At 43.4% G+C, this 120,766-nt stretch overlaps 1 protein-coding gene and 1 long non-coding RNA gene across 6 annotated transcripts; one reads left to right on the forward strand and one right to left on the reverse strand.

Moving 5' to 3' along the window:
• Positions 1-7,443: 7,443 nt before the first annotated feature.
• On the reverse strand, positions 7,444-96,084 carry JPH1 (junctophilin 1). Of its 5 annotated transcripts, none has more exons than XM_052651446.1 (6): positions 95,453-96,084; positions 89,128-89,887; positions 28,837-28,955; positions 17,031-17,668; positions 10,118-10,213; positions 7,444-9,942 (listed from the first exon to the last, which is right to left on the reverse strand). In XM_052651446.1, the coding sequence occupies exons 1-5, from the start codon at positions 95,829-95,831 to the stop codon at positions 10,133-10,135; spliced, it is 1,977 nt and encodes a 658-aa protein (XP_052507406.1). In that variant the 5' UTR covers positions 95,832-96,084; the 3' UTR covers positions 7,444-9,942; positions 10,118-10,132. The 5 variants fall into 5 exon arrangements, with proteins under 5 accessions (XP_052507406.1, XP_052507405.1, XP_052507408.1 ...); XM_052651445.1 differs by having other exon boundaries at positions 7,444-9,980; XM_052651448.1 differs by having other exon boundaries at positions 7,445-8,342.
• Positions 96,085-96,287: 203 nt separating this feature from the next.
• Positions 96,288-117,116, forward strand: LOC128059158 (uncharacterized). Its single transcript, XR_008200587.1, has 3 exons — positions 96,288-96,425; positions 96,884-97,099; positions 116,212-117,116. It is a non-coding gene; the product is annotated as an uncharacterized LOC128059158 (long non-coding RNA).
• The last annotated feature ends 3,650 nt before the right edge of the window (positions 117,117-120,766 follow it).

Raw genomic sequence — 120,766 nt, forward strand, 5'->3', positions numbered from 1 at the left:
GATAGTTTCCTTTCTAGAGAACTGCAAAATGAGACAGAAGGGAGGAATCTTTTGTCAGATAAAGAATAAAGAACAAGGAACAGAAAAGTAGAAAATATCTAATTGGCTGGGGCCACAGTCACCCTTGTTTGGGGTGAGAAGACCCAGGTTGGCTTGATGGTTGGTGGACTGAGTGTGTATATTTATTTTTAATGTATTACCTTTTGCTGTGTGGGGTCTTCACTGCTGTGCAGGCTTTTCTCTAGTTGTAGGGAGTGGAGGCTACTCCCTAGATGCGATGCACAGGTTCTCATTGCAGAGTGGGCTTCAGTCGTTGGGGCACGAGGGCTCAGTAGTGTGGCCCCTGGACTCTAGGGCACAGGCTCAATAGTTGTGGTACCTGGGCTTAGCTGCTCTGCGGCATGTGGAATCTTCCCAAACTATGGCTCAAACCTGTGTCCCCTGCATTGGCAGGCAGATTCTTATCCACTGAGCCACCAAGGAAGTCCTGGGATGAGTATATATTGCATTTCTAGTCAAATGGAGCATTTGCAGGGACCAGAAAGTATCTGGTTTTGGTTTCCTGACTTGCTATTCCTGGCAGGAGGGGCTCCATCTTGGGCCAAGAAGTTTATTGATGGAATAAGTGCAAATGTTGGAGAAGACTCTTGAGAGTCCCTTGGACTGCAAGGAGATCCAACCAGTCCATTCTGAAGATCAGCCCTGGGATTTCTTTGGAAGGAATGATGCTAAAGCTGAAACTCCAGTACTTTGACCATCTCATGCGAAGAGTTGACTCATTGGAAGACTCTGATGGTGGGAAGGATTGGGGGCAGGAGAAGGGGATGACAGAGGATGAGATGGCTGGATGGCATCACCGACTCGATGGATATGAGTTTGAGTGAACTCTGGGAGTTGGTGATGGACAGGGAGGCCTGGCGTTCTGCGATTCATGGGGTCGCAAAGAGTTGGACACGACTGAGTGACTGAACTAAGTGCAAATTGCTAACAAAGGTGAGACTATTAAGTTAATATTACCTACCATATACTGAGTCTAGTAGGTGCTAGGGAGCTGACTGAAATCACCTACTTTGATTTGTAGAAAAGCACTATGAGGCAGATTTTATTGTTCCCATTTTACAGACACCAAAACTATCCTTGAGGGTCCCAAATGGACATATGATGTTTAGTGCTGTCATAGCCAAAGAACATAGGGATGACTCAAAAGGAAGTGTGTGGCTGGTTTCATAAAACTGCATCTGAGAAAGTGGCGGGCCTGATGGAAAGCCTTCGTAAGTTTCTTCTGACTTCAAATCCTCAGTTAAGCTGAGCTGTTTGTCACACCACACTGGTGCACTGTGTGTGTCTAAGCTTGGCCTTCGTATGGGGAGACGGATAGGAAACCCTGCTGCCATGAGGTGAAAAGGAGAGCTGGGGTTTCCCAGGGCACAAGGCACTGGGCAGTATACTGAACGCACAGGCAACAGGAAAACTCCTGAGAGCTTGGAGTAGAAGAGCAAATATTAATAGTTTTGAGTGCTTCCTTTATAATTTACTGAGGTAGTCTTTCGAAGTTAACACAAATATGTATAGATTAATAGTTTGAGGGAAGCAATGAAGACTTAAAAATACTGTCTGCTAGGATCTTCTCTGGTTAGTACTACCCCTTTTGTGAAGGAAAAATTGGACATAATTATTAGGGAAAAAAATGGAAAGATCTTAGAAATATTCAAAGCCATCGTGGCTCATATGGTAAAGAATCTGCCTGCAATGCAGGAGACCTGGGTTCGATCCCTGGGTCAGGAAGATTCCCTGGAGAAGGGAATGGCTACCTACTCCAGTAGTATTCTTGCCTGGAGAATCCCATGGACAGAAGAGCTTGGTGGAATGTGGTCCATGGGGTCACAGAGTTGGACATGACTGAATGATTAACACTTTCACTTTCAATGGAAGAAAGTCAAATTGTAAAAGTAAGGAAATATTAGGAAATGTTCATAGTGCATACTGAGAAATAAAAAAAACTTATGAATTCCTCATATTACTTGTATCCTGACAAAACCAATTTGGTGTAGTTCACAACTGGGTCAGGAAGATTCCCCTGGAGAAGGGAATGACAACCTACTCCAGTATTCTTGTCTGGAGGATCCTATGGACAGAGGAACCTGTGAACTATAGTCCACGGTGCCACAAAGAGTTGGACACAACTGAGCAACTATAAAACAAAACACCACCAAACCTTTTATCTGAAGCACAATTCTTTGGTGCTTTCCTGTGTTGAGATTATTTCCCAAATTCTTGTTTGGTGTCAGTAGGTCTATGAGTGATGACAGATGGAAGCGATACATGTTTTTCCTTTTGAACAATGTGTGGCTTTGTAGGTGTCTAACCTCTCCTAACTTTTAAAAAAATTATTTGATTTTGGCTGTGTTGGGTCTTAGCTGTGGCACGCGGCATCTTCATTGTGGTAGGCTCCTCTGTAGTTGTGGTGTGTGGGTTCCAGAGCACGTGGGCTCTCTAGTTGTGGGTTAGTTGCCCTGAGGCCTGTAGGATTCCAGTTCCCTGGCCAGGGATCAAACCTGCATTCCTGCAGTGGAAGGTGGATTCTCAACCACTGGACCACCAGGGAAGTCCCAAATTATTTTAAGGCCTCACTGGGCAGTATGTGGGATCTTAGTTAACCTATCCTAACTTATATTTGGCCCAATTATCTGATGTAAAACTGCTTTTCAAGTGTCACTTCTAGTTCTCAGGTAATGGGGCTGACCATCTGTTAGCTCCACAAGGATGCTATGTTTGAACATCTTCTTGGCTTTTATCACCTCATAAGCAGCTACCTGATCTCGAGTAGCGAGTGTTAAGATGTGCCTAGAACGTGAGACAGAGGATGAGATGGTTGGATGGCATCACCGCATCTGTGGATGAATTTGAGCAAGCTCTGGTAGACGGAGAAAGACAGGGAAGCGTGGGGGTGCTGGAGTCCACGGGGTGGCAAGGAGTCAGACACGGCTGAACAACAGAACACGAGAACACTAGACTTCGGCTTCTTCTCACCTTTGCTTCTACTCTTCCACTTTTCCAGCACTAGGGTCATGATACTTACTTACCAGATTCTTTCCTTTTAAATATGTGTCCTAAGTGGCAGGACTGAACTGAAGCCCTTCTTTGCTTTTCTGTAACCAAATAACAGCATGAATTCCATTGAATCTTCAGTATTGTTCTTGATATTTCATGAATGAATTTGCTTGGGGTAAGACAAGACTTGTATTGGGTTGGCCAAAAAGTTTACTTGTCTTTTTTCCTGTAAGCTATGTAATGGAAAAACCTGAATGATCTTTTTGGCCAACCCAATACATCACCACTGTAGTCATCTTCCACTGAATTATTCTCTGCCTTCTCTCAAAATCTCCTTAAAGGTGGCTAATACTCTTCACCACAGTAAGTGAACAGCTTTATCAATTACTGGCTGATCAAATCTCAGGCCCTCACTTTTTGTGTTAATTCTACTAATAATTGACCTAAATCAGACTTGGGATTCAAGAGAACAGCAAGGCAATTTCATGGGATACTGAGATCAAGTGTCAAAAGAACGTGATGATTTATATCTAAACCTTTTGGGCTTCTATTTGCAATTTCTGGGTTAATCCTAGAGATCAGGTTCAAACAAACACCCACACCAACTTCATTTATAATGTGCCTCTTACTCCAAAATACCAAGCAACTTTGCATTTAAGAGCTAAACATTTATTATTTAGTATTTTTTAAGATTCAAAAATAAATATGTAAATACCTCACTAAAAGTTACGAAACTTTTATATACATTTAACATTTAGGATTTTAAGTACATTTTCCAGAACTTTAAAAAATAATTGGGAGTATAGTTGCTTTACAATGTTGTATTAGTTTCTGCTGTACAGTGAAGTGAATCAGCTCTATAGATACATGAACCCCTCCCTCTTAAGACCTCTCTCCCAAGCCCCAACCTCAGCCCTCCGGATCATCACGTAGCACTGAGCTGAGCTCCCTGCGCTAGCTATGTTTTACACATGGTAGTCAATCCCAATCTCCCAGTTTGTCCCATCCTCCCCTTACCCCATCTGTGTCCACAGTCCATTCTCTCTATCTGCGTCTCTGTTCCTGTCCTGGAAATAGGTGCACCATTTTCTAGATTCCACATACACGCATTAATTATGTTTCTCTTGCTGACTTACTTTTGTATGACAGACTCTAGGTCTATCCACATCTCTATAAATGAGCTTATCTCCTTCCTTTTTTATGGCTGAGTAATATTCCATCTCTCTCTCTCTCACACACACCCCCACATCTTCCTTATCAGTTCATCTGTGGTTGAACATTTAGGTTGTTCCCATATCCTGGCTGTGTTAAGTAGTGCTACAGATGAACATCGAGGTATGTGTGTCCTTTTGAATTATGGTTTTCTCAGGGTGTATATGGGATTGCTGGGTTATGTCATAGTTCTATTTTTAGTTTTTTTAAGGAACCCCCATACTGTTTTCCAGTGACTGTATCAATTTACATTCCCACCAACAGTGTATGAGGGTTCCCTTTTCTCCACACCCTCTCCAGCATGTTTGTAGATTTTCTGACGATCGCCATTCTGATTGGTAAGGGGTGACACCTCATAGTTTTGATTTGCATTTTTCTAATAATTAGGGATGTTGAGCATCTTTTCATGTGCCTCTTGGCCATCTGTATGTCTTCTTTGGAGAGATACCTATTTAGGTCTCCTACCTATTATTTCTTGAGTGGGTAGTTTTTTTGATATTGACCTGCATGAGCTGTTTATGTATTTTGGAGATTAATTCTTTTTCCATTGCTTTATTTGCAAATATTTTCTCCTGTTCTGAAGGTTGTCTTTTCATCTTGTTTATGGTTTCCTTTGCTGTGGAAAAGTCTTTTAATTAGATCCCATTAATGTTTTTATTCTCATCACCCTAGGAGGTGAGTTGAAAAAGATCTTGCTGTGGTTTATGTCAGAGTGTTTTTCCTATGTTTTCCTCTAAGAGTTTTATAGTGTCCAGTCTTACATTTAGGTCTTTAATCCATTTTATCTTGTGTATGGTGTTAGGTAGTGTTCTAATTTCATCCTTTTACATGTAGCCCTCCAGTTTCCCCAGCACCACTTGTTGAAGAGGCTGTCTTTTCTCCATTGTATATTCTTGCCTCCTCTGTCATAGGTGTGTGGGTTTATCTCTGGGTTTCCCATCCTGTACCACTGATTTATATTTCTGTTTTTGTTTCAGTTACACTATCTTGATTACTGTAGCTTTGTAGTATAGTTTGAAGTCGGGGTGCCCGATTTCCTCCAGTTCAGTTTTTCTTTCTCAAGATCCTTTTGGCTATTTGGGGTTTTTTGTGTTTCCATACAAATGGTTAAATTTTTTGTTCTAATTCTTATGAAGGATGCCACTGGTAACTTGATAGGAATTGCATTCGATCTGTATATTGCTTTGGGTAGTGGAGTCTTTTCACAATATTGATTCTCCCAATTCAAGAATATGGTATAAATAAATAATTAGTATTTTTAAGCTTCAGTAATAAATATATGTAACTTTTAAATACATTTAACATTTAGGATTTTAAGTACATTATTCAGAACTTCTGATAGGCTTCTGTAGTTACATAAACTGAGTAGGACTCAGGAACTTTTGGAAATGGGCTCATGGAACCCACACTGTTACCTTGAATTTCATCATATTGTCTGCCTTTTCATGGCTGATAGTATGACAGTGTGGAATAATGCTAGTCAGTATACTGAAATGAAAAAGCATAGTATGCAATCATACCTGGGACTCTGTTACAAATATTTACAACTTTTTGACTACATAACCTCAGGCAAGTCTCCCTGCAGGAAATCTTTCATAGGGACCTTAAAGCAAATGTCACGTTCTCTACAAAAAATCACATTTCAGTGTAGAGGAGGTCTGTAAGTATGGTCTTTGATTTTCAGAGAGAGGGAGACTGAGTGATCACCACTGAAGAACATCCTATGACCTATGGCATGATTAACCTTTATAAAGAGGCCTTTAGTGGGATCTTACTGTATTTTTAAAATTTGAGACACACGAATTAAATTCTTTCCCAGTTCCTCCAATTAGTAAAAGCTAACATGGCCAAAGCAGTTTCTCTGCACCAGGTACTATCCTAAGCACTTAATGTAAATAAGTTCACTTCCTCCTCAGATCCACCCTGTGAGGTCAGTGCTATGGTTCTGCCCATTTTACAGGGAGCACGGATTAGTGAAGAATCCACAATCAATCACAGCCAAAATTTCATTCATACTATTGTGTTAATCAGTATTCACTGCATTCTATAATTTTGATATTTTCTCTTACTCCCATATATCACACCCCTATTGAGAGAATGTTAGTCACTACTCCCATATATCAGACTCCTATGAGAGACTCCTAAGTACTTCTCCAGTATGTGGGAAAAGAAGGAAATGCTGGACACAGATAATTCGTAAACCTGGGATAATCGAACATAGCCTGATGAATTGTTGCACTCTCCTGGCGGATATGCCACGTCCACAGTGCTTGTGATATTGAAGACACGAGTCTACACGTTTTTCCAAAGTCTGGGGTGGGTGGGTGGGGGCTGTGTGTGTAAGCAGAAGCCCAGGGAGCTGCTCACGACTCTTGAAATAGTTATTGCATGAAAAGGGCACACCGAATATTTTCCAGATTTCCCAACCACACAGTCTTCACCCTAGCTTTTGGCTTCAGCCACTGAAATCTGTGGTTTGGACATGAATCTGGAGTCGGTAATTGTTCTAGCACCCTGTGCTTCTCCTGACTGCTTCAAAGTAGTTTGTTCTCTGTTCTGTTCCTAGAGGATTTGCTAGGAGAGGAATCATCTGAGTTGATAAATCTGTTATGTTTGTGAGGGTCTTTGATACCTTAGCTCGCAATAGGAGTGACCAATTTGGGATTTAAAGGTGCTGTGGCAGCTTGGGAAGCTGTTCTAGAGAAGCCCTTTTTATTATTCCTCATAGGCTGCAAGTTCTATTTGCAGCAAGTTTTTTCAAGTTTAAGTTTATTCAAGCTGCTTGTACCTAAGCAGCAGGGCCTAGAGTAACATATCAATTTCTCTGGCCCACAATGGTCAAAAAACTAACTGCAAAGTGCCCGTGCAGGAGATTTACTTCAACTTGACGTTTTCCTTGAAAACAGGAATGGACGTAAAACTTGGGATAAGGCACTAATACAGTTAATGACTCTGGCTGGTAGCTCAGTTGATAGAATCCACCTGCCAGTGCAGGAGATGCAGGAGACATGGGTTCGATCTCTGAGTTGGGAAGATCCCCTGGAGAAGGAAATGGCAACCCATTCCAGTATTCCTGCCTGGGAAATCCCAGGGACAGAGGAGCCAGGGGGGCTACAGTCCATAGGGCTGCAAAGAGTTGGACATGACTGAGCACATACACAATGGAGGCAAAGAGCAGAGCCAAGAATTTTATTTTGCAAAATTACTTGAAAGGCCCAAGGTGAAAGAAACATAGAAAAAAATAACGGTGCAGCACTGTGACCTCGTGCTAGGTGGATTCTTTGAGCACTGTGCTGCGCGCCCCCCATTTCTATTATTAATTTTTCAGCAGATTTTTCTTTCAACACCATCAAAAAATTCCACATAACTCAAGACAGTAATTTACTCTTAAAGGAAACACACCTGCAACTTTATTAATAACCAACTTTTTATTAGAGCAGATACAGTTGTGAAAACTGTACATTATACATTTTGGTTTCAAGGATTATAAATAACGGAACTCGCAGGTAGGGAGTTCTTTTTCACAGCAAGAAACTTTAAATAAACAAAGTCATGTTTTATTAAGTACATTGGCAGACTTCATGTGCTGTCCAAAATGTAGAGTACAGTATAACAACCCATTAGAAAGAGCCTTTCATGTAAAATACAGCTGTGCACATTTTAGAAAAATACCAACAATTTGAGCTTTGTTTTAAAAAAGCTTATAAATCATACATATATTTATAAATGGAACCAACATGCTCACTTTATAAACATATCCTTTATTATCTGTTACCCATTACTTCCAAAGCATTACACATTTGAAATAAACACTTAAGATTAAATATTTTATTTCACTTTTTTTAAAAAAAATCAGCTTTCCCAGCATCAAGAGCTATGGGGTTAGGAAGGAGCAGTGAGAGTATGGAGATCGACACAGGAACTGAAACGTTTCTTGGGTAAAAATGTACTTCCTAGATTTGAAAGTCAAAGGAAAATGTAAAAAATAAATATACAAGATGTAATTTTCATTTGCTCTCTTTCTGCTTTCTTCTTTATTCCATACTGGTCACACCCAGGAGTTTCAACATATTGTACTTCTGCAAAAAACACCACTGGGTTACTACCCTGCAGGTGACATTCACTCCACATCTGTGCTAACATATGACTTCTCTCTTATGTATCGAAATGGTAGCAAATAAGGTAAGAAGAATCTGATTAAACCATGCAGATCATGAAAATACTTAGGAATAGCTCCCTCTCCTCAATGTTTTACCAAGATTAAATGGACAACTTTCCTCTCCTGATTTTCTCTTTAAATAATTATATAAAGCCCACATAGTTTCTCTAAATAAGCATGCTTCTGAGTAATAAAGAATAAATTATAAAACAGCAAAAAAATCAGTTTATGTCAGAATAACAAAGGACTGCAAAAGACAGATACTTAAAAATTGTCTACGCCTTTAAAGTGTGAAATAAAATTACAAAAGGACTATGAAAAACACGAAAGGCATAAAATTGAGAAGCACTGATTGAACGAAGCTTTATGCTCTACCTGAATGTATTCAACGAAAATTTGTAAGTTGGGGGAAAAAAAAAAAGAGCAGTTATTAATAGCATCTTGCTTAACTTTCATGGGAATTAACATAGCCACTGACAAGATTTTATTTGGTTGGTAAAGTACGTCAGCAATGAAACTGAATCCTTTAAACACTGATTACTGCAACCCATGCAACATTTTGACTACACTTCTTAGACTTCTGTTGTCTTTCAGCTTTTAAAATTTAGCACCTCCGAAGTGCATAAATAAATTCATCTCAGTAGCTTTAAAAATGTTTAAGTGATTTCTTAGGTATAATGCCTTCAAATTGCTAAATTTTAAATAGCCTTTTACAGGTTTAGGAAGACTAAAAATGACATGAAGAATGATGTATTGCTATCAAAATAAACACATCTTCTCTAGAATTCTGTTGTTTTCTTTTCCTCGAGATGTGACACGTGTGCTTCCTCCAGCCAGGCCCGCACGCTGCAGGTGACCACACATCAGATTTAAGTAAACAGCAGAAATGAACAGAACCGTGCACAAGCCGACAAAACCTTCTCTCCCGGGCCGTTCCAGGAGATGAGAAAGCAGCAGGTCGTGGCATAAGACTGGTGAGTGATGCTGCTGCCTGCTTCCTCTGCGGAGACAGGAGTGGATGGTGGAACCATGGCCGCGGCAACACAATCCTCCGACCGCATTCCTAGGGCGGTCGTTTGCTTCCCCAGCTCCCTACTAGCAACGTCAGATGGTAAAATAGTAAGGCAGCTGTTGACTTCCATCAAAAAAAGAAAAAAAAAAGCAGCTCCATACATCTCCAGTTTAGTCACACTCTGCTAGGACAGATGGAGTAGCCAATGCCAAGAACTTCGCCGGATGGGGCTGCTTCAGCAGATGTTAAGAAAGAATGATTATTAAGTTTTGCTCTCCAACATGGTTGCCTGCTTCAGCTCCCAGAGGACCCCACAGCCACAACGCCTTCCCAGGGGGACTGGACAGGTCCTCCAGTTGAATTTTCCATCTTTCTCTCTCTCTCTCTCGTGAGCCCATCCTAATTCCAAGCCTCCTTCCCTGTGTCTGAGTCTGCCTGGAGTGTGCCATTTAAAGGGCTGATGACACCACTGCAGAGGACCGTGGGCTCACACCACTAGTTGTCATGACTTCACCGAAGGGTCAAAACAGTGATATCATTAAGTAACTATGTTGAATCATATTCAGGCGCAGCCAAAATTAAATTGAAGGACAATGCACGGTTGTTAAAAAAAAGGTAAATCTGAATAGGGGAAAAGAATGTGATAGATTGTGATTTTATATAGAAATTAAGGCTATTCTTACCTTTCCTAATTCCAATCAAGTTAGAAAGTGAACAAAAAGAATGGCCAACCCGATATTCAACAGCATGACGAGGATGATCATGATTGAATTAGGGCCCTGGAAATGAAACAGAACGAAACAGAAAACTCTAAGTGTCACCTTTCCATAATAGTTAAATTAGCTCACAAAACCAATTACCAAAAATACTTAAAAAGACACAACACAGTTGCAAGTCTGTATAGTCAAAGTTACCTGTAGTCATGTACAGGTGTGAGTTGGACCATAAAGAAGGCTGAGTGCCTAAGAATTGATGCTTTCAAACTGTGGTGCTGGAGAAGACTCTTGAGAGTCCCTCGGACAGCAAAGAGATCAAACCAGTCAATCCTAAAGGAAATCATCGCTGAATATTCATTTGGAAGGACTGATGTTGAAATTTCAATACTTTGGCACCTGATGTGAAGAGTTGACTCATTAGAAAAGGCCCTCATGTTGGGAAAGATTGAGGGCAGGAGGAAAAGAGGCTGGGAGAGGATGAGATGGTTAGATAGCATCACTAACTCAATGGACATGAGTCTAAGCAAACTCCAGCGGACAGTGAAGGACAAGGAAGCCTGGCATGCTGCCATCCAAAGGGGCTGCAAAGAACTGGACGTAACTTAGTGTGTGAATAACAACAACAACACAGTTGCAGTAAATAAAGCATGAATAACGACAACAGTTCTAAAAGGTATAAACTAAAAATAGCTATGCTGTGTTTAGATGGAGTCATCTCTGAGCTTTCATACAAAAATGAACCTAGTATTGATTAAACCTAAAAAATGACTTAAAAAATAACTGACTTCACCTTAAAACACTGGGCAACAGTCTGGGTGAGACACAGCTCACCATAATGGGTTTAAAACTGATGGGAATTAGAGATGTATTTTTGTTAGGTAGGGTGTAATTTAGACTCGGAGAAGGCAATGGCAACCCACTCCAGTACTCTTGCCTGGAAAACCCCATGGGCAGAGGAGCCTGGTAGGCTGCAGTCCATGGGGTCGTGAAGAGTCAGACATGACTGAGTGACTTCACTTTCACTTTTCACCTTCATGCATTGGAGAAGGAAATGGCAACCCACTCCAGTGTTCTTGCCTGGAGAATCCCAGGGACAGAGGAGCCTGGTGGGCTGCCGTCTATGGGGTCGCAGAGTTGGACATGACTGAAGCGACTTAGCAGCAATTTGGACTAGGAAGAAATCATTTCCTCATCAAGGCAGCTGGAAACGGGAGAGTGAAATCTGAAGGATGGTGAGGCTGCTCCGGCAAAGTTCAGGAAAAACTCAGGAGGAGGTTCTTTGACTCTTGTTTTTCCTGGTTTTCTTTTTGGATACCATCCTTTTCTTAATGTAAAAACTATAAGTGGGAAGTTGAACCTTTTGTAAATTACTGTGCAAGATCTAATTTTTAATTTCTCTGCTCACACCCACAGCATTTCAGAAATCAAGTTATATTTTAACAAATCACAGAATCCTATTTTGGTAAGTACCACTATAATAAATACCACACAGTCTAAAGTGCCCCAAATTTACTTTTTTAAAATACAAAACAAAACTGCTGTATGACCCATCTGTTTAGATCTGGTTATGTCTGGCTATCTTTATCATAAAGAGGCATTCTTGGTATTAACTATTAAAATAGTGTCTAATTCTTAAGTAGCATTAAAAGTGCTCTAAAACTTGCCTTATAAGGGAGGTGGGGTAGGTAGTTTTATTCTCATTTTATGGACGAGGAAAGAGTTGTACACTATGGTGAAACTGTGTCAGTCTTCAGATGCTATAATGATGTGGTTTGTGGGGGTTGGGGGGTGGTGAGTGAGTAAGGGAGGCTGGAACTGCCATTGGCTAGTGCTCATCTCACGGGGTCCAGGGCTTGAGTCCTGTGTCCTTCAAGGAGGCCTCCTTTCTGGATGAGGCCACATCCTCCCTGGTAGAGGTCAGAGTGCCTCCTCTTTCTGTGTCCTAACACTTCACACCTTACTGTCCTTTCTTGTTAACTGTCATCTTTTCCCATAGACTGAGTCCCACAGGGGTCCTCCTTGTTCACCATTGTGTACCCACACTTAAGGGCTGTCCAGTTCATCCAGACAACCAGTATTTAATGAGAACCCACCTTCCACTTTTCCAAGTACTATAGATGTGGTGGCTGAACAGATATATTCACTGTATTAAATGAAGAACAAGGAGATTCATAAAATCAGGGTGACAGAGAGGAGGAATAAAAATGGGTGTTATAGAGGGATTCTTAGAAGAAAAAGCCTAGTTCCTAAACTCCAAGTAAGGGAGGAAAATAATTCCTCACAGTGATTATTAGTTCCCTTTTACAAACCTCCAAAAAGATAAGTGTCTTGCCCAAGGTTACTCAGCCAGTTTGAGTGAATTAGAACTGAGATTAAACACCTTTGGTCTGTTCACTTCAGAACAACATGTCCTTCATCTCCATTAAAGTCACAGGCCATAGTTTACAAATAACTTACCATCAACTTCTTTAACGTGGCATTTTCATCGATATCCCATAGTATCAGAAAAACATCAGTTCTTGATAATGATCAATGGGTCTTTTAAAATAGTTGTGTTCTAAATTAATAGGAGAGTACTAACCTGTGTAACTCCTCATTTATGGTTAACTTAGAACACATAACTAATGTGTTAGAACTCAGAAAATAACTGATGATCTTTCAACATTATTAGTTAGGCCGGAGATTACAGAAATGCTATTAATATACATACTGAATAGACTTTGCTCACTGAATGTGTTTAGATTTTCTTAGGAATGTGTTAAGAATTCTGGGATCCTTTCAACTCTTTTCGATTAGTGGATTTCATTTCATAATTTCTCAAGACTGTGAGTGATAATGAAAGAAGACAGGGAAAGTAACGTCAAACCAATATGATGCAAAGTCCAGTGACTTACAGGGGACCCTGAGAAAGCAGAATGATAGAGAAAGTACTTTCAGTAAAGGGGTGCCTGGACCTTTCACTCCCACTCTGAGTCCTTAAAAGGTTCCATGAATTTATCTAACTTTTTGAATTGGTTAGTATTTTGGGTTTGTGTATATTTATACAGACATAATTTCTATTGAATAAGTATTTCTCCCATATATATTCTAATATACACATATATTTATCCTACCAGTATAGCTCCACTTACAAAGGTATTTTTAAAGATGACTCAGTTTAGATAAGAGTAAACTGGCAATAAAAGGCTCAAACAAACAGCCAGGTAAAAAAAATAAATTCTGGGACACTATGTTTAACAGGTGGATATCAAGACATGACCTCTGTGCTCGTCAGACACCTGGGCTGGGTACAGAGTGTAAAGCTTTAAGGTGAAGTCTCATAAATATGACTGCGGTGGCCAGTTGTAGCTTAAAATAGTAAAAAGAAAAAAAGTCAGTCTTGCTTTTGAAGACTGACTGAGACAGGTGTAATACAAGAAGCTGCTGGGGCAGGGCACAGTACAAGTCTTGATTAGAAGACACTTTCAGGCAGTTAGAAACTAAAGTGCAGGAAGTCAAACTATGGAAAGAAATTCTAACTCAAGAAGTTTTTTCTTCAAGAGACTATCACTCATTTAAAATTATGAAGAATTTTCTGAAGAGTTAGTACAATTTGCTAAACTTCAAGCTTTTCCAAAAACATGAAAAGGGCAAAAGTTAATTATATGTGTTTACTGTGTGTGTGATTCAGACCTGATCTGACATGGCTGCCTTAGGTTTTATAACAATTCAGAAGAAAGGTTGGGTAAATCTCAAACTTGGAAGCTGATCAGTGTAACTGCTAAGAGAAAAGTGTGGGTTGTTCTCAGGAGTTGAGTCTCCTAACTAGAAGACCACTCACTAGTCTCTTTGATCATAAGGTTCTCAAGTTGCCATATTGCAAAAATCCTACAAAAATCTTGGCATCACACAGAATGTACTTTCCTGGGACGTGAGTCCACATGCAGCCACTGCCCATAGGAGTCACAGACTGGAGGAAGGTTGTAAAGTAATCCTTGTTATGGCTCCCCTTCTCCCAGTGTTAGCCTGTGTCCCCGAAGATTCTCTCTATTTCTAGGAATCAACACCCAGGGTGATCCTGAGGATGGATCAAAATCTACTGGAAAATATTTATGAACTGTTTATGCTCCAACTAGTGTTGAGGTGAACTTAATAATAGTCAATGCTTTCTGAATACCTACCCTATGCAAGGAACTAAGACCTTTACAAGTTATCAACTCACAACCACTGATATTAATCTTCACAAAGCTTGATATAGGTACAGATGAAGAAACTAAGTCAGAGCAGGTTAAGAAACTTGCCTAAAAGTCAAAGAGCTGGTAAGTAACACAGCTGGGATCTGAACCTATGGTGTCTGGCGTAAGTGGCCACACCCATAGCTAGTAGCCTACACTCTCAGTAAGTTGGCTGACTACAATTCTGCAAATTGTTTGGTGATTCTGATTCAAAGCAGACCTCTCACACTGTCTCACAAAGAGGAACTCAGTCTGGTTTCCCCCCTAATGTCTGCTTTAGTGTGAATGTTTCTACGAGTTTCCAAGTTGTTATTTGTAAACTTGCAACTTATACACTGTCTTAATTTCAAAATTGTATGTAGCGCTCTTTTGTTTTAAAGGTCATTCACTGACTACCTTCAGGATGATTCTGTCACTTTCCTAACTCCTTGTGAAGAGGACTTCCCTGATGGCTCAGATGGTAAAGCGTCTGTCTACAATGCGGGAGACCTGGGTTTGATCCCTGGGTTGGGAAGATCCGCTGGAGAAGGAAATGGCAATCCACTCCAGTACTACTGCCTGGAAAATCCCATGGAAAGAGGAGCCTGGTAGGCTACAGTCCACGGGGTCGCAAAGAGTTGGACACGACTGAGCGACGTTCCTTGTGAAGAAAACAGTTATCAGGGGTGTGAAAGGCAGCTTTCTGTTATCAAGCAAGGGAAGATTAATTGTTAAACTCTTCACACACAGGCACCAATTCAGCCCTGATTTCCAGAGCTGCTGGCCGCCTCCTATCCTGGGGTGTCCAAGGGAACCCTAGAGACCAGCCTGCAGAGCTGCACGATGCTTGGCTGACTCCCAGAATCCAAATGTTCTGCACATCCACGAAACAGATGCTGTTTCTAAACAAGAAGGCGCTAATTCACCAAACATACCAATCAGTAACAGTTTATTGCAGGTAAGAACTAGGTAACTCACCTAATGTGAGGGACACTGGGGCATATACTTTCTCTTAGGAAGTTCTGAAAATCAACTGAACCCACTAATGGGTACCCAAAAGGTATAAACGATATAGCCTTGTATTGTCTGAATTTTCCTCTTGTAAATCAAGCATACTAATACCAATTTATATGGGAAACCTGACTAACCCTATGGATAAATGCTGAAAGCCAAAAGAGAGGTTATCACATTTAACAAATTCAGTAGTGATAACATTCAGATGTATTTAGTATCAGGATACTGATATATCAATGTTAAAAAAAAGGCTTACTAAACAGTGAGTCTCAAAGTTACTGTTTTGAAAACCACATATCTATATAAGCACTTGACTCTTGGAAAGTTAATCATGTTAATTTGATTAATTTATATTTAGATAATTAAAAAGGTGAGAATTTAAAGAAGGTGGGAACCCATGTTAATAGATATTAGCAAAATAAACCTAAGAAATTTCAAACATAAAAGTTAGTTGAAAAATGAATTTCAGTGTTAAACCTATGAGCAGACTGAACAGGCAAAAGTGAACCAATGGTTGTATTCTTGTTGGCCAAAATATTAATCTACACCTTTATGCAAATATGTCTCAGAAATTACTAGTCAATACTGGGTCAACTGTGGCTTCTTCCCTAAATTACAATCTTTTCCAAAGCCATATGACCAGGTGAACAATTTAATAGAATTTTAAATCTTACTGAATAAGGATATCAGAGAGCTTTCTGGTTGAATAATAAAAACAGTAAATGGTGAAGACTCATAATAAAACTAGCATCTATAAGAAAACTGAAATTTTAGCAAGATTGACACTCTGAGGAATTAGAAAACCAAAGCAACTTTCTTAACCAACTGAAAATTTTCACTTCTTATACAGGAAAGTAGTAGTTCTGAAAAGCCTGGCTATTAAATAAAATCCAAACTAAACATTTATGAGAATAATTCACAATAACCAGAAAAGATGTTTTGTCGAAAGATGCTGACTGTTGTGGGGTGGAGTCTAAAGGCAAGTTAAGAACTTAGCAAATGGCAGTGGACCTCTCCTTCTGGTTAGAGCACGACAGCCGGCCTCTGGGCCAAGGCCCATGATTCCTTCCCAGCCCCAGCAGTCAGCTGTTGTTACAGGCTGCCCGTTTGTGTCCCCTGCCCCCAAATTCACACAATAAAGCCCTAAGCCGTGGAGGATGGACCTTTGGGAGGTGATCAGGTCATGAGGTTGGAGCCCTTTGACGGTATTAGGAGAGGACTCAGGGAGAAGGTGGCCCGTGGTCCATGGACCAGGCAGTGGGTTTTCACCAGACCTCAGATCTGCTGGTGCCTTGATCTTGGGACCACTGAGCCTCCAGAATTGTGAGAAATAAGCATTTGCTTTTTAAACCACTCAGTTCAAGGTACAGTTTTTCGTTACCACAGCTGGAGCTGATAAGACAGCTCCCATGAAGCTTACCGCCACGTGCTGGTAAAGGCTTGTGAAAGTGGAGCTGGGACAAGGCAGTCACGTGAGCCCACCTGTAGGAAGCCTGAGGGAGGTCGCAAATGCTGCCCAGAGAGCCCCTGGTGGCTAGGCTACTGGTGCTAGTAAACGCTACCCTTCACAGCCCTGGGCTCCTCATCGTCATCAAGGCGTTGATCGCCCCTGATGCCACCCAGAAGAACCCAGAGGAGCAGAGGGACAGGGAACCACGTCTTGTACAACTTACTGAATTGGCTTCTTTTTCCAAAGCAGGGCGCACATCGCTGCTTGCTGGGTTCTTTGGTATAGCAAGTTCAGACTTCTTAGCTTTTGGCTCAGCTTTGCTTTCTTTGGCAACTGGTTTTGTCACAGATTTAGGGGGACTCCACTTGTTGGGTGACGGCTTGTGCACCAGTGCCGAGGAAGACTGGCTCGACCCCTCCTCCTCCGTGTCCTCCGGAGGGTGCTGGGGGGCGTTCAGTTTCACGTAGTAGCCGTGGTACTGAGAGTGCAGCTCCCCGTTACTGGGGTTGGGGATGTGGTGGCGGCCAGAGTACTTGGAGGAGGGCACGACCGCCCCCACCTCCTTTGGGGGGGCCTTGGAGGTCAAGGGCTTGTTGACGGCAGCTGTCACCTTCTCCTCAGCCGCGCTGCGTTTGTCCTGGTTGAGTCTCGCCCCTGAACTGGGGTTCTGCTTCCTTGCGGGCTTTGGGGAGGGAGAGCGGCCTTGTCTGGGACTTGGCTCAGGAGACTCTGGGGGTGTGGTGCCTTTGCGGTAGAAGTGAGGCGATTCCTTTGGTGTGGGGGGCTTTTCCGGGACCTTGTCTTCGGGATTTTCTTTAGCATCTACACCTTCCTGAAATCTCTGTTTGATGTAATCTGGGCCTGGGGAGAAAGTGGACAACAGAAGGGGAGGTGATAAAATGAAAATAAGGCATAAAGGCTTATTCCTCTCATGGCTACAGATATATAAATATTTGCGAAATCAACTTAGCCTTTCCTCTTTTTCTCTAAAATGTATTTATAAGGCTTTGACTAAGCACAAGGATGTTTCATGCCCTGGGAGAAAGATTAAGGTGATTATGTACTTGCCTGAAGACTCCCATGGACAGAGGAGCCTGGCAGGCTACGGTCCACAGGGTCGCACAGATTTGGACACTACTTAGCACGCACACGCACATATGTACCATTAATTTACACCATTTTGACAGCCATAAAGGTGAGACAGTCCTGATTTCCCCAGTAATTGTACTGTTTCCTCTCACTGGCAGAACAGGGAGGCAGAATTCATATAGATGGAGCACCGCTGACAGCACCATAATTAATCTGCACGTTCAAATTACATGGTATCACTAAAATGCAAAGTATGTGCTCATATACAAAAATAAACTGACTCGTATGCTTAATATTTAATATATTAGAACACTTAAATATATTAAAAGAATGTTTAAAAAATCATCTACACTGGAGGAGGAGAACATGCATATAACCTATTTTTTAATGACCCTTCATTAAAACCGCCCAGTTAGAAACAAACACCGAAGTGCAGGTTACACTTCACAGGATAACTTACTCAGAGGCCCTTCAGAGTCTGGCTTTGCATCGGCCGCATTTCTGCAGGCATCAGAGTTAAGACAAGCCAGCTGTCTTTGGCTCTGCAGTCTCAAGACTTTTTTTCTGAGTACTTTAGAATTGTTTAACAATCACATATTTTTATAAAAAAGAATTGTTTTTAAAAAGGGACCCTGGTGCATTGTTATTTTATGGGCAGGTTTAGGGGAGAGTAAGGAGAACTTGTACCACAAGCTTGTCCCACCAGCTGTGAGCGCTTCAGGAGGCCAGCATCCGGAGAAGGGAGTCTCTGCAGACCTCAGATGTGCTCCCAGGCACTCTGCCCTTCCCCAGTAGCCTCCCCTGTACAGCCTTTGGCCACCACATCACCCGGCCACCATTTCTCATCAAAGGAAATCAAATCAAGGTCACCCAGTCCAAGTGGCCCTCTTCTCTGCAAATGGGAGGTAGCTGACTGTATCATCTCTGGAGTATCCAAGGGAGAACTCACCCACCAACTTGCTTATAGGAACTGACCAGCTCTTGTCAATTCCAGAGCATTGCCTCTATTAACTTTCCTTCCTCCCTCCATGCCGAGCCCTCACCCCAGGCGGGGCTGAAACACAATTATCCCTGATTGTTAAAAATGCATACTACTTCCCTCACAGATGAATGGATAGAGAGGTTTAGACACACAAAACTGACAGACAAAGACTGAAGCGACTTAGGAGCAGCAGCAGCAGCATGGCCCCATGGATGGACTTGGAGGGCATGATGCTAAGTGAAATGAGTCAGAGAAAGACAAATGCCATATGGTATCCCTTATATGTGGAATAAATTTGACATCTAAGGGATAGCATTTGTCTTTCTCTGACTTATTTCACTTAGCATCATGAATATGTGAAACTAGCAGGCTCACAGGTATAGAGAACAATCTTGTGGTTACCAGTGCAGAGGGAGGGACAGGCAGTGTATGGGTCGGGGAGTGGGAGATACAAACTACAGGTGGTAAGACACGCTCAGGATGTACTGTACAACATGGAGAACATAGCTAATATCTTGGAATAACTGTAAATGGAAAATAACCTTTAAAATTGTATGAAAATAAATTACCGATTAGTCACGTTCTTCCTGGGACGATCTGAATAATTATTTATTGTGAGATGGCCATTTATTATACAAGGTGTTTTCCAAAGTGTTAAGCCTCACGAAAATCCTAGCAAGTGGGCATTATCCTGATTTTACTGATATGGAAACAGCTGCAGTAGCTGAAAAACCCAAAGTCACACAGCTCCTGTGGATCCTTAAGATAAAATATCACGCAACATGTAATATATTAAGCCCAGAAATGAGAATTCCCAAGGGCCCACATTTATAGATTGCACTAAGGGACAAAAGCATAAGAGTTCTATCTCACAGTCCACCCTGCAGATGATAAAGCCACCACTCGGCATTCAAACTTCCCAAACAGGTCAAGATCGCATGTCAACAATCGAGATTTCCTTTCTAAACTTAAGGTTAAGCGCTCTCTTTACAAAAACTGGCAATTTTCTTTTAAATCCACTAAACATGACTATGAATTCTTGGCACAGAGAAAGTTATCTCGCTTGGCTATCCTATCCCCTCTTCAGGCGAATGTTCCCAACCCAGGAATTGAACCAGGGTCTCCTGCACTGCAGACGGATTCTCTACCAGCTGAGCTATTAGGAAAGCCTGAAGAAAAAGAGGCAACTGCAATTATTCAAAAGGTGCTGTTTTTCTTTCCAGCTCCTTCCTGGGGGATCTGACTAGACCATTACCACCAGGAGAAAGCAGCATTAGCAGCAACCCTGGAAGGGGAGGTTTCTCATCAACAGGCTCGCCCTGACTTTCAAAAACCCACGAGAAGAATTTATCCTGGTTTTTCACGGAGAAGAAGTCCCTCATCTACTGCAGACTTATTTTCACCCAACACCCCCTCTGCAGGATGCTGATGGCATATTTTCTCCCACCCTTCAACGCCACGTTTCATCAGACTTTGGTTTCACTTGTGCTTCACTTTCATCCAATTTTAGAGCATGACTGAAATACCCATCTAGGCATGGTAGTAAATGTTCTGTGCAAAGGTAATTAATAGGCAAGACTCTTAAAGCCAATGGATTTCCCCCTTAAAGTCAGCTAACTCTGAAACACAAATTACAAAGTACTTTCAATGTCTTCAATCCAAGGGGTAAGTGCAAAAGTTATTTTTGCAGACCTTTCTATCTTAAGATTAAGGCATACGAAAAGCTAATGTCTGACTTAAATACACACACCAAAAAGAACAGGAATAAAATAGACTCTGGCAGGCGTGGCTAGTTATACATTCTTAAAGTTGGAAGAAGAGAGTCACTGAACCACAGGAAATAAAGCTGTCACAAAGCCCGCGTGCTTCAATTTGAAAATGTGAGACTGGAACCACGATGCTTAAGAGTTTAGGGTTTATCTGGGTAACCACTGGTCTTACCTGTGTCTACTGCTGAAAGCAGATGAGAAGCTGAAATGGGAACTGCTTTCACAGGTCCCAGCAACGTGACAGCTGCCAGCAAAGGATGAGACTGTTGAAATCCTAACAGCGGCAAGAGGTTGTTTATTTGGGAGGAAACTCAGTCAAATGAGTGATAGTGGGTCCCAGAAAAAGAATTTTTTAAAAATTAAATTTATATTAAAGTGATATGCTTTAGTTATTTGGAAAAACAACAAAGACCTATAATACCTGAATACAAAGCCTAGTTGCAAATACTTTTTGTAAAGAGTAAATAGATCTCCCCCTACCTCTTAATTTATGCCATTGTGAATAGGCCAAGCTGAGACTGATCTGGCCCCTGGAGGATTCTGTATTAATGGCCTCACAAAACTATATTCTGGGTTCCACTGAACATATTTACTGTTTATTAACTCTTAAATACCAGTCTAGCCAACTCCTTTAGATCTGTAGACCTCTCATGCATTGCTTCTTATCTTAAATGTCTTCCGAAAGGCATTTTCACTTGTGCCCATCTTCTCAGACATGGTTTTCAGGCGTATTCATTAAGTTTTATCTACAGGGCTTCTGATGATACTCAGAATCTGTTGAGCTCAGAGAATTTATTAGCACCACCTTTCAGATTAAAAAAAAAAAACCAAAACAACACAATCTCCCAGCTTTATTACCCATTAAAAATTGGCTGGATGAGAGAATAAACATACTTCAAAGCAGTGTTCCCCATGAGCTGCCTAGCAGAGGCGTGTGGGGTGTGATTCCCAGAGAATTTAGTAAGTATTAACTGAAGCCTAGAAATCTTGAGGTTTAATAAATGTTCCAGGTAACTCTAATGTACCCAGTGCTTGCATTTAAAAGCATGGCAAGTTTGGGATGGACATGTACACACTGCTATATTTAAAATAGATAACCAACAAGGAACTCCTGTAGAGCACAGGGAACTCTGCTCAATATTCTGTAATAACCTACATGGGAAAAGAACCTGAAAAAGAAGAGACATATGTATATGTCTGACTGAATCACTTAGGTGTGCACTTGAAACTGACACATTGTTAATCAACTATACTCCAATATAAAATAAAAGGGAAAAAAAGACACCAGAGTGAGAGACCTTGAAATAAAGACTTCTGATTCCACACACAAAAAAATAAATTTGAACAGTATGGCAAGAAGTATGCTGACTAGAGCCAACCTAACTCCAGCCTTCCTCACCTGCATCCAGCTGGAAATGGTTCCAACGTGGCATAGTCAACTGGGGACTGGCCAGCTAAGTGAGGATGCAGACTTAGATTTTCCAGAGTCAGATTAGGTGCTTTTAAAGCAAAATGTCTAACATAGTGTGGAGGGCAGGAGTTTTTCCTGGACAGGTTTCTTGGAGGGCGCGTGCTGTGCCTGCGCTCGTTCTGTGTGGTAACGTGTGTCCACGCCGCGATGCCAGCACCACAGAGCTGATGAGATGCTGCGGTTCGCTAAAAAGACGGGTCAGAATATCGCCAGGGAGGAATGATGACAAGTGCTGAGAGCTGTTGCAGTCAGCATTTTGGTCTGTTTTTACAGACAGTATTTCTGAGTCCTTAAGGGATGCTTCTCGGAGAAGGCAATGGCACCCCACCCCAGTACTCTTGCCTGGAAAATCCCATGGATGGAGGAGCCTGGTGGGCTGCAGTCCCTGGGGTCGCGAAGAGTCGGACACAACTGAGCGACTTCCCTTTCGCTTTTCACTTTCATGCATTGGAGAAGGAGGTGGCAACCCACTCCAGTGTTCTTGCCTGGAGAATCCCAGGGATGAGGGAGCCTGGTGGGCTGCCATCTATGGGGTCGCACAGAGTCAGACACAACTGAAGTGACTTAGCAGCAGCAAGGGATGTTTCTGGGAAGAAGTCAGAGACAGGTCACCTGCTAACTGATGTGCCACACAACACAAAACAACGACACTGAGCACATGTCAGGCCCCCACACGGAGAGGTTATGAGTTGCAGTTGGCATGAAGGCTCTGAGCAGATACAGCAGATGGAAAACAGTGGGGCGTTCAGCTAGTTCTTCATAGGTGAGCCTCTGTGAAATGGTGGGGGGCACTATGAAGATCCCCCCAGGGCAGTGCACATGCTTGTAGCAACATCAGAAGTCATTACATGGAAATTAGGTATTTTTGATGGGGACTGTCAATCACTAAAAGAAGACCAGATTGAAAGGTTTTTTGAAAATTATACAACTGATGGCAGATCACTATTCTATATGGAAAGAATGCCACTTTCCCAAAGGACTTTAGAGTCCCATCCATTATTGTACTGCAACTTCTGAGAACACAACCGCAGCACTCCAGTCTGCAAGTCATAGGACACTTAGCCAGGGTTGTGCACACGGCAGGCTTTCAGTACACATGTGTGTCGAATGGGATACAGTGGGATACACAGGTGGTAATAACCAGAAGTCCCACGAATTACTAATTTCTCATCAACTAGTAGATTATTCCATTTCCCTTTCTCTATGAAAAAAAGTTATTCCAAATTTGGGGTCTGTAACGTGAGTTTAGAAGTTATCTATTCCAGGAAACATTTTTTTTCTTAACAAAAAGTACATATTAATAATGTGTGTTAGTGTGTCTGACTCTTTGTGACCTCATGGATTGTAGCCTGCCAGGCTCCTCTGTCCGTGGGATTCCACAGGCAGAAGAATATGGAATGGCTTGCCATTTCCTACTCCAAGGCATAGACAATTCTTAGGACTTCTAATTCATACTAGAAGTGTGAGCTTAGTTGACACTGTCTCAAAGTAACCTATACCAAAAGACTTCACTTGAAGTAATCAACATATTCTGTGCATGTGTATGTAACATACATGCTCTTATACCTTGAACACTTGTGTCTCCTTGCCCTCACAAATTCAGATGTTGAGGCCCTAACCCCCAGTGTGATGTTACTTGGTGGTGGGGCCTTGGGGAGATAGTTTAGCTCATGCGGGGAGACTCTCATGAGTCTCATGGGCTTAATGGTCTTATAAAAACTGGAAGAGACACCAGAGTTCTCGTCCTCCAGGTTCATGGACTGGGGAAATGCCGTCTGCCAGCCGGGAAGAATCACCTGAACCCAATTTTGTCAGCATCCAGATCTTGCAATTACAGCTTCCAGAACTAAGAAAAATATCTGTTGCATAAGCCCCCATGTCCATGGTACTTTGTTGTAGCAGCCCAAGTCAATTAATACACATGCTTAAACCCAGGAAGACGAAGCTTGTGAGGCTGTTGCTTGGGTCACCTCCCAAGAGGGCTCTACATAATATAGTCACCTCTACTATGTATACATAATATAGCCACCTCTACTATGTATACATAATATAGCCACCTATATCTATGTATACATAATATAGCCACCTATACTATGTATACATAATATAGCCACCTATATCTATGTATACATAATATAGCCACCTATATCTATGTATACATAATATAGTCACCTCTACTATGTATACATAATATAGCCACCTCTACTATGTATACATAATATAGCCACCTCTACTATGTATACATAATATAGCCACCTCTACTATGTATACATAATATAGCCACCTATATCTATGTATACATAATATAGCCACCTATATCTATGTATACATAATATAGCCACCTATACTATGTATACATAATATAGCCACCTATACTATGTATACATAATATAGCCACCTATATCTATGTATACATAATATAGCCACCTCTACTATGTATACATAATATAGCCACCTATATCTATGTATACATAATATAGCCACCTATACTATGTATACATAATATAGTCACCTCTACTATGTATACATAATATAGCCACCTCTACTATGTATACATAATATAGCCACCTCTACTATGTATACATAATATAGCCACCTCTACTATGTATACATAATATAGCCACCTCTACTATGTATACATAATATAGTCACCTCTACTATGTATACATAATATAGCCACCTATATCTATGTATACATAATATAGCCACCTCTACTATGTATACATAATATAGCCACCTCTACTATGTATACATAATATAGCCACCTCTACTATGTATACATAATATAGCCACCTCTACTATGTATACATAATATAGCCACCTCTACTATGTATACATAATATAGCCACCTATATCTATGTATACATAATATAGCCACCTATACTATGTATACATAATATAGCCACCTATACTATGTATACATAATATAGTCTATATAGTCTACATAATGTAGTCACATTTGCTTTTTCCACCCATGACCAGTCACCCCCACAACTGATAAATATCACTTGAAATAAAAAATAAGGCATCTTGATGGAAAGGAAACTGAAACAGTAGGGGGTAAAAGAGCCATACACAGAGTTTCCCAATTACCCTTCGCCATGTCCAGCTCCCCACCACCTCTTCCGTGACCATCCCAAGTCCTGTCTCAGCTTTCCTGGCTCAGAAAGTCCGTTTCATCAGCTCTCTGAAGCCGTGCCATCCCTCAGGGCCGACTCCCGTTGCCGAAGCTCACAAGACTGACGTGTGACACCAGAAGACCGATTCATCAGTTCACAATGAGCGAGGTGAATGTCACAAAGGCCGGGACCAGCACTGATGCCACCAGGGCACGCTCTCCCCACTGGCAGACCTCCACGAGAAGCTTGACCAAAATTAGAAGGTTACTGGTGGTGGCGGAATCGAGACAGAGGCATGAGATGAATCAAGTATCCAATGGCATCAGGCTGAGCGCGCCTGTTGCATCCATTTCCTCACTCGGTTGATCCTGCCAATAAAGCCATACACGGCTGGCTACCTCTCCCCGCATCCTTCCCCATAACACAACGTCCCTGCCAGTGCAACTACAATACTCCAAGGTCCTGGCCACAGCATCGCTCTCCTCTGGATAGCGTTCGAATGGACACTGCCTATTTTTGCCTCTGTGACTCTTTTTTTCAATACTACTTTGGGTGACCAAGCCTTGGTAGGTTCTAATACACTAAATCAGGTCACAAGGAAATCTTGCTGAACTACAGACATACTACCTATCACGTATGATCACTGTATACGTTCCTGTGGTGTCTCACGGGCTTATTTTAACACTCAGTTGTTGCTGTTCAGTTGCTAAGTCGTGTCCGACTCTTTGCTACCCCATGGACACAGCAGCACGCCAGGCCTCCCTGTCCCTCAACCACCTCCCGGAGTTCGCCCAAGTTCATGTCCATTTAACTCTCAGAGGGCAATCTTATTTCTACGTTCTGGGGGTATGACTCACTGTGTCACTCTTACTCATGGCAACTGAGGTTTCTGTGTGTGAATGCAACTGTCTACATACATGAATTCAACTACACACACAAATGCAATTACCTACATACACGGTCACATACATCTATTTGAATGCCTTTTATTGTTATAACCACGCCCTTTGAATGATTAAGCTATCCCACATGGCCACAGTTTTTAATGTGCCTTTATTTGCCTGTGCATGGTCTTAGTTGCGGGATGTGGGATCTAGTTCCTTGGCCAGGATTGAACCCAGGCCCCCTGCACTGGGAGCACAGAGTCTTAACCACTGGACCACCAGGGAAGCCCCTTTCCTGTAGTTTCTAATTGAACTGTAGAATAATACAGATTTGAGCTAAAAAGTGTAAGACTGAATTAAGATGGGAAACTTCTGAAAATACTGCCGGCTCCTGAAAAGAGGTAACTTACCATGAAAGTTCAAAATATTAGCTATGACAGACATCCTTTTTTCCAAGGGTTAACGACTTCTATGCACGACACATTCATTCCCAACAAAGGAAACATTTGTATCTGGGATATGTAAATGAATCGCGCAGTCTGACTCAGAAAAAAGTACTTGAAAGCCCTTTCAGAAATGTCTATCCAATTTGATCACCCTGGGAAGAATGCACAGTGGAAAGCATGTTTTGCTCCCTTGAGAAGATCAATAATACTCAGTACAGAAAAGGCTTTCTATACAGTTGCTGAAGGTAGTGCTGGCTGTGGGTCAAAGGGGATCACTGCCACCCCCCCCCTTAGCTCCTGTCTCAAATAGACCCCTTGTCATCTTGTGCTACTGTGATGTATTTATTACTGAGGGACAACTGGCTCGTGTGACGATGTTTTAGCTACGAAAGGGTGGAATGGCATTTTCCCACAAAATTTTCCCCCCTCCTCCAATGCTTTCACGTGACAAAAGGCTTTAAAAAACCTTTTAGTCTGAAAAATTGAGATGACCTCCCCTATCATTTACCTCCTGTTAACACCGACTGGCAATCTCAGGGACCCCATCCCCAGCGGAGTGAACAACAGAACCGAGCAATTACCATCTGCAGACAATAGCGAGTTTGTTTGCTTCCACAGCAGCTCAAGGCCAGGGCTGCTTCATGAAGCTGCTTTGTCCCCAACTGCCCAGCTGCTCCGTCTCCCAACTGCCCAGCTGCTCCCAAGAGCATCACTACTGCAAAGGGACAAGAGGGTCCCTCCAGGGTGGCTGAATCCCCTCTTCAGCTCTCACACCCTAGAACAAGTAGTTCCCAAGGTGCTTAGGTCTAGGGATGTGGGAATTTCCAGAGAGGCGTTTATTCCTACCCCCCAAAATGGAAAATTTCCCTTTCCTAATCAAACAAGTATGCATTAGGTGATTTCAGTCGACCCAGAGATGGGACACAAATGAAAATAGAACACAACACAAAGGATGCACATGGAAGAAAACATCCGTTGCCACTGGTTTTCTCCCTTGAACTAGTACAGAACTAGTCACTCTATAGTAACTCAATCACTCTGCAACCGAACCCAGCCCTGTCCCAAAGTGCTCTCATAAGAAGAGTCTTGTTAACATGGGCTTTTACTGTCTTCACCATTTACAGAAAAAAAAAAAACCAAAAAAACTCCTGTCCTTCCTTTCTCATTCTCCCGTGCTATATTACAGTCGATGTTCTAGCTTCTACAGGAAGCCTGCTCTTCTGCACACCGTGACGTACCTTGTTCACGCAGCCACACGGATGCCCTGTGGCTTCCAGTACCTTATCACCCTCACTGGAGCCAAACGGGTAATGGACACACCTGTTGTGCAGGGTGCTAGTTATCCAGCTTGATTAACAGAAACCAATGTGGAAAAACTCTTAACCAAGAAAACAAATTTCAATACTTAGAAATTAAGAACATTTCTTTTAGTCTCTTTGCCTGGAAACCTGTTGATCCCTTGAATCAACAGGAAGTTGTTTCTAAAACTATGGAGAATCAATAAAATGGCAATTGCCACCTTTTCCTATAACACATATTAAACATAATCCTGTAACATCCTGTAATAAAGAAAGGGATGGAAACAGTCTACTAGGAAAGCTCTAAGGAGTGTTAAATATTTAACCCTACTGTAACTATCTGCTTACTGCTATGGTGTAATGTTTGAGAGGCAGATGATCTGGGTTGATTTTGTATGTGCATGGCTGTCCCTTTCATTTCTTCCATCATGACATACATTCTCCTCTTAGTCTGTGCAGAGGCAACTGTCTTTAAGTGGTGCATTTCTTTACATCCCAGCATTCCTTTGAGGTGTATTAAAAACATTAGTCCAATACTTACTAGTTGTTTTCTTTGCTAATGTGATTGTTACAGGTGCCTGATTTTGAGGTATTTGTTTTAGCACCTGTGACGGACCCCAACACATTAATACAACTGCTTAGATGCTTCTTTTAGATTCTCATCTTGTTTATGCTATCAGTTGGAAGTTTGCTGCTCTGGGTGGGAGAGCAGAAGGCGAGGGAGACGCACTGGGGAAGAACAAGCCAGAACTCCAGCACTAACACTCAAGACTTCAGACATGTGTTACGCTAAGCTCCCAATTTTTCTGTAGTCAGGGGGCACAGATCTTCAGATTATAAAGAAAAGCAGGCGAAAGGAAACCAGAGGCCACGTTCCTAGCTCCCTACCCTCTCCTATCTGAGCAGGTCCTACCTGCTCCCACCCCCCACCCGTCCTGCATCCCCCCCACCAACAGCATCGCAGGTCCCACCTGGCTGGTAGAAGTCAGGCGACAGCTCTCGGGCCACAGCTCTCGCGATGTCACACTCCTGGCGGGCGGCCAGCGCGGCCTGGTCTGCTGCGTCGGCTTTGGCTCTCGCGTGGGCGGTCCTACGGCAGCACAGAGGGTGGGTCAGCAAAAGCGGCGCCCTGGTAATTACACAGGACCTGCAAAATGGTCTGCGGGGCAGGCGGGGCAGGGAAGAAATGCTCAAAATGACCCTGGCCCCACACCTGCCACAGGAAGTTCTGCACTCATTTCGCTGTGAGACGTCAATGATAAGGCGGATGAACACCTGTGAGTTGCCTCGCTCCTTCTTGCAAGGTTGACGAATGTACATGGAAGTTATGCACAGCTTAAATCAAAGCTTACTGTTCAAAACGTACAGGATCAAATCCCCTATTGACTTGGGCTGGGGGTGGGGTTCTCCTTTTCTGTCCCCCCAACCATGGAGAACAGGACTGGATCATGCAAATTAGTATAGAGCCCATGGATTTCATTTCTCTGGTAGAGTCAATGTAAGGATTTGAGTAAGAAAGGTCTGCCCAGTGGTGTGCTAGTAAAGAAGCTCTCTGGGGAACAAAAAAATAGTAAAACTCTGATCTGTAGCATTGACTGACTGCTTTTTTAAAAAATAACTTTTTTTGTTTTTGTTTTTTGGCCATGCTGCGCACCATGTGGGATCTTAGCTCCTTGACCTGAGATTAAACCGGAGCCCCCTGCACTGGAAGTGAGGAGTCTTAGTCACCGGACCATCAGGGAAGTGCCAGCACTGGCTGATTTCTGTGGTGTATTGAAGACGTGCTCCCAGCACGGCCAGGTCATGCTACCAGTGTGATTTGCTGAATGTGTAGTTGGGAGCAGACCTACACCATGGGCTCCCCTCTGGGTCTGCTGGGAGAATGTGCCCAGGATGGTTCCAAGAAGTCCATTTAGTTGCTCTTTAAGCACATTTCTTGTGTGAAACAAAAAAGGAGGAGAGAAGTGGAGCTGCAGAGGAGGAAAGGGGTCTCTTTCAGTCTACCACCTTCTCCCTGGCCCAATTCCTTACCCACTGAAACCTCTGCTCTTTCTAGAGGACTAGGGCTGGGAGAAAGGAAGCAGGGCTAAGAGTGGGCCTCCCTAAGGCAAGACTCATAGAGACTGACATCTGCCTGCCCAAGAAGAGGGGCTTGGAGGCTGAGACTGGGTCATCCACTTCCAAAGGAGAAGATCTTGTCCAACTGGTATTTAGATGACGACCCTGGGCACCTACTTCCTATAATTTTATAAACTTCCTATTTTCTTTCATTAGTGCTAGGCAGGCCTATAATAACTAGTAGTAAAAGCTTAGAAAGAGTCTAAAAGAGGTGATAGCACTCATTTCAGAGAGAGCAGGAGAGGAAATGTTGGGAAATGGCATTGTGTCCTAGCCTGGGAGGACAGAGTCTGACCTGAGGATTTGGGGCTAAATGCCAGAGGCCCCATTCTCCAATTACCTTTGCTAACTCCCTGCTCACATCCTGTGCTCTCCGGCAGGGGCCCATTTCACTCCTACTTAGGACCTAGCTGAGCTTGGAGGCTTGCTGCACTATAATATGAAGTGTCATGGAGATTTTTATTTTAGGGATTTTTTTTTTTTCTTAGTTTTGGTCCTCTACTATATTCCCACCCCTTCATGGATCACATCCTCGTCATGGGGGAGGGGCTTGCATAACTCAATGAAGCTATGAGCCATGCTGTGCAGAGCCACCCAAGATGGATGGGTCATAGTGAAGAGTTCTGACAGCATGTGGTCTACTGGAGGAGGGAATGACAACCTACTCTAATATTCTTGCCTGGAGAACGCCATGGACAGGAGGAAAATGCAAGAAGATAAGACACCAGATGATGAGCCTCCAGGTTGGAAAGTGTCCAATATGTTACAGGGGAAGAGTGGAGGGCAATTACTAATAGCTTCAGTAAGAATGAATCGGCTGGGCCAAATGGAAATGACACTCAGCTGTGGATGTGTCTGGTGGTGAAAGTAAAGTCCGATGCTGTGAAGAGCAATACCGCATAGGAACCTGGAATGGTAGGTCCATCAATCAAGGTAAATTGGACATGGTCAAGCAAGAGATGGCAAAGACTGAACATTGACATTTTAGGAATCAGTGAACTAAAACGGACAGGAATGGGTGAATTTAATTCAGATGACCATTGTATCTACTTCTGTGATCAAGAATTCCTTAGAAGAAATGGCTTCAAGCTAGGCTTCAGCAGGGTTTGAACAGAGAACTTCCAAATGTACAACCTGGTTTTCAAAGAGGCAGAGGAACCACAAAATCAAACTGCAAAGGAGTTTCAGAAAAAAATCTATTTCTGCTTCATTGACTACACTAGTGGCTTTGACTGTGTGGATCACAACAAACTGCAGAAAATTCTTCAAGAGATGTGAGTACACGGTCACATGTAAGCAGGTCAAAAAGCAACAGTAAGAACCAGACATGGAACAATGGACTAGTTCAAAATTGGGAAAGGAGTATGACAAGGCTGTATACTGTCATGTCACCCTGCTTATTTAACTTATATGCAGAGTATATCATGCAAAACGCCAAGCTGGATGAATCACAAGCTGGAATCCAGACTGCCAGGAGAAATATCAACAACCTCAGATATGCAGATGATACCACTCTAATGGCAGAAAGTGAAAAGGAAGTAAAGAACCTCTTGATGAGGGTGAAAAGGGAGAGTGAAAAAGCTGGCCTGAAGATCAAGATCCTGACATCAGGTCCCATCACTTCATGGCAAACAGAAGGAGAAAAAGTGGAAGCAGTGACAGATTTTCTTTTATTGGGCTCCAAAACCACTGTGGACTGTGACTGCAGCCACAGAATTAAGAGATGGTTGCTCCTTGGAAGGAAAGCTATGACAAACCTAGACAGTGTATTATAAGGCAGAGATATCACTTTGCAGACAGAGGTCTGTATAGTCAAAGCTATGGTTTTTCAGTAGTCGTGTACAGATGTGAGAGTTGGACCATAAAGAAAGTTGAGTGTCAAATTGATGCTTTAAACTGTGATGCTGGAGGAGGCTCTTAAGAGTCCTGTGGACTGTAAGGAGATCAAACCAGTCAACCCTGAATATTCACTGGAAAGACTGTTGCTGAAGCTGAAGCGCCAATATTTTGGCCAACTGATGGGAAGAGCCGACTCATTGGAAAAGACCCTGATGCTGGGAAAGATTGAGGGCAAGAGGAGAAGGGGGCAGCAGAGGATGAAGTTGGCTGGATAGCATCACTGACTCAATGGACATGAGTGAACAAACTCCAAGAGACAGTGGAGGACAGAGGAGCCTGTTGTACTATACAGTCCATGGGTTGCAAAGAGTCGGGCACGACTTAAGGACTAAATAACAGCAATACTATATTCCCAAGGCACAGAACACTGCTTGGCACATAGTATTTATTGAGGGATCATTTCATAAATAAAAGAATGAAGGATGTTTTCTTAGGAACAGCTGGCTAGTCACTTAAAAATGGATTGACAAAACTACAGAGACAGTAAATAGATCAGCAGTTTCCAAGGGTTCAAGGTGAAAGCAGGTGAGGGATGAACAAGAGGATCACAGGGAATATTTAGGGGGCTGAAACTATTCTGGATAATCCTCTAATGGGGGGGACACACGACATCATGCTCTTGTCATAACCCACTGAACTGTACAAAGAGTGAACCCTAGCATATAGTACGGACTTCTAGTTAATACTAACATATCCACGTGGATTCCTCAATTGTATCAAATGTACCCACTACTGCAAGATGTTAATACCAAGGGGAATTGGGTGTGGATGTGGGCAGAGGAGGTGTGCAGAAACTCTGTATTTCCTGCTCAATTTTTTCTGTATACTTAAAACTGTTCTAAAAAATAAAGTGTATGAATTAAAATTGAATCAATCAAATTCATCAGAATTATTATTTATGAATTACAGAGGGTATTTTAGATGATCCCTGTTGATAGGGTATGGAGATAAGATCAAGAGGGTTAGAACATATTCCTAAAAACCCCCATGAGGAAGCCAACACTGATGAGGCTTTAGTTCCATGTGTTGGGCCTGAGACTCAGTGGATGCCCTCTCTTATGCTCTTTCAGTTTCTCAGAATCTCAATTCTTTTTTGTCCTCAGAATTATTTTCCATTTTATCTGCTATACTTAGCTCGAGCCTAATTATGTCTAGGTACCATAATTAATGAAGCCACAAGAGTACAGTTATCTTGCCCTATAATAAAATCTGCTAGCCTTTCAATGATAAACTTACAAAAATCAAGTACTATTTATTCTGACTCAATCACAACCCACCACCGTGGAGTGAAATAAATGGTGGAAGTATTTCCACCACTTCAGATAGCAAGCTAAACTGGAAAACGGACAAACACAGCTTAACCTTTCTGCAAATGTATTTTGGAAGCACTGCATCAGCGAAGCCTTAACCCTTTACTACCTGTTCTTTCCTGTGAGACCAGACAAAGGCGGTGGGGGGACCTTTTCCACTGAGTGCCCCTCCCTGTCTCAGCGCTTCTGCGTGACTGCCATGATGGTCAAAACCAGAGTCAAGCCTGAAACCAGGTATGTGCCCAGGAGCTTCTGGTAATCCTGGACCTGATAACAAGAAATAGAAGAGGGACTTCCCTGGTGGTCCAGTGGTTGAGCCACCTGCCAATGCAGGGGACGTGGGTTCAGTCCCTGGTCTGGGAAGATCCTACATGCTGTGAGCAACTAAGCCCATGCATCACAACTACCGTGTGCCTGGAGCCCGTGCTCTGCAACAAGAGAAGCCACCGCACATTGTATTGCAATGAAGAACAGCCCCCACCCCCACTGCAACTAGAGAAAGCCCACGCACAGCAACAAAGACCCAGTTTAGCCAAAAATAAATAAATAATTTTTTAAAAGTATAAGAGAACAGGAACAGTTTGCTGTCATCAAAAGCGCTGTGGGGTTGGGCCATTGATACATCTTGATTTTGTCCAGGGGAAAAATCTGGCCTTGACCCCGGTTCACATGATTCATGTGTTCCAATCCCAGGCTCAGTTCTCGAGCAACGCACAATCCCTTAGTCAGTAAGACACACCAAAATGACATTGTTCGAGGGTCAGTGGTGGGGGGTTGGTGGTGGGAGAGAAGACAGGTGGAAACTACTCAAAGTGGATGCCCGGCTGCTTCCAGATGGCTGTTCACGCGAAACACATCCACACAAAGGAGCGCTCACACATGCCCAAGATTTTGTTTACTCCAAAGACTGCTGACACCCATCAATCTTCACACCCTCAGGGACCTCCTAATTCCATCATCATCATCCATACTTTCTCATATCAAATGCAGCAAAAAGTAAGGAGAAAACACCATCTCTCAGACATCAGTGGCTGACTTTCTTTTAGGTCCTACTTTTACCAATAAACCAGTTTTAACATGTAGAGTTACTATTTTGGGGTGAAGAGCTATGGAGAGTTCTGGGTCACTGGCTAAGCTGGTACAGCAGGTAAGTGACCCTCACCCAGACATAAGCCCTTGCAAAGGTCACTTGCGAACAGCCCAAACAGCGACAATGGAAGTTCTGAATGTCAGGCATCATTGTACTCAAACCTTAATTACAACTTGTTGCTTTCCAATCAGTTAGTAGTGTAGTCACTCAGTCATGTCCGACTCTTAGTGACCCCATGGATTATAGTCAACCAGGCTCATGGGATTCTCCAGGCAATATGGAGTGGGTTGCCATTTCCTTTTCCAGGGTATCTTCAGGGATTGAACCTGAGTCTCCTGTACTTGCAGGTGGATTTTTTGCTGTCTCAGCCACCAAGGAATTTGATGAGAATTTTTTTTTCTTTAGAGACTAAAATATGTGTTGCATGAACTTTCAAGTCACCTTACTCAGAACAAAACAATCTGGCTTTCTCAGTTTTTCTTAAACATTATAATGTTTTTAGAAGAAAAGGAAAAGCACATAAATAAAACATGGAACATGCTCAGCACATGCTACTAATGAGGCACATGCAGGCCCCTTAGACAACTGTTCCAGCTTCTTTCCATATTTTATGCACCTATTCACTGACGCAGCAGATAAAGATTTTCATCTAGAATGAACCAGAATTTGGCTAAAGGTAAAACTGTATATCATATTTATAATTTTCTATTTCTATTGTTTACATTTTCTTCCCAACAAAAAACTGCTTTGAAAAAAAATGTTGATTTTGATGTGTCTTAAAATTTGTTATGTTCAAAGTGAAGCTGCCTGATCTGACTCTGAAAATTTGATGGCAGAGGCTGTCATTGATTGGTTCAGGAGCTATACATGTAATCTGCTTTGATTTCCATATACTTACAGGAAATTATTAGCAACATTTAAAAACCACAGTAATTGAGGGACTTCTCTGGTGGCCCAGTGGTTAGGAGACACTGCTAGTGCAGGAGACAGGGGTTCAATTCCTGGTCTGAGAACTAAGGTCCACATGCCATGGGGCAACTAAGCCCGTGCGTCGCAACTGCTGAGCCCACACACCCTGGAGTCCAAGCTCTGTGACAAGAGGAGCCGCTGCAATGAGAAGCCCGCATGCCGCTACTAGAGAACTGCCACTGCTCTCCACAACTAGAGAAAACCTGCAACAATGAAGACTCTGCACCTCAACAAAGACCCCAGTACAGCCAAAAATTTTTTTAATGTTAAAAAAAAAAAAGCAATGGTGCATAAGACTCCAGATCTTAGATAATGGCAACTCTATTTTTCCAGCTGCTCAAGCCTGGACCCTGTAAGTCATCCCCGTTGCCTCCTTTTCTCTCACGGGCCACATCCACGGTCAGCAAAGGAGGCTGGCAGGACCTTCAACACACGCCTGACACCACCACATCTCCTTCTTGTCACTGCTCCTGACCGGGTCGCATCTCACTGGTTCCTGCAAAGGCAGAATTGATCTTCCTGCGTCTGTCCATGCAGCCCACCATTCCACTTCCCTTCTGGTTCCCTTGAAACTGCCTGACAATAACCACCAGTCTTTCCTGGGTTATGGCATCACGTTCAAGAAAATGCCAACAATTGACCTGTTAGCCTTCCTTTTGGGCTGTGACATTATTCACTTATGAGAGCTAGCCTTGCAAAATCCAGTTATCCTGCGTATACAGTGTAGTTCTAACGAAGAAATTAGTGTGTTAAGCAAGGAATAGTCTTAATATGAACAAGAAACTGATGTTTCCACAGCTCTCAGCTAAAAAGCAAAGGTGTGATGTGTAACTGCTTTCTCAGTATTGATGTGCTTCTCCACTCAGACCAACTCGATGGGATGCAGCATGTACAGCTGCTAAGGCACAGGTGGGGCCCTGAGCTGCCCCTCCTGACTTCTAACTTCTAGTCTCACACACAGACCTATTCACTGGCATAGCTCCTGCTGATTTTAATCTGCAACAGGCAGAGTCAGCAAAAGCGCCTCAGTAAATTTGGTTTGGAAAAACCACTGATGAGTCCCATCTTTACACTCATTAGTTCTTGAATGTTAATGTTTTCTTCCAATGTTGCTTTTTTCTTTTGTAAAAGGCAGCACCAGGAATAGTCACTTCAAAACTGTGTTCTTAGGTCCTGGTTTAGAACAAGTGACAGCATCAGCAAACAGCTGTCTCTTTTGCCAGGGCGGTTCATTGCTTCCTTTTCTAAAGGCATTATCAAGTTATATAGATATAAAATGTAGCTTAAGGGGTATGCTACCCCCATTGAAATGTGGCTTTGGTATTTTAAGGGCCCCAAGTCTTGCAGAGGTATGATGACATGGGCTTTGAAACTGTGGGCAGCCAGAGACCAGGCTGAGGCCAGTCTAGTCACAGATGGTTCCTGTCTATGAGGTCAGAAGTCTTATACCACATTACATTAATGGCCCTGGAGATGCCTCCACAGAAGCATAATTCATATCAAGCCTTGGCCTTTTACCCAGCGGAGATAGGAGGATGAACCGAGATAGTCTATGAACGAAGATTCATACAAAGAATGTGAAATGCTGTCCATTATGTGGATTACTGTCATGCTCATAAAGATCTAGGCGATATATTTCCTCTTAAATTTGGTGCCAGGAAAAATCTGGTCTGAAGACATGCTGGTGTGCTTCCTTGCATCACAGAATGAGAACCACAATATTGTTTCTCTTTTTGTTACAGCTACTGGGAAACCTGGAATAAAATTATTGTCAATCTATGTGTATGGTTATCTCCTCTAATGACATGGCTTAACATTCCCTAGCATCAGGAATGCTCTTATGTATGTGACTTATAATGCCCTGCAAATCCTTTTTGGAGACTGGCCGGATATTGAAGAAAGATTACTGGATCAATAAGCTCTTATTATACTAAGTTTTCTTAGTCCTGAGAGTGTGTGAATGCTTAGGGACATATGTGATTTACTTGGGGACAGAATAGCCAACCACGCAGTCTCCTTTACAGATATTTTTTCTACATCCAGAACACTTTCAAGCTTGGAAAATGAGTCCTCATTCTTAAGTACATTACAGGCTCTATTCCCTAACATTTTATCAAACTTAATAAGCTTAAAGGTTATATTCTCTGGACAGGCCAGGCCAAAAGCACATTTCTAATCCTCAGCTAGAATAAGCTAAATAATTGGCTATCTTCTACTTTACTCTGGGTTTCATAAAATTTATCTAAAATTTACCTTGCTGTGTAATTTACACATTAAGACAAATTTGGTGTAGAAACAATTTTAAGGGATGTTTTATTCTTGAAATAATGTTTAGAGAAAAGTCCTTTTAATGAGTGTTATTCTACAGTTAAAACACATTACACTAAATAAGACTAAAACTCCATTTTATGGGAGAAAATATTTGCTGATCATTTGTCTGATACTTGGATAGTATCCAGAATATATAAAGAACTCTTACCACTTATGTAATAAGAACAATTAAAAAATGGGCAAAGGACCAGAAGAGACGTTTCTGCAAAGATACAGAAATGGCTGGGAAGCACATGAAAAGGTGTTCAACAACACTAATCGTAAGGGAGATATAAATCAAAACCACAATGAGATACTACCTCATACCCACTATGATGGCTACTACTGAAAAAAAACCACTCAAGCTAACAAGTATTGGCAAGGAAGTAGAGAACTTATAAACCTGGCACACTGCTGTCGGAAACAGTATGGTGGGCCCCCCACAATGAAAAATGCAACTGCTGTGTGAGCCACCAATCCAACTTCTTGGTATATACACCCCAGACTGAAAGCGGGGTCTGAGAGAGATATCTGTACACCCACATTCACAGGGGCGTTATTCACAACAGCCGAAAGGTAGAAACCACCCAAGGGTGCCTCTATGAAAGAAGGGAGGAATGAAACACAGCCCAATCACACATGGAACAATCGTAATGTGTGTGGGCTCAGTCATGTCCAGCTCTCTGTGACCCCCTGGACTGTAGCCTGCCAGGATCCTCTGTCTATGGAATTTTCCAGCCAAGATTATTGGAGTGGGTTGCCACTTCCTACTCCAGGGGATCTTCCTGACCCAGGGATCTAACCCGAGTCTCCTGCACTGGTAGGTGGATTCTTTACCACCGAGCCACCTGGAAAGTCCACATGGAATGTTGCTTGTGTGTGTGTTTGTGTGTGTGTGTGTGTGTTGCCTATGTGTGTTAGTCACTCAGTTGTGTCTGACTCTTTGCAGCCTCATGGACTGTAGCCTGCCAGGCTCCTCTGTCCATGGGATACTCCTGTCAAGAATACTGGAGTGGGTTGTCAGAATGTCAGCCTTAAAAAGGAAGGAATTTCTGATGTGTGCTATATCATGGATGAATCTTCCATGGAACTTAATGCTAAAGAAATAAGCTAGTCACAAGAGGACAAACTTTGTATGATTCCATTCCCAGGAGGAACCTAGAAGAGTCAACCTCCTAGAGTCACAAAGTAGAAGCGTGGTTGCCAGAGGCTGGAGGAGGGAGAACAGGGAGTGGTTATTTAATGGGTAGAGTTTAGTTCTGGAAAATGAAAGTCTGGAGATTGGCTGCAGAGCAATGTGAATGCACTTACAGCTGAGCTGTACATGCAAAAATGGTTAAGATGATAAATTTTATGTTATGTGTATTTTACAGTGAAAAAAAAAATCTAAAAAAAAAAATCACCCATGAATAAATATTTCCAGAATATTCTATGTATCCAGAGGAAGTGAGAAAAAAAAGACCAAAGGTTGGGTCATCAGATGAGACATTGCTTCATTAATCCTGGCTGGGGCAAGCTGGGGAAGCTATGTCAAGCGAGGCGAATGGTGCTAAGAAAAGGAAGAGCCAAAGGATCTTTAAGGGAAGAAGTGTCAGAACTTTGAAACGTGCAGGCGGCCTCCATATTTGCTTTGCTAGCTCTTACCATAACGCCTGGCACAGCAGTAATCCGCAAATATTGGTGGAATAAATAAATAGGTAAAGGGGCTTCCCTGGTGGTCTAGTAGTTAAGAATCTGCCTTGCAATGCAGGTTGCAGGGGACTCAGGTTTGATCCCTGGGCTTGATCAGATGGTAAAGAATGTGCCTGCAATGCGGGAGACCTAGGTTTGATCTCTGGATTGGGAAGATCCCCTGGAGAAGAAAATGGCAACCCACTCTAGTATTCTTGCCTGGAGAATCCTATGGACATTCATGTCAATGTATGGCAAAACCACTACAATACTGTAAAGTAATTAGTCTCCAATTAAAAAAAAAAAAAGAATCCTATGGACAGAGAAGCCTGGCGGGCTACAGTCCGTAGGGTCATGAGGAGTCGGACACACTTCTGACTAACACTTTCACTTTCACAGGGAACTAAGGTCCAACATGCCACAGAGCAACTAAGCCCACACACCAGAACTAGAGAGTCTGTGGGCTGCAATGACAGATCCCACCTGAGACAGCTAAAGAAATATATAAATACTTTAAAAATAAATAAAATAGGTAAGAGAGAGAGAAACCTAAAAGATAACCCCAAGGTTTCCAACTTGGTATGCAGATAGACAGCTTTACTACACAGAGATGCTGTATAGATGGGAAGGATGGACAGTTTGAAAGGGGATATATTCAAGCAGGATTTTATACAACCTAAGCATTTCAAGTTGGAAATGAAGGCTGCAATGCAAAGTTAAGGGTCAAGGTGAGCAACAGCAATGTGGGTCATGTGATCACAGATGGTGGAGGAGTCCATCAGATGAGTATGTCAAAAAAGCGAAGGATGGAGACAAAATGTCCCAGGGACCTGATGGAGGAAATGAAGTGAGAGGCAGTGGCGTAAAGGTAGAAGGTGAACTTCCAACGGAAACTTTCAAATTTCCTGTTCTTGGGTAAGACCTGTGCTCCTCTTAGGAAGGAAGTGGGCCACATCTGAATTTGTCTGAGGCAGCTGCACTGGCTGGTGGATTTGGAGGCAGCTGAAATGAGCCAGCATGGTTTAGAGTCTGAGAAAGGGGTCGTCTGTCAACCTTGCTCTGTGCTGGAGAAAGATGATGGTAGGTTTGTTGAGAACCTCCAAGACAGCAGTTCTAACAGGAAGGTCAGGGGACATCCTGGGTGCCCCAGCAGTTAACACTCTGAGCTTCCACTCCAAGTGGTGTAGGTTTGATCCCTGGTCGGGGAACCAAGATCCCACCACGTGGTCAAAAAAAAAGTTTTAACAAGAAGACCACTGCAGAAACCAGTCCAAAGAGGGTCGGTGAGGAAGGAAGAGAGGAAGCAGAGGAAGCAGGTGTGAGCCACATGCTGGTGACTTCTGACCCAGAAAGGAAGAGGAAATTTGGACAGTGACCAGGGGGATTAGCTGGGCTAAGGAAAAGGACACTTTACTTGTATCCATGACAGCAGATCCTATTGGAAGGCAGGAAGAAAGATGCTCCAAGAACAGGAGAAAATGAAGAGGCTTTGAGAAGGTGACAACTGTTGGAGTCGGGTCTTGGACAAAGAAAAATAAAAGAAACAGGAAAACAAATGCTGGGTTGATTCAGTGTTTTAAAATTATTTAAAGGATCCTAAGCTTGCAATCTGATCCAGTATTTCTGCCTAGAAGACTCCATGGACAGAGGAGCCTGGCAGGGGAGTGTATGGGGTGGCAAAGACTCAGACATGGCTGAGTGCAGGACACAGCACAGCAAGCCTGAAAGAGACAGAGAGTGTGGACTCTGGAAACCAGACAGACCTGGGCTTAAACCCACTGATCACATCCTAGCTGTGCCACTTTTGCCTCACTTTCCTTACCTGTATAATGGCAATGATATTACCTTGTACAGTTGCTAAGGTCAGAACTGAGTTCTATGAAGTACTGAGGACTAATGCAGAGAGGGTATTTAGTTGATAAACAGCCACTATTAGTCTCTGGCTGAAATGTAGAGCCGGTAGGGAAAATCTGGGTGCTTAAAGAGGTGAAGATTTGCAATCAGGATTGTACAAAAGTTCTAAGAAAGGAAAACGAACTGCGACATAGCACTGGGAGGACCTGATTTTAGGCTGACATAACTTTGCATCTCTCTCTGGCAGGGGTCTCTTTTCTAGAAGCAGAGAAGGAAGAAGGGGCAGAAACCTGAGCAAGGAGGATGGAGATGAACCCACCTCAGAGCTCTGGGAAGGGGGGACCGGTGCACTGCCAGGGGGAGACTCTGAAATACAGAGGGTTAAGTTAGGAACCACTGACCAATGTGAAGGCAATCAGGAAACTGTAAAGTCATATAAATGCAGACTATTATTACAGTTTTAGGTGCTTTTTAGTTGCTTAAAATAAGGCTTCTTTCCCATGGCCAATTTCATAGAAATGGCCTTATTTTGACTAAATCTCACTCAAGTTATCAGGCCTTTAGTCACAAAAGGTGGGTCAAACTATTTCAAAATGGATGCATATTCGGTAAAATGAAATCAGATATAATCATGACCACATTTCTTTTTAGTGTTGTAATAGGAACATCTGGGTGTGCCCAAAAAGAACTTCTAAACCTTCGGGATCTAAGCAGACCCTGTGGGTAGTGATGAGAACTGTCAGGTCAAGGCTGTTTGTATTTCCACGTCAGTGTTGTTATGCTTTTTGTCCTTTACCAACAGTCACTGTGGTGACAGATTAAATGTATGACTAAGAATTAGAGCAATGTAAGACTATCTAGTGGTCGAAACACATGCCGGCAGCTAGCAGTGTTCAGCCGAGTGACTAATGGACCCCAGTGAAGGGTCACGGGCAGACCTAATTTCCTCTTCGTGGGGCAGACGCACACTGGGTGTGCACTTGCTGGTGCTAACATGATCCCATTTCATAAATACTTAATCACCAAAAAAAAAAAAAAAGCAAACATTATTCATGCCTTTAAAATGACACAAACTAGAACTCTTTCCCCCCCCCCTTTTTTTTTTAATTTTACTTTATTTTATAATACTGTATTGGTTTTGCCATACATCAACATGAATCTGCCACGGGTGTACATGAGTTCCCAATCCTGAACCCCCCTCCCACCTCCCGCCCCATACCATCTCTCTGGGTCATCCCAGTGCACCAGCCCCAAACATCCTGTATCCTGCATCTTAGTTGAAACACAGTCTCTTAAGTAGTAAGATATCCATTTTGTAAATTACCTAAAATGGCTCTCGACCTGTCAAGATAGTGACCAGTAAGGCACTGGCTCCTCTGCTGGGCATGGGACGCTAAATATGAACCTGCTCGGGACTGGCTCCGCAAGCCATTCTGCATCAGAAGGTCTATCGTATTTAAAATACGGGTTTGGGAGTTGTTGGGTTTGGGACAGCACTGCTTTTCGAGGAATGACAAAGTAATACGAGTACAGTTATTCTCTCAGCAAACCATTTAACTCACTTAACCTTTCCTAGTAGCAATGTTTCCTTGTAGGAACGTTTGTAGGAACTGTAATTCAGTGACTGCACTGATTTCACACCTAATCTGTGACAAGAACACATTCCATAGTTTCACTTTTAAAAAGATACAAATGAACTTGTCTACAAAACAGAAAGAGTTACAGATGCAGAGGACAAGCGGAGGCTTTCCCTGGTAAGGCGGGGGGAGGGATGAACTGGAAGACCAGGATGGACGTACACGACGGTGTACAGCACAGCAACCGGTAGGAACTTGCTGTGTGTAACAAATGTGTTCTCAGTCACCAGTGTGTCCCCACGCGCTGTCGCTGGCCAGACTCCTCTGCCTGTTGGAGAGGGTTTCCATTTTCTCCTCTAGGGATCTTCCCAACCCAGGGACCAAACCCCTGTTTCCTGCCTTGGCAGGTGGATTCTTTACCACTGAGCCACCTGGGGACTCTATATGATACCCTGTAATGGCCAATATGGGAAAAGAGTCTCAAAAAGAGTGGATACATGTGTAACTGATTCACTGTGCTGCACACAGAAAACCAACACATTATAAATCAACTATACTTCAATAAAATTTTTTTAAAAAGAAAAACAAAGTCCTTGATTGCTTTCAGATCAAATTTTCAGTCTTTTGTTGCAACAGATATTGGGGACACTAATGTAATGAGCACAAAGGATTTACTTGACTTTTGTTAACCTTCTAGTTTTGAGGAGATGATTCTTGACAGCTCTGCTTTGCCAGACAGATTAAAAACCACAATTAGAACTGGAAGGGCCTCGGAGAGCCCACGAAGTCCTTCCCCTGTGGTCAGATAATGACTCTCCCTTCTGTAGAAATTTAAAACTCAGAGAGACCAAGCAACAAACTCAAAGTCACACAGTAATCCAGTGGGATGAACAGGCAGAGGCCAGGTCTCCAAAGGTTTAGGGCAAAGCTGGTAGCTATGTGAAGAGAGATTTCTGTACTGCTGTCTACAGATCTTGTGGTAGCAAATGTCCATGATCTATTTCGTCTTCAAGTTATAAACTTTCCTTTCTGCTATAAATATTCCTTCATACCCACAGTTCTTATAGTCATGCTTTCTCTTTATTGAGTCTACTGCCCTCCTTATTTATTATCTTTAATATTAATAGATTTTGACTTGTACTGAAAAATGCAGATGAGGTGCTTTCTTCTCCTACATATTTTTAAACCAGTTTTGGCTGACTTTCAAGTGAAATGCAGCTTAGAAAATATCTTACTGAAGACTAGGGGGAAAAATTAGTTTTCATCAAGGTTATTCTTCAGCAGGAACATTTTAGGTGGTGTTAAAAATACTGCAGATTCATCTAACTCATAGTTGCCTTCCCCAAACCACCAAATTAGTAATTAACGCCTCCAAGTTTAAAAGGAAATATCAGAAGATCATCTAGCTCCTCCTGAATTCTTGAAAAGTTTTCTTTTTTTTCCACGTGGGAATCTTAAAAACAACAACAACATGATTTTATCTGTTTTTAAGCATTTGGCTCTGTTAAACCAAGAACAGAAAACTTTCATCCCATACTGAATGGATAAGATAATAGCTTACTTACCCCAGAAAACTGAGAAAAATGGTGGCTGGAACAAATATGTAAACCAGGATGGTTGCTTTTCTGCTCAGTACCTTTAAATAACACTTGGTATAATTTGGACTGGTTGGGGTGGGGTGGGGCAAAGGCGGTTTTGAAGATGAACACATGTATGTTGAACAAAAAGAACTGTGTGCTCCTCCTTTATTAGAGACGGGGGTGGAAATGCAAGGCAGAATTCAAACAAATTAAGTAAAAGGGTCATGTTAAATTCTGGCTCAAATAACAGGAATGTTTTCCTTCATTCTTGATAGACTGTCAGTGAGTTGCCTCAATAAAATATCCTTGTGGGACTTATAATACTTCGATTATTCTTGATTAAGAGCCTGCTGTTGGCTTGAGTTTCTGCTCTAGACACTTTCTGATGAACTTTTAACCTTTACTTTTCTTCATAGGGGAATTAATGGACTGCGGGGCCTGGGAGGCAATGCCATGCAGGTCGGTGGGATGGATGAACCGCTGTCACTGGGGAATGTGGGGTTGCCTTCTGGGATCCATTCCTTAGTGCCAGATGCACTGATCCCAACGGAAGGACCCCTCACCAGCCCGAAATTCAGACTGAGTCTCCAGAATTCCAAGCACAGTGGGCACACTGCACATGCTAAGAATGAGGCAGAACATTTAGGCTCTGAGCCCTGTTTGGGGCTTCTCTGGTGGCTCAGATGGTGAAGAATCTGCCTGCAATGTGGGGGATCCAGGCTCGATCCCTGGGTTTAGGAAGATCTCCTGGAGAAGGGAAGGGCTACCTGCTCTAGTATTCTTGCCTGGAGAATTCCATGGACAGAGGAGCCTGGTGGGCTACAGTTCATGGGGTCATAAAGAGTAAGATGTGACTGAGCAACTTTCGCTTCACTTGGCACTTAGGAAGGGGTTTTCTCTGAGGCCCAAGAATTCAAAGTCTGCTGTCATTTTGTAAATGAGAAAGCATGCTGAACTCGGGAGGGATAGGAAGAATTGCCCACCAAACCCTGAAGTCTGCCCACCCCCTGGCTGAGAGTGGCCCAGTGTCAGCAGGAAGGTCCTGGGCCTTCCCCACTGCTTCTCAGCTCTGACAGTTGCTGAAAGGCTCCAGGTTTACCTCCAAGAGTGGGCTACACTTTCCAGGTCCGATTTCCTGAATGTACTAGGTGTCAGGCAGTGGGAGGAGGACTGCAGAAAGTTCTTTTTTCCCCTTTCAGTAGTGTCAGTACAATCACAGAATCTACTTAGAATGACGACAGACTTGATGACCGAAGCATGTGCCCTTGTCTTACACGTGCTGGGGAGTAGAAGCGTGAGAAATCCACTTTTACTTGAGGCTGAGAACCTCGGAGCCTTTAGACACTCTGGAGGACTCTGTGGAAACCTGTAAAGTACGTTTATAATTCTGGACCCCAGTGGACTGTAATGGACACAGTTAGGGAGGAGGCTTCCCATTTTTCACTCTGCTCTGACATGAATGAGATGGGGTAGGAAATAGAAAAAGCCCTCTTTATAGCTTCATATGCAATCCCTTTGGGCTGACCAGTAACCCTGAAAATGTACAGGACATCAAGGAAAGGGGAGGCTAATGAGTCAGTCATCAAGTCTGGAGCAAGCCCATCCCGAAGAAGTCACCATTCTTAGAAAGATCCGGGGATGCCTCTGCACTCCAGTCTTTCCCAGCGAAGAATGGGAATGTTACTGTTCCAGAGTAAGGAGGAGAGGTCAGGATTAGGCTCTTTCCATGCAAGACAAGGAAGCTTGAAGCTGGTGAGTGACTCACTGCTCCACGATTCTGTTCCTGGGAGCTTTTACTGACAACACTCATGTCCTGCTGTCCCATGTCTTTCTACTGACATGTCTCCAGGTTTCAGATCAAGTGTGAATTTGTGCTCTCTAAAATAACCGCTCCTGGCCCATCTCCTTTCAAGGCTGTCCACATTCTCATTTCATGATCAGCTCCTAATGTCTGCTATGGCAAACAAAACCTCAATGTACTCAATCATCTAAAAATGTCCAGAAATGCCTTCAAATTATTTGCTATTCCAGGCAACACCCCCAAGTCTACTTAACTCTAAATTCATTTTTCTTCTCCTACTGATTATATTGTCCATGTTCACCATCCTGCTCTGACCCTTCTGTAACTCTGGTGGTGAAACGAAAGCTTTTTTTTCCCCCTTCAATTTCTCTCTGGCCAGTGATCACTGCTGGCAACAGTTAACTGTAAATAGGAAACTTCTCTGCAATGTTTTTCTAAGACGTCACAACAGCAGCAGCTCAAACGGGTGAGCCGGTACAGCCTGACAAAATAAAAAAGGTCCTCATGCTCAGAGAACAGACTCTATGATTTCAATACCTTTAGACCATCAAATTTTTGCACCTGGTCTTAGGTCCTGGATATGTTCCAGGGTCTCCTAGTTTATAGTCTAGAGGAACTTGAGTAGCATGTGTACCCTGCTGCTGTGTGAAAACTGTGTAAATCTTAATTATGCTGAATTGGTTCACTGTGCTTTTCAGGTTTCCACTTCTACTTGTCTGTGTGTTCATTCTATTAGTTTTTGAGAGTTTGATATTGAAACTCCAACTAAAAATCTTAACTTATCTACCTTAAAAAACTGTAATATATATAGTTGAACTATATATAACCTTGTTCTATATTTTCCAAGTCCCAGGTAAAGGTGTTATCATATTTTCATAGTTAAAATAATAATAAATTTTTAAAAAGGTTCACATGCTCATCTGAGAAAGAAAGGTCTCTGTTACTCCCTGAACTCTGAGACACTACAGTAAGTCACCGCAGTCACACATTTCAATATGATAAATAACTTCTCGCTATTTAATTTTTAAAATATCTCTTCCATAGTGCTGGCATAATTTCAGAAACCAGCTTATCAACCATGGTTCTCAAGGTCTGAAATTTAGATGCTATCAGATGACAAATTCCTCATATCACTAAAAAGTAGTATTAAATGTGTGCTGGATAGGTGTAACGTGACAGTTAATTTTGAGGGAAGAATAAAAAACATATACACAAATATATAATATACAAACATTTTAGTTATGTGTATACTGATTGCATGGGCTATGAAATGTCTATCTGCACCAGCAAACGTTAACCACTGCTGAGCATCTCTTTTGGCTTTTTCTCAAAGCAAGTATCTATCTAACTATACCTACTCTCCTATAATGAAACGTGTCTTTGGTGTTGTTCAATCTCAGGGAACATGACAGGTAGAATCAAGAAAGACTAAAAATCAACCAACCAAACAAAAATTTCAGGAATGAATAACTGAACCGAAATATCTGCTAAAACTCTTGTACTGACCACTATCACTGTTCTGATAAACCAGTAAAGGCAGGGCTGTTCATCATATTTTCAAGTTCTAATTTCATTATGTGCAGCACCAGGCTCAAATAAGGCTTTATTATACAGTTATTACATAATTCAATTCATGGGCTAAAACCATCTATGCCTGGAAAACCTAGCTGCAATGGTACTGTCCTTGAATTTAGGTAAGATGTCACTATAGGGGAATTCAGGGACCAGATTTTAATTCTGAAATAATAATATAGCACATTTAGAACAGCCTTCTAGGCTGCTGAGTGTTTTCATCAGCCCTTCCTTTTGGACTCTGCACATTTACGTTGACCTGAAATTGAAGTTTTGAAGTAGGATCCCAGGGTGTCCTGTCTGCTGTTGTTATCTGAGCCTGCACAATCCATCTCAAAAGCCCATTTTCCCGTCCCTTAGCCATCTCCTGGCAGAGAGCCCCGCGCCCTGCCATTTGCCACTTGTTCTGGGCTATTTTAATTCTGGACAAGCTGTGGTAGTAGGCTATATTTAAATTGGCCTGCTCTGTGCAGAAACATGGCAAATTCACGTGGCACCTTTTCCCTTCTCGACATAATCCAATTGTGCTTTGGCTCCGAACTAGCTGCATGAGTCTGTGTGTCCTACACACTGGCTTCACTCCCACTCCCAGCGTCCCAGGTGTTTACCACCAGAAAGGTGCAGGTGCGGGGGGTGGACTTCTGGAGGAAGGGAGGAGAGTTGGCTAGGACCCAAGAAGCAGTCACCCAAAACTCTTAATTGAGACACACGAACAACAATGAAAGAAAAAGGAAAGAGGCCTCCAGCTCCTGCCTGCATGCTCCTGGAATATCTGCAGAATGATTTCTCAAAGGCCAAGCTGCCAATAGGAATTTTTATAAAACAAAATGGATCTACTCAAAGAGCCTTCAGAGGAACTGTGTGCCCATAACAAGCCAGCTTTCTCAGGTTTCTGAGCTTTTAGGGAAGCCCAGTGGACATTCTAAGAAACACTCGGTTCTAACCTGTCCCTCCTGACTGGCCCCATTCCCATCCTCTGTCAACGGTCCATGCACTTCTGTGCTAGACAGAAGGTGTATGTCCTTACTGGAGCCAAGCTCTTGCTTTAGAGAAGAACAAGCCATAAAAGCCCCCTTAAAATCATTAAAAATTAAGTAAAATGTAAAACCTTTCTAGAGAACTGCTCTTGAGGTTCTGTAAACTTCCACAGCTCAAAACTACCCAAAAGCCAGAATCTACTATGAAGACTCTGAAGACAGTTAACTTTTAAGGGACTATTTTACAAGTCTAGGATGTCTGCCTTGAGACCTTAATGTACCAATGCTATACGAACATACTCATTTTGCTGACAGTGGAATTAAAATCCAGACCAGTTAAAAGAGCCTCTTCATCTAAATGATCTAGGGAGCTCAAGTACAGAAACCAGAATTTCTGCCTATTTACTTTTGAGATGTTTACTTTAACCACTTGGGCCATTAGACTTCACCTGTGGTCAGCTGAGATTCTACTTGATTTTTTGCTGAACAAACTTGACTATCCAAGCAGGTAGTAAATAACAGATTTGGCCTCTCTTTTCTGGAATAAGCAAGAAAAGCGTCTTAGAAATGTCATGTTAAAAAAGCATTCACCCACACAGACTTGTGAATTAATAGGAAACCATTTTTAAACCTCCCTAACAAAGGAGGGGCCCTCTGGTAGACTATTTGGTTACATATAGTCAGGGCTACAAGCTTTCAAATTTATCTACACAGTAGCAAAACAGAGAAGAAGAAAACAGATCAAAACAAGAGATGCTTGTTTTTACTAGAAGGCACACAAGTGTTACTGAATACCATTATGCTCTTAATATCATGGAAACACAACTCAAAATAAATCCCATATTACCCTGAGTGCTCTAAGCTTCTGGAGAACTAGTTCCCAATTACAATAGACAAAATGCCATTTTCTTTCCCAAACGAATTCCCCCGGGATCCCTGGTCTTCTTTCAGGTAATAAAATAACCTAATATATTCTTACTTTTTCTCTTTTCCTAAAATACTGTTCAAACTCAGTCTTAAAGGCAATACGACAATGAAAAAAAAATGTGAGGGACTCTTCACCACAACTACACACAACTACTCAGGATAAATCATGCATTTGTGAGTCAGGATCAAGGACCTGCCATGGAAACGCTGCCAAGGGGAGTATAATTGTGGCTACATCACAACAGATAATGGGAGGATAATGTCCCTAAAGGACCCTCAAAGCCTTTAATGTGATGGCTCTTACAGTCACGGACTTTCTTCACATAACCAGCTCTCCCTGCTCTGAGAACAGAGGGAAGCAAAAAAAACTCTTGATGAGATACCTTCTTAGGTCAGAATCGAGGCAGGAGAGACCAATCTGGCATTAAAGAAATAGTGTAAATGATTATTAGCACTTCTGAAGACCTCTTTTTAATAACTTTCTAAATATCAATTAGTTATTTTAATAACTTTTATTATATTGTGTGCTTCTCTGAGATTATTACCAACTAAAACACACACACATTTATCTCATACACTCCAAGATTACAACGGTGGTGGTGGTTCAGTTGCTCAGTTGTGTCTGATTCTTTTGGATCCCATGGACTACAGCCCTCCAGGCTCCTCTGTTCATGCTTCCCTGGTTGGCTCAGCAGTAAAGAATATGCCTGTGATGCAGGAGGCCTGGTTGGATCTCTGCGTTGGGAAGATTACAATACGGACACATTATTTCTAGGAATGAGAGAGTAAAGGGCAAGTTGAGGGAAATTCTACCACATTTCTTAAGGAGCCTGCGAAAGGAATGAATATCAGCAGACAAAACCAAAGGTTTGTAGGCTGAAAAAAAGGAGGGGGGTGGGCACAGGCCAATGTCTGGGTTTGGAGGAGAAGCAGTGAGTGAATGAATGGGACACGTCCCAGAAGCATACACCAGCGATGGGCATGCTTCAGACCGCCTGGGTGATGGGCTAAAACACTGAGGCTGGGAAGGTGTGAACAGGGTGGTGACCTGTGAACTCTGCCCTCTGTGGCCTGGAAGCCAGCCCCTGCCTTGGGTCATTACACAATTTGATAGGACAACAGACAAAGTGCAGGCTCCTCTTAGTTGATTCAATGACTCATAAGCTACACAATACGACCACTGGGAAAATATAAACATCTGGGTGATATATACTGTATTAAGTTAGGCCAGCCTAACTTACAGGTTTCCCTGGTGGCTCAGATGGCAAAGAATTCATCTGCAGTGCAGGAGGCCTGGGTTCAGTCTCTGGGTTGGGAAGATCCTCTGGAGGAGGGCATGGCAACCCACTCCAGTATTCTTGCCTGGAGAATCCCATGGACAGAGGAGCCTGGTGGGCTACATGGAGTCTCAAAGAGTCGGACACGACTGAGCGACTTAGCCTAGCAAGTTAAGCCAACAAGCATCGATATGATGAGGGTGATGATTACTGCTGACATTTACTGAGGGATTTTTTATACTTCAGGTTCAACCTGCATTATCTGTTCCAAGAACTTCCTGTGCAATAGCTCCGGCAACCCCCTGGGGATTACTAGCCAGTCAGTGTTGGGAGGCAATTTGCATCAAAGGCAAGAACGGTACACCCCCCCCACCCCATCCCATCTTAATTGAGCCGCAGACTTTTCCTATGATGGTCTTTCTTTTCATTCTCTCTCTGAACACCGGGTTTATTCTCATCATCTGAATTAATAAAAGATGAATGTTCTCTCCCAATTATGATTAAATTAACATACACATTTCTCATTTGCATGAGTGGATTCGTGTATAAAATAACCTTTTAGTGATAAACAACTCTTGGTTTAAATAAATGTAGAATTGACACTGTTAAGCAACAAGTGATTATTAGCTGCATTAGCTTTCCCTGTGATTTTGCTCCAAGATAAGAGATTTTGTTTTCTAACAACATCTCCCTGTAAGATGCTGAGGTGTTGCTGTCTTTCCCTGGGATTTCAGCGGGTAACACACCCCAACCCCTCTAAGTGGTCACCTCACCCCCACGCTGGTGGCATATGAAACTCTCTGCCTGCTGGGCCACCACGAGGCCACCTTGTGGCCTCTGGTCATCCATCCTGGTCTCTGCTGTCTCCCTCCCCACCTACCACCCTCGACGCATCCTTAGGTGTCTCACCATTTGTGACAATCTGTTGGCACTTAAAGCCTGAGACCTCCATCGACAGCGTATTGTTACAACCACAGCATAAACGTAATCCTTGGATTAAATAGCATAATGGAAACTGCACCATCTCCCCAGACTTGCTCTATAAATGTAGATGTATTATTTAGGATTCACAGACTTCAAAAGTGCCAAACTAAAAATATCTCTTACATCACACTGGAACACCCTCAAAGTTGAGTTTCTTGCTGTTTGTCTAAGCCCTTCCTATAGTGGTTACGAGCATGAGCTCTCCAATCAGATTGCCTGGATATGAATCAACTCTCACTGCTTGCCAGCCTGGAATCCAGGGCAAGTTCCCTACACCCTTGGGACATCTCTGTTTCTTCTTACGTAAACCCTGAAGAGTGGTAGAACCAACCTTGCAGAGTTATTATGAGGACTACAGATGATACATGTCAAGTGCTAAAAACAGAAGATGTAGGTAAAGCTGGGCAGAGACTATTCAACTCCATTATCGGTAACATCTATGCATTTAGTTAACTGAGTAATTTAAGAGATATTAAGTTTCCAAATAAGCAACATATTCAAATGGATCAATAAAATCTAATAAAACTAGGGAAGTCTCCCTCTTCCCTTATTCCTTACTCACCCTGATATTAATCCAGCAGAGCTAACCAATGTTAGTGTTTTTCAAAAGATTTTTCTGCAGTTATTTTAAAAGATATATAAGAAAATAGGAATACAAGTTTCTGTTTTCTCCTATTCTATAAAACAGGAAGCAATATATATGACACTTTCACTTTCATGAAATGTAACCAGAAAGCTGTGCCAAAGCATTAGGTATCATATTGTGCCAAATTACTGCACCTGTGACCTTTGCGAGGGTTGACAGCAACTGTAGCTACCCAGGTGAAGCAGGGGGGTTGGGGGTCCCACTTGTGCAATGCTGGGCAGCTTACTTAAAAGTCCTGGAGAAACAGAAGTGGTTGTCAACATGTTTGTTATGGGGCTATAATGAGATACGAAAACTTAAGGACACACACACACAGCATTATTACCAGTTAGAAGCTACCAGAGCCCATAAGGCCACTCTTTCTACTCTGGAAACAGCTGCAGGTGAATGTGTAGAGTAGACACCCCTCTTCCTGATCCAGTGTCTGGCCGGCCCAGTGACTTTCCTTGTCAAGGGTCACAAAGGTCTACTTTTCCTCGAGGAATCAAGAGCTGGCATGGCTGTGCTCTGTGTCATAGGGCTGCCCAGTCCAACTTTCCCAACATGGATTGGGTTTCTAGAGATGCTCTAAACTGTGTCAACAATAGTTTCTACCTGATACGAGGCTTAAGGTCTGGAGATAAGTGAGAGGTACACTGGGGAGGAGAAGATGACACCAGAGACTCTAGCGGTTTTCACGTCCTCAGGAGCAGCCAAACGTGTTCAGTCCTCTGAAGCGAAAGTGTTAGTCACTAAGTTGTGTCCAACTCTTTTCAACCCCATGGACTGTAGCCCGCCAGGAATTCTCTGTCCGTGGGATTCTCCAGGCAAGAATACTGGAGTGGATTGCCATTTCCTTCTCCAGGGGGTCTTCCCCATCCAGGGACTGAGCCCGAGTCTCCTGTGTCTCCTGCACTGGCAGGCGGATTCTTCACCTTCTGAGCCACCAGTCCTCTCAGAGCAAGGCTACTGGTTTATAAATATGATCATAAAGCCCAAACATCTAATTAAACCTGGAATTATTAATCATGATATCAATATATTTCACAAAATCTGTCCCTTCTGTGCTACTGACATGGTGGGCTGGAGCTTTGATTTTTCATCTGTAAAACAAAGGAGTTAGAATGAGAATTCTCATTCATTCTTATATAAAAATTTGGCATACTTTTTCCCAACCATATCAAATCAAACAAACCTGCCTGTGTTCTGGCTTGCAAGGACCTATCTCCATCTCCTCAGCTTTTCCCTGCCTCCTACTGACAGCCCTTCCATAAAACCTGAGAACTCCCAGGTCTGAAACTATAAGCTAAAGACCCCTGGGAAAATAGAGAGTTCTAAAGTTCCCTTCTACCTCAATATTCAGTAACTGTGGAAGCTATATTTTTATTTCTAGAGAAATTCCCTTATTATATATAAGTAAAATCTAGGCCTCTCTTTATTGCTTTCTAATTTTTCTTAAGAGTGATAACAGTCTTGCTACTAAACCTGCTGCTAAATTTTCTTTGGTAAAGAAATTTAGAGGTATCAGATTTAAGTAAGACAGGTGAGTATACCTTCTAACTAAAACTTCCCTATAACTTGAACATAAATAAAACACCTTACGTAATGGCCCATACATAGCAGTCAAATCATCTGTGCACAGTGACAAATGAAGTTCCATGTCTTTTACAATCACACAGATCAAAAAGCTTAACAACAGAGGTTTATAAACATGATCATAAAGCCCAATCATCCTCTAGGATTGATGGCTGATTATTTTTGTAAGTGAAACTCTAACGCTAGACACAGTCTTCAAACATTCTGTAATCTAATTAATTTGGAATTATTAATCATGAGATCAACATATGTCACAAAATCTGGAAACTAAGAAAGAGCTCAGAGATCATCCAGTTCTAACCAAATGATCCGTGCCGATCAGAAAGCTTAAGCCTAGAGCAGTTAAGGTGACAAGACACTCACATGCGCACACACACATGCACACACACACCCCCCGAGATGTATACATTATACGATCCCAGCCTTCCCAGCACCAGCCCTGCGGAGACAGCATGGCGGGGGGGCACGAGAAACAGAGCTACACAGGGTGCAAACTACTAACATTCCTAAGTAGCTGGGGAAAAAATATCACTCCACCGGCCATTAGGCGGTGCAATCTGGGGGCCATGCCATTCTCCTGGGACTCAGAATGCATTGTGTGCTGCAGTGGTATTTGAAATTTGATTGCCAAGAACTGGGCTATTCTTCAGTAGAGTATTAGATGTTGCCTAAGTATTCGTTTTTAGTTAATCATACTCCTATTGCATTCATCTTCCTTGCATGCATACATGCTGTTGCTTCACAGTCGTGTCTGGTTCTTTGTGACCCACTGTAGGCCCTCAGGCTCCTCTGTCCATGGGATTCTCCAGGTAAGAATACTGCAGTGGATTGCCATGCCCTCCTCCAGGGGATCTTCCCAACCCAGGGATCGAACCCTCATGTCTTATGTCTCCTGCATTGGCAGGCGGGTTCTTTACCACTAGCACCACCTGGGAAACCCATTCACTTTCCTTATTAATGATGAAATGGATGGGAGAGAGGGAGGAATGACAGCAACTGCCCAGAGAAAGGTAGATGGACAGGGAACACGAGGAGGAAAGGGAAAGAATGGTGCTGGTGCCCTGGCTCCTGTGGGTTCAACACAGCAGAGGCTGACGAAGCAGGAAATATTCCAGAGCTACGCTTAGCACTGACAAACTATCCTAAGTGCCCAAGAGAAATGTGAAAATAACAATTTTAATATTTATACACTACTCTAATGTATGCATTGATGCACACACACACACACACACAGATGATAATAAATGTACACTACTACCCTGAAACTACCAAACATCCATATTCTAGGAACTCTGTGAAACACTTTATGAACAAAATTACTAGACTCTCCCTACAACCCTTCAAGGTTATTATTCTATTATGTGTAAGGAATCATGCTCTGAAAGGTGGTGGTCTGTCCAAGTAGACAGAACACAGCAGAATCAGAACTGGGTAAGTTTCATGAAAGAGCCTCTACTCTTTCTTCCACATCATGAAGGAAAATGTGTGTGGGGGGAACCTGCCAACTTGTGATAACTGTTTATTTATTATACTGGTTTTTGTATTTAAGTCACACATAACCCTGATAGAATGAACTTTCACTAAGTTGACCATTCAGATAAAAAGGTTCTCAGCAATTCTGCGAGCTACAAACAAAAACCAGGGAATTAAACGGCATCTCCAACCCAATTCTGCTGCCACTGTCCTTCCAGGATCAGAACGTGACCAGTGGTCACTTGGGCATGTCAGGCTGGCCTTAATATAGTAGGAACAAAACCCCTTCTGAGCTGCCAGTGAGCCAATCTGGTGAAGAGAGCCGAAAATACTGAGTGGACACATGTGTTTACCCAATTATTTCAGGCGAACAGACCCAATCCAAGGACCCAACACACTGAAATAGCCCCATTCTTCTCTGGAAGCAAGTGTTTGTGGACAAAATTCTCACTTAGGTTTGATAAGAACATTCTGTTTTCTTCAGACGTTATCAAAGCTGTTCAGTATTCTCTTGATCACCAGAATCCAAGTGCTCAGGCCTGGCTCTCCATGCCAGATTGGCTCCTGTCTATCCTGTGTGGCCAGTGGGACCGACCCCAAGGCTGACTTCACTCAGTCCACAATTATCCCCTCACATTCCTCCCTCGATGATCTTATGTTGTGGGATAAATCTCCTTAAATACAGTTGGACTCCCCCTCCTACACCCTGTCCTTTTCTCATAAGCCCTGGTGCTGCCCACTGCCAGCCTCCACCCTCCCAGGGGTGCCCTGCAACTGCCATCCTTGATCTCAGGATGGGCTGAGAGACAGGGAGAGGTGACACAGAAATGACCACGGTGGCTCTCAGAAACCCTCAGAAACACACCTGGGTTGCTGTCTAACCCAGGTGGAGGTGAGGACACTTTCCTGATGTTCCGGAGTTCCCACTTATGGAACGCCCAAGACGCGTCAGGTGTTACACAAATTCCATCTCATGCTAGCTCATTTAATCCTTCTGATGTTCCTCTGGGAGGGCTCCATAATTACTCCTATTTTTACTGATGAAGAAAACAAGGCTGAGAGAGGTTAAATAACTTGCCCAAGGTGGAGTCAAGACTTTGCCTGACTCCAAAGCACGTGTTCTTCCCACCTGGCAGGACCTTCAATTACAGAGTGTGAATAAGTTCAGTCTCTCTGACCCATCTACCACCTTCCTTCAAGTTTTGCCTGCCAAAGTCCCAAACTATGATCAGGGAAAACATGTGAACATCTTATTCTCAAACAGAAGACCCAGTGGCTATCTGCCCAACACAGAAGCATTCCAATCAGAAAGTTTTGATTTCATCTGGGTCTTTATTAGGATAGAGATGTCAAGAACACTCATGCTGTGGCAGTGCTCTAAACTGTAGAGAAACATTTAAATGAATAACTTTAGAAGGGATATGTCTGAATTTAAACAGGTACCACAAGATTTTACGGAAGGCATTTTACTGAACTGCATCTTGGCTTTTTAAAAGCTAGTTCGATGATAACACTGTTTGTGATATGGGGTGTTTGAGGCAAGCTAAATGTCCATCACTAAGTAAGTCAACTGGTGAGTACACTGGGGTGCAGGCAGAGACTGGTATACCTTGAAAGTCAAAGTGTTAGTTGCTCAGTCATGTCTGACTGTTTGTGACCCCATGGACTGTAGCTGCCAGGCTCCTCTGTCCCTGGGATTCTCCAGACAAGAATACTGAGTGCGTTGCCATGCCCACATCCAGGGGATCTTCTCAACCCAGGGACTGAGCCTGGGTCTCCTGCATTGCAGGTAAACTCTTTACTCTCTGAGCCACCAGGGAAGCCCCAGAATACCATGCAACCCTGAAAACCAAAAGCCCAGGGGTACATATGGCCAGCGGATGAATCTTAACACAGCATTCTCAAGGGGCAAAAATATAAACAAAACTAAAAGAGTTATATAGGAATGTTACCTATCTATTAAGCGTAAGTACAAATAAAATCCACCACCACCTACTTGGGCTTCCCTGGTGGCTCAGTTGGTAAAGAGTCCGCCTGCAATGCAGGAGACCCAGGTTTGATCCTTGAGTTGGGAAGATACCCTGGAGAAGGAAATGGCAACCCACTCTAGTATTCTTGCCTGGGAAATGCCATGGACAGAGGAGCCTGGTGGACCAAAGTCCATGGGTTACTATTGGACACAACCAAGTGACTAAACCACCACAACAAACTGTGACTTGGTGCCATTCACATAAACTTAAAAAAAAAAAAAAATTGAAGACAACATTTTTCCCATTATACAGAATCAACAGCATGTGATGAAAATATCTATTACTGAGAATTTCTGGAGGGGAAGGGATGGGCCTGGGTATACAAACGGGAAGAGGAGAGAGAAGGGGGGCTCTGCATTCAGAAAGTCAGGACCTGAGAAGCATCATTCCTTCAACCTTCTACATTAAGGGGTTCAGCAAAGAAGAGAGGAGGAGAGGGAGGTATGGGCGGAGGCGAAGGGGTGGGCCAGGAGGGACGACACAGGAGACAGTCAGAGGGCGCTGACCCCAGCTCACAGCTTTGCCTCCACTCCATCACTCAAGTTGTGAAGTTCTATTTCCTGGTGGTATAATACCCCGTCAGGAGTTTGGGGAACCTCCAATGTGCTCACGTGTACACAGTCACCCCTCAACTCTGTACAAGCAAGCCTGGATTAGACCGGGTTTGCAGGCTTGAATACTAACAGCAACTGAAATTTGCATTTGCTGGCATTAAAATTGGACCCTTGGACTGATTCCTATAAAAAATGCTCTGTTTTCTTTTTATAAATACACAGACTGGCAGAGTATAAACACTGCAGAACACAGAGACCAAAGAAATGAAAAGAGAGGTGAGCCCAAGATCAGATGTGATTGAAAAGTCCCTCCTTTCCCCTCCCCCTGCACCCATTGACTCCAAGGGTGGCAGTGATGGTACCTCTCCTTTCCTGGAACCCCAGCCTTGAAGAGTCTGCCAGCCTCTCAACCTCAGGCCAGGTGGGGAGGCACTGGGGTGGTGGGGAAAAAGCTGCAGGGAGCCAGGGGTGGTGAATGAACTCCTAAACAAACTCTCCACTGACACATCACTAAAAATAAGTATGCTTACATGCATAACACATTTTTGGAACAGTACCCTGAACTCTCTTTTGTCCTCTCCAGGGACTTAACATCACATACTCAAGCTTTACAGAAAATCAAATGCAGGTACAACACTGGGCATGGCAGGTAGGAGCTTTCGGTGTCTTGGATTGACGCTCATCTGCCAAGAAGCTAAGGAATTGCAGAGCATGGCCGGGCACCATGTATCAGCTGCTAGCCCGTATCCCGGTCAGACGCTGATAAGGCTCACTGGGGCATTGCCTTATTTAGTCAGACTTCTGGGCCCAAACACCGGTGCACGGTGACAACTGCGCATGCTATCCCAGTGCTCCTCCTCTCGGTCATTGGTGCTGACACACCAACTACAAAAAGTGTCACCATTATTTAAACAGCCCCTTGCCTTTTCGGGCAGCAACTTTCTACCCAGAACAATGGTAACGATATCACAGAGAAACCTGAACCTCTTCACTGAGCAAAGAATTCCCATAAGGAACACCGACAATTAAAATTCTAACTCCTAAGGCTTTCCACCACCCTTGATCCCAATGCTGAACCAATTATACATGAACACTCTTATTGGCTAAACCACTTATTTATTGTAGCAAGGCATATTACGATTCTACTTGGCTAAACTGCCTTTTCCCCCATCAACTAGTATTATTACTATTTCTAACTAGGTGATTTTTTTAAAAAGCAACTTAAGCGTAGAGTCTCATACTTAGAAGTCAATAATTTGATCTCGACCTTACTGTGCTTGGGCTTCCCTGATGGCCCAGTTGGTAAAGAATCTGTCTACAGCGCGGGAGACCTGGGTTTGATCCCTGGGTTAGGAAGATCCCCTGGAGAAGGGAACAGCTACCCACTCCAGTATTCTGGCCTGGAGAATTCCATGGACTGTGTAGTCCACGGGGTCGCAAAGAGTCGGACAAGAGTGAGCAACTTTCACTTCACTTACTGTACTGTTAATTGTACCAATAAATATGAGTCTTGTTTCAGTAGCTCAGGTGTGTCCAACTCTTCGCGACCCCATGGACTGTAGCATGCCCGGCTTCCCTGTTCATCACCGACACTTGTTTATCTATATACAAACGTGTATGTGCATAAACCACTGTGTGTGTTTAAACTGCTTTCTGCAAGAAATCTAGCACACAAGCAGTTTTAATTGCGTAGATGATGAGGAAGCTTTCTGTACTGATAAGGAGAATTCCAATACATACTGTTAATTAGAAAAAAACACAGGGTAGGGAATAGCAGGGATTCCAGTTATAACCCTATGTCAGCTATTCCAAGACCTAAAAACCTCTAAAAATTGTAATTTTGTAAGCTTAGTGTTGAAACATAACTGACAATAACACCTGAATCCAACTGACATGAGGCTATTTATGGTTCTTATTTATCCCACTTTGGTGTGAATATTCAGCTTCCCTGGAGAATTAATTTCTTTTATCGCTTAGTGCTGCACAGATCCCCTGGGGGTGTTATGTCATTTATACTCTATGGACCATATTGCTTTTCTAAAATCCAATGAATTTTGAATTCTACAACCCATCTGCACCCAAAAGGTTTTGGAAAGCAGTTATGGACTTGTGGTATGTAACCATCTGTGTCAAAGGGAATAAAATGTATATCTGTGTGTATAAATTATCAGAAAAAGTTTATGAAGTACTAATAACACTGGTTATCTTCAGGGAGGAGAAGTGGTTAGTGGGAGTCAAGTGTGTGAGGGAGTTTATCACTCAGTCTGTTCCATTTTGTAACTTGAAACATTTGAGCCGTGAACATGTATCACATATTCAAAAAATAAAGAAAATTAAAAAATTTTAAAATCACCCATTATATGCATACTACAAGAACGTGGTCTACTTAAAAACACATCCTATTAACAAGTCTGGTCAGCGATGTTTCACACCCACTGTCAGTGGAGCCCTTCGACCAAACTTCCTTAGTCACTGTGAACTCTGGTTTCTTTTTACTCTCGTCCTGCACATACTTCCCACTCTTCCTCAAAATACTGTTTGCAGTCTGTTTCTTACATGAAGCCTCTGTCTCCCTAGTGCAGCTGTGGTTACTTCGCTTATGTCTGTACATCTCTAAAATTCATGTAGTTGGCCAGATATGTTTGCTTATTTGTCCTTTTTTTTTTCTACTGTACTGGAATCTCATGAAAGTAGGGATAAAATATGTTGCTTTAAAAAATTTACTTGACAGTTTTTCTTAAATAATGGTTAATTATACTGTGTGTATATATAGGGTCTTCCTAATGAACCTTCGAGGCCCTGCCCAAATACTGATAAAATATTAGCTAAGCGGATTTAAGCCTAGAAAACAAAAATTACTTCACAAGAAAGCTTTATAATGAAAATAAAATGGAAAACACAATCAAGGCAGGTTTCTGAAGGCTCAAATACCACCTGTAATGACAATTAGAGGTAGAGTTCTGGGATGACAGAGAACTTCTGAATTTACAGTTTCCAGCGGCTGATACATGCCCTGATGGTAAGGAAAACCCAGTTACGTTTTGGTGCTCTTGCATGCAGAAGCAGTGATCTAATAATAGATGCTCTGCGTTGGGACTTCCCTGGTGGTCCAGTGGCTAAGACTCCGTGCTCCCAATGCTCGGGGCCTGGGTTCAACCCCTGGTCAGGGAACTAGATCCCACATGCCACAGCTAAGAGTTTGAATGCTGCAATGGACACTTGACACAGCCCAGATAAATAAATATATTTTTTTAAAAGCTCTCAGTCAAAGAAACAAGTTATCTACTGATCATGGTAAGTCCTGAGGACCTAAACTAACAGTCAAAATCTTTAAAAACCATAGGCTACTAAATACAGAAATAACCCAAATCCTTATCTTAGAATCCTAGAAATCACTTCAGAATGATTTCTGAAAAGGTCACTAAATTGCATTCGTACACATACTCATTTTAACAATTAGTCCAGTTTCTCTTTTTTTTTTAAGATGGAAAGCAGAGACTTTTGAAGAAGAGTAGATTCCATCCAGTGAAGCAAAAATTTCCCCTTATGCATTTCATCCAAGTCCACTGTTTTGGCATTGGTAACAAACTGTTGTATTTGAAACCATTAAAAAAAAAAACATATCTTGAATAAAAACTATATATTCTCTCCTTTTTATCCTTGGAAATTAATCCTACTATAGAAATTCACTTTCTCTTTTCAGGACAATTAAAAAAAATTTATTTATTTTTAATTGGAGGATAATTGCTTCACAATACTATGTTGGTTTCTGCCATACAGCAACATGAATCAGCCATAGGCATATATATGTGCCCTCCCTTTTTAACACAGTTTTCTCTTTTTGGCTGAGCTGTGCAGCTTGTAGGATCTTAGTTCCCTATCTGGGGACGGAAGCCAGGCCCATGGCAGTGAAAGTGTTAAGTCCTGACCATTGGATTGTCAGGGAACTCCCAAGAAATTTACTTTTCAGCCGTGTTTATGTAGTCACAAAATAAAGACAGAATGGCTAAATAGTTTTCAATACAAATACGTGCTTGTTGTAACTGATAACCACTGAATTTTTTTAAGCCAGAAAAACCTTGGTAAGAGTTCTAAGTCACCATTCTCACCTTACAGATGAAAAAAACAAGTCCAGAGAAATCAGAGTTTATTGGATGTGTTCGATCTGCTATGCACATGTGCAATTATTAAGAACTAAGAAAGACACAAGTACACACCTATGGGCTTTTGTGGTAAAGAATCCACCTGCCAAAGGAGGAGACATAAGAGACGTGTGTTTGATTCCTGAATCCCACGGACCGAGGAGCCTGGCAGGCCACAGCCCACGGGGTCACGAAAGAGACACGACTGAGTGACTGGGCATGCACACACATACATACTTGGAGCCTATTAAGTATTGAAACAAGAGGTCTGCACCGAATGTCAAGGGCAGAGAGAGGAAGACTGAGGGAGCTAGAAAAGGCAGCCGGAAAGCGGGGAGGGGGAGAGAGACAAGGGCTTTGGCAGGGACAGGTTTCACTATTGCCCCCACCCTCTAAGCCTCCTGTCACCCTCCTCGGCAGGATTTCAGCTGCACCCGCACTAGTTCCTGTAACCAGCCGTTTACTTGTCTGTCTCACCCAAAGGGCAAGGGCTGCCTCTGAAAACCCATTTTGAAAGGTTGAAACCCCATGTGTAAGGTTGGCGTGGAGTAGGCTCTTGGTCAGTATCCATCAACTGGACTGGATGGACACACATGACTTTGTGGTAAAAACAGGCCAATCTAGAAGGAAGGTGGATGCTGTCTTTGAGTAGAAAAGTAGGGGAAATGGGAAACAGAGGGCAGATGTGAGCAGAAGGCAAGAAAAAGCAAGAGGCAGAAGGCAAGAGATAATTAAGGAACACACACGTGTTCAAGGAAATGCTTTATGAAGATGAAACAAAAAGAAAGTTAAGTTTGTGGACAATTCTCAACAGAGGCGAATGGGCGTGTTATTCTTAACCCACCCTAAATAAACAGGTCAGGAAACGAGACACTCCTTAGGTTATTCGGATAATCTTTTGTTCCTACATTTCCGGTAACGCCTAGTAAATATTGTAACTGTGTAGAGCTGACTTGGCCTTAAAAAATGACTTTCAAACCAGGCACTTCTTTTGTGCATGGAGTGGGAATGCTCCCTAAGAGTCTGTTGTGTGGCAAACACGGAGTTGTTCAGCAAAGGCAGTGGATGGGATACTGGAAAGGAGGCTGCGGTGTACACTATGAAAGACACCCACCAGCCAACCCAAAGAAATGCATCTACTCTAAAACCACAGGAACTATTAAACCAAGCGACCTTCAAGGAGGAAACAGATTTTCTATAGAAATCGTATTTGAGAAGATGGTACATTTGTTTAGTTAGATCTGATAGTCATTTCTTTCCGGGATTGAAAGGACAAAAACGATCACCAGGGCCTCACATAACCGCAGCCACGGCCGTAGGCATCTGTATCCATCACAGGCATGCCACCACCCACAGCATGGTCCTCTTCAGAGAAAGATACTAACACCCTGCTGCTTGGCAAGAACAGTAAGATGGTGTAGCAGATTTATAATGGTAACCAGAGCTTTGAGTTTTAAAGGTGATACTTCCAAAGGTACATCATTGAAAGGTGTACAAGAGGGACTTTCCTGGTGGTCCAGTGGTTGAGACTCTACGCAGGGGACAAGGGTTCAGGCCCTGGTCGGGGAAGATCCCTGAGGCTGCACGCTCTAGAGCCCATGCTCCACAAGAGAAGGTCGAATGACACAGCCAAGACCCAGCACAGCGCCGCTGCTCCAAAAACAGTGCAAAACAACCCCTAACCTTCAGCGGCATTTCAGGAAGCAGGTCCATTATAAGATGTGCCCCGTTGCTCTCACACCGGCTTCCGTGCCCTCTCCTCACACGCTTTGCTCTGCTTAGAACACATCCCCCCATTTCTGCTGCCCAAATTGTTCTAGTGGTTCAAGACCCAATTCTAACCCTCTCCCCATAAAGCCTTTCCTGACGCTCCCCAAATAATTCACTTTGCTCTTTTAAACGTTATTCAGAACTGGAAAGATTCAGAAAAACAACTGCTTCTATCCAGGCAGACTCTCCACCTTGGATCACGGTGTCACGTTCTACCACGGGAATGTAAGCAGCTGGAGATGCAGGGTTATCCCGGGCTTCCTTGTGAACTCCTGGCAGTACACGCTCACGGAAGCACTGACAGTGTTCACTGTGATAAAAGTGCGGGGGGCAGACGGGGGCAAGCTGGATCTTCCATGAATTTTCACAGTACACATGACACATGGGTCTGTACTGATTTCTCCCAATTTTTTTTTCTGATGTCATTTTCCAAATGACAAATGTACCCAACTTTATATGGATAGAAGAGACTGGTTTCAGTTGTCCCTCTAAAGCCTAAGCAGAAACACTCAGAGGAGGCTATAATGAAGAGGTTTTAATAACAGACATTGCACACTTGTTTTTCTTTGATTAAACAGAGAAGTAGTATAAAAAGAATTTTTCTATCTAACTTTAATGTTATTTTCTCATACTTTTGGGTCTGGCTGCTTTCTCCTAAAGCACTGTGAGGCCGGAATGCAGAGATGCAAGGCGAGTAGGTGGGCAACTGTGCTGGAAAGAGAAGTTCAATCGGATCCTGTTTAGCAAGGCGAGACTGGGACAAAGACACAGGTGTTCTGCTCAAAGCTGTTTCAACTTCCCCGGCAGACAAAACACAAAGGAGAGTCAGGCTGGTCTCAAAACAGAAAACCTGCGTGACCAAAAAACCTGTCTTTGTGGCTTCACCCTATCCATACACACCCTGGAGTGGCGGTGTTCAGGCACCTCACCCAGAGGCCTGGTCACGTCCACCACAGGCTGGGGGCTTTCTTCACGTCTGTATGTGATGAATTAGGAGAAAATCCTTTGTCCTCTTCCAGAACTGGGTGAACCTCTTTCTCAGACACCTATGACTGCAATACCTTTCCACTAAACCCAATAACCGAACATGTCTATTAGTTGAACTTCACATTAAAACCTTGGATACTGCCTTGTGCATACTAAGTTGCTTCAGTTGTGTCCAACTCTTTGCGACCCTCTGGACTGTAGCCTGCCAGGCTCCTCTGTCCATGGGATTCTCCAGGCAAGAATACTGGAGAGGGTTGCCATGCCCTCCTTCAGGGCATCATCCTGACCCAGGGATGGAACCTGCGTCTCCTGCACTGCAGGCAGACTCTTTACCAATGAACCACCGGGGAAGCCTGGCTAGTGTCTCAAAAGGCATCATATCCTCAGATATACCCGACAAGGTAGCAAGAGAACAACTTCACTGAAAACCTCGCCATGTGCCCCATGGTAAGAATAAAAGCGCACACCTGCCTAGACTTGCTGGCACCAGGTACCTACCCTTCTAAACACCACATTCCAACACATGGGAGTCCTCTCTCCAGCCCTGTGAGGAGGTACTAGTAATCATCACACCCAGTCCACAGATGAGAAAACTGAGGCTAGGAGAGGTAAAGTCGTTTGCCTGAGACCACTTGGCTGAAAAGTGACAGCCAAGACTTATTGTTGCTCCTACTATATAGGGTGCTGTACTACTATGCCATGTTACAGAAAGACTGCAGAAAAACTCCCTGGGTGAAAATCAGGCTGTCATGTTAAAAGATTCATGTGAATTGCTTCCCTCTTTCCTCCCTTCTGAAATTCTCCACAAAGCAACCAGCTCACCTTCACCTCTTGCTTCATCTTCCAGCAACAATACCTGAATTAGAGTTGCCATGTGAATCTTCTCTTCCCAGGCCCAGACTGACCCAAAGCAGGCAATGGCATTTTCTCAGAGCTCCAACTGCAGTTCAGAGCCAGGCACACACCACAGCCCCTGCCTGAGATAACGCTGTCAGAAACAGGACAAAAGGGACCCAACTGTTGGAAGATACCGGTGGGGAACGGGCAGTAGACACTCATTCCCTGTCACCCCACAAGTGACTGGCAGTCCCTGGAGACACAGGGACTCTACAGAAGGCTGGTCCCCACTGCAGGCAGGGGCTGCACTTAACCTCTGTGCTCTCGCATACCTGGTTTCCCAGGAACAATGCGGGCCTGTCTGGTCTATCCTGGGGGAGCCATGGAGGCAGCAACCTGCCAATCTTTTTTTTTGCCACACCGAGTGGCACGTGGGATCTTAGTTCTTCAACCAGGGATCAAACTCACACCCCCTACAGTGGGAGGGTGGGCTCTTAACCACTGGGGAAGTCATGAAAGCTGCAAGCTTGAGAAAGCTCCTCTGATCACAGGAGAAGGCTGAGTCACTGCAACTGACATTAACAAAGCAGGTGGAGCCAAGTGGCTGGGAGGGAAATCCAGCAATGGGCTCCAGAGTCTCACTGGAAGCTGACTTGTCACCACCAGAGACGAAGGCTCCAGCCCTCACTCTCTCTGTGCCTCTCTCAGGCCAACCACAGACACCTACCTGACTCACCTCTCCAGCTTCAGTTCCACCCGAAGCAGCTGAAGCATCCAGGTGGAAGGGAGAGGAGCCGAGATAAGTCGACCACAGGGAATGAAACGGGGCCAAGAGCAGGCTGGACAGATGCCCTGATTCCCACACCACTGAGCCAAAGCGGGCAGCCAACGGAGACTCCTCCCCGATCTCTCCTTCCCAAGAACCCCTCATTCTTCGTGGAGAAACCCTGCTGTCGGTGATGCTCCCACACTCTGCGGCCACCTCCGCAGAGCTCATTTCACTTCCAGCCGCACGGCTAGTTGCCAATGTGTCCACCTCTGTCCCTTGGTGATGAATGTCCGGGAGGATGGGGCCCTGTCATTCTCATTTGGATCTCTCCCAGGACACCAAATCTCCCTTGCTCTACGGAGAGCGCGTATTCGAGAGACAGTCAAAATGAAAACAGAACTGACACTAACATGAAACCGTTATCATCCAGTTTCCATTTAAACTGATGATCCTCGTTCTACCCTGGAGACAATCTTGGGAGATGCCATCACACCCCCACGTGCAGCTGGAGGGGTGTGTGGCCTGGAGAGGTCCAGTGGCTTGTCCATGACACACCATTGGCAGCGCCAGGACATGAACCTGGACTGCAGTTGCAGTGTCTGTTCTCAACCACTAATAGCTTGAAAGTGAAAGCGTTACACGCTCAGTCATGTCCGACTCTTTGCGACCCCAAAGACTGTAAACTGCCAGGCTCCTCTGTCCATGGGATTCTCCAGGCACGAATACTGGAGTGGGTTGCCATCTCCTCCTCTGGGGAAATATTCCTGATCCATGGGATCAAACCCATGTCTCCTGTGTCTCCTGCACTGCAGGCTGATTCTTTACCAGCTGAGCCCATTGTATATATTAATATACATCAAATAGTCCTCTAAAGTCTAAAATGCACCTGCTCATGAAGATCATTTTCTTTCCACGGGTGTAGGATAAGTAAACATTTCATTCCAGGTACAACCCTCAGAGTTCTTACTGAAAATGGTTCTAGCTTACTTTAGATTTGTGCTTAACTATGAGGAAAAGTATGACTTTTACAGCTCATTGGTTCAGTGTTTATTGATTCAGACTTCTAAAGATTATTTAGAATGTAAGTGAGAAGAATTTCACACTAATCAGAGATGCAACAGATGGGAGAAAGGAGGAACAGAAAAATTGGAAGGAAAAAAAACCTGAAAATGTCATGAGAAAATCTAGTTTTGCACAGACTACCTTAAGTTCCTAAAGGTCTTCATACCTATTTAGTGCAGAAACTGTAAACATCTCAGTTTGCCTAAAAATTTCATTTTTTTTCCTACAAAGATATCCCTCCTTTATTCTTATGACTCGAAAAGCTTAAATCTTCACATCTCTGGCTAATTCAGAGTCCTCATAGAAATAAAAATTATAAAGCATGATTCAGTGTAACCCTTAATGTTCAAAGAATAAATTATCTTTGAAGAGTTTATGATATAAACCACTTTATATTTTGATTCACTTAAGAAATGGTCATAGTTTAAGAATATTTTTTCTTTTCATATCATCCTGTTTTATGAGCATTAAGAGAAACTGTTGACACACTAGAAGCAGTAACCAGTTTCTTCTCAGTGGAAAAACTAGACTGCTTGACAGTGACCCTTGCACCTCAGTAAGCACCTCCACACCTGCCTGCTTTCTAGCAGGAGCTGTGATTTCTCAGCTGGTGGGTCAGGTTCTGCTGATGAGAAGGCCCTTTCAAGCAGGGACTTGCTAAGGCTATGCAGGAAGCTTGGACTGGACCCCTGGACACGTCAGCTCTTGAAGACCAGGTGGATTTTCTATTACAAGTCAGAGAGGCGACCAAGCAAAACAAATTCACAATGAGTTAAGAATGGGGGCCAGAGAAAGGAAAGACGGAGCTGTCATCACTGTGTGTGTGCACATGCTTAGCTGCTTCCAACTCTTCTGCAGCCCCATGGACTGAACACTGGAGTGGGCTGCCATTTCTTCCTCCAGGGGATCTTCCTGATCCAGGGGTTGAACCCATGTCTCTCTTGTTACCTGAACTGGCAGGCAAATTCTTGACCACCAGAGACACCTGGGAAGCCCTAGGTGGTACATTGGAACATTATTAACAGAAAACGAACCTCTAGCACTCTCTTGGTTTGGATCCTCAGCTGAACACAAGCGCTCTTCTCGGGATTCCTAACTCACTCTCTGTTCTCTGTCCTCCCTACTGCACACAGGGAACATGCCTACTGATGTCCTTCTACAGGTAAACCCTGGACGATAAGGCTGGGGCCTGAAATTATACACTGCAGAATTTCCACATTTTTAATTATTAAGACATGTATCTTCATGTAGGTCATGTGCTTCTTTTCCTTATTTTGCATACTTATTTTTTGTAATGCAGGTCACATTTTAACATAGTTTTAAAAACACTTCAAAATATAACTATAAATTAAATCAGGAAAAATACCTGAAACATGTATGTTAATTAGTTACTAGTGTATGTGTGCTCAGTTGTGTCCAACTCTTTGCAATCCCATGGACTATAGCCCACCAGGCTCCTCTCTCTGTCCATGGGATTTCCCAGGCAAGAGTGGCCTGCCATTTCCTTTTCCAGGGGATCTATCTGACAGGATTGAATCCATGTCTCCCACATTGGCAGGTGGATTCTTCACCACTAAGTCACCTGGGAAGCCTATAATTAGCCATCAATACATTATTTAAAAGAACTTTTTCTTGAATCCTTGGCTTACTTCACTGGATTTATAAAGGTATGAGCAGAAGAGGTGGCAAGAATACGCAGAAGAACTGTACAAAAAAGATCTTCACGACCCAAATAATCATGATGGTGTGATCACTCATCTAGAGTCAGACATCTGGGAATATGAAGTGGGCCTTAGAAAGCATCACTACGAACAAAGCTAGTGGAGGTGATGGAATTCCAGCTGAGCTGTTTCAAATCCTGAAAGATGATGCTGTGAAAGTGCTCCACTCAATATGCCAGCAAATTTGGAAAACTCAGCAGTGGCCACAGGACTGGAAAAGGTCAGTTTTCATTCCAATCCCAAAGAAAGCCAATGCCAAAGAATGTTCAAACTACCACACAATTGCACTCATCTCACATGCTAGTAAAGTAATGCTCAAAATTCTCCAAGCCAGGCTTCCGCAATACATGAACCATTAACTTTCTGATGTTCAAGCTGGTTTTAGAAAAGGCAGAGGAACCAGAGATCAAATTGCCAACATCCACTGGATCATCGAAAAAGCAAGCGAGTTCCAGAAAAACATCTATTTCTGCTTTATTGACTATGCCAAAGCCTTTGACTGTGTGGATCAGAATCAACTGTGGAAAATTCTGAAAGAGATAGGGATACCAGACCACCTGACCTGCCTCTTGAGAAACCTATATGCAGGTCAGGAAGCAACAGTTAGAACTGGACATGGAACAACAGACTGGTTCCAAATAGGGAAAGGAATGTGTCAAGGCTGTATATTGTCACCCTGCTTATTTAACTTATATGCAGAGTACATCATGAGAAATGCTGGGCTGGAAAAAGCACAAGCTGGAATCAAGATTGCTGGGAGAAATATCAATAACCTCAGATATGCAGATGACACCACCTTTATGGCAGAAAGTGAAGAGGAGCTAAAAAGCCTCTTGATGAAAGTGTAAGAGGAGAGTGAAAAGGTTGGCCTAAAGCTCAACATTCAGAAAACTAAGATCATGGCATCTGGTCCCACCACTTCATGGGAAATAGATGGGGAAACAGTGGAAGCAGTGTCAGACTTTATTTCTTTTGGGCTCCATAATCACTGCAGATGGTGACTGCAGCGATGAAATTAAGAGACACTTACTCCTTGGAAGGAAAGTTATGACCAACCTAGACAGCATATTCAAAAGCAGAGACATTACTTTGCCAACAAAGGTCCGTCTAGTCAAGGTTATGGTTTTTCCAGTGGTCATGTACGGATGTGAGAGTTGGACTGTGAAGAAGGCTGAGCACTGAAGAATTGATGCTTTTGAACTGTGGTGTTGGAGAAGACTCTTGAGAGTCCGTTGGACTGCAAGGAGATCCAACCAGTCCAACCTAAAGGAGCTCAGTCCTGGGTGTTCTTTGGAAGGACTGATGCTAAAGCTGAAACTCCAATACTTTGGCCACCTCATGTGAAGAGTTGACTCACTGGAACAGACCCTGATGCTGGGAGGGATTGGGGGCAGGAGGAGAAAGAGACGACAGAGGATGAGATGGCTGGATGGCATCACCGATTCGATGGACATGAGTTTGAGTGAATTCCGGGAGTTAGTGATGGACAGGCAGGCCTGGAGTGGTGCGATTCATGAGGTCGCAAACAGTCAGACACGACTGAGTGACTGAACTGAAGCAGATTTATTTTTCTGTTTGAGTATTTCATAAAACTTAGTTTTCCCAGCTGATAATTATAAATAAATCCATAGACAAAAGTCATGTTTCAGACAGGGAAAAAATGAAAGATGCCTTTTTCTAAGCATCTGGCAAAGAAAATCACGGATACTAATTTCATTCTCTTCTGTGGACTTAGTTAAAGACACCAGGCGGCATGTAAAGTTAATGAGATCTATGACTAGGTTACAGCTAATCATCTAGATATTTTGATGACTAGTCTCTTAATAGAATAAAAATATGAGTGAAATCAGTCAGACAAAGGAGAAATATCATATGAAATATCATATATGTGGAATCTAAGAAGAAATGATACAACTGAATGTATTTACAAAACAGAAAGAGACTTACAGACAGAAAAATGAACTTATGGTTGCCAGGGGGAAGGTGGGGTCAGGGACCTTGGGAAGGTCATGTGCACAATGCTATATGTAAAATGGATAACCAACAAAGACCTATTGTCTAGCACATGGAACTCTGCTCAATGCTAGTTGCCATCCTCGGATGGGAGTGGGGTTTGGGGGAGAATGGATACATGTCTATGTATGGCTGTGTCCCTTCACTGTTCTCCTGAAACTACCGCAACATTGTTAACTGACTATACCCCAATACAAAATGTTTTTGGTGTTAAAAAAAAAATTAAAATAAAAAACAAAACAGATTTGCTAATTTGATTTCTGACAGAGGAATTATGCAAATAGAGATGTTAGCTATAACCATAACCAAATCTTGTTCAGTATCTTATCTAATTCCCTGCTTCCCAAACACGGGTCACTATTTCCGACACGTCCTAATAAATTTTTCTACCTCCGCCCTCTCTATTCATTTTCCTAATGACTTTGTTACAAATGACAACGCAAATCTTTGATGCTCTTAAATGCACAAGGCTTCAAAGTGCCATTCTTAGAGAAATCTCATCTCTGTTTCGTTCCTCCTTGAATGTCCATAAATTGAAAGCTCCTCCCCAAAGTGTCTCCATCATCGTTCATGGTCTTCTTGTGCTCTAACTCTGTTCAGATCCTCAGAGCCTGAACTGCCTTCTACAACCACTTGTATACATGATGAGTCCTCCTCTATAAATTTCAAGGACCCAGTCCTTAATGCCTGTACTGACTTATTCATGTCCTGATGGTCCCGTCCCAACTTCTGAGGCTTGCAATCCACGCTGTGCGTGGCAGCTAGAATCACTCTCCTCACATGTTGTCTTGCTCATGTTACTAACTTCCTCAGAACTCTGAAACACTTTCCACTTGTGTGTTGCGTAACACCTGATTAGCGCTTTCAGGCTCCTTTAACAGGCAGCACTCCCCCCTTATCTAATTGCTCTCCTTTCTCTCCCACCATGACTCAGCTGTGCTCTACACCACTGCAAAGCAAAACACTTAGATTAAATATGTCACAGGGTGGTGAGAGATACAGAAGGGGCTTGAGTGCACTTTTTTGTACAAACATTTGTAAGATTTCTCAAAAGGAGGTGAAGCTCTGGAGTCTGAATCTGATAGCAGGGATCTATCCAGTAGTTCCAGCCTCCTACTTTCCTAGTGTTTTTATTTTTTTCTACAAATCGGCAGCATTCATTTTTGAGGAATTTCGGGCAACACCATGACTGCCCTCCCCAAATTTACTAACTTTCTGGATCACTGCTTCTGGCAGTAGGATGAGGGTGAAAGTGATGCATCTGCCCGTGAAAGAGCCTTGTTACAGGTTTTATTGACAATGGAACTCGTTAGGGGACATGAACACAGAACATTAGATGATTAATAAAGCTATGAAAGATTACTCCAGCAAGCCACAGGGCAGAACTGCATGCAGATAATGAACACTGGTGATCCTCACTGCCTTTAAGCAGTTCTTCTTTCTCTTCAGGCTGTGAATCATCAGATATGCTTTTCTTTCTCCAACTGGCAAAAATCTGTTTGCCTCTGTGACAAATCATGCCTTTGTGTCCCTTTAAAATGTTGCTCAGGGCTTCACTGTGGTTCAGTGGTGAAGAATCTGCCTGCAGTGCAGAGATGTGGGTTCGATCCCTGGGTCTGGAAGATCCCCGGAGAAAGGAATGGCAACCCACTCCAGTATTCTCGCCTGGAGAATCCCATGGACAGAGGAGCCTGGCGGGCTACAGTCCATGGGGTTGCAGAAGAGTCGGACGTGACTTAGTGACTAAACAGCAACAATGATAGGTTGCTCAAGGATCAAATCCCTTATGAAATCACGCCAGACCAGTTCCATCTGGCACCAGACACACCAGTTATACTAAGAATCCCTACCTCTTCATTCAAGCTGCCTAATTTCTCCCCCTTTTCTCCTTACTGGGCCTTCTTTTAGGGCCAGCATTCCTATACATACATGTTTACAGACACTCTATGGGGGATGTCTAAGACTTGTTTTCTTTATTTTGTTGGCTGATGCCTATACTTCCCTGGAAATATCTTTAAAGTCTTATTGGGCACCGAATACAGCAGCAGCCCTGTATGATTACAAATATAGCAAAAGGGAAAACCTTTAACCAAACTCTTCTTCCCCTTGTTTTCATTTATAGAGCTAAACATTACTGACTGCTCACTTTAAAACCACATTTTAATAATTCCAACGAGTTGAAGGTTATTCTAATTTAGTGAGGAGTAAGAAGGATGGCTTCCCTGGTAGCTCCGGTAGTAAAGAATCTACCTGCAATGAGAGTGCCCCAGGTTCGACCCTGGGAGCTCCCCTGGAGAAGGGAATGGCTACCCACTCCAGTATTCTTGCCTGGAGAATTCCATGAACAGAGGAGACTGGTGGGCTACTGTCCATAGGGTTGCAAAGAGTTGGACAGGACTGAGTGAATGTTTCAGTTTCAAGAGCAGCATAATTTTGAAAAGAGCTTTCACTGTCAAATTTATACAGTAACATTAAAACAATAACAACAAAATACTACTAGGATATGAGGCCAAGTAAAAAGTCTTTGCGACGGCTTTATGAACAGTCACTTTATTTCCTTTCGATACCTGTAAGACTAACCATTTGGAGATTTTAATCTACTTCAAAACCTGTATGGAATGGAGGTAGAGTGCTAACAGCTGACTGAACGAATTACTCTATGCTCTTATTTAACTGTTTCCTGTGAGTACAGGTTACCTCCCATCAACTCTAAGCTTGTGTGTGCGGCAGGGGGAGAGAAGGGTTAGACTCACATTTCCTCTTCCCCTTCAGGGCCAGTGCAGCTAAATGTGTGAGCATCTAACATACCTCAGACATGACTGAGGTTCACTGGTATGCTAAGGGTGCTTCAAAACAGCTTCAATTTTGGTTAGACACTCCTCACTACAATTTTCTTTCTAACAGTTTACACAGTTATGCATTTCCCCTTGCAATCCATCATCTTCTGATTGAGGACAAGTCTGGAGTCGGAAAAGTAAAATGTCACTGACGTTTCACTAGGTTTACTCACGGGCAGGGTTCTGTAAGAAGCACTGTTGGCAGAGTGATGGGAAATCAAGGTTCAAAAACAGGCAAAGGGAACTTCCCTGGTGGTCCAGTGGTTAAGAATTCCCCTGAAATGCAGGAGACATGGGTTCAATCCCTGGCCTGGGAAGATCCCACACGCTGAGGGGCCACTAAGCCCACGTGCCACAACTACTGAAGCCCCGGTAGACTAGAACCATGGAGCTGCAACGAGAAGGCACCACAACGAGAAGCCTCTGTCTCCCACAACTAGAGAAAGCCCACACACAGCACCAAAGACCCAGAGCAGCAGCGCCCCGCCCCTCAAAAGAGCTGCCCTTTATTAAAACAAAAACAAAACAAAAACAGGCCAAGCAGGTGAATTCACTCAATGGTGGAGACCCAGACTGGGGTGTTCTGTGACGGTCTCGTCTTGTTTCCCACTTTCTCACTCCCATTGTATTGGTAAGAACGAGAGACCTGGAAAGATTACTTGTTCACTATGTTTGAAATAAATCACCCATGTTCTGGGAATGAAGGAACCTTTCTGCTAACATGATTCAGGGGCGTTAGGGCATCAGACACACGTCTTAGGCCTGCCTCTGCCTTTCAGCCCCCACTTTCAGTTCACCCACTTCTCATTTTATCCCTTGCTTCGCTACTACCCCCACCCTTGACTGAGTTTTTGTCATCGCCACAGACCACGCCTCCAGTCTTCACCCTACTTAAATCCATCTCAAAGGCAGAGGGCTCCCTGCTCGAATTCCTTCAAAGACTCCCCAAGGCCAACAGTTGAAAACTTAGCTCCCAAAACTTCATGACCTCGTTCCTGTGACATCTCAATGCAGCACATGTGAGCAGGCTTGAGGATAACCTGGGAAGTCTGTGAAAGGCAGATCTCTGGGCTTCACCCAAAGGTGTGATAATTCAGTACCAGGTGCAAGACTCAGGGTTTTTCAGCAGCCCTTGGGGTCTGCCCTGTGGTGGATGGAGCACACCTGGGGGAGCACTGCCCTTCCATCCCGTTGCCTGGAGGAACTCACCCTGAGCACGTTCCCTACACTCTGTCTTCCCCAAGATGCTCCAGGCAAAAGGAGCTTGCCAGCACCTGCTTCCTGCCTCATCTCCACAGCTCACGCTCAGACCCACTCCCTGAAGGCCCCACATGTATTTGGTGTTCTTCCTCTTTTTCCATGTTTTTCTCAGAATTTATGATGTTATACTGACATTATCTGTTTATTCTTGTCTCTGACACAAGATTTGTGGCTGCTGAATGAATAATGTCTGTTAAATGAAACAGTGGCAAAATGCAGTACATGTCTCTGTGTTAAGTAGCTAAGTAATATCTGACTCTGACCCTCTGGTCTGTAGCCCGCCAGGTTCCTCTGTCCATCTCCAGGCAAGAATACTGGAGTGGGTTGCCATTTTGTTCTCCAGAGGTTTTTCTGACCCAGGGATTGAACCTGCATCTCCTGCACTGGCAGGCAAGGTTCTTTACCACTGAGCCATCAGGGAAGACCAAAATGCAGTTCAGTTCAGTCGCTCAGTCGTGTCTGACTCTTCGTGACCCCATGGACTGCAGCACGCCAGGCCTCCCTGTCCATCACCAACTCCCAGAGTTTACTCAAACTCATGTCCATTGAGTCGGTGATGCCACCCAACAATCTCAGCCTCTGTCATCCCCTTCTCCTCCCACCTTCAATCTTTCCCAGCATCAGGGTCTTTCAATGAGTCAGTTCTTCACATCAGTGGCCAAAGTATTGGAGTTTCAGCTTCAGCATCAGTCCTTCCAATAAATATTCAGGACAGATTTCCTTTAGGATGGACTGGTTGGATCTCCTTGCTGTCCAAGGGACTCTCAAGAGTCTTCTCCAACACCACAGTTCAAAAGCATCAATTCTTTGGTGCTTAGCTTTCTTTATAGTCCAACTCTCATATCCATACGTGACTACTGGAAAAACCAAAGCTTTGACTAGATGGATCTTTGTTGGCAAAGTAATGTCTCTTCTTTTCAATATACTGTCTAGGTTGGTCATAGCTTTTCTTCCACAGAGCAAGAGTCTTTTAATTTCATGGCTGCAGTCACCATCTGCAGTGATTTGCAGTGATTTATATGATGACATAGTTTTGCTTCCAAACAGATCTTCCTTTAAGAGCCTATAGAGAGAATGTGGGGTAAAGAAAAAATCCCACCCCAATTCTCAAAGTCCAGTGGAGGCTAAAGCCCTGGGTTCTGATGGTGACGCTGCCTGGGATCCTCCCTTGCTAGGATGTCTCCTGGCCTTGTGACCTTCCTATGCCTTGGTTTTCCACATGCTCAGTGTTGCCATGTGGATGAGAGGAGACGACTGATGACAAGGTCACGGCACGGGTCCAGGCTCCAAGTAACTACTCAAGACACACCTGTTTGCATGTGGCCAAAAGGTACCACCCCAACTGCTATCCTCACACCAAAAAGGGAAGGGCGTTTGCAGTGATGCGTGATATATATGGGGGAACCACTAAGGAGTATCTATACTACTTCCATATCTGGAAACACTGCCAAAAAATTCACTAACTGCTCAACAGCTACCTTTAGTGTCTCTGAATCCATATGCTGCTCATGAGATTTCTGCTACTGTCAAATTCATACCATATAGACTCTAGGAAGAATTTTTAATTCAAATTAAAAAGTGATTTAAATTAAAATCCAGGCAAGAATACTAGAGTAGGTTGCCATTTTTTTTCTCCAGGAGATCTTCCCAACCCAGGGATCAAAGTCACATCTCCTGTGTTGGCAGGTGGGTTCTTTACCACTAGCACCGCCTGGAAAGCCCCACTAAATATTTAAACATTCTGATACTTTTTAAAGAATGCGTGGTCATCTTCCCTTCAGCACAATACAATTCTTACATACTCTCGCATATATACTGCCGGTATTCCTGCTGTCATGTAAGATTACATGTTTGGAGAGACATTTGATCAACTTTTTCTAACTTACTCCAGGCCTGCTACGGATCTTGAGGGCGATCACAAAAGACAAACAGGGGCTAGGCAAAGGAAACGGGCCTGGGAGGGAAGGCATGCCAGGCAGACAAGAGTCGCCTGTGCAAAGAGCATAGGAAATTGTCTACCATAAGTGGCCCAGGCTGGGCTAAGTGCTTCTGGTGGGGCCCTCCAAGTTGCAGCCCTGCCTTGCTCCCAGCTCTTGTCTTGGTGCAGGGAACCTGCCAGTTTCCCTGATCTTCACGACACATTTTGTTTCTCACTTATCTCTCTATTCCTAGGGCCTAGTGCCATGCCTGGACAGAGCTGGCACCAAGTAAATGTTTGCCAAATGATGTTTCCGTAGCATAATAATTTTTGAGAATGATATTTTGTTCCCATGTGTTGCCAAGACAGAAACAGGCCAACAGATCTTGCTCACTGGGTAGGTCCCTTGAGCACAAATCTTAGAAAGCATAATTCTCAAACTCAGGAACAGACATTTTGATACCTGCATTGCATTAAGGCAAAAGGCTCCCAAACACTTCATGTGTGAACTGCTTTACCGCTATGTCTTAAAAAAGAACTGTGTCTAGTGTCATGTACAAGGAATTCTTTTGTGGTAGGCCTCATCAACGTCTTTGCTCTTCAGGGCTAGTGTCTTGAGTTCTCCACATACAGTACAAACCTTTCTGAGTTCCAGGCCCATGTACCCTTTTGTCTTTGGCGCCAGCAACTCAAAACTCAAGAAGTTAAAAACAATTCCTACTCTTTCTCCTCTCTAAATCTGTACTTTCCTCCCTGGTCCCTGTCTCCATAAACTGGACCGGCATCCATTTGGTTGGCCACACCAGAAACTTGAGTCACTGACTCGTCCTTTTCTGTTCTCTGCACCGTCAACCAAACATCAGGCGCTCCTGAGTCAGCCCGGGAGGCTTCCGCCCGTACACTCACCTTTTCCCATCTTCACTGCCACGGCTCAGCTCAGCCCGTGGGCGCTTACCAGGATTACTAGTTAGCCGATTACTACTTAATCTGTCTCCAGTCTTATTTCCTGCCCCTTCCATCCTTCAGTCTCTACACCACCTCCAAGCAGAGTGATCTTTCTAGAATTTGATCATGTAATTCTTTTGCCTGAAACTATCAATAGCTCCCTCCTGTGTTCCGGATAAGGTCCAAATTTTTCCTTAAAGTCAGGGAGCCCTTGCTTACCTCTCCACTTCATCTCTCAACACCCTCCACCTAGTACCCTCTTTTCCAGCCTTACCAAACATTTTACAGCACCCCCAATACACTGTGCCACCGTCCTTTTGCACTATCTGCCATGTTTTTCTGTAAAATGTCTACACACCCTTTAGTTCCCAGCTGGATACCACCTGCAGAATCTCGCCTCCAGCCCCAACCTATGATTAAGCTCCTCCCCAATGGACATGGGTTTGGGTGGACTCTGGGAGTTGGTGATGGACATTGAGGCCTGGCTTGCTGCGGTTCACGGGGCCACAAAGAGTCAGACACGACTGAGCAACTGAACTGAACTGATGTACTACCTAGACTTCCCTGGTGGCTCAGATGGTAAAGAATCTGCCTGCAATGCGGGAGATCTGGGTCCAATCCCTGGGTTGGGAAGATCCCCTGGAGAAGGGAATGGCAACCCATACCAGTATTCTTGCCTGGAGAACCCCGTGGACAGAGGAGCCTGGCAGGCTACAGTCCATGAGGTTGCAGAAGAGTTGAACACAACTGAGTGACTCTCTCCCTCTCTCTCTCTCTCACTCACACACACACACACACACGCTAACTAAACTCATAGCAAGGTGCGAATCATCTGATAGGTAACTGCTTTTTAAAATCTATACCAACCAGACACTATGACTGAATTAGGCCCTAATCATAATTTTTTATTTACACAGTAAGAAATCAGTGAATATTACAAAGAGCAATCAGAATTAGTATTTCACTGAGATAAGAACCTTATAAAATGGGTTGGTAACCAAGTATCTGGGCTTCCCAAGTGGCTCAGTGGTAAAGAATCTCCCTGTAATGTAGGAAACACAGGAGACATGGATTCAGTCCCTGAGTTGGGAAAATCCACTGGAGGATGAAATGGCAACCCACTCCAGTATTCTTGCTGGGAAAATCACATGGACAGAGGAGTACAGTCCATGGGGTCTCAAAGAATTGGACGCAACTGAGCAACTGAACATGCATGCACACACAAAACCAAGTATCTTTTCTGGGACTCTAGGCCAGACTGTTAACATGTTAACTGACAATGGACTGGGGTTAGAGGTTACCCTTTCAGGGTATTTGCATGTTTTACAAGGTAACTTGTCAGTCCATAGCTCAACTGACTCTGAAATCACTGGGATAAGCTGGAGGAGGTGGGAACAAGTGACCAGGGCTGGTGGAGGGTGGATGAAGCTCCACCGTCTGACATTCCACCATCCTCACTCTTGAATCCTAAAACCAAGCTCCCATAGGATTTTTCATCATGTTTTGACTAGGAGGCTCCACCCCCATGAATCGCAAACCTTTCCCCTAACAGATAGAAGTAAATAGATGAAATCTTGAAATACTAATTCCAAAAAGCTTCCTCACCAATACTAAAAAAATGAAGCTGACAGAGATATCCAGACTAAGCAACTGAGATAAAAATTTGGTTGACCTGATATTGTAAAGAGGCTTTCCAGTGGCACTAGTGGTAAAGAATCTGTCTGCCAAGGCAGAAGTTGTAAGAGATGTAGGTTTGATCCCTGGGTTGGGAAGATCCCCTAGAGTAGGAAGCGACAACCTGCTTCAGTATTATTACTTGGAAAATTCCATGGGCAGAGAAGCCTGGTGGCCTCATATGGTCCATGGGGTCAAAAAGAGTTGGACACAAATGAACAAAATTAACAAAAATTTTACTTCAAGTTTTTAAAAAACAACAACAAAAAAATATAACAAATGATGTGTTATCTCTAGCATAATTGATTGTTTTAAAAATACTAGAAAGTGGATTAATTGTATTTTACTTGGCTTGAATAACATAGGGAAATTCTAAGAAGATTTGACTTCAAAGAGCTGTACTACTTTCAAGGCAATCTTGATTCCTCACACCTTAATTAAATTTCTGATAAAGCAGCTTATTCTGAGTTGAGCATATTATATGAATAAATATGAAACACCAACCGAAACAGAAGGGCAAAATTATTAAAAGCTGATTTGGTTGTAGTCTCAAGAGGCCATTGGACTAAAGCTGAGTGACTTACATAAATACCTTTGGCATTTGTTGGATCCTGTTCCTAAACACAATGTTCATATTTCATCTATAATAAGAAAAGCATCTCAAAGATTTGCAAGGCACTGGTCTTGCAAGCGTCCAGTTTGGTGTCTTGAGTAAAGTGAGATTGGCAGAGTCAGCTTAATCCATGATGGAAAGTTGTGAGCAGGGTGCTGGGGCCGCCTGGCAGCTGCGGCTCCCAGGCGTCTGCCCGCTAGGTTAGCATGTGCACAGAACTGCCACTGGCCCCCTAAACAGAGCTTCTCCAGGGCAAAGCGCAGGTTCACACAGAGCCCACGCGCTGGAACTCGAATGCAATCACACTCCAGTCTTACGGTATACACTATAGCAGGGTGGTTTCCATTACAACCAAGTGGTACTAAAAATTATCTGCTGCCTTCATTTTTCATATTGACTGGATCGGTCAAGTGTCATATTTCACAGTTCACTGAGATGGAAGCTGCTGAAATCTGGACTGTCTGCAGCAAACTCAGATTTCAGCAGTTAAAACCAGGCCAACATGTGTCCCCAAAACCTAGCTTCTCATCACTCTGGATTGTTTTTTTCCCTCCGGTCCTCATAGCCGGTTTTCACCAAATAGGTCTCTGCAGAGTTGGCTGTGATCTCACGGCCCACTCCCTCCACGCGTGGCACCCTTCTCCTCACCCTCCCTGCTCAGTCACAGTGGAGAGCCGTGCCTACACCATTCAGGGTTTCAAAAGGAATGTTTCTAATGGCTCTAGAGTGTGGCTAACTGTGCGGTCATCCCAGGATGACAGACCAAGACCGAGTTTCATTAAATCGGAATTACTTGGACCTACCTGTTAATCATGAAAACTCAGGCTCACCTCAATGCCCCAGGGTTTCTGAACGGGCCTGGCACTGGTAGGGCTGGATGCAGAATTTTTTAAAGAAAGATCTTTAGAAACGAGATGACCTAAGAACACTTTACAAGGTGCGGGTAACAGTGTGTTCCGATGTCACGTGTAATGACCTGTTAAGCCACCAAGTTACGTAAGGTCAGAGCTGAAGGAAAGGAGCAGGCGTGGGCCTGCTCTGGGTCCCTGAGTTTGGCCTCTAGATAAGCATTATAGCCAGGCTCGCCCCTCTGTCCGTGGGCACAACAGGGCTGACACCGAGGTCATCTTTGTGGTTTCAGCTGTCTCTTGGCACACTGCAGAATTCTCAGTGACTGCTTGGGCCCCTTAAGAAGTCCTGGGCCTTGTGATAGAAAGAAGTGTGCCTTTCAACAGCCTGGAGAACAACGTGAGGAAATCAGAGCAGGCACCTCACTTGCTCCAACGGGAAATGGGCCATCTTTGGTAAAAAGGAGAAACAAGTATTTAAAACTTTTCAAATGGGCAATCCAGGGACTTCCCTGGTGGCCCGGTGGCGAGGACTTGGAGCTGCCAAGGCAGGGGACGGGGTTCCCTCCCTGGCCAGGGAACCCGCTCCCACACGCCGCAACTAAGAGTTAACATGCCACAGCTAAGACCTGGTACAGCCAAGTAAAAAAATTAAAATAAAAATAACACTTTTATGTGCAATACGAAACCATAACACACACTAAGGGTAATGGTGACCTACATGAATATACCCTAACAGTGTGAAGTCCTTGCCCTCTCGTCTTCAGGACAGGACCCCGGTCTAGCCTGGCTTCACAGAAACACGTGTCATTTCTCTGTTCAATTTCTCTTCAGTCTCAAAAAATCTGATCTCCTGTTGACAGTATGCTGACTCCAAACCGACTGAGGCTTCTGGGAAAGGGGTGGGTGTGGAGACAGACACACACACATGCAAATATCTGCACACAGGTGGTCAAGCTCGGTAAACTCGATTCCTTCCCGTTTGCTTAGCCGTATTTCTGCTTCCCAAGCCTTCCTTCCCGTCCTCCTTCTTAGTCTGGCTTCTCAGTCTCCTATCAACCTTCCCTTTTGGGAATGGCACCCAAAAGGGCAACACACTTTCTAAAGTGTTAACTACACATAGTGATATACAGGTTAGAGTCCCATGATACCCATTCTCTCATTTGACCCTTAAAATGACCCTCCCATACAGAAAAAGTCAAGCATCAATCCCCACTCACAGTAATTTTTCTGCACCTCAGGGCCTGAGTGTTTTAATCAAGCCTCTGAAATTTGTTTGTACGGGGCTGGTGAGAGCAGGTGGACAAAGGGTGACAGAGAGCAAAAGCAGATATGGAAGAACACAAGAGACACAACTAAAGAAAATGCCAATTCTCTCCCCTGTTGTAAGTTCCCATATTTTAGGTGACTTCCCCACAAATTACTTTTTTAAACAGACTTTTCATTAAAATGACTTATGAGGCATTATAAGAAATTCAGCTTCCAATGGAAAAATCACTTTTCGCTAATACTGAAAATTAACCACAGCACCCATAGAAGAAACAAAAAAATTTCATGGAAAAGGTAACCTAAAACTGTTTTTAAAGATATGATATGGCTGCTAATATTACTGAAAATACATAAATACAGAAGATAAACTATAATATTATCAATTTTCAAAAAAGAAAGAGAATCCTCTTGTTCAACAGAATTTAAGAATCTCAAACTCCTTGCCCTTCACAATCACTTGGCAGAAATTGAGCTTTTCCCTATAATTAGTGGCAATAAGTTTAATCTGGATCCATAATGTGCACTGACTCACGGCTAACTTTGGGTTTTAATTACTAATAAGCGAAGCATGAATCCAGTTGAGTGATCTCGTGAGAGACTGTTCCGCTGATTTCATATTCACTTATTCGAATGAATACAAAAAATGACCCCAAAATCGCTGGACAAGAAAAACTTTCAAAAGGAAACAGCTGAATATTTAGCAAACTTAGATTTCTAAAAGACAACAATAAGCTCTTATGTTCTGCCTCACCACAAGTTTTGGTGATGTCAACTATGAAGGATAAGCCAACATTATTGCAGTTAGTAAAAGCTGACTTTCTGGAAATTTCTCATCTGTTTAGGTAAGTGCTCACAGGTATTTCTGACCAACTCATACCGATGAAAAAAGAAGTTAACAGTACAGCTTAACCAGGAGCTAATATTCCCTGGCTATGCCTTAGTTTTGACACTTTAATGATGTTGACCTAATTAGGGGAAAGGGCAGCTGTAACACACACCTTTGCATTTTTTGCACTTCCTTTATTGCCAGATTATATGATGACGAATTGTGAGAAGCAGGTTTCCTGCCTGAGAACTGCGGTTTCAAAACGTCTGGCAAAACGGAATTAGAAGCACTGGCAGCGTTCAAACCCAAAGCAGTGAGGATTTAATTCACTCATTCATCAAATATTTACTAGAGCTCTTATAAAAGTGCCCTGATCTAAACTAGCTGCTGGGAATTACAGATCTGAGCCCAGCCGCCCTCAGGGCCTGGCTCTCCAGTCCAGTTGGGAGAAAAATACATCGCAAATATACTGAAACGCAATGACAATGCAGACTGATTGCGGGGGTTGGGGGGGGTCCTGGTCTGAGGGGGATGCAGTGGGGTGGGAGGGGGCGGGGGTAGGGAGACCCTCTGTGGAGTGGTTTTAGGTCTAAACCAGAGTGGGGAGCAGCCCGAGCGGCTGGCCAGGGGAGCTGAGCAGGGGCACCAGGCATGGGGAGGGATGAGCAAAGACTTTCCTGAAGGAAAACTGTCGCAGCTGAGTCATCCTGGGCAATGAGGAAAGAGTGACATGAAATTGTAAGGTATCTTTTTTCTAAAAGAGAAGTATGGGAAATAGATTTTTCCTATAGGATTAAAACAAAAATACTATGTCATTTTAATATGTAAGTTCGAAACTGGCAAGTAGAGACTCTAATCTCTGGTTCTGCAAATGGCCACAGCAAGCTCAGCAGACCCCTGGATCCTGAGGTCGTCTGTGTGCTGTCTGGCTGCTTCCACACACACCCCGCCCCAAAGTGACAAGCACAGCAGGACTGGGCAGGGGACAGTACATGGTCAAGGTGCTGCCATTACCACCAGAAGGGGCACTGATGGTTGGGGAGAGGTTGAGAACAGATGGTCCCACCCCACTAACCGGACTGTCCCATCAGTGACACTTCAGAGCAGTCCTGGGGGCCTCCCAGCCCACTGCCCAACTAGCTGCAGTGAGACTGGCCACAGAGTCCATGGGTTAGGGACACTCCCACTCAGCTCCATCCTCCCTTAGTTTTCTTTCTTCTGATCTGCCACAATCAGACTACATAAACACCTATGGTTCTCAACTGCTTTAGGCCTTTTCATCACGGCTCTTCCACCCTTATAGCAGATAACTACTCTAAGGGGCTTCCCTGATGGCTCAGTGGTAAAGAATCCAGCTGCCAATGCAGGAGACGTGGGTTTGATCCCGGGGTCGATCCCGGGGTCGGTAAATCCCCCAGACAATGAAATGACAGCTCACTCCAGTATTCCTGCCTGGGAAATCCCATGGACAGAGGTGCCTGACAGGCTACAGTCCATGGGGTCACAAAAGAGTCGACAAAACTTAGTGACTAAATGACAACAACTTCCTCTAAGTCCCAGATGCTACAAAGCTGTTTTTTTTTTTTTTTTTGGTCTATGATGCTGCTGCTGCTGCTGCTAACTCGCTTCAGTCGTGTCCAATTCTGTGCAACCCCGTAGATGGCAGCCCACCAGGCTCCCCCGTCCCTGGGATTCTCCCCCTTCCTAAATTATCTGTTCGTTTCCACAGAAGTGTGGCTCTTCAAGGGTCACTTATTTGCTCTCTTTCAACCAAATGCCTCACGTTAAAATTCTTCCTTAAAATATTTTTCTTGAGGGACAGTCATTTGAATGTCTCTCTTAAGGAATTACTGAAGTCAAGAGTTAGTGGAGTAAAAAAATGACCAAATGAGAGAAGTAAATGATATGACGGAGAGCAAGGTGATCCCAAGCAGTGCCTCAGGCTCTGCCTCCAGAAATGAGGAGCTTGAGATGTACAGGGCTGCTCCCCTTCCTCCTGAACATTTCTTTAAAATCAGGGTTGAAACACTATCTTAATTCCATGTGATGATTTTTACCCTCAGGACCAAGACAAGTGGGGAGCAAAACATTCTGTTACATCTTATAAACATGGTACTTTTGGAATTAGAACAGAAAAGTTACAGGAGCCCATTATTAGCATCCCTTAAAGTTCTAACTCTAAATGCTAACTTTCAAGGCAACTCAGTATCTACAGACGGTTGCATCATTTCTGTCATCTCCTACCTCTTAGGTAATCCTCATATTCCCTGATCTAGAAGAAATAAACAGGGGTCCATAAGAAGACTTCAGAAATAAGCTTCGTGTGTTTCCTAGGACGATGCACCACTGCCTCTTCTAAGAAGATCCAGAGATTTACCATGCTTTCCTGAATCTTTGGACTGAAGTTGGTTGGTACCATGTCTCCTGATTTTCCTGAGCCGCCATTACTGGTGAGTACAGTTGTTTTCCCTCAAAGGCTTTGCTTCAAGCTAAAATAAGGTAATGGTACAAAGGTGGACCCATTTCCTTGGAATTTCAGAAACAAGCAACAATCTCTATAGCACAAGAAATAACAGCAATACAACAATAATTAACACTACCAGTCAGGCAAACTGAAGTGGTCAGTAACTAGTAACACATCATCTCCCTTTGCTGCTAATAGTGAACCAGCGATTTCAACAGTGGCCGCTGCCAGGAGTCTTCCTTTCCAGTTCTTATTCTGCCATCATTGGGGCAGAAAAAGGGGCAGGGAGAGGGGAAGAGTGTCTTTATGGTCTTAAACCTTTGATTATTTTTTAAAGACAAAAACACATTATGTAAATAACAACTGCTAGAGAGGCCAGGAAGGACTGAGCAAGTTGCAAGTCTCTCTATCTGGAGAAGTCATTAAAGCAGAATCTGGAAAGAGACTAAAAACAGTGAAAGTAAAATATAAAAGGTTAACAGGGTAGTAAACTTTTTTTTTGCCTATTGTGTCATTGAAAGAGTATTTTTTTTTATTCTAGTCAGAATACTTAACATGAAATCTACCCTATTAAACATTAAGCGCCCAATACTTAAACTGTAAAGACTCTCCCTGCAACGCAGGAGACCTGGATTCAATCCCTGGGTTGGGAAGATCTGCTGGAGAACGGAATGGTTACCCACTCCAGTATTACTGCCTGGAGAAATTCCATGGGGAGAGGAGCCTGGTGGGCTCCAGTCCATGGGGTCACAAAAAGTTGGGCACAACTTAGTGACTAACACTTTCACTTATTTTTTACAGTATTATCTCCAGGCACAATGTGGTAGAAAGCTCTAGGACTTATTTTTGCTTAACATGAAACTTTATACCTTGGAACAACACCTTGCAAATGCTCCTTCAGCCCCTGGCAACCACCTTTTCATTGTTTCTACGTGTTGGACCATTACAGATCCTTCCTATAAGTAGAATTATGCAATATATTTGTTCTGTGATGGACTTATGTCACTTAGCAAAATGAACTGAGCATTTTTTAAAAAGCCAAGTGAAATCTTAAGAAGTAGTTAACTACCTAAGTTAACTAGCTAGTTAGTACAAGGTCTTAAGATGTTCGTTGATTATAAACTATTATAACACAATACTCGCAGACTATGTAACACCCTCCTCCCCCAAAGACTTTTGACAGAGAGACTGTGGCTAGCTAGGACTTGGATAAGAGTTTTATGAAACTGTTATAATCAGAGATCTTTGCATCACAACCTTTCATTATGTAGGTTCCTCCAATTTTAACTAATCATAAAAGTCAATAATTAAAGCAAGCATTAGAAAGTCATTTGCTAGAATGTCCCGCATAAGTTCATTTTTCACCTGCCAAGATTGAATTACCTCTTGTATATCAGTAGGTGACAATAAAAGGGAAGAAGCCAAGAGTGCATTTCAAATTAGAGAATAAGAATTAACAAAGCGTTATCTCACTAGCTCTGAAAGTTAGCTGAGGGCCACGAAGGCTAGCAAGGTTACATGTGCCAAGTAGCCTATTGACAAGCAATGTAAAAAACAAGTCAATGCAATGACTGATCACAGAAAACCATCATCTAAAATAAACGATGCTCAGCAGAGAAGAGAGGAAAGACCCTTCCTCAAAGTCTGTGCCTATTAACAGGCAAAATTAACTTTAAAACACGGTCAGTTTGGGATAGAGATGTGTATCTTGAGTACTTTTATATCTAAAAATATTGCAAAACACAAGATGGCCTCCAGTTTCCAGTGTGTCAGACACTTAAAAGTAAACAGTAGCCATAAAGCAGGAGCATTTTTTAAAAGGAAATTTCAGATGTCTGGAAATATTAAGTTGAACAATATGAAATGGCCATTTTTGTATATTAAGTCTGAACATCAGAAATTTCACGTGATTCCGCCAAAGAAAAGGCAGGGCTTATTAATTTAATGTTAAGAATTAAAGTTTGAAGACATGCTACGAGTCTTTGGTTTCATAAGGTTTACTTCAGTGGGAGAATATTTCTAAAGCAAGAAAAGGATTTTCAATATTCTGTGCTAAAAGTATATCTCAAATCACACAGAACTGGGGCCAGTAAGTATTTGCTTAGACAAACCTAAGAATAAAGTTTTCCATGTATAACCAGTCCTTTTTCATTTTTGTCTAACATATGTCATCCATCCCTAATAAAATTTTCTATTCCCAATCGATTTCTCCATCCTCCTGGTTGAATGCTTGAATCCAGCTATGAAAGGTAAAACTTTAGGTGCATGGACCTTCTGTGCCCACATACACCCCACTTCTCAATCTATTATTCACTGCTTTCTCCTGCTCACTCCAGCCCTTCTCTACCACTCTTTCTTTCAAACTTGGCACACTGACAGTCCCATCTGTCCGTGTCAGGCTCTCCCCACCCCCTTCCTTTTAATACACCCAGTGATCTAATCTTTCTTGCCTAGAATGGGGGGGATTCTGCTGAGCCCCAATCCCTCTGCCTTTCCCATGCAGGTGAGTTTTGCTGTTCAAAGAATGCTTAACGGATTTTGTCATTTACCTCTCCATTTCTGCCTTATTTAGACCTTGATCACTTGCTCAAAACCAATTTCACCTAGAAGGCATCAATAAACAGAATGTGAATGTTATAAATGAGGATAATTTTCTAGGGAGGAGTTGTACACACCTGCAACTTTGATGTTAGAATAAAAAGGTTCACCTACACTGGGTAGGTTTCCATGTGGATGGATATTTTCTTCCCAGCACACGATGTACTATGTTCTCTTTGGAAGTATTTCAGGGATACTTTTTTGTTTTGTCTTTTTTAAAAAAGATAACTTTCTGGACTCTGGAAAATGTACATAGGCACTGAGTGAACTCCATCATGTTTAGTATTAAGGAAGTAATTTTAAGAGGAAGGGGACCACAACGCGCCTTCAACACTTTTTCAGGATGGAGAGTTTCATAAGTTTCAGGTACATTTCTGCCTCATTCTATCGGGCTGAATCCTTTTCCACTTCTAGTTCTGGAACCTATGCCGCCAAAGGACTGACACACACAGATTATCTGATATTCTACCGTTTCCAGAGACCCGGGCAGTACCACCCCTTCGGCGTTTACATACCTGGAGTTCGCTATTTCCACTTTGGTTCTTGCCATGGCGGCTGCCCGTTGTGCGCCTTCGATCGCTCTGTCCACCTTCTCCCTAGTTTTTGTATTTCTTATTGGTATCAGCTGCTTCCTTATTCCACGGACCAGAATATTATTTTTGTATTTTCCCTCTTCCTTGGAGCCGTCAGGAAAGACAGTGCAGCCGTAGCCGTGCCTCTTGTTATTTGCCCACTCGCCTTCGTACTTCATACCGTTGGAACGCTCGCTGATGCCGAAGCCCGTGCGCTTGTCGTTCTTCCACTCGCCCATGTAGGTCTCCGTGGTGGTGGCGTCCACGTGATCTTCCACGGGGCAGAAGTCACAGTCGACGTCGCCAAAGCTGATGGTGGAGTTGGCGTCGCTGGAGCTGATCCGGCTCATGGCCGCGTCGCTGCGGACCGAGCTGCGCTTGCTGGAGATGGACGACTTGGACTCGGACTTGCGCAGTTTCATGCTTCCCAGGAGGGAGCCCCGGCGGAAGAGGCCGCCCTTCTTCTTGCCAGAGAGCTCGGCGTCGGCGTGAAAGTTGAGCACGAAGCCGCCGCGGGTGCCGGCCGGGCTGTCGGCGGCGGCCGCGGCGTCATGGAGCACGCTGCCATTGCTCTGCTCGCTGCGCAGCGAGGCCAGCGACGTGCGCAGCGGCGAGCGGATCACCGTGGCCATGCCGTAGGGCACGCTCTGGCGCACGCCGTAGCCGTGCCGCATGCCGCCGGCCCACTGGCCTTGGTAGGTACCTTCGAGAGAGCGTAAGAGAGCACAGCGTGAGTCTGGGGGCCGCAGATAGGCCGATGGGGGCGTGGGTGCGCACATGGAGAGCCCTGCGCAGGCCGGGAACTCAAGGCCCAACCCCGCCACACTGCCTAGTCAACTCTAGGCCATGCTTTGGAAATTCCCTTTGTGAATCCCCACCCTGAAGTGTTGTGTCTAGGCCATTTCTGTAATTGTATGTCAGCTTTGGGGATATAGATGTATCCCCAAACGAGTGTGCTGCTTACCTTTGGTAAAACTGAGAGGAAGCCAGAGGAAAATTAACACTCTTAACCCTATGGAATTCATCTCAGAGCAAAGGTGTGCCTGACAGTGCCCTTTAAAACTTTGTTGACACCATTTTCTCAGTGAATATTATGCCTTCTCAGGAATAGGATAACCTCGAATCTAAATCTACATAGGTTTTTCCAATAGGTGTTGTTTTTCTTTTTGCCTTTCACTGGAAACATTTTACAAAGCACTGACTTCTAATACAAGAGAGTGATCATTAGAAAACTTTTCTCCCCTGAAATTAACACATCAAAACCCCCTCTGAGGAAGGCAGTGCAATAGCAGACGAAGAAATGAGCTCTATTTGTGAGCTGTAGTTTTACTAATTTAACTGAAAAATGAGACTTCAGGTCTGGCAGTTTGACATTCCAACAAGCTCAAAGACCTAAAATTATTAGTGATCTGAATGCTTGGAACATGAGTTGTCAAACAAGTTTTCTTACATTTTCTTTCTACCACATTCATCATGTTCTTTTAGGGCAGGGAAAACTATTTAACATTCAGGATTATTATTTAGTTTTGGGTGATCCTTTTTAAGCTGAGAGGGATTTGACAAATAGAATATATATTCTAAATAGACTGAACCATTATAAAAAAATGGGCAATTTAACATTTTGTACTTCCAAGTGAAAAGGTCAAAATTTGCTAAATTTCTGCTTTCTTCTGGTCATTCTCCTCATGGTTTCCCTAGCTTCTGCCACTGTACTGTGAACCACATCCTAAACTGGAAACATTCTGAGGGCAGGCATTACTTCATAGGAGAACACAAAATTTCCAGACTCCTCGCTGTGTGTCTTCTGGTATGTAGATGTTTGATGACTTTATAATAAACAGCTGTGGTGGCTTAAAAGCATGCACTATTTACCTTTGGGAAAACTAAGATAAGGTCAGAGGAAAACTTCCACTCTTAACATTATGGAATTCATCTCAGAAGAAAGGTGTGTTTGACAGCGTACATGAAAACTTTGTCATCACCAGATCATTTTTTCAATGAATAGTATGCCTTCTCAGGAATATGATAATCTCTAATTTAAAGCATTTGCTTTCAGAAGTTTTTCTATTAAGTAAATTAGCAAAGACATTTAAAAATTAACCTGGAGCAACTTCCTAAATCATCTTAGGAGGAACTGGATGTTAAGATTAGGAACTTAGCATTTTCTCTTCTAAATTGAGTCCATTTCCTTTTAATTAAAGGCAAATTTTATATTAAACTAGCCCTCCAAAGAAGTTATATGAAAATTTTAAGACGTAATTACTTCTGTATTCTTTCTAACTCACAAATATTATAGAAAGTAAATTGTAACTGTTTTGACTTCTTTCAGTTTCTGGTTATATAGAGTTACTTTGCAGTATACTTTTCATTTCAGATTGCCATGAAAAAATTTCCATTGAATGGCATACATTTACTTTTAAAATACTGAGAAGTGCTGCTTACTGAGTATTTCATGCACTTAAAAGTTAAAGCCATAGTGGCTCCCAAGTCAAAAGTTTTGACTAATTGCAAGACTACCATCTCCCTCTGTTCATTCTGACATATTTTTGGTATATAAATAGACAGTAGCAGGGTGACAATGACATATTGGGTTGGTCAAAAAGTTCATTGAGGTTCTTCCCTTATATATCTGACAAAAAGCCCAAACAAACTTTTTGGCCAATCCAATACAAAGGGGGTCTGGTACTGTGAATGTCATACTCTGAATAGGTCTTAACATCTTAACCTGACATCTCAGAACTTCTGAGGAGGTGGGTGGGCCATGACTTTCCCAAAAGGATAAACCCCAAAGGATAAGACACTCAAATACAACATTTCAGATGAAGAAGCTTTGTACTCAGTATTAGCCATCTCCAAACACCACCACTGTAACCCAGAAGGAAACTGAAATTACTAGAAAACTGCAACTGACTTTCCCTTTGCCTAGATAGATAGAAGTTCAAGTTCTAAGATAAAAGTTATACAACCTGACTTATATGCACTAAAACAAACCACCTTAATTTAAAATATTTTGTTTAAATAAACAAGGAACATTATAATCATTCTCCTCTAACTTTTCTACAAGTTAATTTTGCTAGAACAACTTCCAAACATACTGTTTGATATCAAGAAGTACTTACACTTTTAAAACACAACCACACTATCTTAGGAAATGTTTAACACTGAGGGGAAATTAACAACTAGTTTCCTTAATCTGCTATCTCCAAAATAAGACTAATATTTAGAATTTCCAAAGACACATTGCTTGAAAATCTAAGTGGTTTAAGGCAACAGCAATAACTAGAAAGTTTAAGTTGTTGCTTGACTGTAGTAGCAGAGAAGGCAGAACAATGGCATTGCCTATATTCCCATCTTACCCTGTTGAGGAACACTGCATGGAAGAATTCCTCCATAGAATTGCTAGAAACTAATTTACAGTCAAAGTGTTAGTGATTCATCTGAAATTTAAAGTAGGTTTAGTTTAGTCAATGAACTTAAGTGGGGGAAAAGGGCCTCTTTTTCCTTACGAAGCAGGTGCGTTCCACCTGCTCCCTGCTGCTCAAAGTTCTAATTAGTTCCTCTCAATTTCTTACATATGGATGCATAGTTCATAAGTTTAAAAAATATTTTTACGGATGTTCTATGACTTTTCATCTGGGAGCTGATTTTCTAGATACAGCCATTTTCACTAAATAAGTTTGTAGTGGAAGACTTCCAATTCAGAGAGAATTCCAGTCAAATTTAGATTTAATGTGCCAAATTTAAATCTACATGCTATGAATGAAAATGTGCATGGACAGGAATGCATATAATTAACACAACAATGTATCTTTCTAGATATATTCTAATAGTTTCATGACAGGTGAAAAAAGGAACCACAGCAGGATCCGAATTTTTACTGAATATTCTGGGCACCTAGACTTGGATTTTGGGAGCACTGTACTAACTATTCTTACTTAATATTCAGGGGGTTCTATTTCAACAACACTTCATACTCAGATCACTAGTAAAATAAACTGAGTGATAGTTGTCAATGGAATTACAACTTCCTTCCTTCTGAGTTTAACGTCACCACAAAATACATGCAATCAGATTTTCTTAAGTCTGACAGAGGCTGCTAGGGATGGACTTGTGGTGCAGGGGCAAGAACTAAAGCTTGTGGAAGTGATCTGTCTTATTGTGGCCAAAATCTTTGCAGGAAATAAGTTATAGCAATACACTTCCACTTAGAACCCCATTTTATGATTCAGGACTTTCTAATTAACTGATTGACATATGAAAGAAATTAACAGTAAGAATTCAATAATGATTTTTAGGAGTCTCCCCCTGCCCCTTTCCTAATTGGTAGCATATTAAATTGTTTTGGTAGAAAAAGAAAACTGCAGTCTTGTGGTAATGCCAAATTTTGAGGTTTTTAAAAAATTCTTTTAAAAGTTAGTTTTAAAACAGGAGGCCAATTATCCATAGTCACCCTAGACACTTATTTGAGCTTCGGCAATACATAAACAGAGGACCTTTACTGTGCTATATATATTTTTTTTTATTGCTAGGTATAATGAATACTCTAAACCAAGAGATTTTGTTTAATGAGTAGTAACTTTAAAAGAAGACATTTATTTTTAGCCTTCCAAATACTGAAGTAAAAGAACTATCCACCACCTTCTTGAAAGGTTGTAAAATAATGCACACGTCTGAAAGATAAGATTTGCATTCCACTTTTGAGCATGGAATTTAGTTATATTGTAGACCGGGGCCTCTGATAAAATCCAGTCACAAGCTAACACATTTATATGGGTGTAAACTAAGGTGCTCTGTGCCCACTGAGAACATTTAAGGCCCTTAATTAACTATTGTGGAACTTGAAACTCACACAGCCCATACACAATTATTAGAGACAGCCCCCCCCCTCCACTTTTAATCCATGAGAACTATATCCGTTATTTATACTGTAGGACAAAAAGATGTCCTTTTTAGCCAATCCTACCATGCTGCCGATTTGTATTTGAAACACGGCCCAAGTGTTCTGAGTAAGTGAAGTGTACAAATTGTATAAGCTTTTATATAAGCAGTTGCCTGACTGGGCTGGACAAACTTTCAATTGGGCTCCTTTAATATCCTCCAACTCTGGGCTGCAGAATTCCGAAATGTGACAACCCTTTTCAATTATGATTATTATCAGAAACTGTGTTTTGCCAAAGCATAAGCCATTCGTCCTTCTCGGTTTATTACACAAGCAAATTCATCAGGTTTTGACACCTGTATCAATAATATATACTTTTCCTGGTTGGGGGAAAAAAAGGGGGGGGGGTATGCTCTATTATATACAAAATTTCTTTTGCAAAAATTAGTAAATATTAAAATTAGGTGAATTTTGCTTACAGCCAGCATACGGTTTTACATCGCACACCTTAGGGCAAACCGGCGATTCCCTACTGCTATTCTCAGGAGTGAAGTAGCTGTTAATTTAGCTGTTACAGGAATACACCTTTCAATTGTATTTTTTAAAACATAGACTTCCCTGTTCGTTTGTAAAATGTTTTCCTGGTAATTTTCCCAGATATCTCCAGATCAACAATGACTACCTTCTTTTGATAGAAAACCGATACTTTAAGAAAGCGAAAGAAAACCAGAAAGAAAACCCCGCATTCTTTGAACCCCACCTGCATCAGGCGGACTCTCCACTCCCAAAACTACGATTACTTTCCAAATGCACTTCCGATAAGGAACAATTCCCCAACATCCCAGTTCTGGGGTTCTGACTTCTATCTTTAGGCCACTAGAGGACCAGAGGCGAAATACGACTCCACGTGAAACCAATCCCGGGAGCTGTGCGCCGCGACCGCCAGCCTCCAAGCCCAGGGCGCTCGCTCTCACTCCACGGGAGTGGCGATTTCAAACCCGGCCGGGAGAGGGAGGGATCAGGAACGTAATGTGACGGGCTCAAGTGACAGCGTCCTCTTCCCAGTCCAGCCCTCCCGGGCACGCTCCCTCCCGGTGGCAGCGCGGCGCTGGCGCCGGCCAGGTGTCTTCACGCCTTGTTCCCCCCGGTGTGGACACACCGCCCGCCCCCAGAACCGAGTCAGATCCAACCCCCGCGCACCCGCCACGTCCTACCGCCCCCTCCCGGGGAGAGTGGCCGCGGGAGGAGGGCGGGAGGCTCCCCCAGGTGTTTTGGCGGGTTTCGGGACACGTGCGCCTTGCGTCCTCCCCGCGGCCCCGCAGTCAGGGGCAAAGCCCTCCCCCAGAGCCCAGCTCGCGGGGCAGCCGAGCCGCCAGCGACGCAGCTCACCTCCGTCCCCGTAGGTCTCCACGCCGTACCCGTCCTGCAGCCCGTTACTCCAGGTCCCCTCGTAGCGGGCGGGGGTGCACAGGCTCTGCCGGACCCCGTAGCGCCCCTTGAAGCCATGTGACCACTCCCCCCGGTACATCCACTTGCCCTTCGTCTCCACCCCCAGCCCGTGCCGCTTGCCCTGCGCCCAGTAGCCCTGGTAGGTGTTGCCGCTGGGCCAGGTGTAGCCTCCGACCACCTCGAAGCCGTGCGACCAGGAGCCCGAGTACTCGCCCTGGCCCTTGGGCCCCGTGCAGATGCCATGCCCGTGCGCCTTGCCCTCCTCCCAGCCGCCGCAGTAGGTGCCGCCATCGTCGAAGTCGAACCTTCCGCCCGTCATTCGGGGGGCAGCCCCGGCGCGCTCCCCGCGGGGGCACGGACGCGGGCAGAGCTGGGCACGGCAGGGTGTAGCTCGGGGGTGGGGGCCCTGCGGGCGAGCTCACGACAGCGCCCCGGGCAGCTCGTGCCGCCGCTCGGCTCCAGTCCGACGCCGCCCCCGTCCTCCCCTCTTCTTTCGTCGCCGCCACCGCCGCCTTTCTCCTCCAACTCCTCCTCCTTCGCCGCCGCCGCCGCCGCCCGGGGCCAGCGCCGCGCGCGAGAGGACAGCCCGGGCTACGGAGCGGACCTTCAGCTGCTCCTGCCCGCCCACGTGAGCCGGGCGCCGCCCCGTGCCCGCCCCTCTTCCCCTCCCTAGGCGCCGAGGCCCGGCCCTGCGGCGCTCCGCTCCCTTGCCAGCTCCCCCCGCCCCCGACCCTGCCCCCCAGCCCGGGAGCCACCGCTTCCCCGGCGGGCGGGCAGGGGGACGTGGGGACCGCCCGGCGCTGCCGTGCGCAGTAGCGGGATACGGGTGGGGGGCGAGTGTGCCCAGGGGCGCGCGCGAGTGCCCGCCTGCCTGGAGACCGAGGCGCGGGCGTGGAGGGCGGCGGAGGCTCCGGTGTGTGTGTGTGGGTGTGTGTGTGTGGGTGTGTGGGTGTGTGTGTGTGGGTGTGTGTGTGTGTGTGTGGTTTATCACCGTGCTGGAGCGCCTAGAAGTGCGGCCACGTGTGTGTGGAGGGAGAAAACTCCGAGGCGCGTTTGTCTGCATGGGCTTTTCGTAGTTGCCTGTTTTCCGGCATTCCAACTTGTGTACCGTGGCGTTTGTCATGCTCAGCTGTCACCGTGAATTAACATCCCCCGGATAGATGGTTGCATGTGAAAGAAGTCTGCGACAGCCTAGATATAATTGTGCAGAATGTTCTTTTACACCTACCCGTCTTGAAGCACATGTGTTTGCATTTCTTTAATGAAGATACGGGGAGGGGAGGGCAGTGCAGTTTGAAAAAGCACAAAATACATGGGTTCGGTTTTTTGGTTTGTAATAATAAAGAGGATGTTTTTCATCTGTCTTCGTAGGGATTTAGGTATTCGCGTCCACCTCAGTCTGCTCCTTCTGAAGTCGCCTGTGTTCTTCTAACAACCCTAGAAATTCTTCAGCCCGGAGCTGTGTACTCAACAGGCAGACGGCTCAGTCTGTGTATGTTGTCTGAGTGTCTGGAATGTACACCTGGTTCCTCTCCACTGGCACCCACAATTTAAGAAAGTAAATAGACGCTTTCAAGGAGAAACATGGTAAGTAAAACACTGCTCTAAACTTACAAAGTCTGTGACCTACAAAACCGGGGACAGGTGTCAGCTGGTCTACTTTCCAGCTACAACACTGCTCGGTTGAATTCACTGTACACAACTCTTTTAAACCTCTATTTCATCATCATCCAAATGGGAATGTCAAGATTTACCTTTCACTTTCTCTCTGTTAAGTAATAACTGAATTTACTGTGAGGGCAGTGTCAAGCCAAACATGAGAGATCTGTTAATAGGAGAGTTGAAACGTCAGTATTGCCTCTGGGTAAAAGCAGGCACTAGTTTCAACCTCACCCTTAAAATCCCCATGAGAGACACCTCTCTGTGGTGCATAGCCAGGGTCTTAGGCTGGCCTTTCAAGGACTCTGCTCTGCACAGTATTTATGGTATCCCTTAGACTTAGAAGCTTTTGCATGACAGAGTAAGCACCAGAGGCTGCCAAGGGTTCTCTCACTAGGTTCTGATAATCAGATAAAAATACAAGGACAGGTGTCAGGGAAGGCAGCAAGGAAAAAAGGAATCTAAACCGCACAGAAAAGGAACTGAAACTGACCTTGATCGGCTCTAGCTCAGGACTGGAGCTGGCCTTTCCTGCTTATCTGGCTGAAATAGTGAAAGAAAAATCTCAGTTTACACAGAACCAAATCACCAAAGAGGATTAGAAACCCTCATCCATGGTGCTGCCTACAGAGTTGCCAGGAATAGTGCTTACCCTAGTGGCCTGAAATAATTACGCACCTTGCTCAGCATCTTGTCCCCGGACTGGGGATTGATTTAGGCCACTGGGAAAATGAGGGCCCAGGATTTCGCAGCTGAACCATAATTCCATTTTTCTGTTACAGGGCACACCAGGATCAGGAGCTACTGTAGACATTTCTGTCTATTTTGGGGTTCTGTTTAATATGAGAAACTGTGGTTGCTCAGGTCAATATACTTATTTTTTTTCCTCTCATTTTTGAACTGGCTCTCTTTGTAGAGCAACCTTTGTTTCTTTCCCTTTTTGATTTTTTACCCACTCGTGTGTTAGGATCTACATACATGAATATTTGAGGTTTACACTTTTGTTTGCAAGCATGGTAGAACCATTTAATGCTGTGTGTGTGTTTGCATGTGTGCACTCAGTTGTGTCTGACTTTTTGCGAGCCCATGGACTGTAGCCCACCAGGCTCCTCTTCCATGGGATTTCCCAGGCAAGAATACTGGAGTGGGTTGCCATTTCCTTCTCCAGGGGATCTTCTCCACCCAGGGATCAAACCCGCATCTCTTGCGTGTCTGGCATTGGCAGGCAGATTCTTTACCACTGTGCCACCTACTCTTCCTAATTAGCTCTCAGGCAGATGATGGACTTTCTGAAATATACAGCACAGAGTGAGTTTCTGGCTTCTATAATAGATGTGAGTGAAGTCCATCTATGGTAGATGGACAAAGGGTGGTGGTATGGACACATCCCCGGAGAATATGGAGATTTGAGGATGACAAAAGATATGACCATTTATCCCTTAATCTCTTCCTCTTGCTATCCCTAATAGATGTCTTCCTTGGAAAGACCCTTCATTAAAAGAAAGACTCTACCACCATACGTCTGCTATTAAATTTCAACTAATCAGTCCTAACTCGACTCTGCCACTGACTCTCTTCATGGGTGAAAATTAGTATCTAATTTTTGGTAGCTCACTGAGCAATTTTTGGCAAAGTAACCACTCAAGCCATGCTTCCCTTTGCCTGCTGTTGTCCTGGTGGAATGTTTCTCCAGTCTCACTGATGTGTTCATTAATGTCAGTGTTCACGTTCAATGGTGGTGATTGGAGAAGACAGGGAACAAGAACCAGGAAGAGGAAGAGGCCCTGACGGTGATGGTTCCGCTCACAGGAGCAGTGGAATAGTGCTGCAGTTTACTAGCTGGGGTCAGTAATGTCCTCACTTTCCCTCTCACTCTGAATCTTTGCCCTGGCTAAGGGGGAGTTGAATTTAGCTTTAAGAAGGGATTAGTAAGAAGAGAATGTGAATGTTAGTTTGACAGGTGGGGTGGGGGAGGCCACTAAAGCCCAGGGGCCAACAGCCACGCTAGCACTTGGTTTTTTTCCTCCATGTTCAAAACCCAGCACTAGTAGGTTTCCATTCTAAAAAAATTTGTAACCAAAAGTAAGCCATTTGAGTGTGAATGTTACTAACAACATGGTGGTGAGGATATGTGGCTTAGAATTTTATCTTTTTTTTAAAGCTGAGGCTGTATTTAAAATTTCATTGGTGATTTCCTTTTATTTACACATTAGAATTATTGAGAATTTTTAATAAAACTACAAACGACAGCTAACCTGGAGGTGTATGTTGTCTGCTGCTGCTGCTAAGTCGCTTTAGTCGTGTCCGACTCTGTGCGACTAAAGTGTGTTTATTGATTCAAAGTGTAAGAAAGCAAATAGAACTAAAATTACTTGATTTATAAGTCAAAGTTAGTATTACTACTGGAATATATAGGATGGATAAACGAGTTCCTACTGTATAGCACAGGTACCTATACTCAAGATCCTGTGATAAACCATAATGGAAAAGAATATGAAAAAATATATATGTATAATGGAATCTCTTTGCTGTACAGCAGAAATTAACACAACATTGTTATCTGTAAATGAATAAATAAAATACAGGACTGCATGCATGCTCAGTTGCCTGAAGTCGTGTCTGACTCTTGAGACTCAATGGACTGCAGCCCACCAGGCTCCTCTGTCTATGGGATTCTCGATGCAAGAATACTGGAATGGGTTGCCATGCCCTCCTCAAAACAGAGGATTACTAGCATATGCCTGGAGAATCCCAGGGATGAGGGAGCCTGGTGGGCTGCCATCTATAGGGTCGCACAGAGTTGGACACGACTGAAGCGACTTACCAGCAGCAGCGTATTTATAATAAAGCATTCATGAAAATTTAAGAAATTTTCCCACAGTAAATGCAAAAGTTAAGAAATGTAGCCAGAAACTTTGTAGACAACATGAAGTCAGAAGAGGAAGCAAATTACAAAATTAATGATTTTCAAAACTTTGAAGGAAATTATATTATGCTAGATTAGGTACTAAATTCTTTACATGTATTAATTCATTTAAATCTCATAATAACCCATTGGTTAGTACTAGTATTATTACCATCTTACAGAAGAAAATCTGGAGAAGGGAATGGCTTCCCACTCCAGTATTCTTGCCTGCAGAATCCCATGAAGAGAGGAGCGTGGCAGGCTACAATCCATGGGATCGCAAAGAGTCGGACACGACTGAGCAACTACAGAAGAAAATAAAGTTTAAGGACAGTTTTGTGCCCAGGATGATTCGAGGTAGAAATGGTTGAGCTGGAATTTAAATTAAATCTGTCTGACTCTATTACCAGTCTTTACTGGCGTGTGGGTGAGAGCTTCCAAATGGGGGAAGAGGCAGGTTAGGTGGAGATGGTAAGGGGTGGTAAAGATGACCTTTTTATTTTATAGAACAGCTACCTGGATAATAGTGATGCTGCTGTCTAGAATTAAAGAAATGGTGGAAGAAGAGTAAATTATAGAGGTTGGAAAGATAGGTTCATATCGGAACAGACGATCCAGAAATATACCTTAGAGATGTTCAGTAGTTGTTAATACAGGTCAAGAACTAAAAGTAAATTAATAAGTAAATATAGTTGTCCTCAGTATCTGTGGAATATTGGTTTCAGAACCACCCCTCTCAATACCAAAATCCACAGTGTTTAAGTCCCATATATAAAATGGTACCGTATTTGTATATAACCTATGCCTCTCCTCCCATATTCTTTAAATCCTATCTAGATTTACTTATAATCACCAATATAATGCAAATGCTATATAAATAGCGGCCAGCATGCAACAGATTGAAGCTTTACTTCATGAAACTTTCTGGAATTTTTTTTTTCCCCAAATATTTTTGATCTGTGATTGGTGGAATCTGTGGATGTTGAGTTTGATACAGCATAAGGAGGGCCAACTATAATCTGTGAGCTCCTCTTCTGAAAGCTGTTTTTCAGTAGCCCCTCCCTTTTGAGACTTGTACTATTCATGTTAGCCCACTTTTTAGGAAGCCAGAAACTTGCTCTGTGCTGTATATTTCAGAAAATCTATCTTGGCTAGATCAGTCTCCTTGTTCATCCAGGACCAGTGGCTTATCTGCTATGCCCCCACCTCCTGTCACTTCCATTGTCCCAGGCTACCTCAACCTGGCCTCACCATCCATTGCCTTTTTCAGCATCATGGCCTTTATCTTAAAGCCCTCACACACAGCCTGGGACTTTCTCTGATTCACACATAGGTCAGTGCTGAAGACTAGAACTTGACAATCTCACTCGTTGACAACGCTCGCTGGTCTTTCCCGTTCACTGAACAAGTATGGACTCTTGGCAGAGTCTTCACTCCTTTGATGTCCTTCATGTCTTCCTGGCCCTTCCCTGTCCTGCCTGAAGAACCCTACTGCATCTTTTCCACTGCACTTTCCTTTCCATAGTGACCTCCTGGTTCATCCCCCTGCCCAGCCCTCAAGCCTAAATCAGTTTCTCCTCCCCCTGCTGATAAGAAACCCCTTCTGGGAATAATCAATAACATTTACCAGTTGCCATTGCAAATTATGGGTGGCAAACCTCAGACCAGTCCCTCCACACCACATGGCAGATCTCTTCCCAGGAAACTTCTAGAAGCCCATTACTGTCCTCAAGCCCTTCTCAGCCCCAGTTCTTTCCTACTTGTCTTCTTCCTCCTGGAGAAAAAGTGGTAACCCATGGGAACACCTTCCCTCTCTTAAACCTTCCACTGGTTCTCATTTTCTATCTTTCACCACCACCTCATCCCAGAGGCAGATGTCCTTTTTCCTCTCCAAGTTTTGGGTCAACTCCTCTTTTGAATATACTGTGTGCTTCCCTGGTGGCTCAGAGGTTAAAGCATCTGCCTCCAATGCGGGAGACCTGGGTTCGATCCCTGGGTAGGGAAGATCCCCTGGAGAAGGAAAATGGCAACCCACTCCAGTATTCTTGCCTGGAGAATCCCATGGACGGAGGAGCCTGGTAGGCTACAGTCCACGGGGTCGCAAAGAGTCGAACACGACTGAGCGACTTCACCTTCACCTTTGAATATACTTTAATTTCTTTCCTTCCATCCAACAGAGGTACTCGTATGTCTACCATGTTAAGACAGCCCTTATTTCCTGGTCCTGCTTGCACCTCGACTCCTGTCCTCAAAACTGCACACCTCCTTGAATGAGTAGGTTACATTCAAGTCTTTCCTGCCCACCTCTCCTCACACCACTTGATGTGGGTTCTACACCACCAGTCTAGGGCAGCTTGTTCAGCCATTAGTGAGTCACTCAGTCATGTCTGACTCTGTGACCCCATGGACCATAACCCACCAGGCTTCTCTGTCTATAGAATTCTCCAGGCAAGAATACTGGAGTAGGTTGCCATTCTTTTCTACAGGGGATCTTCCCACCCAGGGATTGAACTCATTGCAGGTGAATTCTTTTTTGTCTGAGCCATTTAGGGACCTCCCAGTTGACAGCTACGATGGCACCTCTTCAATTCTTCTGCTAGGATTGGCAGCTGTGAATTTGATACTGGTGAACACTTACCTCCCTCAGCTTCTGTAAAACCCACGTCTCTTAGCTTATCTCTCCTCTCCCACCCCCTCTCCTCCCACTTCAGCTGTCTCATTCCCTGTGTGTTTTTCTTCTGATCCCTTTCTAGTCTCCTTAGGCTATCTTTTGTGTCCAAAACATTAGCTTCATGGTGTCCAAATTTTGTGTAATTACTGGATACTTGTTAGCTTATTTTATACAACTAGGCAATCCTGCCCTAGGGGCTAAGAGTCTAATTTAGAAATAGTCTAATTCTGATATAAAAACATCAGGTGAGCCTTATTTAAGTCTCAAGGGCAGTTCTTTGGTTCTTCCTATAATTTGTCCCTTGTGCTCTCTGCCTCTTTTTCCTAGTGGGCAGAGGTCCACTGGACTTAGACAGCATATGTGTCGAATGACAAGGCTCACAGGGAGTTCAGGAAAGGTCTAACAATGAAAAAGGTAATGACAGATTAAAGAGAGACTTAAAATGGTTAGTGGGCTTCCCTGGTGGCTTAGATGGTAAAGAATCTGCCTGCAATGCAGGAGACCTGGGTTTGATCCCTGGATCTGAAAGATCCCCTGGAGAAGGAAATTGAAGGTGATTTAAAGCAATGGAAATTTTCCCATACTCTTGGACTGGAAGAATTAATATTGTTAAAATGGCCACACTACCCAAAGCAGTGTACAGATTTAATGTGATCCCTATTAAATTACCCATGATATTTTTCACAGAACCAGAATAAATAATCATAAATTTTATATGGATTCACAAAAGACCCAGAATTGCCAAAGCAATCCTGGTGGGAGGAAAAAAAAGCTGGAGGCATAACCCTCCCAGATTTCAGACAATACCTTAAAGCTACAGTAATCAAAGCAGCATGGAATTGGCACAGAAACAGACATCTGGGTCAGTGGAACAGAATAGACAGCCCAGAAATAAACCCAGACACCTAAGGTCAATCTTTGACAAAGGAGGCAAGAGTATATAGTGGGGAAAAGACAGTCTCTTTAGCAAGTGGTGTTGGAAAAGCTAGATGGTCACATGTAAATCAGTGAAGTTGGAACACTTCCTCATACCGTATACAAAAATAAACTCAAAATGGCTTAAAGACTTAAATATAAAAGAAGGACACCATAAAACTCTTAGGAGAGAACATAGGGAAAACATTCTCTGATGTTAAGTTGTAGCAATGTTTTCTTAGGTCAGTCTCCCATAGCAATAGAAATAAAAGCAAAAACAGATGAAACTGAATCAAACTTAAAAGCGTTTTCACACAAAGGAAACCATAAACAAAATGAAAAGACAACCTATGAACTGGGAGAAACTATTTGCAGATGATGCAATCGACAAGGGCTTACTTTCCAAAATATACAAATAGTTCATACAACTCAATAACAGAAACCCAAACAGCCCAGTCAAAATGGTCAGAAGATCTAAATAGACATTTCTTCAAGGAAGACATACAGATGACTGTTAGGCGCATGAAAAGATGCCCACATCACTAATTATTAGAGAAATGCAAATCAAAACCACAATGAGGTATTACCTTACAGTGGTCAGAATGGCCATCATTAAAAAGTCCACAAACAATAAAATGCTGGAGAGGGTGTGGAGAGAAGCCGTCATACACTGCTGGTGGGAATGTAAATTAGTGCAGTCACTATGGAAAAAGTAATGGAGTTTCTTTAGAAAACTAAAAACAGAGTTACTATATGATCCACCAGTCTCACTCCTAGGTATATATCTGGACAAAACCCTAGTTTGAAAAGATACATGTACCTCAGTGTACTTTTTACAATAGCCAAGACATGGAAGCAACCTAAATGTCCATTGACAGATGAGTGGGTAAAGAGGTGTTACATATATACAATGGACTAATATTCAGCCATAAAAAAGAATGAAATAATGCCATTTGCAGCAGGATGGATGGACCTAGGGATTATCATACTAAATGAAGTAAATCAGACGTAAAAAGGCAAATATATCATTTGTATGTGGAATCTAAAATATACGAATGAACTTATTTACAAAACAGAAACCAGGCTTACAGACATAGAAAACAAACCTCCCAAAGCGGGAGGGGTAAATTAGGAGTCTGGGATTGGCAGGTACAAACTGCTATACATAAAATAGATAAACAACAAGGTCCTACCATAAAGCACAGGGAACTATATTCAATATCTGAAAATAACCTATAATGAAGAAGAATATGAGAAAGAATGTATACACGTATAATGGAATAACTCTGCTGTATGCCAGAATTTAACACAGCATTATATATCAACTACACCACAATTTTAAAAATTTTAAAAAAAGGGAGGTGAACAATGTTGCTGAAAGCGCAACTAAGGAGTAAGTAGTTACCAAGTGACTGATCGTTGAAGGAGAGAAAAACACAAAATCCGTTATTAGACAGGAAAGAGATGTATAATATAATTGGGGAATGAATGGTTCCAAGAGATCTGAGATGGGATTTGAAACAATGGCCGATAATAGAAGAGGCAGCCCTCTGACTGAGTGCCACTGGGGAATGCCACATCCTTGCCAAGTGCTGCAGTCCCAGCCTACATACCACCTTGGCACGCACACCTCAGAGACCTGGTGGATTCTTCAGATACTGACTGCATTCCAGATAAAGCTTCAATTCCTCTTCCTTGCCTTAAACGTATTCTAGAATGTATGTCATTGCTTGCATCTCACTTATTACTTTCACATGACAAGCACTTTTTAAAGCTTACTCAGAAGGAGGAACACTCCAGGGGGTGGCCTTGGGGGTGCACAGCTCAGATCTCCCTCCCAGAGAACCTGCAGCTCAGAGGGAACTTGGCAGACAGCCTCCAGCTGCTGTGAGTTCAGATCTGCTGTGGTGTTCACACCAAGTCCATGCTCTGCCGGGGGCATCCCCTTCAATGTAAAGGCAGGGCTTCCCTGGTGGCTCAGTGGTGAAGAATCCACGTGCTAGGGTGGGAGACACCCGTTCCATCCCTGATCTGGGAAGATCCCACGTGCTGTAGAGCAATTAAGCCCATGTGCTACAACTACTGAGCCTGTGCTCTAGAGCTGGGGAACTGCAACTACTGAGCTCATGTGCTGCCTACTCAGCCGGTGCACTTAGAACCCGAGCTCTACAACAAGAGAAGCCGCCACGATGAAAAGCTGTCTCCTGCAGCTGGGGAGTAGTTCCCATTCTCTGCAACAAGGAAAGCTTGCACAGCAACAATGACCCAGCACAGCCAAAAATAAATAAACAAATATTAAAAAAGTAAAAGGCAAATGGCTGGATCTCATAAACTCTGTTATATAACTCCCCCCTGGCCCCAGCCCACCCCCCGAAAAAAGACAGAGAGGAAAAAAGTAAAGCAGAGCACCTGGTAGGCCTCTTGGATTCTGGGAACAATACCACACTTAGAAACATCTCCAGTCTACATGCTGAATGACATGGAACAAAGGCTGCCAGCTTCGAGAGGGCTCAGAGAAGGAAAGCATTTTGCAGGAGGCCGGGGCTCTGGTACTAGCAGCCCTGCCTCTTGGGCCATATCATCAGGCAGATCCTTTGGTGTTAGTGTTTGGTGTAGATGGTGAGAAAAGATGCAATGTGAAGATTGTGGCAAGGCCCAGTGGAGGGATCACAATGCAGGTCTCTGGAGCTCTGACACAAGGCCATAGAATCTGCAGAAGAGAATTGTAGAATTTTTGAGAAACAGTTACTTGACTTTAGCAAAAAAAAAAAAAAAAAAGGAATGCTTGATCGTGGGATACCAAGTGACTATTACTTTAGAATTTCCCACTGTGAGCTGGGTCCTGTTGAACCTGCCAAGACAAAGTTGGATGAAACCAACCATACCCTTTATGAAACATAAAGGGTAATGGTGACCTATACAAAAATACCCGAACAATATGAAGGTGGACAAACCCAGTTGCCATCTGTTGTAAGATGAACATGATATATCCAGGATCAAGATGAGCAGAACCAAAGGACACAAGAAAGCTACAAGAACAGGCTGCCCAGAGCCCCATGTGCCCTAGGATTTCACTAACATCTCTTACCCACCATCACCTATGGGAAGACTGGGGTTCCATTTGACCAGTTGAAGGAGGAAGAGAAGCTTGGTTTATCAACGGACAGGCTATTATGTGGATGAAGCTGAAAATGAATGAAGGCTTCATTAAAGCTCCACTCAGGAGGGGCCTTGAAAGTATTCAGAGAGGGAAAATCTTTGCAAGGGACAGAGCCGTGAGTGCTGAACCAGGTCATGTATTTTATGGGAAAGGAAAAGTGGCCTGAGGTGGGGAACATATGTAGATTTCAAGCAATGGCCAACAACCTGGCCATCTGGTCAGAGGTCTGGAAGGTGGTAGAGCAGACATGTGGATGAACATGTGGGAATGGGCCCTGAGTGTGAGGAGTTTTGTGCTACATGTCAATGGCCTTCATGAAAGCGACACTGAAAAGCCAGGACTCTACTTAGACTGTCTCCAGCCAATAGCTGAGCACAGTGGGACTGCTTGAACTGGACTATTCCTTCTCAACACAGGCCTCCTCTGCCAGGCTTATATTTTCTGTGCTCCCCACTGACCTGGCTGAAATGTTCCCCACTGACATTGACCTGGCCAAGCTACACAGCAGTCTGAGTTCCCCCTACTGAATCCCGCTTTCTTCCCTCTTTCCTTTCATAGGTTTCAGACCTGTGTTGTGACTCAAAGACTCTGCCCACCTACTCCTGATTCCTTTGGTCTTATCCCTCACATTTGTTCACTTCAGTATATCTTTTGTATGTCTAATTCCATCCTGACATCTGCTTGTTGGGGGATCTAAACTGATACACCCAGTGATCTTTTAAAAATAAGCACATACATAAACATGTTTACGTTTACAGGTAGGCCATGGTCAGAGAGAGACGAAAGTCTGCTGTATTACTTGAAAAGGTACATGCACCCCTATGTTCATAGCAGTGCTATTCACAAGAGCCAAAATATTAAACAGCCTAAATGTCCATCGACAGATGCATTCATAAAGAAGATGTGGTGCATATACACAATGGAATACTACTTAGTCATAAAAAGAATGAAATAATGTCATTTGCACCAATGTAGATACAACTAGAGATTATCATACTAAGTCAGAGAAAGCCTGATACCATATGATATCATGTATATGTGGAATCTAAAATATGTCTACCAAACAGAAACAGACTCATAGAGAACAGACTTATGGCTGTCAAGGGAAAGATGATGTAGAGGAGAGGATGGGCTGGGAATTTGGGATTGGTAGGAGCAAACTCTTAACAATAAGGTCCTAATGTATAGCGTAGGGAAATATATTCAATATCCTGAGATAAACCATAATGGAAAAGAATATGAGAAAATAATGTATAGGTTTGTATAATTGACTCATTTTGTAGTTTAGAAGAGATTGGCACAACATTGTAAATCAACTATACCTCAATAAAAAAAATAAGAAAGTCTGCTATAGAACTTAACAAAATTGAATTGAAAATCAGATTTTTATGGTTCTTAAAAAAGAATGAAGAAGCTCTCTGTGTATTGATATGGAAAAATCCCCAAGATCTATTAAGTGGATAAAAGCAATATACAGAATAATGTATGTAACCTGTTGAATTTTTCTGCACTTATATCTATGTAAAAACCTGTAGGGGAGGATGGGCTGGGGGAAAACCCTCTAAAGATACAAATTAAACTAAAGGGGATGGGAATGGCCATGCTCATTACATAATATTTTCATTTGTTTTTATCTTGCACCTTGAAATTGTGCTACCTATTAATAACTACACTGAAATGTCAATCTTTGACATTTTTGCATGTTACTATTTTAAAAATCTGTTATTGACCATAACTTCCCATTGGCATATGAAATAGTAACCTATTTACAGCAGTGAGTGGACCTGATAAACTTAGAAATAAGAAAGAAAAATAGTGCTAAGTTGTGTCTCACTCTTGGGATCCCATGACCTGAAGCCTGCCAGGCTCCTCTACTCATGGGATTCTCCAGGCAAGAATACTGGAGTGGGTTGCCATTTCCTTCTCCAGGGCAACTTCCTGACCCAGGAATTGAACCCAGGTCTCCCTCATTGCGGGCAGATGCTTTACCAACTGAGCTACATAGGGACCTGATAAATTTAAGGACTGTCTAAAACTTAGTCTCCCAGATGGTAAAAGACTGCGTGATCCAGATGGCTGGAGCAATTTCTGACTCACCAACTGATGGAATAATTCATAGCTTCTCTGTGTGAGTGTGACAGAGTGGACATTTAGAGACTTCCAACTGTATACTGTATTTCAACTGTATACTGAACACTAAGATCATGGCATCCAGTCCTATCGCTTCATGGCAAATAGGTGGGGAAACAGTGGAAACTGTGAGAGATTTTATTTTGGAGGTCTTCAAAATCACTGCAGATGGTGACTGCAGCCATGAAATTAAAAGACGCTTGCTCCGTGGAAGAAAAGCTATGACAACCCTAGAAAGCATATTAAAAAGCAGAGACATTACTTTACCAACAAACATCCATCTAGTCAAAGCTATGGTTTTTCCAGTAGTCATGTATGGATATGAGAGTTGGACTATAAAGAAAGCTGAGCACCAAAGAATTGATGCTTTTGAACTGTGGTGTTGGAGAAGACTCTTGAGAGTCCCTTGGACTGCAAAGAGATCCAACCAGTCCATCCTAAAGGAAATCAGTCCTGAGTATTCATTGGGAGGACTGATTTGTGAAGCTGAAGCTCTGATACTTTGGCTACCTGATGTGAAGGACTGATTGAAAAGACCCTGATGCTGGGAAAGATTGAAGGCAGGAGGAGAAGGGGATGACAGAGGATGAGATGGCTGGATGGCATCACCGACTCGATGGACATGAGTTTGAATAAGCTCCGGGAGTTGGTAATGGACAGGGAAACCTGGCGTGCTGCAGTCCATGGGGTCACAAAGAGTTGGACACGACTGAGCAACTGAACTGAACTGTATGCTATTGTATTAGTCCCGGCATGGTTGCTGAGCTGAACGAGTTGCTACTTCTGTAAAGAGTCACAGTTTCTCCTGATTCAGTAAAGGCATCCTACCGGATGCTGTTGAGGACTCGTCTACAGGATTTCTTAGAAGTCTTTCTTTGTACAGAGTACTGGCCCACCATTTGGCTATTACTTGATGGATATACATCATTTGCATATTAGGTCTGCCTCTCTACTCACTAGTCAGAAACAATTAAAGTAGAAAGACTCAATGGCAATGTCTGCCTGAGCATAAACACAAGCTTAACCACCAAAACCAAGTGATAGTCCAGTTCAGTTCAGTTCAATTGCTCAGTCGTGTCTGACTCTTTGTGACCCCATGAATCGCCGCACGCCAGGCCTCCCTGTCCATCACCAACTCCCGGAGTTCACTCAGACTCACGTCCATTGAGTTGGTGATGCCATCCAGCCATCTCATCCTCGGTCATCCCCTTCTCCTCCTGCCCCCAATCCCTCCCAGCATCAGAGTCTTTTCCAATGAGTCAACTCTTCTCATGAGGTGGCCTAAGTACTGGAGTTTCAGCTTTAGCATCATTCCTTCCAAAGAAATCCCAGGGTTGATCTCCTTCAGAATGGACTGGTTGGATCTCCTTGCAGTCCAAGGGATAGTCTAAAGAGATGAAAAATCTAGAGAAAATTACCAGACCCCTTAGAATACATGGGTGAACTCCCATAGGTGTGTGGACTTTTGTTTGGAAAACAGTTTCAAATATGAGAGCCAATTATCCCCAGAGATTTCCTGGGGGTGTGGGGGGGAAGGACACTATTCGTCCTCACATAGAGCCATGCAGACAGAATAAATTGTTCCTTCCAACATTCTAAAAAGGGATCAGTGGAATCCAAGGTTTGGTAGGGTCAAGAGGGATCATTAAGATTTGAGTGTAAGGAGAGACCAACCTGGGTGTGGTCACAAGTCCCTGTGGTTCCTGCTATGGTACTCAGGACAGACAAGATTAGAAAGAGGCGTCTGAGATGTCTCTGCCTCCTGGCCAGTTGGCTGAAAAAGGCTTACAGCATTAGCCTCCCAAGTCAGGTGCACAAACCTATCCAACGAGGTGTGGGAAGAAATTATTAAGAGCCCTGGGAGACCTAAGCCCCAATCTCTGAGCCCCTCTTTACCAAAATCTGTGTAAAATAAATCAGGGTTTTCTGTTGGAACTAGAGAAAGCAATCCAGGCTCTAGCAAATGAAAATATCCCAATGTTTAGGAAGGCAGGCTTGGCTGAGATGCATCATTCTGGTTCTCATGGTCCGTCACTGGGTTTCTGGATCTAGTGTGCAAACATTAATTACACCCAGGGGAAGAAAGGTTTCCTTGCCAAGCTGGTTCTTAGAACTTGAAACAACAGCTTCCACTTTGGCAATGCTGTTGTAGCACTAGAGCCCTTTGTGTGGAAGACAGTGAGGGGCGCAGCGTGTCAAAGAAAACACTGATGTGTTACTACCATGTTGGAATCTGGGGATAGTTAAGACTGTTTTTCTTTGTTTATTTTTATAGACGTGTGTAAAAATATTCAAAGTTGAAAAATTGCATTTGAAGTTATGATCATTTCATGTATTCATATTACCAAAATGACTATACTGAAAGTGGTTTGTTTCTGTGTTATAAAGTTTTAATTTTACATAAGTCAGTTACTCAAAGTAATTTTTAACCCTTAAAAAAAAGGTGGGGTGGTCAGTTGCTTTAGTTGTGCCCAAGTCTTTGCAACCCTATAGACTGTAGCCTGCCAGGCTCCTCTGTCCATAGGATTCTCCAGGTAAGAATGCTGGAGTGGTTGCGATGCCCTCCTCCAGGGGATCTTCCCAACCCAGGGATCCAACCCATGTCTCCTGCATTGCAGGCAGATTTTTTACCCACTAAGCCACCTGGGAAGCCTCCCCAAAGGTGGAAATGTATGCAGTTATTAACAATGCCGTGGAAGTATTTCCTTTCTCTTAAGGAAAAGTAAATTTCTTATCAGAATGTGTGGTTGGCCCTGTAATCAGATAAAATTTTGGAGAAACAGACCAAAAAAAAAAAAAGAGTAGCTCCCAAAGAAATTTGGGTAGGGGCTTTGTAAAGCTGAGAGCTCTCAACAACTTGTGTAATTTACCAAATGCAAAGAGTAGCCAGTAAAAGAAATGTGTATTTTCTGATAAGGTAGAAAATCATGTAGTGTATCACTGTAAGTTGATTAGGTTAATATATATGAAACGTCAACCAAAGTTTTACTGTTTCAGGGTGTTAAAGTCTTTCACCTATCAATAATATCCATTACTTCAGAGAGAGGGGTGGGCACCATACAAAGAACTAAACTTGAAACTCAGCTTGAAATCAAATTTTAACTTTAAGAAAAATATGCCAAGTCTAATATGTGTACTATTCAGGCTTTGCTGAGAAAAAGAAGTCATTTGTGGGATTCCCCAAAGTTATCCATTGGAGACTTGAACACAAGGTGTTTACTGGTTTTTTTTTTTTAATCTAAAATAAGATTTATTGCATTTCATGCAGTTTGAAGTCCATGCAGCAAAGGAGACTAGCACAATTTTTAATGCATTTAAAAATAAAGTTGAAAATGGTGGGTAGGGGGGTTATGCACAAAGTTCTAGTCTCCTTGGGTCCCTGGAAGAGAACGGTTTGGGAATGAAACCATCCACTCTCCATGGCAAATGAGTCTTATAAATGCAGGGAATGTTCCCATGGCCTCTGGAGGAAAATCCACAGAGCTCTGGGGCAGGAGCAGGACCCAGGGAGAACAGCACTAGTGGAAAGGAAGCTACACACATCACCTAATTTCACCCAAGGGCAGAAGAAGGTGGCGAATCCTGGGGCGGCGGCTATTCTGAGAGTCAGGGGACTACACACATCCCTGGGGAGATCTGCTCCTAAAAGAAGTGGTGGTAAGAACCCAAAAAAGTAAAACAAAAGAAATATTTCTTAACCACACTCTTTGAGAAAATGCCATAAATATGTTATTTAACATTTTCATTTCATAGCATTGGACATACAGCTCAACATATTGAAATATTGATTCCTTGGAGAAAAATAAATGAGAAAAAAGGAAATAAAAAATATTGCATCTTTCTGTTGGAGAGAGGATGTAGGCTGTATCACCCTTCCTGGTGGCTCAGATGGTAAGGAAGCTGCCTGCAGTTTAGGAGACCCAGGTTCGATCCCTGGGTTGGGAAGATCTCCTGCTGAAGGAAATGGCAGCCCACTCCAGTATTCTTGCCTGGAGAATTCCATGGATAGAGGAGCTTGGCAGGCTACAGTTCATGGGGTCGCAAAGAGTTGGACATGACTAACACTTTCACTTTCAGGCTATGATATCAGAGCAGTGTGGAGAAGTCTGGGAGAGGATGAATGGGAATGAAAATTCCAAGACATATTCCCGGGCATACAGAGACTCTGAGGTGGAAGGGTTGCATATTCTACTTCTTTCCTGGATGTCTGGGGAGAAGGGTGACAGCACCTCATCAGAGTTGGAAGAAACGCTGGACAGGCAGGTTAGAACAGAGGCATGTTAGACATCACTGGACACTGATGCGGATCAGGTACTTGTTGCCCAGCTGCTGTGAATCCTGGCAGCTGAAGCCTCACATCTGAGTCCTTCTTCAAGCGTTGTTTAGTTGCTGAACTGTGTCTGCTCTTTTGTGAGCCCGTGAACTATAGCCCACCAGGCTCCTCTATCCCTGGGATTTCCAAGGCAAGAATACTGAAGTGAGTTGCCATTTCCTTTTCCAGGAGATCTTCCCGACCCAGGGTTCAAACCCACATCTCCTGGCAGGCATATTTACTACCACTGAGCCACCAGGGAAGCCCTCTCCATGCACTGCCCTTAGCCAAAGAAGGCCCCTTAGCCCAAGGTCAGGTGAACTCACTGAGCAGCACATATCCAATGACTAGTCCACTGTGGGGGATGTAAAGTTCTAGACCCCATGTCTCAATGGGAACAACTATTAGATTCCCTCTCAGCTCAGAAATACCAGCAAAATCAGTTTCTTTGCAAGTCCCTGGAAATCCTCACTTCTCTCTCTGCTCAACCCAGCTTCCCACACTCTCTTGTAAGTGTTTTTCTGGAGAACATTTGCCAATAAACCTTCTCTAGGCGAATCTCAAAGTCTGTTTCCTGGAGAACCTTAACTACAACAGGTTTCCTAGGTCTCTCTAGCTCTGCTGGTTGGGGGTTGAAATATGGAGGAAGCCACAGATGAGTTCCCCTGACTCAATGCTGGTGAGAATTATGAGCAAGTGGACTATTCGTGGGTTTCCTTGGTATGGTGAGAGGTAGGGTTTTAGGTGGATGTCACAAAGGCAGGGACTGGATGGAAGATATGGTTGAATTTCAGAGGATCAGTTGGAGGCAAGACAGAGTCAGCATTGTGGGGGAGGGCTGGGGTGGCTACACACTGCCCATGCCTGACCATGCTGGAAGGACTGGCCAGTTATGAAGCCTTCAGCACATGCAGCAAGGCCAGAGGTCAAGTCTCAAAGATCCAGCTGCACAAGACATCTTGTGAGAGACCAGTGAGGACCAGGGGATTGTTTTCAAACCAAATGTCCTTCTCTTGAGGTCAGGTGAACTGTACACCAGCATAAAATTAGAGCCGTTCCCCACTCTCCCTACCACCACCAGAGGGAGGGGGAAGAATGACTGAATATTTCTCCAGAGAGATCTGTATTCTATGAGAGGGACTGAGTTACACCAAAAGGGACAAAATTAAGAGTATTTTCCACTATCGGTGGTAATGAGTCTTCAGAGCTTTTAAGTGGTTTTAGAGAAATAAAACAGTTCCATTTTCACATATCTGAGGTGTGATGGTCCAGAAATATGCAACTAGAAAGAGGGAAGAGAGACCAAAATCATATTAGGGCAAAAAAGCCGTAATTGTGATATGTGTATGTATATAAGTGAAAGTGTTAGTCACTCAGTTGTCTGACTCTCTGCGATCCCATAGACTGGTAGCCCGCCAGGCTCCTCTGTCTATGGAATTCTCCATATATATACATGTGTGTCTGTGTGGATGTGTGTGTTAGTTGCTTAGATCTGTGTCTGACTCTTTGTGACCCCATGGACTGTAGCCAGCCAAGCTCCTCTGTCCATGGAGTTTTCCAAAAAAGAATACTGTAGTGGCTGGCCATTTCCTTCTCCAGGGGATCTTCCTGACCCAGTGATGGAACCCAGGTCTCCTGCATTGCAGGCAGATTCTTTACCATTTGAGCTACAAGGAATGTACGTGTCACTTTTTTAAGAAGAAGAACCAGGCCTTGTAAGGGCTTTTACTGAACTACTCCTATAATTTATGGACATTTCAGGTGAAAATTAGCTGAGCTGCCAGCTGATAGTACACTTTAGATACTGCCCTGGATGTTGGAAAGGCATTTCGCAGGGAGACAGCCAGAAACCTCCCAGTCTGGAGCACAATTGCATACTGTGATTTTGAGAGTGAACAGACAGTTTGAAGACCAGCTACAGTTGAGCCAAAGGAAACGTGCTAGAGAGAGGTTAAATTTCCCTGCTGGTAAAAGACAGCACAGCTCCTGTCCTCGGGCTTTTAGTTTTTCTAACTGTGTTTACATATGTATTTTTCTCCTATTTAATTCTCACCACAGCTCTAGGAGGCGATTACTGCTATCATCCTAATTTTACAGAGGAAGTGGAGGCTTAACGAGGTCCCACAGCAGCCAGCCAGGGCTCAAACCCAGGAAGCTGGCTCCAGGGCCCACGCACCTACCTCTGCAACCCACTGCCTCCCCTAGAATGTTCTGCCACCTTGTATGTGACAGAGTGGAATTGCATCAGGGCACATGAATCCAAAGAGTCATTTTAGCAAAGCCAGAGATAGAACTGTTGCCAAGGGCAGACGATGGATCAGCCAGGTGAGCCCAAATACAGAGTGATCACGAGTTACAATGGAAGATTTGACCCATTGGTAATGAATAGGGGTCAGTGGTAAAGACAGACTCCCTCTCATTTGGTGCAGCATGTAACACATGCGGTAATTAGTTATTTATGTACCTAAGTCCTTCATTTAGAAAGTCTGTATATAGTTACTTTCTAGGAGCCTTGTCACCTGTGCCCTGCACCATTGTATCCTTAATAGGAGTTTCTGTGGCTTGTCAATTAGTCCCTTTCACGTCACAAAAGAGGAGTGGCTTAGTAAGGAAGAGTCTGAGGCAAGCAGAAAGCTTCAAGTGTTCTGGTAACATGTGGACACTCCCAAGACTCAACAGTGGAAAATTCAACATTTGCCAAATCTCCAAGCCATGTTTATCAGCCAGATCATCTCTCCACCACCTTTATTCATGTTTTCTTTCCTTAGCAAAGTTACCGTCAGTAGCAGCTTATGGTAACAATGGGATGCTAATAGTACACGTGTATAATACAGAACCGCAGAATTTATAACTCTTCATGCCGAAAAGCAAATAGGTTCAGGAATACTTCAGAACTTCTCGTTTTAACTTTCCTCCTGATAGAATCTATTTGTATCCCTGGTTTTAGCCTCGCAGACTTGGAGGGAGTGGTGAAAGATGAACGGGCTCAGCCACAAGGGGAGAAGAACGTCACCCAACCCCTAGAATAGCAACAGCAATAAATATGGTCATGTCGCTCTTCTGCTGAGGCCAAAACGACAGACGGGATCACATTTGCGGCACCCAGCGCCTGCTGGCTCTGTGGAGCTGGCTCAGGGCTTTGGAGGAAACATGCACAGAAGTTGATGCTGACCAAGCGGCTTGATTTTGGAGCTGTGACTTAGCATACAAAGAAGAGGAGTGGGTGGCGGGGTGTACAGAGCCCACCGCAGAGCTAGGGGGACTCAGCACCCTTCTGGTCGCAGGGAGGTTCGTTCTAAATCGGCTTTCTGGACAGCTGGCTCAGGGCTCTGGAGAGCTGAGCCCAGAACTTCCCCGCATGTCTGCCTGAGAACTCGCTGTTATCTGCAGCTGCCGTGGCCGTCAAGGCACATGCGTAATGAGGAAGGTGAATAAGAGGGCTCTCGTTGGTCATCGGTTATTTAAAGCGCGCCCATCGGATTTCAGCCGCTTCATTGTACAGAATCAGCACCTTTGCCCGACAGGTCTCGGAGGAAGCAGCATATCCTTGCCTTCAAACCTTCCTGGTCTCCTTTGGCAGACCGGACACTGGTTTTTCACCATTTTTGCAGTTCCGAGTGCTACATCTTCCCATGTCCCTTTTCATGTATTCTTCAGTTTCATATACTATATGGCCACGTCTCTGGGTGGTTGTGGTTTTGCCATCTTTACATTCTTTGGCCATGTGGATTTGGTCAAATTGGGCTTTTCCATTTTTTGTAACTTGCATACAGCAATCGTTTCTTTTCAGGCTGAAAACAGTTTAAGCTAATATATGATCCTGACTTTTTTCCATGTGTTTTAAAAACTAAACCATCACCTGAATTTGATGAGTTTTCCTTTTTCTGTTAAACTTTGTTGCTCTAAAAGGATTTCATTTCTTATATGAAGCCCAGCTCCTTCTGTCTGGATCTTTCATTTGGTCTCTCCAACCAGTCCCGAATGTCATGCAATAAGTCATTAGAAACAGGTTCACAGCAGTCATGTGTCACCTGTCTCCCTCATGTAGCTTTTTTTTTTAATGTTTAATTTATTTATTTGGCTGTTCCAGGTCTTAGTTGTGGCATGCAGGATCTTCAGTTGCGGCCTGCGAACTCTTAGTTGCAGCATGTGGGGTCTAGTTCCATGCATGCTCAGGCACTCAGTTATGTCTCACTTTTTTTAAGTCCATGGACTGTAGCCCGCCAGGCTCCTCTGTCCATGGGATTTTTCCAAGTCAAAATATTGGAGTGGCTTGCCATTTCCTCCTCCAGGGGATCTTCCCAACCCAGGGACTGAACCTGAGTCTCATGCATTTCCTGCATGGGCAGGCGGATTCTTTACCACTGAGCCATCAAACCTGGGCCCCCAGCATGGGGAGCATAGAGTCTTAGCCACTGGACCACCAGGGAAGTCCCTCTTCATGTCACTTCATAAACACAGGTTCAGTTCCATGCTTTCATCTGTTTCAGTTACTGTACATGCTTAGGAGTTAAGTGAATCTTTCTCCGTGGATCACAGTATTGCTTTTATTCAGAAAATGGAGTATGTAAAAAGTGAAAGGAAATGTTGCTTTAGACTTTGGTATCGGAACATAAACTTCAGCGCTGTTTTATTGTCACTATTCTCTCATGCTTCTTTAGGATCTTACTAAGACTAAAGAGATAAATGAAGTAGCTTTTATAGCACTAGCTGTCATGTTTGTTCTCTCAACGTCCCTGGTGACGTTGGGTGGTTAAGAAAAAAGAACCACGCTAGTGTGTTGAAGTCGGTGCCAAAGGAACAGAGATGACAATTTGGTGCCTGGGATCTGCTGCTGCCCAGAACCTTATCTGGTCCTATTTATACATTCGCAAAGCAAAATCTGACTTAGAGCAATCCTTGTAACATTAGCTTTTCTTTCTTTAAAGCTCATGTCTCTGAGCTTTAATGCCATTTTTCTCATGTGGCCAGGGACAATGCGGGCATAAATTAGCTTCTCTGCGTATTATTTAGTGACTAAAAGAACACAAAAGCAAGGACACTGGAAAAAGAAATTCCAATGTATTATTAAATATTCTAATTTGAATTACCAGGATAAATGCCAAATGATCATAAGTGCCTGGAAAGAGTCCTATAAATGTACAAAGAAAGTGACCTGGAAGACAACTTGAATCATTTATTGAGAAGCAGGAAGAAAAGTATCTTCCACAGTGTGTGTGCTTAGTCGCTTAGTCGTGTCTGACTCTTTGTGACCCGATGACTGTTGCAGGCCAGTCTCCTTTGTCCATGGGATTCTCCAGGCAAGAATACTGGTGTGGGTTGCCATGCCCACCTTCAGGGGATCTTCCCAACCCAGGGATCGAACCCAGATCTCCTGCATTGCAGGCAGATTCTTTACCATCTGATCCACCAGGGATGCCTGTCTTCCACTGAGAGGAAAGCAATTGGTTAGGATGAAAGGATGATCAGTACCTAAGCACACTGTCAATTAGTAAGAAAACATTAACTTCAGGAAACATAACTAATCAAAATGCAATTTCAGACATAAGCAGTAAGTATCCTCTATGGAATATGCTTGTTTTTTCACATCTAAATATCCTTGAGGCTTTCATCACTGCAAACATTTATGAATAGATCTCTATTACTGTAACATTAATGAAAGAATTGTTGGTGATACGATTCAAATACCAGTAGAGCAAGCTGCTAAGTGACTCCTTTTTTTTTTCCTCTTTGAGTTCTTTGCCCTCATAAATGATATTCACTAATACTAACATAATCACCAAAGTACTTTTTTAGTGATGTACTCCAATGAGCACAATGTGAAGTCCGGAAATGAACATGGCGGGGTGGGGAGGCTAAGTTGCAGTTTTGGCGCTTACTTATTTGTATGAGTTTGAAAATTTTCCTGACTTCTCTGTGCCTCAATATCCTCATTTAAAACACAGGGAGGATATCTCCCCTGCTCTAGGGGAGTTTGCAAGTGTTACAATAGAATCCACATACAAAGTCTTCGACATAGGTCCTGATGCTGCTGCTGCTGCTAAGTCACGTCAGTCGTGTCCGACTCTGTGCGACCCCTTAGACAGCAGCCCACCAGGCTCCCTTGTCCCTGGGATTCTCCAGGCAAGAACACTGGAGTGGGTTGCCATTTCCTTCTCCAATGCAGGAAAGTGAAAAGTGAAAGGGAAGTCGCTCACTCATGGGTCCTAGTGCACAATAAACACGTCAAAAAATACTAGCAACCATATAGTGCAAATGCATCTTTGTTTTAACTGTATGTGTGCGTGCTTAGTTGCTTCAGTTGTGTCCAACTCCTTGGGACCCTATGGACTGTAGCCCACCAGGCTCCTCTGTCCGTGGGGATTCTCTAGGCAAGAATACTGGAGTGGGTTACTGTGCCCTCCTCCAGGGGATCTTCCTGATGTAGGGATTGAACCATTATCTCTTGTATGTCCTGTATTGGCAGACAGGTTCTTTACCATCTGGGAAGCCCTTTAACTGTATACTGGTCCATGTTCATGTACATTTATTCTGAAATGTACACCATTGATCACAATAGAGGTGGGTGAGATAGGGTGGACAGACCTGTCAAATCCTTTCCATGAGAATTATAGCTCAAAACAAATTTTCTACTGAAAAATAAAGAATTTAGTGCATTGTTAATATTAGTAGTGTTTCTTTGAGAAACTAGGAAACTAATGAAATATAAATTTACAGTAACCTCATGGTGAGATCCTCCTGAATTAGTAAGCTGCACTTGGTATTACTTATGACTCTTTGCTCTGGGATGCAAAGAGAGCCAGAGGAAGCATTTTGGAGTTTCAGAAGATGGTCTGGTCTATTCTAAGTTCATTGATGCTTTCATCTAGAAGCCCACAGCGGGTAATCTACATTTTTGGAGGGGAAAGCAAAGGAGTCTTGACATCTTGCACTTGTAAACTCTAACTGGTGGCTTGGCTTCCTGGGATCTTACCAGGCTGTTTTGTAGGAGTGGTTCGTTCCAAATTATTTTTCTCTTTCAGATACCATAAGGTATCTGGCATACAGGCACTATTCAGTTCTACAAATTTTACCAATGGGGCAAATTGGGGGTTGAGAACTAAGATGGCTCATCAGTTATACACTAAACTGGTAGTTCTCAGACTTAACATGCATCAGAAAAGCCTGGAGGGCCTTTAAAAACACTCTGGGTTCCACTTTCAGAGTAGAATGTGCAGTTCTAACAAGTATCCAGATGATACTGATCTGCTTGTCAAGGGACCATACTTTGAGAAGCACAGTAAGTATAGGAGCTGATGAGAGCTTCGTCGGTAAACTAGTTGGAACCATTGCAGTCAAATCAGTGTATTTTTGAGGAGCCCATCTTTTATCTCATTCAATTAGATAATTAGTTTTGTAGATGCTTGAGAATATCAGTTAACAGGAATTGTTCACATTTGAGATAAAAATTTTTGAAAATAATTTCTAAATAAGGACCTCTACCCCTTTCTCTTATTGTAATT

The sequence above is a fragment of the Budorcas taxicolor genome, chromosome 14 (genome assembly GCF_023091745.1).
Source record: "Budorcas taxicolor isolate Tak-1 chromosome 14, Takin1.1, whole genome shotgun sequence".
NCBI classification, from domain to species: domain Eukaryota; kingdom Metazoa; phylum Chordata; class Mammalia; order Artiodactyla; family Bovidae; genus Budorcas; species Budorcas taxicolor.

What these genes read in the sequence shown, in the direction of transcription:
- JPH1 (XM_052651446.1), bottom strand. Translation starts at nt 95,831, where the DNA reads ATGACGGGCGGAAGGTTCGACTTCGACGATGGCGGCACCTACTGCGGC. An exon ending in GTGGAAATAGCGAACTCCAG is followed by an intron (nt 28,956 to 89,127) that starts GTATGTAAACGC and finishes GTGCTGCCGTAG; the next exon opens with GACCGCCCACGCGAGAGCCA. An exon ending in TGGAAAAAGAAGCCAATTCA is followed by an intron (nt 10,214 to 17,030) that starts GTAAGTTGTACA and finishes TTTCATTTCCAG; the next exon opens with GGCCCTAATTCAATCATGAT.